This window comes from Colias eurytheme, chromosome 23 (assembly GCF_061535395.1).
Source record: "Colias eurytheme isolate Ceu_HAF_F1 chromosome 23, ilColEury1 Martin Lab GWU primary, whole genome shotgun sequence".
Taxonomy (NCBI): domain Eukaryota; kingdom Metazoa; phylum Arthropoda; class Insecta; order Lepidoptera; family Pieridae; genus Colias; species Colias eurytheme.
The window spans coordinates 2261346-2383241 of NC_143002.1; the positions used below are offsets into that span (position 1 = coordinate 2261346).

The following is a 121896-nucleotide window of genomic DNA, read 5'->3' on the forward strand; positions in this document are numbered from 1 at the left end:
TCACCGGTCAGGCACGTCAAATAATCTTTCCATACATGTATCATACTTTTATCCCCACTCACCCGGTGCCGTCACGTCTCAGTTCAGTCAGCGTCGTGCTACCGTCAATTGCTACACGTGTATTGCATTTTATCCGTCAGGGCAGTATCTGTTCTCTAGCGTGACACACGTCTAATCACTGACTAACCTGATGTATGTGTTCAATGATTCAGTCAAACCGGCGACGTGACTGACGGACAACATGACGGTGACTGGTGTTTGTGGATACGTACACAAACCGTCACCGATCAGTCATCGGTGACTTGACGGTGACTGATGTGTGTGAGTGCACCCTTATTCGGTAAAGTTGATCCGTCTAGCGTCATTTATTACGTCGGGAGCTTAATTGCTGCTCAACCAGCTTGCGTTGGAGCCACGATGGGGAAATGGGTCAACTATCAACGTACCTTTTGTACTAGTTGTATCAGTGTAGGATTATTTTAAAATACAATGGCTTGAGTTAATGTGTAAGTTTTGAGGTGCTTTTTATACTAGAATCTCGCGGGTCGACTGATTTCATTGTACTGATTCTCATCTGAGTTTTGTATACATATCGTGTGTGGAAACAAAATATTGAAATTTGAAATATCTACCCTTTAGGTGAGGTTATTATAGAAAGTTTAGTAACTTTCCACGGGATATTCTTGTGCTATTCTCTAAGCAAGTATATGCAAGTAGGTTTTCTGTATTTTAGGTTCTTTTAAAATTGGTATCGTATTACCACCACCTCATACCCACATAAACTTATCCACAACCAAACGCTGTGCAATTGGTTAAGAAAATCCCATTTCTATTCCCCAAGCGATGAATTTCTATCGTTCATTGTGTCGTTAAGTTCTAAGGAAGTATAACTATTAATAAATAGCCTGCGATGAGTCAGGCCAGTTAATAAATCTCGATGTAGGTGAAGGTAAGCGGCTGAACGAGGCAAGAGATACCCGTTCTTTGCACAGGCCCCTGTTGTTTCCTATACTAATTGGTACGTGTTTTTTCGAAGGTTCTTTTTGGTGATTAGCTTTGTACATATTAGTGTGAAGGACAGGGCTATGGTTGAAATTTCAAATGGTTACTTAACTCTTTATGAACCTTTGTAGTTTGCAGTAAGGATACGGTTTAAATTGTTATATATATGGTTAAAAGCTGTGTCCGTTTGTAGTACGTTGAAGTTATGTTAATTGTGATCTAAATGAGTTCTTCTTATAGGAAAATATATCAAATTGAGAGAAGAAAATTATCGACTTTTTAAATATGTAATAATATTTAATTAAAAGTTATCATCATGTTTGAATTGCAAATCCGTCCATAAACCAACTTATAGTCTTTTTTCATTTTCCGTGCATATATTTAAACCCGATAAAACGGGACAATACTTTTAATTTATTAATGCTTATAGAAAAAAGCATAGTAGATATATAATTCAAGTACTAAAGAGCTTAATTATTAAAATACATAGTACACGTTATGATGTAGAATATAAGTTTTCTTATTATATAAATGGGAGAGTCTTGTAGACTACGAGTGGCTTTTATTAAACTAAGATTAAAGTGTGATTATATCCATTTATTCAGCTCTTCCTGGCTTTATTTCTTATTAATTACTCTTCAAAATCACATTATTCAAATTTGAGGTGAGAGAGAAGCTGTATCACATAAAGTCATCGTGTTTGTTAAAACTTGCTGTAAAAATAAATTATTTTATTATTTTCTAACACAACATCACATATAATTTTACGATTTCAATATTTCTGAGAAATGAAGGAACGTATCTTCAAATTAGAAGTATTTAATACATGTGCATTGTGCATTTAGTTTCTCATTCGCAAAATATCAAGCAAGACAATTTCAAATGAATAAAAAACTTTTCATTAGCCTATTTTCAAGAGCTATAAAGGACATCTCAAGATTGCGGGCAAAAAATTAATGACTGAAATTATTTTCATTCATATCTTTATTTGAATAACTGCTACAGTTATCTCGTGAAATGTTTATTAAAAAAGTGCAGTTTTTGCTTCAGATAAAAAAAGTTAAATAGGGTTTCAAGTCTAGGTTGAACGGTGTGTTATTGTTAATTGTGACTGGTAAAGCGGTCAAGTAATAGTAACCATAGTATAAAGAGAACAAGTAGGCCATCTCCCGGCGACTAGGAGCGCACGGTACCTTAACTCGCGAGGCGCAGGACTGTCACTTGTCACTTTCAAATTAATGATTTATTGTGATTCACTGGTTATAATATAAGGGTTATTACTTTGTATGAGGTGATCCGCTGTGATCTGCCATTGGCGTTCAATTTTTAAAAATGTTTTACATAGATAATTAATTATTAAACCGATTTAAACATTTATACCATTATACGCTCCGCGTACATACAAACGGCGCGATGTATCTTTGTTCGAAGTTAACTTACTTGTTCTCTTTATACTATGGTAATAGTTACTTATCTGGAGCATGCATAATTTGTATAGAAGCGGATATAATCTGTTGATAAAATAGCTTGTTTATGGCTGATTCACTTTCTTTGATCGGAGTGAGCGGTATTTGATTTATTTTTTTGCAATTTGTTTATTTTGATAGTCTAGATCGTCTAGATATTGCTAGGATGTTTTTATTGCAACTGTAATTACGTATTTAAATTTATTCCAAGACTTTGATCATGTATATTTATGACATGGAAGACATTTTGTTTTTCTACACTGGTCATCAAAAAAATCGACCCACCTACACTATGTTTGCTATTTATCGATTATTTCACAAATAAGTCGTCTTTTATTGTTGTATTTTGTTGTAAGGGTCTGATAGCATGCAAATTATTATGTTTTTCGTAAATTTTACTGCACTTAATGATTCTTAACAAATTTTTATACAGAAATACTGTACAGTGTTGATTTGACGGTTTACGGCGGGACAAATTATGCCCGTGTTCCCAGTTCCAAAATGACTTTTTTCGGGATCTCTTGTTCATAACGTTAAGTTTAATAATTGATGCTGTAGTTTTGATTAATTTTCTCTCAAAATAATGGATACTGCTGTAGCTGAGAGGGCCCAAACTGTGGCTCTACTAAAACAGGGGTTATGTCAACTTGCCGTGGCTAAAAAGTAAAATCTGAGCTGTTATGCAGTTCGGTGAGTTTACCAAAGGTTTCTAGAGACTGGGCAGTATCGATAAAAATATTGATCTGCAAGAAATAGGGCGGCAACTCAAAGGGACGACCCCTAGATAATGTAATCAACTCTACAAAATCGACAACTGTCTGGTGTAGATCTCTAGTGACGCCTGCGTGATGATAAGGAGGTGGGTATAAATGACAGAACTGTTAGAAGAAGACTTAAAGAGTAGAACCTAAGACCACACAAGTCAGAAACAGGGCCATAATCAGCCACAGCTCATCGACAAACCAGACTTTAATTGACTCGAAATCACGCAAACTGGACTATAGGCCAATAGGAGTCAGTACTTTTGAGTGACAAGATGCGAATGACTTTATATGGTGCTGATAGACGTCTTTATGCCATGCGATGACCAAATGAACGATTTGTTCAGTGCTAGGTAAGAGAAACGGTCGATTATGATGGAGGCTCTGTAAAGTTCTAGAGTGGCATTTCTTTGACAAGACGCACGGAGCTTGACGATAAAAAGATGCTCATTAAATGCTGTTCAATACATTACCGAGGTTTTGGACTATCATATGGTGTAATATGCCGGCTGTATCTGCAAAAACTTTGAGTCTATGCATGATAATGCTCGGAAACACGTAGAGCGAATCGTGATCCAGTATTTAGAAGAGGTCCGCATTAGAGTTACACTCTGGTTAGCAAAAAGTCTCGATCTGAAACCTACAGAGCACATGTGGGACAATTAAAAAATAAAGCATAGAGCTCGTAATTTAGCCCCTACAACAATAGGAGACCTGAAAACCGCCATTAGGGAAGATTGATAACGAATTCCTCAAGAGACCATCAAAATCTTGATTATTTCTTTAAAATAGTGAACGCAGGCTATCATTCCAGAAAGAAGAGAAAGTACTGAGTATAAATTCGAAGGAAACGTGATCATAAGTTACATGATTACAAAATAAACTGCATTTGAAATTAAATAAAGAAAAAGCTGAAAATTGAGGATTTTGATCTTTATTCGAAATTGACAATTTTATTATGATGTTAAATGATTTTATGTGTTTATATTCGTGTAAATATGCATGTTTAATTAATCAGTTCAGTTTCCAAACAAATTTTTTCTTTAGTTTGTGAGAAAACCGCAATTTTCCGTAAAAATGCAGGTGGGTCGATTTTTTTGATGACCAGTGTAGTTGCATTTGAAAATGTTCAATCGAAATCAAAGGACCATTTTTTTTAATTCACTGGTTATGTCCACGTGTAAGCATTTGCTCTATGTTTTTGATATTTGTTTTTAGAATACCTAACAGTTTCTACCTTTAAATTAGTCTTCACTTATTGCCACTTGATTATATTATTTGTCTATAATTGTAGTGTGTAATTTCAGAAGTTTATTTTATAAAACTGCTATTACGAAGACGAACATAACTATTTTTATAATGTACACAAGAAGTGCATATGCATATTAAGTAGTGGATTCGCAATTCTTTCTTGCAACGTGACGTCACAGATTGTCGCGATAGCTATCGACCAATCGAGTGCATTGCAACAAGGACGATCGTGATAACGTGCAACTGTCGTGCAGTGGGGTTTCTTAATATCGTATTATTGAATTTAAAATCTTACTTCCTCTTCTTTTAGTTACCAGTTTACCACCGTAAACTCGAACGTTCAAAAGGCTTTATGTTATAAAATAGTAATATTTCAGGCAAAAACAGCTGGTCGGATGGATTATTATCTGGATTAGCACATTTACTACTTTTCACCCAGGTACGAGACGCCGCGGGATTAACTATTGCTTACAATTAAAATCTAAAAGGACGTAAAGTTGATCTGTGATTTTTACAAGTGAAAGAATTTTCATTTTTTTTTAGAATATTTTGAGTTTTCGTATCTACTTTTAAATACATAAATGATTTGAATCGCATGTAGTTAGAAACAGTTGGTTAAATGGTAAAATAAACTTCTCCAGAATGACCAATAATTCTCGCCTCAAAATTATTTAAGATCTTTCGACTAACGAAAGATTTATTCTTACGAATTAATTTATAGTCGTTGTTAATAAATTAAAATCAACGCATTTTAAATCAACCAAATAGCTTTTAAAATTAGATTTATGAAAGTAAATACTGTTATTAAAAGGTGATAAAATTAATGTATTACGTACTTAAGGGATACTTATCTAATATGTGCCGTAACACAAGCAGAGATCATAACTTTTAATGTAACTTAAGTGATGTTTAACTACTTGTAATGGTTTTATATGGGTCTATCTAAACTAATAAGATGCCCACATAAAACGGGAAGATTTGTTTGTTACGGTTTAACTCAAAAATGGCTCGATCTATTTTAATAATAATAATTTTATCTATTTTTTAGAATTTTACACCACGGTAGTCTGGGCCAAGCAATTTTCAGGAGAAATATATGTTATTTAAGGTAGAGTCAAGATGTGGTCTAACAGTAAACTCAAATATGCACGTATAACTTTTATAGGACACTAGCTGCTCCGCGCGGTTTTACCCCTGTGGCTCCACTCCTGTTGGCCGTAGCATGATGATATATAGCCTATAGCCTTCCTCGATAAATGAGCTATCTAACACCGAAAGAATTTTTCAAATCGGACCAGTAGTTCCCGAGATTAGCGCGTTCAAACAAACAAACAAACAAACTCCAGCTTTATAATATTAGTATAGATTAACATGAGTCTAGGAACATTTAAAATAATCTAGATTACATAGTGTTTGGAATGCGATAGTTGCCATGGTAACAACTTCCCATTAAGAAAACACGGGAAATTAACTGTTCCTGGACTGAAACCTATTTAATGTTATTGTGCTATAAAAGGCTTTATCGTAGGAGTATAATTACGTTAAAAACTTGTTTATTTTTAAATAATCCGTGGAAATAAATAAAATTTAAGAGCTCGCGTGTAAAAGATAACAGCTTTCCATTTTTTTAGACCTACAAATATTAGTTAGATTGCCCCTAACTTTTGTCAAAACTATGGTTAATTGCATAAATTTTTATTTATAAGAAAAAAGTCGTGACCATCATCTAGTATATGTCCATACCTTTCTATCCGTATAGAAATATAAGAAACGTAGCCATCTAATAAACTTATAAGTTATAATGTATGCGGAGTGTAGTCTACGTAGTAAGTTTTAAGGTAAATTAATTCAACACAAGGTTCATTATCAAGGTGCATACTGTGTCTCAAGAATGTGATTTTCAGGAAAAATCGAGAAAGCATAGGTATAGCACTCTCGGGATCTTTTTAAGTCTTAAGATACACGCTTTAAATATAATACTGAACTTTATTAAAACTGATAATATTTTTATAACTAAACTAGCTTTCCACCCGCGGCTTCGCTCGTTTTGTCTAAAACCTAATAAATCACCTACTACAAGCTTCCTATATTGAATCACTCTATCTATAAAAAACCGCATCAGAATCCGTTGCGTAGTTTTAAAGATTTAAGCATACTGTCCCTATACAGAGAAAGCGAGTTTGTTTTATACTATGTTGTGATATTTAAAATTCGACCACCACCACAATGCCTAATATGTAGGTGACGGTATATTAGTGGTATCCGCCGCGACAATTGTCCAGTGAACGTTCCGGGATCGGCGGCCGGCGAACCCGGAAATGTGCGCGTGCGCCACTGCGACAGCGACGAAATGCGACTAACAAACTGTTTTGTGGATTATTGACTAATTTTGGTTTCGATGCAGTCTTTATTGTAACATTGTTGAAAACTAAAAAAAAAAAAAATGTGAAGGCACCTGATTTAAAAATGATCGTGAGATATATGATAGAGCGCTGCACAGATGATAAAGATGATGATGAGCGTTGAAATAAATATAATGAAATATGCCATGAAATTTCACTATATTGTTTAAATGATTTGAATATTCGTAATGATGTGATTTTTTGTTAAAAAAAGTATTTACTATTATAAGCTTTTACTTAAGTATATATGTATGTACATAGGAAAGTACCTTTATACCTATTGGCTATTATTTTCTCTCGAATTGACAGAGTGGCACTTTGATGGGACAGTGGAGTGTTAGTTAGTATGTGAATGCTTATTTGACTTGCAAATATTCGCACAAGACAGGGTCTTCGCAAAACCAAGTAAGGATATGTGTGGACTGAGAGAATGTCTTATCAATTATCAATTAAATTAACTTTGATAGTGTTATGTATTTTCTGGTGTATAGGCTAATATAGTCGGTACCGTACTTTGAAATTTTCAAAAGATTCTGGAAACGTTTTATAAAATTTTTAGTATTCAAATTAGAATTCTAACATTATTGAAATTTGGTTTACGATTGAATGAATATTTATGCGATGCATTCATTTCTTTTACATCATTAAGTTAATCTCTATCACATTTCGATTATCATAATAAATACATACATAATAAGAATTTCAATTTTGGATATAGGTAAATAAAAGTTCATGTCTACAGCTTTATTGCAAAATTGTTGACACTCGTCAAATAAGACATGGCTTGGCACCTGTGTTTGCTTACCTGCTTACACCTCTGCCCTGGCTTCGTATGCAAATCTTAATGGTGTTAGGAATTCGCATTGATATATTATTATTATCTAGAAAGGTTAGGTGGACTGTGGGAAGGAAAGGTTGTTACGTAATAACCTCTTTGGTTTAAATGGCATGTGTTTATGGTTGGTAATAATGTAAAAATTGTGGAATGACATTTCTTTTAAAGTGCGTTTTGATGAAAGCAAGTATTTTAAATATTGTATTAAAATATATAGGTCGGAAATTTAATTAAAGATCTTTTTGCAAGTACATACCTACATACGAATGTATAGCGCGATTCAGTAAAATTCCATGTCCAGATTCAGTTTATGAAACAAAATGTTAAGCGCAATCCAAATAAAAATACAAATACCTTAAAAATACATACATAATAAAAATATTATATTCAACAAGTCTCAAGGCATTCGATCGGGTCGACCATAATATATTGTTGACGAAACTTTATGCCATCGGTATCAGAGGAAACCTCCTTAGATGGATTGAATCATACATAAAGAATCGTCATCAAGCTACAGTTATCGGTGGATTCCGATCAAACTTTATTAGAGTAACATCCGGTGTACCGCAGGGTTCGCATCTCGGCCCCTTATTATATAACGTATTTCTTTACGATTTATCTGATTGTTTTCTTGATTCCAAGTTCCTTGTATTTGCAGACGATAAAAAACTTTACAAAAAAATCAACAGTCTAGAAGACTGTATTAAGCTGCAAGGCGATCTCGATCGACTGACACTGTATTACAAAACTAATAAAATATCTATTAATATAAACAAATGCCAATTAATTACTTTTACCCGGAAAAAAAAGGATGTTATTAATTTCAATTACAAGCTAAACAATGCATCACTCGAAAGAACAACACAGGTTAGAGACTTGGGTGTTATTCATGACATTAAACTTACGCATAACGATCATGTTGAATTTATTATACAAAAAGCGTACAAAAATTTAGGTTTCATACTTCGGACTTGTGATGCATTCACAGATATCTTATGTTTAAAAGTGCTGTATTTTTCGTATGTGCGAAGCGTACTAGAATTTGCGAGTCCGATCTGGCGTCCCTCTTATCGCTGTTATATTGACCGCTTGGAAAATATTCAAAAAATATTTATTAGGAAACTTAATTTTATATCGAAGACCTCTTGTGCTAATTACCTTGAAGGATGCTCTCTCCAAAGGATCAATACACTCGAACAACGGAGAGATATTATCGACATGATGCTGCTTTACGACATAATGCGTAATAGACTGGACTGTCCAAATATTCTCGGTAATATATCACTACAAGCACCGTCATTACGAACAAGGCATTGCCAACTATTAAAGGTTCCCCTCGCTTCAACCAAACACCTGCAAAATTCTACACTCTTCCGTCTACCTGATATTTACAACAAGAAATTTTCAAGTGTTGACATATTTCATCTCTCCCGTAACAGTTTTAAAAAAGCAGTAACAGACATCACCAATTCAATAATTTCTTAGTTTACCATACACAATCTCACCACACTACACCATTATACACTACACACACAGTACACACACTCACACATCCATACCAAACATTCTATAATGGGTACGTTTTTCTCTTTTTTGTATACCATGTCCAAAAAAAAAATATATATATATTAATTCTTTCCACTTTGTCATTGTTATAATTAATGTTAAACTACTGTCACATTAATTGTCTTACTATTGGTATTCCTTTTTATTGGCGTATTGTTTTGTTAAAGTTAATTATAAAAATTGTAATACAAATAGCTGTAAGGAATCTATGTATGTAAAAAATAAATAAATAAATAAATAAATAAATATAAATAATAACATGGTAAAATATCTTCATATCACTTTCACCGCAAATAAATCGCAACAAAGATATGACAGTATATGCAGTACAACCAGATGAAACGGAAATGAGCTCAGATTAAAATTAACAGATTTTATCTCGAAACCCATAAATGTGTATGAAAGTCGCGTACATTATCTTGTCAATTATAGCCAGTTTAATTGTGTCGGCCCTTTCTATAATATTAGCTCCATTTAGGGTTCCGTATATTCGATCACGGAGTCCTAATCGCGATATTTTGTTTCTGCGAAGTATGGAATTATGAATAAAGTACATAATATATGATAGGTCTATACTGTGTTAGAAAAGAGAATTAAATGTAAAGGAAATTGGAATTCTACTTGTTTCATTCTTTTGTAATGTTTTATATTTGAAAAATTAGCAACATTTTAATGGATCCAATTAATTAGTTAATAATTAGTGTAATCACTCTTGATTATCGTTTATTTATTAATGTGCAGTATTGCGATACGAGATAAAAAAGTAAACAGTACCTACTAAATCGTATCTAAGCAAAACTAGATGCATTATTTGGGCATTAGATCTGCCAATAATTAAGTTTGGTATAGCATAAAAATGATTGACAACCATTATTTGATGTATTATTAGTGTATATATGTATTTAAATTATTATATTAAATACATTTAATATGCTTATTAGATTTTAATCGAGATATGTACATGTAGGATAGTTAGGAAAGTTCTCGGTAATATCCAAGTTATATGATATTGCCTATGTGTCATACCAGCAAATATAAATACTGTTAAGTTTTGTGTTAGTGTAAAGTTTGAATTTGAAAGTGTCAACACTTATCTGGGGGCACGGCAGTGCCCCCGCCAAGTCGAGCAAAAAAAAAGCGGCACGGCCGTACCATCCTTTTCTCGAAGCAATTCGGGCCTTTTTCGACCCCCTATAATTCGGTTGTGGATAAAGCAAGAAACCTGAATCTTCAGTAACTAATCCGGCATTGTATAAACACGGAATATTTAAAATTTCAGTCAATTTGAACCAGTAGTTTAAGAATGACAACTTGTTAAAGTTTCTAAATTTTGTCACTCACTGACTCACCGATCATCAAAAGTCCAAGGCACTTCTAGCAGACTTAGAAGCTTCATATTTGGAATACATATAGAGTTTAGTGTCTTAATCATGGGAAAACTTAAATATTTTGTAATTTCGGTCCAGTTTTCCAAATACACCAACTGCATCAATAACTTTGTAATCCCATATAAATATATGGGATTACAAAGTTATTTATGCAGTTGGTGGTTGGTGGTGGTATCAAAAAGAAAGGCTCTACAAAAAGAAGTGAGATCCCATCAAAAACATCCTGTAAAAAACCCAAGTCTCGCAGCTCAGTCTTTCTACCGTCAAAAGTTGTGAGATCCATGTAATACCAAGTCGGTTAATCTATTTAGTGTCTACTTGAAGGACCTTCTGTCTTAAGTTATTACATAAGTTATTATCATGCCAATATTAAAAATATTTAACGTTTTAAACAAATAGATCGACTTGGACATCGCATGAAAACAAAATGAATATTACAATATTATATTAGATTCTTTAGTCTCTCGCGCCTCACGCGATTGAAACTCTCGTTCCTGTTGGTCGCTGGCCCGTCGTGCTGTGTAGTGTGATACATACTAATAATCAAATCAAGCGATGTCCAAGTCGATCTATTTGTTTAAAACGTTAAATATTTTTAATATTGGCATGATAATAACTTATGTAATAACTTAAGACAGAAGGTCCTTCAAGTAGACACTAAATAGATTAACCGACTTGGTATTACATGGATCTCACAACTTTTGACGGTAGAAAGACTGAGCTGCGAGACTTGGGTTTTTTACAGGATGTTTTTGATGGGATATTATATACTTATAAATTATAATATTATATTTGCCAGTTCACCCACAATTGAATTCAACAAATTCCCACAATTATTTAAATGACGCAACGTTTTAAATATGAAATTTCGCATTTGGTATCAAATGACACAAAGGCTTTATTTCCTGTACATGCTAAACGAAATTTCTTGAGAAAATTGTTACAATACTGATATAATACCATCAAACCATCAAATCAAAACATTTTATCCTTGTTACTTCTGTAAGCTACCACAATCGAGAGTTTCGTACAAGAAATTATTGGGCGTCTCATCAAAATAAAGCTACTCACGGAAAATTAGCTTGATAGTAATCAAGTGCAAAAATGGGCGATGGATCCTGAACATAATATTGATATTTCTACATTTAGAAGAAAGTGTTAGTTAGGTCAACTACATATACCTACATAGAGTATAATTTCAAGAACGGATCATAACGATTTTTACTTTGTTGGATTTGTCTCCGATTCTATTAGAGCAATACCTGTTAAAATATAAATTAAAAAAATGTCTACCTACCCAGATGGAGAAGGGGCAAGCATATACTAGACCAGAATATATCTATAGACGTATTAATAGGTACGGTTACAAAGGTACCTTCCCAGAGTATGGGACATGACTTTCTATTTCACTATAAGCTATAAATCGGACACATATACAAAGTTCCTGCTAAACCGGGAAGTGTAGCGAGAACTGGTCGCCATAATTCAACTGTTTCCTTTTCGGGTTTTCACTTACGTAGTGATTTGATGATTGTAACTTGAATGTGTATTGTGAGTTGAGAAGTGAAGGATTTGAATTTGGTCTAGGATTTGATCGAAAGTGGTAATTTTTTGTCAAAAATTATTTTCAAAAAGATACCTAAACTTAGTACCTACTAACTTATATCAAAAGTGTTTTTAGTGCGTATTCTATTAAGAATAGGTGATCTTATCAGATAAAAAGTCGTATGATGAAATAATTTAAGCTGATCTCTATCTATTTCAATAAAAACCTTAAACGCTATCATTTTCATCTGCAAATAACTCTGGTCGATTAAGAAACGTATCGCACATTTAAATAACATCATAAAAACGGTTCATATGTCTTGTATAAAAACTATAATATACCTACCTATATTAAATACGCATATTATGAGTAATGCCACCGCAAAACATGGAAACAAAAAAGCCAAATAAACTTTATGTTTTCAAGGTGGGTAAAAAAAGATTACGCGAACAAATTTGTTTCTTAAGATAATGTTGACATTGATGTTGAGATCTGCTGGACGCGTTAAGTGCATGAGTTTTTAGTTTATTTAATGACCTCATAACATTGATTCATTTGTAAAACAGTTGAAGAATTAATCTTGTTTAAAAATACGTCATACTTTGTATACTTGCTACTCTATGAAGTGAAATATGTAATAAGTGGGATATAGCACCATGAGTGCTCTATTATCCCTTTTATTAATCAAAATAGCAAAAATACGAATATTGAATTGATAGAGCAATTAAACTTATTTACTGAATTGTGCGAATAATTCAAACCACTTGGTCAGTAATTATGTTTGATACGAAATATTTCGGTCTACGAATCCAACAAGACATCAAACACGTTTTAATTATCTTTATGGTACAGACAATCCGTAAAAACAAGCAATCAACAATTCCAAACGTATACAATCAACCTAATATAATACCATCTCGGTATTTAGACAATCCAATCCATCCAATAAAAATCAACCAAACGTCTTCCACTTACAAATACACATTAAACATCTCGGTATTTCCAAAAGCCAATAAGCCTAGACCGAGCAAAGTACACCATGACCGCAATAGAGCGTCGCGCCACGCTCGACTGACCTCTGGGAAACTTTTTTGTGTCGAGACCACGGCGGTGATAAGTGTAAAAACTTGTCACTGTTGTCAGTGAATAGACCTAGTTTGAAGTCAAATGATTGATGGATAGGTGAGTTTGAATGTAATAAGCTCTAGGATCCTGAAAATACAGCACACACAGTAGAATATGTATGTGCAGTATGGTGTATAATTCATAAAAGATGACATTGGCCATCTACAAATACATAGTTTTGAGATGTAAAGAGTGATTGATGAGAAGATTGGTGAGTTAGAATGTAATAAAATTTAGGATCCTGAAAACACAAAACACAATATGCAAGATGGTGCAGGATCCTAAAAACACGATATCGTCAATGTATATAGAGTATTGACATAAGTATAGATTGGTTGATGCAAATCTAGGTGAGCTTGGATGTACTAAGATGGTAAGGATTAAGGATTAAGAGGTTAAGGATTCTAAAACAATAAATTAACAGTGTTCTATGATACAGGATCCTAAAAAGATATACTTGTTGTATGTAGAGTTAGTTTTGACATAACCATTTGATTGATTGATTGGAACTTAAGTTGCGGTTTCGTTGTAATAAGATGCAGGATCCTGAAATATGATGCGATGTCAGATAAAAATCTTTATTGACATAATAAATATGCGTGTGATTATAGCTTTTAAACTTGGAGAAAAATCTTTGTTGAAAGTTAGTCCTACCTTGGATATTAAATCATGTTTAAATGAATTAAAATGAAATAAAAAAATATACAGCATAGCGTGTAGAGCTATTATAAGATCATTTTACTTTAATATGCCATAATAACTATTGTATTATGTTACTATGAAAGTATCATTTGTGAGACTTCAATCCAAGTTATTATTGTTCAATTAGTGTAAAGTGATTAAGGCCAATGTTTGGAGGTATTTAGTAAAAATATGAAAACAAAAATCAATCGAACGCTTCATTTAGTTTGAAACGTTTGAAGCGATACTATTGGTTATTTACAAACACATGCATCGCTACACATCCTCGCACATTATTGGTGGAAAAGCACCCTTATAGAGTCACACAGTCTGCAGAGCCTTAACTCTTTCACAATTTTCACTGTTCACTGTTCAAGTGATTTTTTTATGTGATGTGTCGATAAATCGTCTCCTCTCGAAGATTTCGCTTCCCAGGCCCCGGTCCTGCGTGTTTTTCGTTCGTTTTGTGTGAAGCCGCCGCTCAACTTTCCAAAACAACTTTTTGTTTCGTTTCAACGTTGCATTACCGGATTGCTTTCGTTACTGAATCGCAAATAAAACTGCAAGTGTGCGTATTATTCGAACCTATAGTTCAAATATTACTTTTGTGTTTTGTTTTTTTTTTCAGTTGAAATAACTTCCTTGAACATTAAAATTGACCTTGTGCATTCGCTAATAACTAGCAATCACATCTTGACCTTGACATTGAAAAAAAAATTAAACATGTCGAAAAAACGGCTTAGTCACAGCAATGCGAAAAGCTCGGGATCAATGGCCATAAATCGTCTTCTGATTCCATAAAATGTAGGAAGTGCGGCTTTATTTATAGAAGTTTGACGCTCGCACGCGTCGCTCGCGCAGCGCTTGCGGGACGGCGCAGGGTCGGCGGAGTTCGGCGTTCAGTACTCGCCGAGGCTCCGTCCCAGTCGGTGTTGCGTGACGGCGTACCGGCCTACGTGTGAACCGCACGCTCGAGCGAAGGTGTCAGTGATTACAGCGATATCGTTCCGCCAATCGCGGCCGGCTGCTCCACGTAAACGATAAACTATCAGTCCGCCGTTGATTTGCGCCGAATGAGAATTTTTCACGGCGTCCCGATAATATCGAGTGTTTTGACACGGGATTCCGTCTATAATTAAAGTCCTTGCGTGAGTTTTGTTGTGCTCGTGATTCAAGATGAGGCCGAAGGAGGAGGTGGACACGAAGATCCAGACGGGTGCGTTCATCCTGTCCGAGAAGATCGACGACACCAAGTCGAAGAAAAGTGAAAAGGAAATGAAGAAGGAGATGAAGAAATTGGAGAAGGAAAAGCAGGAGCGCGAAAAGCGCGAGAAGAAAGCACGCGAAAAGGAAAAGGAGCGTGAGAAGCAAGCTAAGAAAGGTAGGTTAATTTTTAAATTACAAAATATGCGCTCTATCGCGTTTGCGGCTATCGTGATGTCATCTTGCTCAATTATAGAGGTTACTAGAGTCGAGCCCGTATGTCGGATACGAGGCAATAAAATTTTGTCACCATTATGACTCGCATAGTTGAAAATTATTATCGACGCTCTTAATGGTTACATCACTGATGGCCTTGACGACGCCTAATTTATCAAATACTTCTCATTAATACTTATTAACTTTGGCCTTATCGACACTTTGTGTAGAGCTGTTTTGCACTGCTGATTATTTTAGTGTGCAAAGAACAAAACGCATGAAATCATTTTCTATATTGGGTGGACGGCATCGCAATTCTGTGTTGCCAAAAAACTGGTTTTACAAACAATTCTTAATGACCGATTCAGTCGCGTTCTCATGGCTCGATTTTAAATTGGGTAGCAACTTGTTTATGTTTGTCGCCTTAAATTATTATTTGTATAGTTTTTTGATATCATACGTGACTCGTCCAACGTTGCAGACCGCGTGCCGGTCTCTATCGCGTTGTAAGACTAATTTTTGACAAATGTCAACTGAACAAGCTTTGATGTTGGGACATTTTTGTGCTAGAAGTTTCTGAGAATTCACTCCTCGGTTCTGTCGTTCCAGAAAATAAATCGATTCCTATTATTTGTAAAATGAAGGTGTGTAAAAGTGGAGCGCAACGAACGCGAGAATCATAGCAATATGAAACCTGCTGGTGTTTTAAATTGTGTTGCTTAAGGCTGCAGTCTAGCAAAATTGCGTTTTCAACAAGTTATTTGACAATTTTTTCCCGGCTAATGAAATGATAAACTGAATTTTTTTTTCTTGTTTATCAATTAGTGTTATATACGCAATGCGCGTGAATTTTTTCACATTTATAAAGTTACTTTATGTTACCTTAATCAGGCCTTCAAGATAAGTCTCTTTCCCCCAAAATCATTTCGAGCTAAGTTTGTGCACTCACTACGTTGCAACCGATTACAATTTACATAATCTGATCAGCGCATTATTATCCTTATATAGTCGTTATTAAAAACTGCTGAATACAATTGCCGAAAAACTTATGATTTTCTTAATTAGAGCGTTATAAATTCATTAAATTTCCCATTTTTTGCCTTACAAAATCGATTGATAAATACTGCTAAAAGTTATTTATTCCATTAATTTATTCGAGTTGGTTGAAGACCAATGAGTATTAATCCTTTAAAAAAAAATTTTTTTGAATTTTGATAATTTTTTAAATATTAAAAAAATATTTAAAATAATAAGGAAAAATCCTAGCGAATTTCTTTAGTCGCGCTCCTTGGGCCGGAGCGTTCTGACGTGTGCTCTACGCTCGATTTTCCTTCATACCGAAGTGAAAGTTGCTCTACTTCATTAAATTTAATATTTTTGTTAATTGATTATTTTTATCTTAGTTTTGTGCAAATATTCGTATTTTTAAACATTTGATTTCGATATGGAAAATAAACGAAAAAAATACGCGTGTAACTATGTACTTACTAGAAAAAAAATTATCTTCGAACATAAAGTTAATGAAACCAAATAGATTGCAAAGGTGATTGGCAACAATTTCTTTATTTTACGGGGTGTCAGTAAAGGGATGTATATTTCTTTAAAACTAAAGTAAGCTCATAAATTTTCTTATAATATAATTTTTTTGAAGTTCCAAAAATGTTTATTTTTCGTTTGAGAAATACGAAATATAATATAAACTTGTATTGAGAACTTGAACTTCCCAAGTTCATCCGGGGAAATCCCCATACGGGGAAAATGATTTGTTTACTCCAAAATTGATCCGAGGTGTTTTAATTTTTTCTTCTAGTCATTTTCAACGTAGCGGCATGTTGTTTGATTATTAATTTTGTAACTTAAATACAGGATGTTGGTTTTATATTCTGATCTTACAGACGCGCTGACAAATTTAGTCCACCATTTCTAGTTTAGTCTAACTACAAAACTACCAAAAAACTCTAAGTACCAATATTAAAACGAATGGATTATCATCACATCATCAAAATTCAGTGGGGTTGAGAACTAAACAAACAGAAGTAACAGAGACGCGAAGAATAAAAAAAGAGGACGAAAACGATAATTCGTTGATGCTTTCCCTTTTCGACGTATTGTTAGGGTACATCACCAATCTGCAAAAAACAAAACTGATGATTCCCAATTGCTGATCATCACTACATAGCATAAAACAAAGTCGATTTCCCTGTCCCTATGTCCCTATGTCCTTATGTCCCTATGTCCCTTTGTACGCTTAAATCTTTGAAACTACGCAACGGATTTTGATGCGGTTTTTTTTAATAGATAGAGTGATTTAAGAGGAAGGTTTATATGTATAAAAACATCCATTAAATAGTGGAGAAGTACTGTTATTTTTGAGGTTTCTAAAGTGATGTCGTAAAAAATTACATTTTTTCCGCTTACATTGCAAACGCAGGCTGAACCCTACGAGTTTTATCAAAATAATGTACTAAGTATTATACACATTGAAAAGGTCTATAGAAAAGTCCGCGATGGTATATGTCTATCTCTTATGGATAACCCACAATAACATTTTTTTGTCATTTACTTTTTACGAAAAATAATGGCTAATTTTCGATGCGATTTTAACCAATACAGCATTAATCCTTAACCAATTAAATACCTTGAATACATTGTTCGTTTAATATAGATCTATATGGCCCTTTACACCGTATGATTTAAGTGAATATTTTCGAAGATATTACAGATTTAAAAATTGCGGGACGTAGCGTTTGCGGCGGTACCGGCCGGCCGCCAGGCTATCTATACGAAGTCGGAGCGGGCCGCTATGTTTTTATATACAACGTTCACAGTTTTTCTGTAGTGTATTTAGTATCAGCATTGCACCCGTGCGAAGCCGGGGCGGGTCGCTAGTTAAAAATAAAAAACAAATAATCGACAACAGTGGTGAAAATTTGCTGATCACAATGAAACATCCTTCAGTGGTAGCAGATTTACTCATTTAAAATGTATCGGTGAACAGCGTAAAGGAGAGGAGGACAGGAAAACATTATGAATGTGGATGGTGGATTGTATACAGGGTGTAATCGATAAGTATGTGCAGGCGATTATGACGTTATTATTGCAGGTATCAAAAAACTTAAAACTGATATCGAAATTACTTTACCTAATGAGCAAAATGACAATAATAACTTTTTAAAAGTATAACGAGAAATATCTAAAAAATTTACTTTATACACTCCCATATCAAAAAGGGAAAATGGGACTAGTAGAAGTTAAATGTCTAATTCCGGCAAAAGACATGAATGCGGAAGATGCGGTTAAAAAAAAATTTAATATTTGAAATACAATGCAAAAAATAACACTTTTGTCATAGATAAGAATCATGACTATTTTTTCCAAATTCAGGGACAACTAAACGTTGCAGAAGCAGAAGTCTGCTTATTTGCTGTTTGGACTGGAGTGAATCATTCGTTAAAAATAGAATATATAAAATAGAATATATAAAAAAGTATGTAACGTTTAGGCAAAATAAAATGATGGACCATTATTGGATTCTACATAAATTGCCTACTGTCAGAATTGATTGATTCGAGACTTCAGCATTCGATGCCCATCAAGGACCCATCCTATATCATTCAAGCGATTGAAAAAAAAGAGATAAATCCAGTGCAACCGATAAAGCATCAGAATGCTAGCAAAAGATTTATTAGGTTTATCAATATAAATCTATATATTATACATAATATAATAAATCTGTAGAAGACGCGAAGACTGACATCCGCGCGGACGGAGTCGCGGGCGGAAGCTAGTCAGAAATAAATATCTTTTGTTTTCATTTGCGTATTTTTCTATTTTATAATTTTTAACACAAACATTACATTTTTTTTATTAAATACAAAATTTGTTTATCCGTTTTATTAGTTAAACTGAACAACTTTCACTAAGAAACTTAGGTCGAAAAAAATGTATAGAGTTATGCATTTTGTATGGAAAGCTTATTTTTTTTATATTTCGTCCAAATTTCTTTGTAAAAGATGATCAGTTATATAAACATGAAGTTGAAGATATCAATAGAAAGTATTCGCAAATTTTGTGTACTTACTGATAAAAAAAAATCACCCGGTGTGATTTTCACGAAAATTGTTTCAAATTGTCATTTTTGGTACTTATTACGAATATTAAATTATACGAATGATTTAATTTTTAAAAATTAAGTGGAGCAACTTTCCCTTAGTACATTTGTATTATTTACATATAGGCTGACAGGATGCATTTGTTTGCACTACTAGACCAAGCCCTTAATTGGATATTTATTTTGGTTGTGTATTTAATTAAAGTTCGTGATTTCATCAGCATTTAAACGTACAATATGTTTATTTTTACAAGTGACTTGATCGTAATGTAGAGTAGGTATTGACATTGAATTCAATTGCTGCTTGTGATATTATTTACTTTCTTCATTTCTTCGATACACAAGTCTGATTGCGCAATTAGGTAACATTGAATAAATAATAACGATTTAAGTACGTCTTCAAATTATTGCACATAGAAAATATTGTATTAAAATGCAAATTCATAGTTAATCTGCTACATTAATGGCAATCGTGTTCCCTCTCAAGGGGATCGTAGCTAAGTTCTAGATTGTTCGTCGGTACACGTATTGCAAAACAAACAACGTTTAATGGCCACATGTTATTTTAAGGATAGAATTTTTTTTACAACAAATGATTGCTTTGATTCTATCGAGACAAAATGGTTTCGTGAATTGTGGCCAAAAATAACAGTAGGCCAGTTTCTTGGAGAACTAACAATAAAATGATAACCATTTCCTTGTAGATTTATTTAATAATTCATAAAGTTCGTAGCCTGTGCAGTTTTGGCAGAGCACCGGTTGTTAATTTTCATAGCTTGTAGCCGACTCGGGCGCAGTCAATTGAATTTATAATACAGACTGCCGTACAAACGACGGCTTTTCACAAAGTTATAGACGAATTTTAAAGTGGTAGAGTTGAAGCCAATTTTAGGAGCCATATCGTTGAGTATATAGCCAATGATATTCTATTTTGACGGATATTACGTATACCTACTGGAGTTATAGCATAGCATATGCTTTATTTTGTTTACATAAATGTGGTATACCTCTCATCAACTTTATCGTTGATATTTTTTTTTCTTGACTAAAATGTTAATGTTTTTGTTTTTAAAACTTCCTCCGCTTTCATAACCTTTTCATGTATTCGCTATGTGAGCAGACATGGTTTTGACCTTTTCAACTCTGCACACGTCCGATCGTTTATCTTCTTGAGTAACCTTTAATTTATCAACATAAGGCGGTGCTGTTACAATAATCCCATTGAAACTTAGTTTCTCTTTCACTGTATTTATGTATGAAGCGCTAGTGTATAGAAACGGCGCGTGACCACACGTTACATCGGAATTATAAACAGATGAACGGGATTGATGCACTGTTTTGCATATTGGAGTCTCTTCAGTCACGCCTGTGGTGCGAATTGAATGTGGAATGATGGAATATGCGCTAGATTGAGTGCTGTTTTTGTTGTGTTGTTCAATGGATAAGGCAAGTTTCCTGGTTTATTGCTTGTAAGAAAACTAATGACTTTATTTTAATAGATTTAGAAGGTCCTATACTATGCATGACCAATGTGAGCAAATCCAACAAGTTTCTCTACTACTACCTACTGCTGTTATTACTATACTATAATTAGGGAAAACATTCTTGGTCTACAATAAGAGCCTCTATGTGACTATCCTGTGCCATCTCTTGTCAGTTTCCCTACATTAGCAAAATACAGAACAAATCCTTAAAATTAAATTTCTGTTTAATGTTTTGAAATATATACTCAATGCTTTTTCATAACCATTTTCCACGAAGTGTCTGCTATAATTTAAACATTAATCTCTCAGTTACGATAATAGTCTGAATTCCGATTTCTTTCACCTTGCATTGTGATGAGTTTTTCATAGACTTCGCGGTATTACATCCATTATTTTGATGCGTGTCTATTTATAATCTCTCTCTCATTAGTTCTAGGTTACGTGGCATATCAGTCATAGCCCCTGCATAGATTTTAGATCTTATATTGATAATGAATGTACATTGTATATAGTAGACTAGTGTTAGTATAAAGTGACGTCATTGTTGGGTTTGATAGTAATTGTTTTTTCGTACTAATTTTTACATTTTTTTTGCGAATATTTTATATGTATCTGTAAATGAACAATAATATAATATTATCGCTTTATAGTGCTCTATTATTCGTTGCATTAATTGCATATTTTTTTCCAGTATTTTTATTATAAAAATGCAAATTCACGAAACAAGAGATTATCAAGGAAATAGCTGCGTCACGGTTCTTCGCTGATTATAATCATTTAATATTTTTTGTTTATTTATATTCTATTGACGAATTGCATTGCGATAAAAACAGACGGATTAGGTCAACCGGTTTGGTATCTTGCGAAGGTCGGATAAATTAATTAAGCCGGGTATCCACTTAGGTTCGCCGTGGTTTGCGAACGCGCCCGCTCCGCAAACCAAACATAATGGATACGTCGTGATCGCGGAGCGCGACTGGAGCACGATCGGAGCACGGCGGAGCGCTCCGGAAGCGGTTTTTTGCGCGAACTCAAAGGGGAGCGCAGTTTGTTCGTGGACGCCAGCGTGTGTTTGTTAAGTTCGCGAACATGGAGTGGTCCGATGAAATGATGAATATATGCATTATTTCATTATTTCTTCTTCCCTTATTCATATTACCTTGCCAAAATTGAGGAGGTTGTTTGTATTCCATCACAATATAATGTATCAAAATATAAGCTGCACTTCCTACTAATTAGGGAGGCGGCATGTTTGCACCGACCGTCTGTCGTGTGTCTACTGGAGACCGGAGCGCGGAATTTAGCGCTCCGACAGGAGCACTGATGTTGCAGCCTAAGTGCGTACACTGTACACGTTCACGTTCGCGGAGCACACATTGTTCGCGATCCACGGCGATCCTAAGTGGATACCCGGCTTAACGCCGAAGCAATAAAGCGTACGAACTTGTTATTAACCAATTTATGATAGTTATGTAAATTTCGCGTGAATGTTTCCTGTTTTTGATTGTGTCATTAAAAGTGAAATTGGTGTTTGGACGATTTGGTTGTTGAGGATTCGAATTATAATGATGTTTTGCTTATTCTGAAAGGATATTATTCAAGGACATATAATGGTATTTTAGGTTAAGTATACACTATGGGTAATTCTGTAACTTGGTTAGGAAAATTTTCTATTTTTCCAGATATGAACGAATGAGACTACACTATAAAAATCCGCGAACATTATTTCACATTACCCTTAAATTTTAAATTGTCTTTCCGACACCATTTTATTTGTTCAAGTAGTCAATAAAAGAAACCGCAAACAAAAAATACATTTGAATAATGATGGGTATGAAATATAGTCCATACTTAGTTTCAATTTGTTCGCTTAATTAGCAGTTACAAAGATAACAAAGGATGGGTATTAAGCAGATTGCGATAAGGCCTCTTTGTTCACAGATTACATAAGCATACATAATATTATATAGACTTGCGAGTATTCGTGCCAATAGCTTCGAGATATTAACATGCTGTTCGTTAATGTCTGCTCTATATTCAACTAGGTACATATATTCATTTTTTGTTAGTCTATCGTCGTTTCTGGTTAGTGAAAATAGTCAGTAAATAATTTGGAAAATCCAAAAGTGCACGCCTCATAATTTTTTTTTAATAAATATTTATTAATTATTATTTTTGTTTATTTAATAACAATTAAACCACATCGAATCAGACCTGGAAAAATGAAAGGGTTCTATTCCTGAGCATACTCAAGCGTAAGAGAAAAAAAAAGACTCGATTAGTAAAGTATTTCGGTCGCTATCGTGTTAACAAGAAAAAGGATCCGCACATACAGACACACGGACGTCCAAGACAGAACTTTTTTAAACTGTTTTTTAACTAGTTTAAATAACAAAAATGACATCAAAAATATCATGAACGTTAAAAATAGTGTTTTTTCTTAATATGTGTGTGTCATGTATTATCTTACAAGTGCAATGTATGATACATAAAGACATTTTAAGTTTGAAAAATCAGATGTTTTGCGCGAAGTGACAGTAGTACCCACCTCAACGCTTCGCTTATGAGGCGTGCAATAAGGCTATTTTCCTGTTAGGTATTTTTAGTTTTCAAGTTAGAAATGGTAGTGTGTAATACAATATAAATATGCGTGAAATTTCGTTTTTCAAGGTAGGGTGCTTCATGCTTGTGTAAAATTTGCACGAATGCCTGATTCGTTTTGCTATTAATAAACGTGAACGAACTTTCTGGATCATCTACAATTATCTGTCAACTTATTATGCATGGAATAATTCTCTAAGGGCCGATTTTTCAATGCTTGGATAAAACTTATTCGTCGAATAATGTATAAAACTACCATTTTAAAAACGTATTCCAATTGCCCGTATTTGACAGTTTACGTGACTTTTTAATGTTATCGTGTAATACTTTATTGGACGGATAAGTTCTATCCAAGCATTGAAAAATCGGCCCTAAGTTATCAGAATACAATTTATACTAACCAAAACGTCTTCGGAAAAGAAGAGTAGAAACGAATAACAGCAATTAAATCTATTGTGTAGGCTAGGTAATTAACCTCAAAACTAACGAAACACTGTAACTTTCGCAGGGACCAGTCAACGCAAATTGTCGACAATACACTAAAATTAAGAGTGATATGGTAACACACCGTCACCAAGCGTATTACAACGAGAGGAACACACGATATTAGTCACACAATAACATCGCGTGAGCGCCGCACCCGAAAAGCGAATGTATGAGTCACGAGAGGAAAGTATAGGATCATCTCTCGCCAAGATTTCAATGTTTCGATTCCGTCACGGTTGGATTTAGAATGCTTTTTCGTTTCCAATTGTATGTAATTGATAATTCTGTTTCTATGGCCTGTGAAATTTTAGATGATGTTTTTACGAATCAACATCTAGACGTCGTGTAGTAGATAGTAGATCAAAATGCTTTGTGACTCCTGCTTACATTATACTGATAAATTTGATATGGTCTATCTATCAACTTGCGTATTCACAATCGTCAATGATTCATTCGTTACGGTTATAATCATCGCATCACACTTATACCATATAAAGATTTAATAATTAACAACATTGGTCAATGTCAAAGGGATCAGCTTGTTCACATTTACCGCCTTGAATCTTTATTTTAATAACTTGTTCGTCTTACTCATCTTTATTTAAAAGTATTCTAAGAGCGTATACGCACTATGCGGGTAGCCGCATTGCGGGTAGCCGTCCGGCTGACCGCAAGCACAATTATGTACGTAATATTCATTTCTATGCGCACTGCGATGCGGCTACCGCAGACCGCACAGTGCGCATAGTGCGTATACGCTCTTAAAGTCATTCCAACATCATAGGTATATATTCCTATCAAGTCAAGGCTTTTTATATCAATTTCAAAGATCATAAATGTATTAGATCGTCCACTAGATATACTATTCTCTCGATGAGGGTATTTCTCGTTTCAATTGAATTCGTGACTAGATCCGGCCGCGGCGTCAATAACTGTAAGTTTTTTGTCCCCAGTACAGTTACCGTGATGGACAGTCTTTAGCACTTGTATATCTATTACCTACGTGTTGTCGTTAATCATCCAGTGACCACTAGCAATTAAAACGTTTTTGTACTGTTACTTCTTTGAGTGATAAAGGTTTAACGTCAGGTGCTTGTGTTATAGTTTTATGGATCTATCGGCTATACTCTGTAAGAACGTGTGTTCTGTCTTTGTTATCAAGTGAATAGCGATTTTATGTGACCTCCTCTTATGACTTTTTTAACGTTTTGTATACGAAGAAATATTAGAAAGAAAAACTGTGTTTTGAATTACTGAATTAACGTATGACGCGTGCTATATTATAGGCCAGTGGAAATTAACATTAAATTCGCAAAGCACGATGTAGATTTGAATTTTTGGTATGTTGTTTGGATCAGTTAGGGTGATGTAAATCCCAATTTGCAACTTCGAAAAAGTTGTGCTCGCTGCGCACCACGTGATAAACTGCGAAAATTTTGGACTTTTTTCACTTTTTGCTCTAAAAGTCATAAACTATGCGTTTCCGACAAGTATGATTCAGTACATAAATTAAGGTTATTAAATTTGCAACAATTTAAACTTAACCGCAGCTCTCTAAACCTTATAACGACTAAACTGTGGCCATTCGAAGATGGTTCATTTTTCCCGAAATATTGAAATTTTTAGTTTTGCTCCCGTTTGAAGCAAAATATTGGCAAAAACCGCTCGTTCTATGAGAAATTCGTATAATAAAGTTGTAGTGCATTTAATTTTCTTTCATAAGAGCATAGAACAAAGTCTGTGAGACAAATATTTCACACACAATATCTGAAAAACAAAAAGAAGGTAGAAATCGATTTTTAAAGAATTGAAACTGAGAGCATATAAAATCATAAAAAGAATAATACTTTTTCATTTGCAGGATAGGTAATTAACAAAATTACAAAATTTGGGAAAGTAGGAAAAAAGATTATACGCAAATAATAAACTGCGAAAATTTTGGACTTTTTTCACTTTTTGCTCTAAAAGTCATAAACTATGCGTTTCCGACAAGTATCATTTAGTACATAAATTAAGGTTATTAAATTTGCAACAATTTAAGCCTAATTAAAGCTCTCTAAATCTTATAGCGACTAAACTGTGGCCATTCGAAGATGGTTCATTTTTCCCGAAATATTGAAATTTTTAGTTTTGCTCCCGTTTGAAGCAAAATATTGGCAAAAACCGCTCGTTCTATGAGAAGGTCGTATAATAAAGTTGTAGTGCATTTAATTTTCTTTCATTAGAGCATAGAACAAAGTCTGTGAGACAAATAGTTCACTCACAATAGCTGAAAAACAAAAAGAAGGTAGAAATAGATTTTTAAAGAATTGAAACTGAGGGCATATAAAATCATAAAAAGGATAATACTTTTTCATTTGCAGTATAAGTAATTAACAAAATTACAAAGCTAATTAAATTTGCAACAATTTAAGCCAAACCGCAGCTCTCTAAACCTTATAACAACTAAGCTGTGGCCTTTCAAAGATAGTCAGTTTTTCCCGAAAATTTCAAATTTTTAGTTTTGCTCCCGTTTGAACCAAAATATTGGCAAAAACCGCTCGTTCTATGAGAAAGTCGTATAATAAAGTTGTAGTGCATTTAATTTTCTTTCATTAGAGCATAGAACAAAGTCTGTGAGACAAATAGTTCACTCACAATATCTGAAAAATAAAAAGAAGGTAGAAATAGATTTTTAAAGAATTGAAACTGAGGGCATATAAAATCATAAAAAGGATAATACTTTTTCATTTGCAGGATAGGTAATTAACAAAATTAAATTTTCTACAACTTTATTTTATGACCTTCTCATAGAACGAGCGGTTTTGCCAATATTTTGGTTCAAACGGGAGCAAAACTAAAAATTTGAAAATTTCGGGAAAAACTGACTATCTTTGAAAGGCCACAGCTTAGTTGTTATAAGGTTTAGAGAGCTGCGGTTAGGCTTAAATTGTTGCAAATTTAAGTATCTTTGTAATTTTGTTAATTACCTATCCTGCAAATGAAAAAGTATTATCCTTTTTATGATTTTATATGCCCTCAGTTTCAATTCTTTAAAAATCTATTTCTACCTTCTTTTTGTTTTTCAGATATTGTGAGTGAACTATTTGTCTCACAGACTTTGTTCTATGCTCTTATGAAAGAAAATTAAATGCACTACAACTTTATTATACGAACTTCTCATAGAACGAGCGGTTTTTGCCAATATTTTGCTTCAAACGGGAGCAAAACTAAAAATTTCAATATTTCGGGAAAAATGAACCATCTTCGAATGGCCACAGTTTAGTCGTTATAAGGTTTAGAGAGCTGCGGTTAGGCTTAAATTGTTGCAAATTTAATAACCTTAATTTATGTACTGAATCATACTTGTCGGAAACGCATAGTTTATGACTTTTAGAGCAAAAAGTGAAAAAATTCCAAAATTTTCGCAGTTTATCACGTGGTGCGCAGCGAGCACAACTTTTTCGAAGTTGCAAATTGGGATTTACATCACCCTAACTGATCCAAACAAAATACCAAAAATTCAAATCTACATCGTGCTTTGCGAATTTAGGGTTTTTTAGTGTCGATTTCTACTGGCCTATTACTAGTTCATGTAGATTTATCAAAATTTGTACATCTATCAAAATCGCTATCTCAAAGCTTTTATCTGACTCAGATGGATGTAACAAATTTTGGATCCACGTGTATTCAAGTCGAAGCATAATTTAGGCGCCGGCGGAAGCACTAATTAGCGGCGTCTGCGCACCGAAATAGAAAGGATTGTGCGGTATTCCGACTTGTTTATTTTTCCCCGGTTTTATAAATGTGAATTTATGGATGTTCTGCAACTTTATGGGGTCAATGGAACGGTTCTGTGTTGAGTTCAATACTCGTATAGGATTTAAGTTTATTATGGCACATGTTGAGAAAAGCTGTTAGAATTGTTTGATTTTCTTTGGTGTGAAATGAGATTATCTATGTGAATGATAAATGCCTCTGAACTATGAATATGTGTACATTGATCAACCCCTGTCAGTTTCCTTTAGACATCGTTCTTTATTTAGAATGATAAAGGGTCACAAAAACTAAGGATAAGCAGTGGCAAAATATGTACATAAAATTCTTAATACATATTTTTCTTTATCTCTTAATGCCGCTGGACTATATTTTTCAGGCGAATATGAGATCTCAGATCAACGATTCTAGGAATTATAAGGAACAGCGCGTTTCGCTTACCATTGTCGCATAATAAAGAATAAAATAAATTAACTGCTGCCTCATAACATTCGTTAAAATGTAAATAATAACGTTTTTATAGTAGCGTTATAGCCGATTAACATTGACATAATTTTGAAGGTTAACGGAACTGTTTATTATTTTAACGATACGTTTCACTTTCATATAAAGTTGATTTATTTGATGGTCTGTTAGCGTTTTATTCGTTGAGCTTTGCCTCTCATGTTCTTTTAATAGGGCGTTATTTTTGTATGTTATTATGGTTGAGAGGGTATGGACGTTGTAATTATAGATTGGGGGTTCATCCGTCTATATTTAGCTTGGATATCCTGCTTCCTTGGTAATGACCGAGTGGTCGCCAACTGTGTAAGCTTGCATTGAAGTTTTGTCAACGTTTATTGGATTGACGAATGATTTAGTGGGGGGAATAAAAAGTGAGTTCTATTGAGGATATGAATTATGATGTTAATAATGTGTAGTAGATTAAGAAATACTTAACATTAAACTAAACAATACCTAGAGAAGGGTATTGTTGTCTATTTCTTCTGTTTTATTTGTTTAGGATTAATGTACTGCATATTAACTAAAGATATCTACTGTCACATGTACATATAAGTTTTCTGCATGACACACATTTCTATACATGTGTATTTACTGGAATGTGTGTGATAATATTGATAAAGTATCGACATTGAGCTGTCATTCATTGATTGCGACATAGTTAAGAAATATCACCTCTCTTTCTTCACAATACTAACAGGTGAGACGTCCGATTGTAATATAATGCTTAAATATTTACTATGTTAATGATCGAGGTGGTAAAGGAATTTTGTCCTAATAACAATGGTAAAGAGTGAATTTTTGATTGTAGGTTCGTTGTGTTGCAAAATACACCTGTTTGATCGAATTAAGTAATATTGAAGCACGAAAATGAAAGTAGTGTATTTATAAAGCTAAAGACGTATTTTACACTGGGAAATAGTGGAGCAAGCATTAAAAAATCAAACAAAAATAATTCTATTTGTCTACTGTGGCATAAACTAGAAGTAAAACGTCTTAATAAGTCATAACAAGACCTGATTATAAAGAGTGTAAATTAAATATGCATAATAATTAATAATATAAGGCTTCAAGAAACAAGAGTACCTAGTACCTACTACCTACACAATAAAAACACTCGTATAAAAATATAAATGTTTTTTACTTACAATAATTATAAATAAAACTGGTTTCCTTTTAATGAAAAAGTGACCATCTCCATCGGTCACCTTGAATGTATAATGTCCACATTTATATTATCAATGACATCAGCGTAATATAATTTTAGTCATAAATGTGTATTATGTAAAAATAACTGTAGGTTTTATCTAGATTATTTGGTTAGTCTATAAAAGAACCAGTTTTGCACTGTGACTTGTGAGTCAGAATGAGCTTCACAAATTTTTAAAACTGGTTTCTTAATTTTTAAGTTTAATCTTGGATGATGAAGATCTCAGTTGCGGGAACTGTTTTTTTTAGAAATGTCCTCTAATCGGAATTATACACACAGAAACAGACATAAATAAGTACCTACTGGTATAATATTAAAATGTTATCTAAGAATTACCACTTCATTTTGAAGTTGTAGAAAACTTTTTTATACAGAATGAAGCCAAGGTCGATATAAACATGTTTAACTTTACTATATGTGATTATCGTAAGTATCTCTTATGATATTATCAATTCTAATAGACTCTCCATTTGTTAATTTCTTTGTGCAAACTCACAGTATGATTTACATATTCCATAATATCTGTATTCATTATCAACCCTATTCACCAGTATTAGATCTTAAATTTGAACAACAAAATTGAATTAATTAAATTCAAGTGCTGCTCATTTCATAATAATTAATGAGTATCTAATCAATTCGCTTGTTATTACAATGATTAATGTTACATCATCAGAGATAGCATTAGCAACGGTACATATAATTTATTCTAACAAAACATTATATTCTCCAAATTATTATTAGCATCTATAAGATTTTGTTCTGAAAATGTGATCTCTGTATTGACATAGGTGAAGTCTCGATTCATTTATTGTTGAGGTAAAAATCTACATTCGTAAATATTAATTGTTTGACTAGATTTAATATTATGGACTTTCTGGTATAGAGAATTTGAAGACACTATTGTGTTTATTGGTACACATAATATACTTAAAATATATATCTACGTACTTAATTCTTATATACGTACTTAATATAATATGTACTTTTAATTCTTTTTGAATTTTCTAATTCTATGACAAAAATGCTATGAAATAATATCTATCTAATTTGTTGTTGATTACAACAGTGTCATACCAAATTTAAGTCAACAGCTTTATATACTCTATAGTCTTATATAATATGCATCATATTACTAATTAGTGCCACTCAAAGTATTCCAAGAATTCCTTACTCGTTTTATATTTCGGAAAAGATGTTTAGCGCTTGTGAAATTTGGTATACATTCGCTTTTACAGGCGATAAATCAATCTTCGTGTTCTCCGTGGAAAATTAGTTTTCTCAGCCAAAATCAGCAGCTCCCGTTTCAATTTATTGCAATGACTGGACATTTTATTTATAATATATCGATATCGATATAGTATTGATATTTATTTTGTTCAAAATGTACAGGTTCAAAATCAAAATACTGAATACGATACGATTTTTGAACAGAGCATTGAATTTTGTGAGTTTTATAATCACAAGGATTAAAAGGCTCAAATCTCATGATCGTGCGCAGCTTCTTTTCGTTTAACTTGCGAAATTAATTTTCTTCTGTCCTACATCCTGTCAAAAGGTCTTAAAGAAGTCCATGTCTTAAAGCTCTCACAGTAGGTGCAATCATTACGTAACAAAAATTTACTCCGAAATACATAAGAATTATAACGTTCGCAAAAGTACCAAAAGTACAATTGTACATGTTTATTTTCAACGAAACTTGCAAGGATGGTTACTTGCACACGATGGCGTCATTTTACCTTCGTACACGTCTTGGCCACTTGGTTTTGTTTTACGGTGCATTTACATCAGCTAGAGCTAGAGTAAGACCATTATTTCGTGATCTTTTAGTGTAAACGAAACCTCGTATTCAGTGTTGTTCAGTATTAGAACATTGCATAGAATTTGACCGCACTTAGAACAACGAAAGAATGCTGTACGCCTGTTTACATTAAAATAATTCGACATAGTGGGTTAAGAATGAGCATACGCTCGTTTGATGTAAGCGCACCGTTATGCGAGTAATGTTTTTGCTTTTAAATGTTTTACATATCCGTAAGGTTAAAGGGGAGAGGTTAAGGCTCCGTAGTTTGTTAAAGGCAGAGGTAGATGTAAAAAGTTAAAGAAATAGTTGGTCCTTTTGGGTGGAAAAATATTAGAATGTTCAATGCCATTTCAATATTGAAACGTACCAAAGAATATGATAATTTAAGTAAGTTAATAGATGTAGAAATTACATATGAACTCATTTCTACGTAAATTTCGACTTGGGTCGTGATAGGGCCTAACTTTTAGTTACCTGTCATGTCATTCCGAATACTAAACGTAAATTTTGTAGTGAAACTTCTAATTAGATAGTCGAGTAGGTATTTCAAATGTCGTTCACACTTCGCGTTAGCAGTTTTTATGCAAATTTCGCCACAAAATGTATTATGGCTGTTGTTAACTGTGATAGTTGGTGTGATAAGCAGAACAAAGACTGTCTTGATGGCGTGGTTCTTGTATTTTATGAATGTTTAAGTACGGGTGTAGTAATTTTAATAGGTACTATGAAATAAATTATTGGAAATTCAAAGCAATGTATGAATAATTGACACCTTGACTTTTTTATAATACAAAGATTTTGTCTGATGTCTTGAAATGAGAATAAAAATAATTTTACTACTTAAGTATATTATTTAAGTTCTCTTTATAATAGACATTGTATAGAACGATTATTTGTGTCAAGTGCAAAAGATAATAAAGTTGTTATTTATGTCTAAAACACTCGTATTTATCAGTTAGGTTGGTTAATATTATTGATTTGTATATGCTTCGTTTGTTTATAAATATCGGTAATGTTGTGCAGTCGTAAATGTCTCGCTGGTTACGTAATGTTAGCTGGTCTGTTTTAAAGTGTTTATGTGTTTATTTTGTGTGATAATGCTTAGTGTTTTTTTTTATTTATTTTGGTAATTAACTGTTTCGGAAAAATCAATAGGGATGCCACTGAGGAATTGAAGGGAACAACAAAATTGATACCTATGTTAGTTAAAGAAACGATGAAATAAATAGTACTTGAATATTGAACAACCTGTAAGATCTATACCTAATACGAAAAAAACTACAAATGAATAAAAACAATTGTATTTCAAAAATCCTATTATATGAAGGATAGAATATCCAAGTTAAACATATTTTTTCATACATTGCTATAACGAGTCAGCGAGTGTGCGTTCGCATTGCCCTAATGAGGATGCTGCTGGCGAATCATTTGGCGGAAGCTTCAGCTCCTCTTCAAAGATATTGCTCTAGTGTTTTGTTTGGAATGTATCTGTGATAGTCATTAAGGCATGTTTGAAGGCCTGAGAAATGGGATAGATATTATTATTATAGATATTCTTCTGCTCTACTAATTTTTCTTGGTCCATATCAGACTTTGCACAGGTCACAATTTGCGCCCTTCCTTTTGCTACTATTGATGTTTTGAATAGGTGGTTTACACGGTGTATTAAATTAAAGTAAAATTGTGTAAACAAACATCTTTGCATTTATATTCAACTGGTTAATCAGCTGGACTGTATTACGAGATGAAGTCATCAGCTTCACAATACCTAGATTACATTAATCCTATTTTAATCACTTCCGCTCAAGCAAATGGTTTAAAGTTTCAACATGCGAAATATTTAGCCTTGTATAATTCGCGATCGTGGTATGCAATTACCACTCTCAATTTGGCAATTTGTTACCTGCGACCTTGGTCAAATGAGCGGCGTCCGCGACCTTGCCAATCGTCTAGTGGAGGAAGAATCGCTCCCTAGTCGCTTTTACGGTTGACAGATGTTGTACTGGCATTAATTTCCCGTTGTCTAACGTGGAAATGTGGCTAGGATGGAGTAAGATTGAGAAATAGGCGACGCATTTATGGTATTATGCAGACTATTGGATACAGGAGACATTAAAAATTTTACATTCTAAGAGCCCATAGGTGGATCTTCGTTTGTATTTGAGATAAAGATACTAAGCTATTTAAAGGTGTAAAACCGAAAATATTCTGTCAAATATATTAATCTGAATTTAAGTGTATTTAACAACAAATTTATACGTACAGCAGATAGAGACTTTAACTATGAACATGATCATTTTTGATTTATATATATAGTTTGGCATTAATTAACCGTATCTCAAAGACATCAGCAGCGTTCCGCTGTTTTTATTCTCCATCGCACAGTCTGGTGCCAGCGGAATGTGCGAATGTTTATATTTACTCCAGCCCCTGGAATGTCTGCCGCGCGTCCATCGTCGCCGTGTCTGGACCGATTCCTCGCCCTAAGGCCTATAATCTCCTGACGAGCTTCATAACGAAATCATTCCATTTTCAACCATCTCGCTCTGACATTACAGGATCAGTTTCTCCATCCCTATCTGCGTCTAGCACATCGTACCGATTTACTGAAAAGTGTCAGAGCATTTACACCTTTAAGAATCCCGTCACAAATAAGTTTGTCATTCACGCCACTAATTTGTGAAATTGATAAATGCGAATGACTTGCTAATTTATACTTGGCTCCCAGTTTCGTAGAAAAGGAATAGCAGAGGACCTAAATATGCGCCTTGTTAATAAGGAAGCGTTTGCGATTCGGTTGTGCGTGGGTTGGATTCATTCATAGTTCCAAATATAAACGATTTTGTTTATAACTGTAAATTGTAAATGTAACAGCTCGGACGGACGCATTTACTAACAGAAGTCATAGCTTATAAGTGCTTTGGTTAAAATTGAAACTATGCTGTTATTGTTTGAAAACGTTACTTAAAATAATACGTTTTCTCAGGGTTTACGACCTGGCACACAGTATTAAAATCAATAATATGAAGATCATTTAGTCTTAGGTATTCTAAAATATTTAAAGATTAGATAGGTACCTATACTATGAAATAGCAAGAAGCAGCATTACAATAAGCGCAAGAAAATTAACTAAATCCATCCTAAAATAACAAAGAAATCGTAAGGACTCATTAATAATTTTCAATCATCTTAACAAGAACCATAATACAAACAAAACCATACCCTAAAATGGAGAGCTCAAAATGATCAAGCAGAACGGATCGGCCGAAGTACCTAAGGACTCGAAATGGGGCACGTGTCGTAATTAGTGACGTAAGCGGAGCGTGTAACTATAATTTCCGGGCCGAGGGGCACCTTTGATCCTCTCACAGATTTTATCATACTACAGACATTGTGTAAGGTTTAAGAAATTTTGGATAAACCTGCGAGGTGGTCTATCTACATCCACAATATGTAGATAGACCACCACGTTACAGTTTTTCTGATGGATACTGATGTTTTGATTTGACTTTAGCTAGAATTTTCAATTCAATAGAGTTGATCAATGTAAACGTACGCAAAAATGTAATAATGTGTATAATTCAGGCACGCGTTTTAATCGCATTCCATTCAAATATGTTAATTTATGCGAGCTTTATCACTCTCAATTAGTTTCGATTAATTTGTCATTTTAAATTTTAATATTCCACGATAACTGATACCACGCAACGTCAAGCCAGCCTCCGTACAGCAGCCGAGTTTAAAGCAGTATTACTTCCAGAATGGAAAAATGACAGCGCTATATGGGTGGTTTAGCGCCATCACTTTCCCACATTGGAAATAATACTGCTATAAGACATGGTAATGCCCCTGGTCGTCAAGCCGGTCCGCTACACCCAGTCTAATGCGTCATCCGGGTCAATTTGCCTTATGTAACCGGCCCAACTGTTTACATCGTATTACGGCAGTATCGTTTAACGTAGTCGCTTTTAACATCTGTGCCTGTTTTTATTGCTTGTAAAAAAACTTGGTGACCGACTTGCGATGTACTGGTTGATGATGCTGTAATAAGGATTTACACTTGCTTAACTATTTCAATAGTTATAGTTTGCTCATAGTTCATACATAAAGAATCAGACTATCAAATTAATGCAGACTAATTAGAATAAGTCTTGCTCACATCTTGTTTTCTTTGTTGGTATTGTAAGCTTTATGATATTTTTTTGTTTGATTTGATTAATGTAATGGTATATGCTGCGAAGCATCAGGCTATTGCACGATAAGTGCGTATTTGAGAAGTCACAGAAGGGCCGATTTCACAACGCCCAAGTTCAGATAATGTCATCACATCGTGTTATGTCACAACAGGTCACAACCAATGAAAGAGATAGCATAAATATTGTCCAAGCAATATTGAAAATAGTAAAAGCGACTACAAATTATAATAATAACAACGAATATCATATTGGCACACAGTAACAATTGGACGAATAACTTTCTAGTTAAAGTGAAAGTTGTAAAGGGCCAAGTGAATTCCCTTTCTACGATATGGAATGCATTGGAATAAATCGATTGGAAATAGATTTCAGACAATATGGTAGCCGTATCCGCGGAATAAACGTCGTAAATTGTAAATACCGGTATAAAGATTTAACGATCTGTGTCCTATTTAGTAAGCACGAGTTTGTAGGATACAACCAACGATATAACTGATGGTACTGGTTTGAGGATTAATTGAAAATGTTTGATTTCAACCTGTATTTCTATAGTCTAAAGATCCGAATTAAGATCGACCTTCATCCATCCGATAACTAGATGAGACGTATTTTTATCAAATGTAAGTTATGAACAAATATGCCTATGATAACTTGCCTATCAAAAAGTGCTCTATCGTGTTCTTTTAGATATGTTGCTTTGTTTTATCTAGTTGGAGCAGTGAGTCAAATAGTGTTTGGTTTCTGGAAAAGATGATTAGGTACAGATCGAATTTACTTCGTATTAGTTTTATTGTTTATTAACTCTAAAAGGTTTTAAATCAGTTAAATGTTCCTTAAAGATACAATCATGCATTTATAAGGTATCATGCGGTAATAAGTTACAGGGTCAAGACTTAAACCTTGTAGATTTATTTAAAGTTAGGCCATGAAGTGACTTTATAACTAGATAAATGAGACGATGAAGAAATTTTGTATTTAATCTGTAAAGTCCGTTACCGAGTTTATTGGTCGAAATTTAGGGTAAATTCATTTCGTAATCATTAATTACTTATTGATTTATTTTACGAAGAAATGTTGTTTTGTATATAAAAATTGGGAATACGTAAGTCACAGATATTAGTTAATATTAAATATAGACATTTGGATTATGGCCTGTGTCCTGTGTCTCATAAGAGGCCTGTGTCCCAGTGCAGAATATAGTATAGTATTCGTTCCCGAATATAGGCTGATGATGATGAAGATGGTGATGAAATACACATTAAATATTTAGTTAAACATTTTGCGGCTGTGAAATATAACTCTTATTTTATTTATGAAAGTAAGACAGAATTCATAAAGATATTTTTTTATTTGTCGTCGTAAAGATCGTGATTAAAATCTTTTTATAGAGCAATTAAAATGCGTCTTTAGTTCTTCGTTACAAAAAGTTTTATTATAGAAAAAGAGTATTTTTTAAACACGAAGTTATTTTATTGCTTCTTTAAATACTTTTCATATACATATACATAGATGGTATGTGTTTATTTTAATAATAATACAAACTAGATAACCAATTTTTCAGCAAAACACTTACGTAATTATTTAGTCTTACACTTTACATTAAATACTTGCTTCGTACATAAATGACTATACCTAACATTTAAGATTAATAATATAGGCATCTTTCAGGTTCCAATTTTGATATAAAAAAATGTACCTAGTCCTTAGTAAAAATCCATATATAGATCAATATACATCATGAACTAATGAATACATTTAAAAGAATACTCCACATAAGAACAGTTATACACACATACATACACACAGCCCCTTCATAGCTATAACAGTTAATGTTCCCGGTTCCGGCTGTACGGCTCGTGTGAGGAAGTGACGTAGGTGTGACCGGTGTAGGTACTATATAGTATAGGTGGATGGTAACTAGATGTATTAGAAATACATACTTATCATGAGATTTAATAGTAATATAGGTACTAGGTAACCGAAAAGTACTTGATATACACAGATACAAAATTACGTATGATAGAACTATACGTTAACACACACACAAGTATTATAACACACGCACAGGTATTGGTTGTATAACTTGTATATAATGATAATATATTGAATATGATAGAAGAATATATATATTTGGAAGTGACTCTGCTTCTAATAGTTCTATTCTTTTACACATTATAGGTACTCAATTTAAAGTTAAAATCCTTTACTTTTTCAACAAAATGTTTTGTTAGTAAATAATCAAATACTTTGTCATATATGCGTTTGTAAAACAATTTCTTTGCTATGTTTAAATCAAAATGGTTTCGTTTAATTAATGAAAAGCAAGTAATTAATGTTTCCATCAAGAGTTTTGCGTATCCGCTAACAATTTGTTGTTCAATACATCCGTTTAATGGTATGCATTGTTATGCTGCATCGTTTGTGATGCAATCGTGAATTATATCAATGGATGTATGATTATATTGATGGATGTTTTCTTCTTGTTGCTGAATAGCTGGGTGGATAGCGCGATTTGCGATTCGCGATTCGCGTTTGGTTTGGTTTGAGGTATTGAAGGAGATTTTAATTTATGAAATAATTAATGTTTTAAATATGCATGTAACATATGCTGAGTTGTTAAAAAAAATCTTTATATTTGTGTAGAATTGCGGTTTCATTCTTCAGCTGAGTCGGTGATGATGCATTCTAAATATAAGTGTTGAAGTAAATAAATATTACAAAAATAGCAGTCATTTTGGCAGTCGGTATGCAATTTCTGTGGTATTTATAATTTTCCTCAACATACTATTTTTAAAATTAAATCTCATCTCTGGAAATCTGAATCATTTCTCAAAAGTAGACATGACGAATCAACTATTTACTCTACTTTTAATTATTTTGAATTTTATTGTATATTAGCGTGATGATATTATATAGCCTCATCTAACAGTGAAATAATTTTTCAAATCGGGCTAGTGGTTCCAATGATTAGCGCGTTCAAACAAACAAACTTTTCAGCTTTATAATATTAGTACAGATAATTAATTTAACTATGTATTTTGGCAGTTGGCTAGTTGCATTTAGGTTTGGTCATACCAGGACGTGATTAGCATGTAAGGTCAATAAACTTTAACGGTTGATGGCATCACTGAAGCAAATGTGGAATGCATTATGTCATAAGGCTTGCCTGCTGTTAGGTTGTTGAGTTTTTGCTTATTATTGGATATTATAGCGGTTATAGATTATAATTTAAGACATTTCTTTTAGTCCATTGAATAAAAAGTTCTAGAGTGCGTGAGTTAGTAACGTAAGATGTTTCTTCGGAAACATGTCAACAGTCCCTAGGTAATAAACATACTAAAACCCCGGGCAACTAGGAGGAGCCCCGGAGTGGGGGGAGGGGGGAAATGGGTCCATTTTTTCATTTTTCGCTTAAATCTCAAAAACGGTACATGTTAGAGAAAAACTTTCAAGAAAAAGTTGAAAGGCCATAAAATTATCTACAAGTTGTACCTGAATCATTTTTTCCTATATCCTACCGTTTCTGAGTTATACGCAGTAAAACATGATTTTGGCTCAAACAATTTCCACATCAATCGATCAAAAAATATTTCTTTCTTCCAAAAAACTCAAATGTGCAACTTGTGACCGGTATTGATAGATTGCTCTTAATTAGGTCTATAATTGGTAAAATAAACACATTCCTCCATGGAAGCCTTCAGGAGGAATCGATTGTCAAAATATTATATTATGGTAGTTTGAGTTACTGAACTTCATCTTTTTATTTTTTTCTTCCAAAAAACTCAAAAGTGCAACTTGTGACCGGTACAGATAGATTGCTCATAATTGGGTCTATCATTGATAAAAATACCAGATTCCACCACGGAGGTGTTTACGGGGAATTGAATTTTATTAGGGTAGTTACCATACTTGAACTTTTTATTTTTTTTCTCCAAAAAAACTCAAAAGTGCAACTTGTGACCGATACTGATAGATTGCTCTTAATTAGGTCTATAATTGGTAAAATAAACACATTCCTCCATGGAAGCCTTTAGGAGGAATCGATTGTCAAAATACTATATTAGGGTAGTTTGAGTTACTGAACTTGATCTTTTTATTTTTTTCTTCCAAAAAACTCAAAAGTGCAACTTGTGACCGGTACTGTTAGATTGCTCTTAATTAGGTCTATAATTGGTAAAATAAACACATTCCTCCACGGAAGCCTTTAGGAGGAATCGATTGTCAAAATACTATATTAGGGTAGTTTGAGTTACTGAACTTGATCTTTTTATTTTTTTCTTCCAAAAAACTCAAAAGTGCAACTTGTGACCGGTACAGATAGATTGCTCATAATAAGGTCTATCATTGATAAAAATACTAGATTCCACCACGGAGGCGTTTACAGGGAATTGAATTTTATTAGGGTAGATACGATACTTGAACTTTTTATTTTTTTTCTTCCAAAAAAACTCAAAAGTGCAACTTGTGACCGGTACCGATAGATTGCTCATAATTAGGTCTATCATTGATAAAAAAATCAGATTCCACCATGGAGGCGTTTAGGAGGTATTAAATTTTATTAGGGTAGTTACGATACATGAACTTTTTAACTAACTACCCAAATAAAATTCAATTCCCCGTAAACGCCTCCATGGTGGAATCTGGTATTTTTATCAATGATAGACCTAATTATGAGCAATCTATCTGTACTGGTCACAAGTTGCACTTTTGAGCTTTTTGGAAGAAAAAAAATAAAAAGTTCATGTATCGTAACTACCCTGATAAAATTCAATTCCCCGTAAACGCCTCCGTGGTGGAATCTGGTATTTTTAGCAATGATAGACCTAATTATGAGCAATCTATCTGTACCGGTCACAAGTTGCACATTTGAGTTTTTTGGAAGAAAGAAATATTTTTTGATCGATTGATGTGGAAATTGTTTGAGCCAAAATCATGTTTTACTGCGTATAACTCAGAAACGGTAGGATATAAGAAAAAATGATTTAGGTACAACTTGTAGATAATTTTATGGCCTTTCAACTTTTCCTTGAAAGTTTTTCTCTAACATGTACCGTTTTTGAGATTTCAGCGAAAAATGAAAAAATGGACCCATTTCCCCCCTCCCCCCACTCCGGGGCTCCTCCTAGTGGCCCGGGGTTTTAGTATGTTTATTACCTAGGGACTCTTGACATGTTTCCGAAGAAACATCTTACGTTACTAACTCACGCACTCTAGACCCCCCTTGGAGGGACTCATTCAATGGACTATTTAGAATAATAGATTTTTTAAATCAAAATGGAGAAGTCAGGTTATCTTCAAATTTATCAGAATCGCTTTGATATTCAATTATGAGGTATTCACAAAAAAAAAGCGTAAACAATAGAATTATAGTTTTAACACATTTTCATGTAAATTAGTAGTTTTCGTGGCCTTGGCAATTGAACCACTAAACGCACGATCGACGTAAGATTATAAAAACTGGTCAAATAAATTATAATCACTCATTATGAATCATGGTTAAATATAGGAATAACTTATAATGAGAAGTAATTGTTAAAAATGTTAGAAATTATACACATTTAATAAGAGCAATATGAACGCTTCTGTAAATTATAAATTCAATGCTTCATCTTATTCGAAGTACTGTCCCTTCTACAGGTCAAATAACCAAAGGATAAGAGAAATAAAATATGTATCTTAAATATACCTTTAATGAAGCACAAACAATATTATCAGTATTTACTTGAATTAATACTTTCTATAGAATTTCACAAACTGCGTATGCGTGGGAAATATTGATATGTGCGTGAAATTATCTCAACAAGAAAGTTATCGTTTTATGTTTTAGTACATTTCGGTATACCGTGTATAACTGTATAATCTATTTTGTTCGATAGATATTGCGTCAGAGGGAAAGTCGATTGCTATGCATTGATTTGGTGCAACGGCCGGGCCTTCCGCGTTGACTACTATTGTTTTAACTTACTGTTTATTTTGTTCATTATTGTTTGTTGATATTACTAAATGTTATTTTTTATGTTACAGGTATGTTATTGGGTCGTTTTATCCTGTTAATGAGGGTAAGGACGAGAATATATTTATGGTATTAGATTTAAGTGTCGATCAGGCCTTGTCGGTTGTCCCGATGCATAAAAGTTCGTTAAGTAGTAGCAATCGGAATGAATTAACTGTTCCTAGTTACAAAATAATTTACTTTTTGTACAGATAAGAAATGTAATTTATAGGGGGTTTTGTAAAATTTATAAAAAATATGAATTCATTAAATCATATCAGCGATTAGATATTTAAGTCTAGGTCTTTTGTCGTTATCACAATATTTCAACGTATCGATGAGTATCAATATATTAAAGTTCCTTAAGGCTTTTACATGCGCTAATAACCTTGACCATACTTGACGGATCTCAAACCTCTCCCGCCGCACCTTCTTTTTTCCTCGCATTTTGTATTTAAAAAGATACTAATCAGTGAAATAAAATATCCTCGTCAGGGACTGTTGTGTAACTGATAATTTATTAAATATAAAATTTTCAGAGCTCTAAGTCAGCAGGTTACGAAGTTTATAGAGTATTTGCGGAAAAATCGATGACCACGGCACATTTTTTTTCTAGAAATCTATTAACTTTGGAAAAAAGTCCTCGCGAGCAATTAAAGATCAAAGACCATCCTATTTTATATATTTTTTTCGGTATTGTGCTTTATGTTGTACCAGACTTTATAGAGGTTGAACATAGTCGAAATTGCCGGGTAGCGCCTTAAAATTAACTCGAGAATTATTTACTGTAAGGTATTTATAAAGAATGCTAAATAAAGCACATCGGGAATGATGTTTGTTTACAAACAAGTGCTTGAGCGTGGGTTGGTCGGTGTTGGCTTGTTATGTTTCTTGATGTTTCTCGAATAATTACCACCGTTTCGGAGTTTCGGAGTCATTAACCGCTAACTGAAGTGTATTTTTGCACTAGGTTGGCGGTGTTTCTTGTATTGATGTATACTGTATAGTGATGCGATATTTCGTATATTGTAAATTTCGTGGTAATTGATTGGTTAAATGCGTGCGATTTGTAATTTTACAGATACTTGAGTTTTATAGCATTTAGACATTACTCGCTATTGGCTGTAGATAAAACTTACTTCATATTAAGTACCTTTTCGTGCGTCTAACTAATTATTATGTTGCTACTTGCTAATTCGATTGAATGATATTGATTGGTTATCTAAGGATGAATTGATACGAGAACAAGTGTGGCTGTCCATCTACATAACTAAATCTATTCTCTTTTAAAGCCGCACTAAAACATCGTAACTTATCTAACTCTTACACAATATTTCTTAGAACAAATACGATAGAATATTTGACAATAAGCTACATTCGTTGGAAGCTCGCACAAGCCCACTCGGAGGCCGTCGACCCGCTACGTGACTGGCTGTAGCAATACTTTTGCTTTTATCTCCTATATTGCTTTATTATGTATTATATTATTTGTATGATAATATGAATCATCGGATTTGGCTGTGGGATATACCGCTATGTAGTGGTGACTAATTTTGTCTATGTTTAACTGATATTAATTGTAAGATATCGTTGTCATGTTATTTGATTTTAGCTGCGCTCCGCGGGCTTACCCGCATTGCTCCGCTCCTGTTGGTCTATGCGTGATGATATGTAGCCTATAGCCTTCCTCGATAAATGGGCTATCTAACACCGAAAGAATTTTTCAAATCGGACCAATAGTTCTCGAGATAAGCGCATTCAAACAAAGAAACTCTTCAGCTTTATAATATTAAGTATAGATATTATTTGTATGATAATATGAATCGAGTGGGATAAGATATACTGCAATGTTGTGGTGACTAATTCTGTCTATGTTGAACTGATTAATATTTGTAAGATATCGTTGAAATTTTATTTGATAGGTATTTCTCTTGACTAATCAAATGATGTGCCTTATGGTACGGGAGCCAGGTGCAAATTTGGTTAATTATTTCCTCTCAAGAGATAATTCGTCAGACGCCTCAGAGTATAGTATTATAAAGCCTCGTGAACGTCAGCTGGCGCTCGGTTGGGGGGGGGTGAGCGGTTGTAGCCTCCCACGCACGTAGGAAAAAAAATACATTCATTCATTCATTTCCTCTCAGCTAAAAATTTGTCAAATTGTAGCTAACCCAATATCTCAACGAAAAAAAATAATCAGCTAGTTACAACATGGTGTAATATACGTCAGCTGGTGTCTCGAACATGAAAGTTAAATTTAAAGAAAAATTTATTTTCCGTGATTTCCTCTCAAACAAAAATTTACCTGATGATAGCTTATATGTAACTGTGGATATATATATAGGTCAGCTGGCTGTATCTTGGTGGAAAAACCGTCAGCTGATACGAGAGGCTACAACCGCTCTTCCCCCCAACCGAGCTCCAGCTGACGTTCACGAGGCTTCATAATACTATACTTTGATGCATTTTACTAATTACCGCTTGAGAGGAACTTGGTCATAAAATCTGTTCCTGGCTCCCATACCATTAGCCTAACTTTGATATTATTGAAATCAGTCGGGAATAGGTAGAACTTCTTATATAACTCAAAAAAGTGAGTAATTTTTTTCAGACTAAGAGCGGATAGGTTACATACATAATATAATCGAACTTTTTTTAAATGATGGTTACCACATTTTTAAGTTTCTCGGCTTGAACGAATCAAGGTTTAAATACATTATAAATTTCTGTCTAGCTTGTAAAATGAAATGTGTCTAGCTTGTATATTGTAGTATTAATTCATGACAAAATATAAGTGTCAGCACCCTTAACTGTCAGCAAAATAAGGTTTTATTCCTGGAAAACGTTTGTTAAGTTTTAACAGCAATTAACGAGCAGTTGTCAGTATAATTTAGTCGAATATGTAAATTTTAGCTATAGGTCTACCAGAATCTGATGGCATATTTATATTTACGAAATAAAAGATTTTCATATGGCAATTTTATTTGACAACTATCAAATTGGTTGTCAAATTATTTGTCTTCTTTGCAATTGATGAATAATTTTTAGGATTTTGTCTAAAAAATCTTTGAAAATGTCGAAAAAGCCGCTGCGATCACAAGCAAGAGGTGTTGTTTATAATGTGTATAGAAAAACATTCGATGAAGAAGGGTCAAACACATCACAATTTTGAATTTTGAATATTTTATTGGTAAGTTGGACTTACCCGTTTTGATACTTAAAACAAAAAATATTATAAGTAGGTAACTATAATATTGTTTGTTGATTACTTACAATATAATTTTATGAAAACTTATTACAGGAGTTTTCAATACGGCTATTCGTCAAGTCCAAGCTGTCCAAGTCAATTTTATAATGTGTGTATCTTTAATACTTACGAAAATAAACATAGTTTTATTTTATTTTTATTTTATTTTATAAAAAATTATTAGCAATCTAGTTTTGATCTACATTATCATTATTCATTACATCCATATTTTTACATGGCATAATGATAATAGGTTTAAAGACTTTATTACTCATAAAAACAATAGTTCACTTAAAATGAGTTACATGCTATCTTTAACTATATAAATTAAACTTATCTCTAGTTTAAGGTAATACTCATACATTACAAATTTTACATATTTTTATACTTTATACAAAACAAGCTTATGTTGTATTCTACTTTTCTATTCTAAATTACAGTGTATATGGTTTTTAAGTAATTTTTTGAATACATTAAGACTCTTACAATTTTTTAATTTTTTTGGTAGTCTATTGAACATCTGTGCTCCTTCAAAGAGTATAGTTTTTTTCCCATAGTTAGTTCGAGTCGAGATAGGTTGCAAATCATTTTGATTTCGCAAGTTATATTTTATTGATTTTTTATCTATTTGTAAATTTGATTTTGTTGTATTTGTTGTTATTTTCTTGATAAGGATACATGTGGAATATGCGTAAATTTGTGAGAGTGTAAATAATTTTGTTTTTGAGTATAGTGTTTTTGTAGAAGTAAGGTAATGATAGTTAAAAAGAGTTTTTATAATTTTGTTCTGAGTTCTTTGTAGTGAAATTAAATTTGTTTTGGAGGCTGATCCCCATATCTCAATTAAATAATCTAGATGAGGCTTTACTAAAGAATTATAGATCATTAAACGTTCTTTTTTTGGAATACACTGTGTTACTCTATGGAGTGATCTTAGTAGTGATGTTAGTTTACTTTTGATATGGTTAATATGTACCGTCCAAGTGAGTTTATCATCTAACCACAGCCCTAGGTATTTTTCACAGTTTGAGTATTGGATGATTTCCTTATCTACAGTAAGAATTGGGGTAGTGTTTGGAAGGGGTTTATTCTTTGCAGCAAATATCATGAATGAAGTTTTTTTAGTGTTGATTGTGAGAAGATTGTATTTAAGCCATGTAGAAAGTAAGTCTAAATCTTGTTGAGCTAGCGATGTAATGTTATTTAGGGATTTATCGAAATAGAAGAGACACGTGTCGTCTGCATATAGTGTCAAGTATCCTTTAAGGCCAATTTTATCGATGTCATTTATGTAAATCAAAAAAAACAAGGGGCTCAAAATCGAGCCTTGAGGACAGCCATATGTTAAGTTTTGAACTGAGCTTGTGTACTTATCAATTTTGACGACTTGTCTTCTGTTATCTAAAAAAGATGTAAACATTTTGTGGGCATTTCCAGTCACCCCTAGGTTTTCTAACTTTTTAAGGAGCTTTTCGTGGCTGACGGTGTCAAAAGCTTTTTTTAAGTCAATGAAAATGCCTAATCCGAAATTCTTTTGGTCTATTTGAGTTTTAATTTTTGTTATTAAATCTACGGTGGCAGTAAGAGTACTAGATTTTGGACGAAAGCCGTACTGTTGATCGATTAATATATTTTTTTCGGTTAAGTATTGATAGAGTCGATTATGCAGTATTTTTTCAAATATTTTTGAAATAACGGGTAGAACTGACACCGGCCTGTAGTTACTTGGGTCAGTTCTACTTCCAGATTTGAAAATTGGACTGACTCTAGCCACTTTTAGAGAATCTGGAAATACACCAAAGGTCAAACATTTATTAATACAATGAGTTAAGCGATCAGCAATAGAGCTTTTTAAGCATTTGATGGCTTTTGTGCTTATACCGTCCAGTCCAGTGCTAGTGTTATTATTTAAGCTATCGATTATTTTTATTATTTCAAGTGTTGTGCATGGTTTTAGTACTTCTAGTTTGTCTTCACGTGAAAGTTGTGTACAATAAAGTGTAGTGTCAGCATTCGTATGGTATCTGCTTGGTATTTTGTTTGCTAATTCTGTGCCTATTGCGGAAAAATAAGAACTATATAACTCACATATAGAATCGCCATCCGTTATTAAATTGGAACCCGATAACAGCTTTGGAGGAGCACTCGGTTCTTTAATTTTATTTAAAGCTAAGTTGTTTATTATAGGTCTACCAGAATCTGATGGCATATTTATATTTAAGAAATAAAAGATTTTTATGTGGCAACTTATTTGACAACTATCACATTCGATGTCAAATTATTTGTCTTTTTTGCAGTTGATGAATAATTTTTAGGATTTTGTCTAAAAAATCTTCGAAAATGTCGAAAGAGCCGTTGCGATCACAAGCAAGAGGTGTTGTTTATAATGTGTATAGAAAAACATTCGATGAAGAAGGGTCAAACACATCACAATTTTCAATTTTGAAGATTTTATTGGTAAATTGGACTTACCCGTTTTGATACTATAAATTAAAAAATATTATATGTAGGTAACTATAATATTGTTTGTTGATTAGAATATAATTTTATGAAAACTTATTACAGGAGTTTCTAATACGGCTATTCGTCAAGTCCAAGCTGTCCAAGTCAATTTTATAATGTGTGTCTGTTAATACTTACGAAAATAAACATAATTTTATTTTATTTTTATTTTATTTTATAAAAAATTATGAGCAGTTTTGATCTACATTATCATTATATATCGATACTAGCGGTCCGCCCCGGCTTCGCCCGTGGTACATATGAAAAATAGATGTTGGCCGATTCTCAGACTTACCCGATATGCACAGAAAATTTCATGAGAATCGGTCCACCCGTTTCGGAGGAGTATGCAGACTAACATTGTGACACGAGAATTTTATATATAAGATTTTCACATGGCATACTGGTAATGAATATACAAATATAGGTATGTGTAAATAATAATATGTATTACCTGTATAAAAGTAATATGTATAATTGTATATTATACATGTAAGTATATACCTACATAATATTAAGTGGATATCTCATTATTAAGTACAGTATTGTCCACTTATGTAATGTGAGTAATGATATTGAGGACAAAATAAAAAATAAGCAGTATCAAGATCGTTCAGTCCATTTTCCCTAGGGTTGCACACTCAAAATTTTGATTTCCCTAATTGCCATCAGATTCTGGTTTACCTATATTAGTGTTCTGTCTAACGATGTCCCCCATTAAAAGTATTAATGAAGTGTTTGGTAACGTTTGACTTGATACTAAATGAAGTTATTAAAGATCGTTTGTATGTTGTTTGAGTGATTATGTTTAAAGTTTACGATAATGTAATTGTATCACTTGTTTTTGTATACTAAAATGTTTGAATAAGAGCTTTTTAGTGTATTTGGTATAAACAGACGTTTAGAGGAAACTAATTTATTTTTATTTATTCTATAAAGTAAGTTGACTCTACCAAAAAGTCAGGACTGCAGTATACACTTCTATTTATATTATGCTGATTACATTAACTTAACAAAAGTCCCTATCCAATTATAATTTGCAATCTCGGTCGAAGTCTAAGGAAACCCATATCATTCAATAGCTTCCTAACTATCTCCAGACACAAAAATCGCTCCGTTGCGACGCGAAAGAAAACCCAACAAACATATTTTCGTATGTATAATTTATTATTATTAAGGGCTAGCGGCTAGCGCGCAAGAGCAACTTTTGTCTCCGCAACTATTTTGTCTCTCCCATCAACTCGAAAGTGCGCGCACGTAGCGACGCAACTCCCGGGAGACTTTTTTAGTAGCCCATACATTTGATGGGAGAGACAAAATAGTTGCGGAGATAAAAGTTGCTCTTGCGCGCTATCTCTAATAAGGATTTCTACGAATATGGGCTGGGCTAAAGTTCAAGACAGAGTGGATTGTGTCATGGCGGTTATATTTAGAGCATGCGACATTTTCTCTTGTTCGTTGTCCGTTGATGACTCGGCTGATTTATATCTATTGTTATCAACCCGTTGCTTTGTTCTGTTTGAAATTTTTGATAGACATTGTAAATTATAGGGTAATGGCTGTGAAAGTGTTTGTCTTTGATATATGGAGATTGGAGATGTGAATGGCTTTTTAAGTTCTTTTGGCAGTGTAATTAAGTGTTTGGATGTTGACTTATGCAAAGGTTTTATTCACGTTTAAAATTCTCGTCTTTTAAATTCAAAAATTATTTCATGACTAGCGGTCCGCCCCGGCTTCGCCCGTGGTACATATTTATGTTTTCTCTACATAAGAACCATCCTCGTACTTCAAGGAATATAATTAAAAAAGAATTATCAAAATCGATCCACCCGTTCACACGTGATGCCGTGACAACGCGAAACGGGTTTCATTTTTATACAGGGTGTCCAGCAGCAGATTTCAATGTTTGAACGCTTCTAGTTTTAAAACGCGACGTGCGAGGGGGACGCGGGGGGTGTCATTCAGCGCGTGAGTTCTGCGGATTTTTTAGTCGACATGGAGCAGTGGAGCGGAGAGCATCGCGCTTATGCTATTGAGGCATACTTTTCGGGTGATTTCGCTGGCAAAAACACGCCGTCGGTTTAATAACCATTATCAAATTCAACGTTTAAGAGATGGACCTTCGATAAATTTGATACAGTCGTGGCTAGCAAGGTTTAGGGCTACAGGTTCAGTCATTAATAACCCTAGGCCGGGACCAGCACCATCAGTATCCACGATAGAAAACATTAAACTTGTTATGAATTCTGTAATTGAAAATCCTCGTTTATCACTTCGCACACGTTCGTCGATATTGGGAATTCCTAAATCGTTTTTCAGGTCATTATGTGAAAAAAGGTTAAGCTCCATCCATACTAAATTCAGATTATTCAAGATTTGCTACGGCTCATACTGCTAATGTGTCAATGAATTCAGTGCGGCAGTTATTTCCTGAAAAGCACATATCCCGAAACGGCACCATCCCGTGGCCACCCAGGTCACCAGACCTAAGTCCATGTGACTTTTTCTTGTAGGGCTATCTAAAAACTGTGGTTTACCAATCAAATCCAACAACCATAAGACAACTGAAGGAAAATATCCGGGCTGAAATAAACAGAATTCCCAGTTCCCTTTGCAAACAAGTTTTTCTCAACATGCGGAATAGATTGAGGAGTGTGTGAGAGTAGAAGGGCGGCATTTGGAAAATGTAATTTTCAGGAGATAAAATCCGCACTCGTCTTCTTTTGACTTTAATAAAAATAATTTGTTTAGAAATAATACTTCTTTTTTTACAAGCCCTCAAACATTGAAATCTGCCACTGGACACCCTGTATAATTATAATATGGGTTGCAATTTCTGAAATTATATTATAAAATTTAAATTTATACCATAATATTATATGACTACTATTTTCGAATAATTGTGGGTACAAAATAATACTTATTTGCTTTGTTTGCGTAAGCGTAAATGACAAAGGAGAATGGAAACGGATCTATATTAAGATCTTGGTCTGATTATATTTGTAATTAACAACGGTGATGTGAATGTTTATTGGTATTGCTTATTAATTGTTATCTTTAAATCTTGATGCATAGATAAAAGTGAAGTTGGTTTACGCCAGTGTGTTGTGTCGCCTTTTGGGCTATGGGGCAAATACATCTGTCCCATTGATATCTTAGAAGTTGGAATATAATGATTCTATCCTGTTATTGTTTTTCATTTATCTACGGCGATAGAACCAAAGTCTCTCTACCTTGAATAGTTCACATTCTAACTACTGTAGCAAAGGTGCGGTCAATCTTAGGGCCCTTAGGGGGCCAATAAGCCGATTTAATTGTATTCTTTTAATCATTTATTTTCCTAAACATTATTATCACTGTGTATCGAACCTAGTACCTTGTTATAACTAAAACAGCTACATTAATAAATATCTCTCATCCGCATTCCAAATAGTTACGTTAATCTATTTATGGTGAAGTGAAATCCAATATATTTATTTATAAAATACACTATCTGTGTTATCTTTAATGATAACAGTATGCTTTCTAAGAATTAAACGCTAGTCATGTTGAATTCGGTAATTTATATGAATACTAAAAGTACGTTAAGATACGTAATTTGGCTAAAAAGCGTTCTACGAACTTATATGTAGCAAAAAGTGTATTACGAGTTATGAACAAAAGACTTTATCGTTATACAGTATACACCCTTCCATCGATAAACATCTTTCCTTCATTTATTTCAAAACATAACTCTCAACTTTTGTTGCCATCTGTACATATCAAGTCTTTATTAACTTTCTTTGCACACTGTACGCACTTCAACCCTTTATTATTTTAACATCTACCAATCAAACATTCGTTTATTTCCTCAACAGAATCTAGACCGCGTATGGCACACGTTTCCCGGACCATTATATTACGTAACTGCCTGGTAGTATTGTGAAAACGAAATATAAATACGGACAGTGTGATTCATAGCAATTTATATTTCATCTAAATTATTTATTGTGATGCGTGAATCATAGTGTGCGTAGGGCTGTACGGTTCAAGTTTGTAGAATGTATTTGTTTTTTCTTTACAGTTTTACTCCACTTTTCAAAGCATTGCTTTCATTGAGTAATTTGATGTTCGCTTTGTTAGACAAGAGTTATGTACTTAATGAAAAATACTCTATCGTAATAATAGAGTGTTGATTTTGGCTAGACTATTTAGGCCTCTAACTTGAATGAACGTATACGTTTGAGTCTAGACGAGCTTGTAAGAATTTTTAATATAAAATTTTCAATTTATTTGTATATCTCACACAAACAAGCATGTTGTGAAACTAACTAGCTTGACTAAACGCACAACAACCGAGCGAAGTGGTTCTGTGTTACTGTAGTGGGAACGAAATAGGCTGATAACGAAGTTTATGAATAAAATAAACCACATCCGACTTACAACAAAATAATTCTGCGGTTCTTTTTAACAATATTAATACTAAGTAGAGGCAGCCCTAGCGATTCGTAAGCGCCGCGGAAACCAGTTCCCATGACCGACAACCAGTCTGTGGAGTGTCGCGACTCGCGATCAGATGTCTTGGTTATGTTTGTGTGTGTGTGTGTCTATTTGTTACGAGAAAAAGAGCACACAAGCATAACAATATAACCAAATCCTAAGTAACTAATATTTATGTGTGTGTGTGCTCTTTGTAACTACAAATAGAGCACACACAAGCATAAGTCATAACTAACATCTGTATAATATGTTCCTGGCGTAAAGACAGCACACAACCATAATATATGTACCTATATAACTATTTTCTCGTATTGAAATGGTTGAGATGTCAGCCTGGAGTTTTATTTGTATTACCTTGGTTGTACCCATGACAGTTCTGTGGTAGATCTTCAGTTTCTTTGCTTTTGGATGGATAAAAAGAAACGTGTGTTGTACATTATATGTACTACAGTTTATTTCGTTGTCAACTATACTATGGAGAAAATTGCTTCAATAAGTCTTTTTCCCTTTTATTTGTAAGAAGATAAAATAAATATCTTTCCGCATTTGTAATACAATCAGGAAAAAGTGTAAGAGGATAATATTTCAATTCAAGCGTTATCAAGCGAAAAATACAAATTCACGATAGAATAAAAAATATACATTGATATTAAAATCATTGAGTCACGTACAAATAAAATCCCGGAATTTGAATTTATTCAGCTACAATTGGCTAATAAAATTGAATAAAATTTCTCCTGGCAACACGCCCGATTCTGTTGACTTGCAATTAATGTCTGTAGAGTTTAATTAGTTTAATGATAAACTAATGTTAGTTTTGAGATGTTTACGCTTTCGTTTATATTAGGAGCGCCCGGTGGTCGAAATTCTTGGGAATCTTATTGCATTTACGACGTTGACGACGCGGTTGGCGCAGTGGTAAAGTAACTGCCTACTGAGCCGACGGTCCCGGGTTCGATCCCCGGTCAGGGCAAATATTTGTGTGATGAACTCAATTATTTGTTTCTTGGGTCTGGGTGTTATTATCTATATATGTATTTATTAAATATTATATTTATCGTCACCTAGTACGCACAACACAAGCCTTAATTGAGCTTACTGTGGGACTAGGTCGATTTGTGTAATAATGTCCTATAATATTTATTTATTTATTTATTTATTTCACTAGGGATTATGACGCAACATACATATTACATACATAGTAGATACATACATAATATGAATAGCTGATGTTTGTTTCAGCGAAATATTGGTTTATTTGAATAGGTAATCATATTGTAACAAACTGTATGATATTGATACGTATAGAGATGACCTTAAATATTAATAGATGATTTTGGATGCTTTTATCTATACATATCTATAGATAGAGCAATATAAAATTTGAATATTTTACAGGTATGTATATTGTATGTTATTAATTAATCACGCCAATATAACTGAGATGCAATCTATATAATTTAGAGATTTTGCTCGTGGTTTTTTTCAACTACGTGTGAAACGTGAATATAGGACAGCTAGGATAGAATAAATTATAATTTATGTATAAAAAAATGTAACATATAATTTTTTATCTGTTTATCTAAACATGGAAATCAAATAACACGCGCAGTAACGACGATTTCCATATATAGATTGCCTCATAAATAAATATTAATAAATATACAGAGTTCCTGGTAAAGGCAAAATATATTTTTCGTTTTTACCTTTTAAATGGAGTCGTGATCTCTAAGATGATTCTTGAGCGTGTTTCACGATTCGAGTTTCTTCAACTGTAATGGATATTATTATCGATATTATATAACAGTAAATAACTTGTTGGAAATATGTTTCTTTTAGTATTTTTGGTTACGAGAATTATGGTAGATATTATTGTTAGGAAAGCGCGATCAGTGAGATCCTATTTCAATGGCATTAGGTACATTTCTATATGAAATTACAAGCTTTCCGCCCGCGGCTTCGCCCGCTTTGTCTAAGACCTAATAAATTATATACTAAAACCTTCCTGTTGAATCCCTCTATCTATTTAAAAAAATCCGCATCAAAATCCGTTGCGTAGTTTTAAAGTATAATAAGGATATAGGGATTTTTCGCCACTACGCATTTTCCTTAGGCGCGGGTCAAACACAAGCGGCGCGGGCGCGGGCGTGCCATAAGCACACCTCTTGAATCTGTTTTGCACCACGTCCTTCTTATAGGTACATTTTGTATGAAAGAATTGAGCGATGCGCGCCGCGCCGCTTGTATATGTCCCGCGCCTTACCACAAAATCCAACACCTTTATATTATCATCAATAGAAAGACGTCAGGAATAACAACTAACCTATATTTAAATGAGGGGGAAATTCTATATGTATTCCGCCACGTGGCACGAGCACGTGAAATGATTACATTGAGATTCACGTTGGAGGTGATGTCATAGTACGTAGATGGAATATAAATATATGCGGGTACTTTTGGTGAGGAGGTAACTGTTGTTTGTTACTTTGTCTTTTATTCGCTTCACTCGTCTGTTTGAATTTTCTATTATTTGGGAACTAATTGATATAGAATTATTGTATATTATTGTAAATGGGTAGGAGACATTTCCGATATTACTAAGAACGAAAGTTATAAGAGACAAAAATGTATTACCTAAATCTTTTTTGTCATGTTTTGGATTGGGTTCATTAACCCGACTACAAACAAAGATAACCTGCGGAAAGCTAGTATAATATAAAAGTATGATAAATATAGATCCCAATGGATAAAGAAAGCACCGCATTATTTCTTAATAAGCGACACATGCCGCATAAACATCTTCGTTGTAATGTAATTTATTATTAAGCTTTATTATGATGGAAATGTTCAAGGGATAAAGGGTAAGGTTGAAATTGTATTAGAAGAGAAAAGGGGATATGAATTTGTATTACATGTTTGCTGTTTATTAGGACTGTGTAACCGACTTCATTTGTATACTTGATTTTTTCCGACTTAAAACGGACAGATTTAATTCAAACTTTGTACACTTTTCAAGGATCGGTGACAATACAATATTTTTTTTAGATTTTTGTATGAATGTGTTACACATTAAAAAAATCTATATAAGCTATAGATACAAACACAACTTATATTCTAGTTTCTAAGGCTATACTTACGCTTGCGGTCACTTAGCCTCCAGCATATCCCAAGTTTCACTCCTCAGAACCCATCCCAACCCCGGAAAGAAGTACGTCCTGTGCAATAGTTCGGGTCGAGAGAGATCAATCAGTTCCTTCTTGCCGTTGTCGTTCCATGCTGAAATGTACCTGGATGACGGGGGTAAAGTTAAAGTGACGGAAATTAAAGTGACGGAAGGTAAAGTGACGGGAGGTAAAGTGACGGAAACTAAAGTGACGGGAGGTAAAGTGACGGGAGGTAAAGTGACGGGAGGTAAAGTGACGGAAGTTAAAGTGACGGAAGTTAAAGTGACGGGAGTGAAAGTGGCGGGAGGTAAAGTGACTGCTCTAGAATCTAGATTGAACGTAGATTCGAATAAACTCTATTACTAAAGATTAACTACATGCATTCATACTGCAAATAGTTTAATTTAACTGTAGAATATAGAGTGTAGACGTCCAAATAAATTGCTTTAAAACCAAAATCATAATTAGATATTATACTATGATGATTATACTGTTTTAAACTACTAAAAATAATGAATTTCACAAGCTCAAGTCTTTTATATGTAAGTACAAGAAAACACGGTTTCTACACTATTTGCATTTTTTAATCGCGACGTGACGCTTATCAAAGCAAGGTCGGTGTGACCGTGACCTTGTTGTGAGGAATGTGTGCACAACACAAATACATAGTTTAGATACATGGAGTTTAATGTTCTTAAAGTATCTGTTTGCCTGTGTTATACTATGCAATGGTAAATTAATTGGTAAATTTAATGGTAAATTTAAGTAAAATGTAAGGATAATGTTATGTATCCTACAGATATTAAATTGTACAGTTCATTGAAGTAGGTACATATATTAAGTTCAACTGAATTTTAATTATTGTTTTAACATACCTAGTATTATGTACTAGCTATTATGGATGGTTCTTTCATGTGCATTACCTACATGATTTTAGTTGATAATTTCAATGTAATTTTTACTATTCAAATTGTTACTGAAATAAGTGTTAATAAATTTCTCATTTATATTGTATATTTAAAAAAAATATTTTTAGAATAATTAATCCTTGTAGGTTCCTAACATATGTTTTAAAAAAGAAATCCTTTTGTCTTGAAATATTTAAATTTCGACCTTATATTCATTCGGTCGTATTAACATAAAGGTGTTTGACGTCATCTCAGTTGCTTGAGACTTCGAGAGACGATACAAAATATTTTGCTGTAAACAACTTGTAGATATGTACCACTTGTAGAAGACTACAAGTTTTTATTGGATAGAAAGAAGGATACCTATAATATAATAACAAGTCAAGGATTTGAGATATAACAGGAGCATATTATGACTCTCCTCTTGCGTTATTAAGCTATGGATAAAAATTCTGGATCATAACGTGTTCAAATGGACAATTGGAATAAGTTGCTTAGTAGATATATTATTGGTTAGAAAAATATGTCTGCTAATTTTTATCCAGTTCCCTTTTCAACTGAAATAAGAGAATAGTAGTATTATTACGGAACAAACGCTTTTATTTGGTGTGATGACTTGTAAGAAAATAAGGTGGAGGTGATGACTTATAAGAAACTAATATGCCCCGTTGATTGAAATAGAATAACAGCATAAATAAAACAGTGCTATGAGCTAGGTTAAATAGCAATAAATTGCAACAAGTGCATTCTAATCTACCGGAATCGGTAGCTGATAAAGAGATTAAAAGGATTACAATTTACAGTAGATATATCAGCCAGATAGCACGATATTGGGGCGAGTTATCAATATAAAGTATTTATTTTCGAATCATGACTAAGGTGTATGAATATGTTTTACATAATAAGAGTTTGTTGATGTGTTTTTTTTTATTGAATTGTGGATGTTTTTAACTATGTAGAGCGTTTAATAGATATCTGTGAATTAGTTTAATTTTAAACACATACATATATTTTCATTTAAAAGAACGCGGATATACATAATTCGAAACGCTACATAGAGATATTTATTAAATCAAACTGTAAAATTGTATCTTTATGATTTGGACTGGTGGTCAACCAGTGGGTGAATTAAAATGCTTAGGTAAATGTAGAAAGTGGTAAAATGAAAAGTTGGATATAGTTATTTTTTATACAAAAAGTTAAAAAATACACAAAAATATAAAGCATCATCGCACTATACGAATACAAGTGTATTTTTATAAACTGTACCAACACACCCTCTTTTCATTGCCGCTGTTCGGATTAATCGCGTAACCATAGCAACGGTTTAATAGCATATTTATTGGTTCATATTGTTAGCTTAATGCCGGTGATGTCATGTGGTCACGGGCGTTTTGTGTGACCCACATATGAGTCATGTGGATTGTTTTTTTGTTAGTTATTTGCTACAGGTGGTTAGCATGTGTTTTTGCGTATTAACTATGGGTACTTAGTATGTTATGGGTCCTACTAATGTGAAAGGGAAAGTTTTAAGGTTGAATGGTTGTTTAGTATATAGTTTGTTTGTTCTCTAAGTGCTATACGAGTTATGCGGGTTGAAGATAGAACATGAAGTGACGTTTGACGATTTCGCTGCGTTAGGTAGACATGTTCCAGATGCAAGCATGAATAAATTGACTGATTGACCGTGGATTGACCTGTGATAGTAAAAAGTGTTGAAAGTTTAGTTCGTGATTTAGTTCGAAAATAGAACTATGTAAATTTATGTATGATGTTTTATATACTTATTGTATAATAAGTTTTTATTGAATATACAATGATCGGGATGTGGAATTAAATGAAATTTACTGATTTGTTTACAGCAAATTGTCTCTAATAGCTACAGAGTATATATAATTAATCAGCATAACATTCAATAGGTCGCATAACTGCTCCTACATGACAGCAATGAAAACAGGGTCGCCATTGCCAAACAAAACAATGTGTTAGATAATCACGGTATGAATGGGCGCTAGCTAAGGCTGGCCATTCAACTGCGTTTTCGTCACTGTGAAGAACGATTTATTTTTGTATGACCTAGCCAAGACTTCATATTATTATTTACTAGCGGTCCGCCCCGGCTTCGCCCGTGGTACATATTTACGTTTTCTCTACATAAAAACCATCCTCGTACTTCAAGGAATATAATAAAAAAAGAATTACTTATCGAAATCGGTTCAGCCGTTCTCGAGTTATGCGCTTACCAACACATTTTGCGATTCATATGACGCTTTATATTAGCTTCACCTGTATGTTTGTAACCGACTTCTTTGGGCGCGATTTTGACCCACTTTAAACGGTCAGATTTCGTTCAAACTTTGTAGATTTATTGAGGACCGATGACAATACACTAATTTGATAAAATTTTCTATTTTTTAGTTCGGTTTTCTATAAAAAGCGTGTTTTTTAGTTTTTTTAAACTATTATTATTTTTATATTATAGATTATATGTGTAGCATGTTATCATTATTTTTAAGCTATTTCATTTTATATGTAGTTAATTGGAGATTTCAGAATAAGAACCTGGATTAGATAATATTGTGTAGTGTTATGTTTCATTTTACTACGAGTGGAAGTTACTACAAGTCATAGACAGTTATTAATTTTATTTTATAAGCGAAGCAATTTATTTATATATCATAAAGATTATTCAAATAAGCGATGAATATATTCATGTTATTGAAATGAGCTCTTTAATGAAACGTTATTTAATATTCGATGCTTCTGCTATCATAATTGCATTTGTTTAAAGGTATACGAAGTGGATATTTTACATGAAGAATTACATTTAAACTTTTACAAATTAACACTAATATTATAAACGGAAGATTTTGTTTGTTTGCTTTAATGCGCTATTCGCTGTAACCACGGTTCCGATTTGACAAATTTTTACACTGTTAGAAAGTCCATTTATCGACAAAGGCTATCTGCTATATCACCATGCTTACACCAAAAGGAGCGGAAAAATGCGGTTAAAACTGCGGAGCACAGCCAGTTAGAATATTTCATATTATTATCTATAATTAACGCATATTTAAAAGTGCTTAGTAGTCTAAACTCCTTCAATTGGGTTTCTAATAACCAAAACAATCGTTAAAATCATTTGTGTACTAAACACCTATAATAATATAACGGTGCGTCTTGGCAAAGCGCGTGACATCATGCCGGCCAGGTCGAGGCTACCACGGTTCCAATGTCATTCATTGATGACGGTATGTTTATTGAGAGGAACGTATAATGCCTTTTTATTATAGTACCTAGGATAAAGATTCCTAATCGTTAGTATTTGTAGTATTATCAGCCCCCCTAGTCAAGTGGCTTTCTGTTAGCGTAGCGTTCAATAGAATAGACTACGAATGTATGAGATTGACGTAGGCTGTAGATACGTTGCCACTTGACTAGGGGGGCTGGGTTGTTTTGCAAGTGAAATATTTGTATATGGGCTGTGGAGGCAGTTTCGCAAGGAGTTTTATTTTTTAGTCATGGTGTTGAATAGTTCCCTTATACATATTTGAATAGCATTGGCTTGTAGGTAGTTTTGTGAATTTGATACTTGAATATAAATCTGTTGATTAAATCTTTATAACGCCATTTTAAACTCAGATAAATAATAATTATGAATATTAAGTTATCATGAGGAAAACTTAATGTAATTTATTCGCTGTTATCCAGAGTATACAGAACATGAAAGCCGAAAGGTACTTACTGAAAGTAAAAAAAAAAACACACACCACAGTTTTCACTACATTCTAGATATAGTTCCTCGTATTATATTACTTTTTTTAATATATAAAATGATGAGATCAACCTTTATTTAGATTTTACAGCAAATATGACTGCATTGCTAAGTGGGTTCATGTAACACCTGCGTCATCTTCTATCCATGTGGGTGGTGTCGTCAAGTGTAAAATTATATAATGACCCTAATCCATACTAATATTATAAATGCGAAAGTAACTCTGTCTGTCTGTCTGTTACTCAATCACGCCTAAACTAATGAACCAATTTTCATGAAATTTGGTATGGAGATATTTTGATACCCGAGAAAGGACATAGGCTACTTTTTATCCCGGGAAAATGACGCAATCCCGGAAATCCCACGGGAAGGGAACTATGCGGTTTTTTCTTTGACTGCGCGGGCGAAGCCGCGGGCGGAACCTAGTAATAGATAAATATATGTATATCTGATTGTTGATCTTTAGGAAGTAAAAATTACGATATACATAATATAGTCATGTAAGTTTTAACGTGAATCAATAATGCTTCTTACTATTGTAGATAGGCAAATATTAATGTTGCCTATAAATACACGTAACACAAAAATTTTTAACTTATCAGTTTGACATGCAATGCTTCGATAACTTATTAAATGTACTGATCAAACAGTCCAGACTTGTTAGGTCTATTTACTCTATTAAAATGAAGGTGTTTTCTGGGAAATCGTAAGTATATATTATGTACTAAAATTTTACTGAATCATGTGAAAAAGTCACCACAAACCCGTGCAAAATGTAATATGTACTACCTACAGCTAGAGCAGGGATTTCCATAGATTGTTGGAGTTATAAAAATGTCTTCGTTATAAAAATGTCTTCAAAGTTTTCCCCGTGCCATTCTACGTGTTATACGATCACGGTCACAATCGCGAAATTTCTTTGAAGTCGTATAGAGTGACTGTTTGCGGTTTGGGGCTTTTTAAACTTTGTTATGAAGTGATTAAATGAGGAAACTTGATATTGCAGATTGAGCAGAATTTGTGAAGTTAATGTGTATGCGAAAATTGTTGCTGGATTTAAATAGGTACAATATATTGAAATTATTTTATTACTTTGATCTTAATGATTCAGTTGAATGCTTAATTTTAAAGTGAAACTTTTATTACATCGTCTCAAACTTTTTGGTCTGTGTAGCGCATGTCGCGTGTATCGCGGCTGCCGAGTAGGTATACCTACTCGGCAGCCGACCGTCACGCGACATGCGCTACACAAAGCAGTGTTGGGAACCGTTCGAACAGTTTCACTTTTACCGTTGTTTCATAAAACCACACAACATTTTTTAATTATTTATTACTTCTGTTGTTATATTGCTTTTCATACTTTTTCAATTGAATTAAATGTAACTAATCGCTCTATCTCCTCATCCTTATATCTTCAATGTAATGAACGTTTGTATTTTCTGTGTTCTCTAAAGAATGAATTACACATTTTTTTTCCTTTATACTTTATTATACAAGCATGTATTTGTGTCAAGAGATTGAATTGTAGACTTGAAGACAATCAATTACGTAACATGATAGCTTGCAGTTCCGTGACCTTCACCAAAGCCGGATTAAACGCTTTTAATTTTAATTTTCCTTATGTAAATATTGACATACATAAAAATATGTTCTTTATCGGTTATATATACTTTTATTGTAATGCGAGAGAGAGTGCGTTTATCTGTAATGCTGCCTCGACTAACTGCACTGATTTTGATGGAATTTTGTAATGAAAATTCTTTTTTTTTCCTTGTTCCTTGTTTAATCCAGCTATAATATAATTGTGTTCCAAATTATTCTGTAATTTGTAAAATTTAATAATAATTGAAATGTTAAATGGTAATTAACATTGGTGAACAGTGTGCATATGTGTGTGTAGCTAAAACACATTAGCTATAGAGACGATGTTTGTGTGTGCAAAACAGAATAATAAAAGTTTTATAGTCGTACGTTTTCAGTCTATTTTAAAAGCATTTCTCGTACGTAATTCAAATTAATGTTGTGCCATTATTATTTTTTATAGATATTGTTTTAGTAAAGTTCGCTAATATACGACATTATTAAATATAGCGTATTAGATAAAGTATAAATATATTTTTGTTTTATTTTTTCTTCTTCTTCTGGTTTTGAGTTCGGGTTTTTCCAAGAGGATTCTTAACAATTAACTATGTATTATTTAGTATGGAAGGATTACTAAAGTCTTAAGGTAATAAAGTGTTTAATAATTAATTACCACTTAGCAATGTGTGGCTAACCGCGATAACCTTTGGTATCGTGGTGACATCGTTTTTAAACGTTATGTAACGTTTATCGTGTCGTATCGGTAACGTCTCTATAGGGACTTTTACATTTTACTGCATATCGTTGTAAGAAGAAAAAAATATGAATATTTACAGACACAGTTTATCGCGTCGTCTTCTTTTTCTTTTTCTTAAATGGCAATTACCGATCCCAGTCAGGAATTTTACTTAGGTACTACAAATTATCTATTTGCGAATTCATTTAAGTATAAGTAGGTAAAATTCGATGTTTAGAACATAATATATTTCGAAGAATGAACGTGGATAACATCTACAACATTTGGTTCATTTGTAAGAACCACTATACCGAAACTCATTACTCATTATTTTAATACTTGGTACACTAATTCCGTAGTTTCATATCACAAGAAATACAATGGAATTACTTATAAACTTCATGTTGCAATGTCAAGGTTGGATGGTGTATAGAACGTTCTCACGGCCATAAGAACACAATACTAATTATCTATGATATTACTAGAAAATTCGATGGTTTTACATCATGTAATTTTATAATATGGGAGCGCTGTAATTTCCTGGTTTTTATTATGTATTAGATAGTGCTAATCGAAAATAATTACATAGTTAAATTACTTAGGTTGGTACCTACCTAGACAATTTATAATATGATGTGAGATATTCTAATTATTAAAGCTAAGTATATCTATACTAATATTATAAAGAGGAAAGGTTTGTATGTATGTATGTATGTATGGTTTTCACGCATAAACTACTGGACCGATTTTGATGAAATTTGGCACAGATAATCTTTAGACCCTGAGAAAGAACATAGGCTACCTTTTATTGCGAAATATGTACCACGGGCGAAGCCGGGGCGGACCGCTAGTCGATAATAATAAACTTATCACCATTTTAGGCCAAGGGCTAATAAATATGAAGCTATTAATTTTGGGGTCAAAAGTTTAAATGTTTAAATGGCTAGTATGTAATTGCAGTTTATTTGATGTCAATTATTATAAAAGTTCGCACTTGGGGTTTGCCAAAGATCGATGGAGCGCAGTATTTTGGGCGTAAAACTTACGGATCGCGTCCAAAATGAGATACTGCGCTCAAAAACGCAGATAACCGATGTAGCTCATAAAGCTGCTGAGCTGAAATGGAACTGGGCTGGCCATGTTTGCCGAATGTCGGAGGAGTTGTGGGCGAAAATTACCACTTTGTGGATCCCCAACAAGGACAAAAGGCTGCGTGGTAGGCCCAGGACAAGATGGCGGGACGAGCTTGATTCCCATTTAGCGGATTGGAGCAAAATTGCTCAAAATAGGGAGAAATGGATTGAGGGAAGAGAGGCCTTTGCTCAGCAGTGGGACAGCCATGGCTCATAATAATAAAATAATAATAATAATTATTATTTATTATTACTACTGTAATTCGTAAAACAGTACTGATCACACTAATCTGCAGCAAAATAAGTCCTTTTTCTTTCTTAAACTCTACGTAGATTTTCTAAATTCAAGTCTGTTGAAGTCTTTATTTTGGTTTACGATTAAACAAACATTTCAGGAGAATAGCATTTAGTAGAAAGAACGAAAGAAAGAAAGAAAAACCTTTATTCTATAGCACATATCAGCTGTTTTGATCAGGATTGTACAAATATTGTGTGCCTATTAAAATAACCTTACAGAGGGACACAAAATAATTGACTTCCACATACATACAGTAAACATATTAAACAGTATGTGATGACCGTCAGGATGTAAAGCAGTAGCATATTGTGTAAGGTCCGATGGTGCGATAGTTACGCTCTGGTTATTGTAACTGACGAACTGGTTCATAGTTATGTATGTGTATGGTGACGTAGTTTATGAGTTATGTTAGTTTTTTTGGTAAATTAACTGCTTTTAAAGATCGTCTGGAGATTAAATTAGATAAAATAAAATACACCAGCCCAATTGAGAACCTCCTTCTTTTTTTTGAAGTCGGTTAAAGAAAAATAGAAATAGTGTTAGGTAGGTACGTCTAGAAAACGTTTATGAAAAATGGTAAAATAAAACAAAAGTGTTTACTACGTCAATCCAGAAAAATGTTACTTTTTACCGCTGAAATAATCTTTTAAATTTGTTCCGGTTGTTTCGGAGCTTATTTTGAATAAACGAAAAAATAACTGTTGCTCTATAATATTATTGTAGATACGAAGCAGTCAGAATAAAAACTTTATTTATGTTTTTTTTTTTAAATAACTCTTTGTCACTTTTTCATCTTTTGTATTTAAAATTGAAAATGAATAGAATATTGAATATTCATCTTATTCAAAAATATCCTTCATCGTGGGAAAATAAACATTTACAACAGTCGAAGGTACAGTATAAATGGAAAAGTTTTTATTTGCGTTTAAGTTCGGATTCGTTTGAAGAGCTTTCAATGAAATAAATATTTTTATGGAGCATAAAATTAAATATGGTTCAAGGTAATTGAATGTAGGTTACGCTTTGGAGTTCGGAGTTCCCTTTATGTTGATATTTCATAATTCTTATCGCTATTCAGAACGTATTTGATTTGTATGTTTTGTATTAGGATTTATATTTTGTGCGTTGACATGTTTGGATTGTTATTTAATTTTTGTATGGAACATCGCTCTCAATATTTTTTTATTTATTTTATTTTATTCTGGCGCAACGGCCATTCCTAACTTCCGGATATGTTCGGTTAATTTTGTCTATTTTTAACAATGGCACAGTGAAAATCCAAAAAATGTCATAGGTAGGTAAGTATGAAATAACTTTTAGATAATAACCTAGACGGTAGACCTGACTTTATCTGCAGCATGGCGCTTCGACATTCATATTTTTTTTGCATTTAGGTAATAAAAAAAATGTCATTACTAAGGATTATGATCGGGCTAGTCCTTCATTCAGAGATTAAATCTATGCTGTAGTCAATCATATCCCAGAATCTTGTAAATTCTACATACTAAATGTGTGTACTAAATGTGTTGTTAAAAATTTGTTCTATGAGTTGTGACGTCACATCCGCTACGTACCGCGTTTGTTTGCACAACTAAATATGTTTTATTTTCAATCCGTTTTACGCGCTACATCAATATCATGAATGGCGTATGATGTAATTTGTGTGTTATTTCAAATGTTGCTCAATTTTGCTAGGTGGGTGGTAGTATTCGTATTTGTCTATAATTGTAGTCTGACTGAATACAAACGGAGGAACTGTAAATGTGTATTGGCTTTTGGCTTTTGCAATACAAAATATCCAAAATTAAAAAGATCCGCAATTTACTCCGCTTTTTTTTAAAGAGGTGCCTAATTGTTTTTCATAATATTTTATATTAACTTGGCACGTACAATTGACTTAAAAGATAATTAATCTATACTAATATTATAAAGCTGAAGAGTTTGTTTGTTTGTTTGTTTGAACGCGCTAATCTCGGGAACTACTGGTCCGATTTGAAAAATTCCTTCGGTGTTAGATAGCTCATTTATCGAGGAAGGCTATAGGCTATATTTCATCACTACGACCAACAGGAGAGGAGCCACGGAGGTGAAACCGCGCGGAGCGGCTAGTCATCTACTATATAACCAGTAGTCCTCTTACCACAGACCATTTTACATCACAGATAAATAATTTACAGTGTAGGTATCTTTAAAGATGTCTACATTGTAAGCAACATAAAGTCAGTGACCTAAAAGTGATTCCAGGTGTAAAAGCAATACGCTAACCGTTTCCCGGGACGTTAAATGGGGAATTAGCCAAGCGATCGGGTTACATGGGGAGCGTAATTTAGCGAATAATAATGTATATTGTATGCTATGGGAATTCTAGAATGTATTTAGGTTTATTAAAGGGTGTAAAATCGTTTGTTGTTGGCTTTAATAGCTAGGAATAGGTTTCTGATTCGATGTTTTATTTGTTTTAATTGTATTGATGAACATTATGCTGGTAAATAAACAGATAGTCAATAATAGGATTTTTTAATTTTCTGCTGTCGTACTAAGGATATGTTCGTACGTATACATGCGTAATGATACGTGATTAATTATCTAGGTAGGTAGATTTGTTCTATAAAGAGTCAAACGGTAGAAAACCAAAAAGTTTTTACCACAAAAGTACTAAACAAGAGCAAACAAAACTACTCTCTAATTTGTAATGCTGGTATAAATAAGATAGGAATTAGGAAAACAATTTAAATTTGTAATTCCCAAAATAACTTACGATATACATCTTTTATAGTCTATATTTTGAACACGTTTCACGGTAATTCCCTTGATATTATCCACAAATTCACTTATATCTCTGTATCTGTGACATTCTGGAATGTTCCATGGTTTAATTTTGTTTTTTCTTTTCGTTACAGGTAAGACTGGCTGTTTATTTGGAAATTAGAAATGTTCGGGCAGATTGGAAATTGGAATAGAAGGGTATGTTTTAAACGGTTTTGGGTGTTTTAAATATTGTATTTGGACAAGGATTAAATTTAAGGAAAGGTCGAAAGATATTATGTTGATCTAATTACGGATTTATAATATCTACCTATATGTATATCTACCTACTATATATGTATCTACAATTCTACAGTAATGGAATCATTGTTTTATTTATTTGGGTTATAATCATATAGATGTTAATCTATCATATCACATTTTCTTCTGTATTTAAATTTTAAAGACACTGCCTTATTTTAAAGTTGCGATAAATTTTCATTTGATTGATATAATTAAACATTACGAACACGCTGTTCACCGAAATTTGTTACATTTCATACAATGTATCATCTTTTTTTTCCCATCTGTGTTTGGCACACGTAAATGATTTGCGCGGGAAATTGCCTGTCGTTCGTCAATAGTTGTTTAACGGAAAAAGCAATCAATATTAGCACAGCGAATGTAATCGATTTGTTAATGTTATTGGGACGGTGGAGGCAAAAAGTCTTGAAGATTGTGGTACCTATAATGAGACTTTTAGGATGCGAGTGGTTTTTTAGGTACCTAGTGTATTATTTTGTGATATTATTTATGTTAGGCTTGGGAAAGTTAGATAGCTTTATATTTAAAATTATATTTCGCATTTCTTGCACGTATAAAAATGTATGTATCCAAACTGTGGATAATGTTGTTGCTTGGGCAGTTATACCTGTATTTAGATTAAGTTTTATTGTATAATTAACCAATGTTCTGCTGTTTATTATGCCTAATAAAGAAAAATAAAATAAAAATAAAAAGTTTCGAATAGGGTGCTACGAGGCTAATTGGTTTTTGTTGGATAATTAACATTGCTAAATGCCTTGTATCAGTAGTTTACTCGCAAGATTTGTTACAAAACTTTCTTATTTAAGCCAATTAGGTATACATATTTTTGTATGAAAACTACCTACTAAAAAAGCTTCGTTTTTTAGGGTTCCGTAGCCAAAATGGCAAAAACGGAACCCTTATAGTTTCGTCATGTCCGTCTGTCCGTCTGTCCGTCTGTCCGTCTGTCACAGCCGATTTACTCGGAAACTATAAGTACTACAGTGATGAAATTTGATGGGAATATGTGTTGTATGAACCGCTACAAAAATATGACACTAAATAGTAAAAAAAAGAATTGGGGGTGGGGCCCCCCATACATGTAACTGAGGGATGAAATTTTTTTTTTCGATGTACATACCCGTGTGGGGTATCAATGGAAAGGTCTTTTAAAATGATATAAAGTTTTCTAAAAAACATTTTTCTTAAAGTGAACGGTTTTTGAGATATCAGCTCTCAAAGTCGTAAAAAGTATGTCCCCCCCCCTCTATTTTTATAACTACGGGGTATAAAATTCTAAAAAAAATAGAGGTGATGCATGCTAATTAACTCTTTCAACGATTTTTGGTTTGATCAAAGTATCTCTTATAGTTTTTGAGATAGGTTGATTTAACTGTAATTTATTATATTTGCTGCTACGGAACCCTTTGTGCGCGAGCCCGACTCGCACTTGGCCGGTTTTTTATGATATTACATACAATTTAAACTCATTATATTGAATCGTCACGAATGTCTTTCTATTCTTTGCTACAAACTTTCTGAGAGCGATCTTAGTAACTAGTAACTACGACCTTTCTAGCATTACAGACGTTAATTTAAACACGGATGAAAGTAACGGAAGAAGATCATTTGTTAGCGTTTATTATTCATAGCTTTGTATCAAATCGCTAACTAACAAAAAACTCAATTTGCATACAGGCGTATTGTATAAAAACAATTCGAGCCGACAGATTACTGACTTTCATCCTATAATGGATTAGTTATCATTAGGTGAGGCAAATTGCGAGCTGTAATGTAATATCTTTCACTCGTCAATGTCAATGCGCGAAATGCAGACAAGTGATTAGTTTAGTGAAAGTGGTGTGCGTTCACACTCTTGACGTGTCTCGCAGTAGGCAGCGCGCCACGGGACTGACACCTCATGGTGAGATATGCGTGAGAAATTGTATGGTGATGTGTGCCGAGCGTATCTTACAGTAGGTACCTAATTAGTTGGAGATGGACAGTGATTGGCAGGGATTGCAGTTGCGATAATTGTGTACTTTTTTATGTACTGGGTGTAAGAAAATTAAAATCTAGAGTCGAACAGTTCTGTATTTAAATATAAAATATATAAGTAATTAACTGAAATCACAGAATTTGTTAAATAAATAGGAAAAGAGAGAACAAGAAAATACTGCACACGTTCATTGTACGATACAATATTATATACTGCCTACACTGACATGCTATCAATGTGTTCTATATGACTACTTATTCACTACGAAAATGATGGGGCACGAACGTGACCCAATTTGTTAAAAATGCTCTACCATTGGCTCACCACTCAGCCAAGCTAAATTACACAGACAGATATTCTAGCTTCTACATAGCGTCATGTCGCGTCATACGCTACACGAGAGTGTAAACACACACTTAGATTGCACTAGCTTAGTCACTAGCTTTCTTTTCGCTGGCCAATTTACTGGCGCCACTAGCGGAGGGAAACCCATTGATATGAGAGTTTTGTAATTAGTAATTACATGAAATCGTGCCTCACGTACTGCAGCAATTTAGTATTGAGTGGTTCTTGTATTGCTTGAGATCTTTTTAGTGAATTAATAGCTGTGCCGGTGGTTTCTATTTTCCACAATAAATTATAACCTATATGTTACCCAGGACTATTAGCACAGTATTACAAAATTAGTGCTATTAGTCCTAGTAAGCAATTATTGCTTATATAACAAAAGAGTTTTATCAAAATCAGCTCAGTCGTTTTTCGTAAATAATAGACAGCCTTCTATCTGTTTAATTATAAGAATAGAAAAGTAACATTTATTTTTGTTATACGTTTTAATTCTTATATTAATCGCCTGATATGAAATCATATGCACATTCGTCAGTACGTCCTCCATTTTTTTATTGATAAAGGATACGTAGATTGATGAATAATTAATCAAATGAACATTGGCTTCATTAAGATAGTAATCTGAGATAATTTGCTCGCTCAATCGAGTCGCTGAGCGGTCAGTGTGGCGAAATGACACCATGTAAGGATATGACTATCTTGGGAGAGTAGTCGTATTAGTGAGTAGCTGGTTTTATAATAGTGTCTATTTTAATGTTTGTTTTTAAATGGAAATTTTGAAATAAGTTATCCGTTAGTCAGGGTTATGAAGATTTGTTTTTTGCTTTTATATGCGTGTTAATACTGACTTATTGAATGATACAAGAAGTGACTTAATGTTCTGGAATTATCGGGAATAATATTTGTAATCAGGTAACATAAGGGTAACATGGAACTTTTACAGTTGTTAAATATCTTAATGGGTAACATGATAAATCTCGTTGTTCAGAAATTGGGTTTTTAGTAATTTATTTAGTTATTTACTAATATCAGTTTCAAAATACATATCATTTATTTAGATAAAGATGGCATGTGATGTAACCATTTTGCCCACACTTTCTTAATCCTTCGAATATTCAAAAATACTAATGTTAAGTTATTATGAACAAGAGTTAAGTTAATTAGTGACAACTGTTGGACTCGACAGGTATATGCCTCAACGCTCGTATAAGTTTTCATTTGGAGCTTATTATCAATTACGATCTATCAATCAATTTTTTGCGCTTGTATATTCAATATTAAAGTCTTAAATCGTATATACTCAAGAGGACACTGACCAAATGTAGCGATCATACAATCGATTTTGTTTGGAAGAAAAAATAACAACTTATAGATGTTATCATTAATAATTATTATATTTAGAAATTAAACATTTTAAACGCGATTTATTCATTATATTATTTTCCCGTCGTTTCGAACACTACAGCGAGCGTGGTCACGGGGAGACTGTGGAGTTATTATTATAGTAAAAATTGCTATTGTTAAGGTTCTTTCTACTGCATTATGCATTACATTTATGTTATATTTTCTTTTAATCTAGTAATAAGTACTGTAAAGTAGATCGATAAATAAATATCGAATTGAGATATTGTGGATTAGTTCTTGGTGTAGATATCTTTATAAGTGTGCGTGTGGAGATATATTCTATGCATTTGAAAACATTCCTGAATAGTGTCGCAACATTTGAAATGTAATGTAATCTTCTATTTTATCATAATATATATTGGAATCTGATTGAGAAACTTTGTAAGAGATATCATATGATGGTTATATTTCTACGAAAGAATAAATATATTTGTGTGTATTGCGAAGTACTAGTTGCCTGATTGTGTATGAAATTGTGATTCATAGAGATAACATTAATATTTAATATTGTTAAGGTAAATATAACAAAACAAATTAATTGATTAACAAAAATATACATTCAATAGACAAAAGATAATAAGCATGTTAAAACAACTTAGGTTATAAAATTAGACTCACTTTATCTCATTATTTATTAAGACCCTTAGCATAAATGTTATAAATACGTTTATCCTTATTCATTCCGTAAAATGTAGTTTCGAGGCTTTCAAAATTTCTTTTGATCTGTTAATTTGAAGCTTTTTAAACTGGTTTGTGGATTTAACGATTTTGTTCGAGATAAAGCACGCTTTTCATTGGAATAAATAGGTCGAAAGACGTATTTCATGATTTTAGTTGGTTTTGTAAAATGTTCTTGTTATGACCTATTTTAGTGTTGTATTTTTCGTAAAGCTTTATTTATTACTCACTTTATTGTAATAGGTAAATTGATATATATAATATCCTATATCTAGGTAAATTTCTCTATGATTTCTCTGTATATATTTTTTTGCAACATAATTTTTTGAAGTCAAATTGAAATTAAACTTTATATTAACAAACGACTATCATCATAAAAACAAATGATTTAATACACGCGGGATGCTATTAATCAATGACAGTCCAGAAAATATAGAGAAGTCAAATAAAAAACGTACAGAGTAATTTGCATCGCTATTAAATATGCATTTTATTATAGCTCTGAAATATTTTGATCTAGCTCTTCTGATAAACTGAGTCTAGAAACTAGAAAATAAAGTACTTAGAATGTAGTCGGATATCTATTTTTGCGATGGGTATATGCTTGGTCGTTTTTTTCCCACATTATTATATGCTAGGGTGTAGGGCCATCGATCAGGCTATTCTTTTGTGGGTCGGATACCACATGTCTTCATTTAATTCCATATGTTATACTATTTCCTTTGTTATTATTTTATAACATAGGTTGCGTCTTCAGTTTTTCAACTTCACATGACAATCCACTCGAAATAGTGACCTAATTTTGACTAAAACTGGCAGTTAACTCAGTTTAAACTGTTCTCGATAAAAATCCACTAATTTAGCTGTATAATCGTTTACTGGCATTTTTTAATGTATATGGACGTAAAAGTCCCCAATTGGGGAAGATGAATTCCACATTCTAAATCTGATAAACATTATTTAATTTAAAATCGCAATAAATCAATGCACATACCCACATTGCAGACGTGCAGGTCGCATAAGGTTACAGGCCGATTGGAGACAATTACCTTTACTATGCAAGCGTGTTATAATTTAATAGTGTCGGTACAGCAGGCGACAGGTCAATTAGCTATTAGAGCAATTGTTATGTAGGTCGATGTGGGCGGCTCAGGGACTGAGCGTCGGATGGCGAAAATATGCCAATAGGGTATAGGCATAGTTTTGAAGTAAGTGATTTGATAGTTGTGGGTGTCGGATGGCAAAAATATACCAATCTGTATGGGTATAATTTTGACCTATGTGGTCTATTGGGTGTAGGTGATTTTGGGAGATTGCTCTGTTGATTCTTAATGATGGCTTGAGTCGGAAATGTTCATCTTTTCTTTCGAATTAAGCTATCAAACCTATCACAGTGCCAGATACTTAAACATAGTTTGCGAATGTGTTCAGTTAGGAAAAAATCGGAGAAAATAAGCTCAGTTACGTAGAGATCGAAAGAAAAAATCGATAAACAATAAACAAGTTCTTGTTCAGAAGGAGCAGACTCAAAATAAAAACGTTAACGATACTTTAAGTGTCACTGTTTACCTTTCAAGAGTTAAAATGCCAAGACTTTCTCCCTATACAAAGAAAACAATTTATAATTCTCCACTTAACATAACTGAAATGACAGTTTCATTCAAGAAATATGCAACGACTTTATCTGCACATGTACGATTATATAAAAGGCCAGATTTTTGGGGTTTCGTACCGAAAGGATAAAATGGGACCCTGTTACTGAGGCTTTGCTGTGTGGCTGCCCGACTGTTTATTGATAATAACCACATCTATTTTCAAATGATGGTAAAATAAAATTCAAATTCATACAAAAATACATACCTTTATAGCTAGCAAAGGAACAAGATAAATTGTATGATAAAATATTAATACTATCTATATTATATTATAAGAATGCGATGTGAAGGAGTAATTTAAAAGAAAAATACCTTGCTTGTGCGGAATCCTTAGTTTCGCGATTTCGACTCGCACTTTTGTGTAGGTAAGTAATTTTATGAAAATCGATTTTTGTATATAAATCAGAAGGACAATGGGCAATAACCGAATGGCCGAGGTAAAGCTATACTTTCTTGTGAAAGCTTATCTGATGCCCTGTATCGGACAATTATAAACCGCACCTCACATTTTCACTTCCTCCGCTTTAGACTAGAGCATGCTTCGGTGATTACAATGATTATCGTTGATCAGACTGCCGGAAAGCTAGACTGTAACAGGGCTATTAACAAGCTTTTATTTGTGTTTAATGATGTTTCTGCAGGTCCTAAATTTGTTGATTCTGAAATTACTACCTACTCTCTCTGAAAGAAAAACTCAGAATTTATACCTACCTACTGCTTTTTATGTGATATAATATATTGTTGTGCTGACTTTTGACTGTGCTGATTTAGTTCAAGAAGTACGGAATCCAGTAGTGACTTATAGGGACAAATAACTTATTACCTTTTAGTTTTTGTTGTATTAGTTTACTTATCAGTTGTTTGTTATCACGTCTCTCTCTATATTATATTGTAATTACATTGGTGACTTCTTTATTATTAAGTTTCTATGTGCTAAATACCTAAAATAACAATCTTACATATATTTTAATAATAAGGAGCTATCTGGTATGTCTGCATTCGTCGTAAAGTTTTCGGTTCATGCATTAAAGTTTAAACTAACGAAATTGGCTAATATATCCGAGCTAAATACGGTAACTGTGACACATTCCTTTTGGGCCGGCTAGCCGGCATAGTTGGATGACTATGCGCTTGCGCAATATTTAGATTCAACATTTGGCTTTTTATATGTTTTTTAAGTCGTTGTTTTAATGAGTTATTTCTTTATTTGTTTCTTAGACGAAAAATTGGAAAGTGGAAGAGATAAACTGCTGCTATCTACAAAGTAAAAGAAACAATTGAGGATCTAGATTACCTATTATTCATACATAGATGATTCTTGTTGTAAATTATAGTACAGCTTGTTCTGAGAAAGCTTTGCTTAATAACAAGGTTTCAAGTAAATAGTATTGTGTGAATAAGCAGAAATTGTGTATAATATATCTGAAGAAGATTTCTTATTCTTATTTTTTATTATGTTTTTACCAATGATTGATATAGATGATATATGCTTATAAGGTGTGCTAAAAACAATATTATCTTCACAGCTAACTTTTATTCGACCTCGTTTAGAATAGTGACAGATACAGATCTCAATCCGAGACTATGATCGAAAGCAATGCGACTAAAACCTTGTAAGTATCTATCATTGTGGCCTTTAAGTCAGTATAATATATCCAATTGTACGTTTTGGAACTACTTAGTTCTAAATTAAATATTTTACATTTGCTACTTATTGAGTTTTGAGTAAGACGACGATTTTAGTATCTTTGAATCTTGCCAAAGAAGTTTCACTTCTGATACGTATGCTCTGCACAAACGCTATTTTATTATTATAAGAGGATTTAACTATATTCTCACTGCAAATAGTTACTACATAACTAACTGGCAAAATTATTTACCCTATTCTCGATACTATAGATTGAATCTAACCCATAAATTTAATTCGTTCAACTCAGAAACCGTTAGCAAGTACTTGGGAAGAGTCGTGAACAAATTGCTTAGCGGATTGCAGTTGGTAACAATTACGGGTACATGATTTGTATTGAGTAAGAAGAACGACTAGGGTGGTTCACGATGTCCGATTGATCTGTATTGATTCTATATCCAGTTGGAGAGTTTTGATTGAGTGTAAAGGTATAGAAGAGGTGTAGTAATTCACTTAAAGTTGACTTTAAGTGATGATATAATTAGAAGGATATTTTTATAATGGGGATGGTGAAATGTTAAGAATATTATATTGATTAAAAATACCACATAAATAATTGGGGAAAGACTTCTTACATCTGAATTGAAAAGGACAAGTGAATACTTCGTTGTCTCTTTTGTTTAGGTACGTGTTTATTTGGTTCAATTATTTGATTGTTAGTAAGGTAAAGATTAACCAATTGTGATATATATTAGAATGCGTTTAACATACTGTATCAGATTATATTCACAATAAACCGATTTAAATGCACACCAAGTCTTTCATTTCTTCACGTACCTCCTCGTGTAAAATAAACACAAGAAAATGGGATTTCATCTATTGAAATATCTCTGTTATCTATAAATCTCGTCGGTCTTATCTATTTCAAAGGCAACTAGTTGGAAGCTGAATAATTGTACCTGTCTACGTGCCGGTTAAACAGGAGTCATTTGCTGGAAGCTTGTTTCCATGATAGTGCAGTTCTTTGTGAAACTTCAAAGGCATTCCTGACTCCTGTATGATTCGAGTTGCATAGAGTAAAAAGCGTCGTTATAAGTGCATGATATAGATGACGTTGGGCAACATTGTAGCTGCTAAGGAGAAATTAATGGTTGGTCCAATTAGTTGATTGCTATTATAGTTGGTTCGTCTCAGTTTAAAGCTAGATTAAGAGCTGAAGAATTTGTTTGTGGATTTAAATGTTTTTATTTTTTGCTCGAGTGGTTGATAAAAGTCTCTATTTGATTCATTTTCGTTTATATACAATTTATATTATGAATTATATACATTGTAATATGCGTCCTCTTATCTAAATGTATATGCAGTCTTGTGGGATTTCAATTTCTCCTGTAGATGAAACAAAACTAACAAAGTGATTTTATGCTTACCCTTATTCGTTATTTTTACGTGGGTTGCCAAAAATCCAAGAATCGACAGATTCCATTGGGATTACTACGGATCAATATGTCTTATAAATAAATAGGTCCCCTTCACATATTGTTATTACAGTTACGATATAATGTGTTTAACAATGAAGTGTGCGTATTATCAAGTGTATTAAAATCATACATATTACATACATACATAATGCTACCTCATTACTGTTGGTCTATCTAGCTCAAATATTCGTTCTAGAAACCTGAACTAAACTCACACATAACCATTTTTGTTCCATGATAGTAATAAGGTATTAGTCATATCGTGTTGTCGCGCTTAACAATTTAATTAAGTGGTTTCTTATTATTCAAGCTACTGTATTAAACAGTAAGCAATGATACGTGATCTGCGGTTGATTATACTGTGTACAATACTATGTATGGAAGGTTTTAATCGATTCGATTATTATCGATGCTCTCATCAAGAAGTAAGAACATCGGTAATGGAGGAGCGAGGATAATAGATAACGAGCGGTTGTCCTAGAAAGTTGCTAGTTTGTCGCTATTTTTATTATTTTACTTATAGATAATTAGGATATTGAACCTGATGATAAGCAAATTGTAGTATAACATTTTCGAGACGTTTAAATCAAACGTAGGTATAGGTAGAATTTAAATTCAATTGGAAAACTTATTTCGCAAAACTACGTAAACTTTTACAAGCGTATTGTAAAAGTTTATGCATATATGCAACTTTCACTAGATTCAAACTCAAACTCAAACTCAAACATTCATTTATTGAATTAGACTACTATTTAGTAGCACTTTCGAATCATCATTACATGAGTATTTTTAACATTTACCACCCTGATTCTCTAAATAGGTCTACTAGGTAACTAGATTCTCTATTAAATTCTACTACTACCTTAAAAAGTAATATTCTTTCCATTTAATTAGTTGCCGAACTACGAATGGCTTGACCTATACAAAAGTTTTGAACTTTGGCAAAGAGGTGGTATAGTAGGTGTAGGTGTAAAGACAGTCACACTAACGTATATGAAATCAGCTGTCTGCAGGTTGGATATTGGGAACGATGAACTCAATCAATCAATCAATCAAACCTTTACATATGTGACTGACTATTTACGCTGCGTTGCGATGTATAATTAAAGGTTTTATTATAGTACTAGCTTTCCACCCGCAGCTTCGCCCGCGTTGTCAAAGAAAAACCCGCATAGTTCCCGTTCCCGTGGGATTTCCGGGATAAAACCTATCCTATTTCCCGGGGTAAAAAGTAGCCTATGTCCTTTCTCGGGTATCAAAATATCTCTATACCAATTTTCATGCAAATTGGTTCAGTAGTTAAGGCGTGATTGAGTAACAGACAGACAGAGCTACTTTCGCATTTATAATATTAGTACCTATGGATAGTTAGATTACATACATATAGTAGTTCTATGATCAACTTGTATAAGTTCATTTTACTGTATATTTAAAAATAACTGTTGTTGGCATCTTATTGTGTGAGAAATAAGAGCCATATTTGATTGATTTCAGAGAGACCTCCAGAGATGCTAGTGCTTTCAAAAATACTATCCAGTTACTTGGAGGAAAATAGTCTTATAGCAGTTTTACCGCCCCAAATAGTCATTAACTTAAGTTTTGCAATGTGCCTATTCTAAATACTTTAATATAAATATGAACAGCCATATTGTAAGACTTCCATGCAACTGTCGACACACTATCTATCACCAAGGGATAACAAACGGTTTGCAATGCCTCAGGGAGGTGTGACATAGACCGCTATTTGTAACGATCTTTATCGAAATATATAGTTCAAGCATGACTGGAATAATATTAGTTTTATAGCGTAAATATAGCATTAGATTCTGGAATTGTAATGTGTTGGTACCTAATGTGATTTTTATGAGAAACTAGCGGTCCGCCCCGGCTTCGCCCGTGGTACATATTTACGTTTTCTCTACATAAAAACCATCCTCGTACTTCAAGGAATATAATAAAAAAAGAATTATCGAAATCGGTTCAGCCGTTCTCGAGTTATGCGCTTACCAACACATTTTGCGATTCATTTTTATATATAAGAAGATTATTATAAGTTAGGTTTTATTTTTAATTGGAGTTATATGGTGGGATCCGGTTTTTTCAGTAGATAGATCGTTTAATACGAAATTTGAAATGATTTATACAAATATACTGAACAAATCTCGGCCATGGATCTTTGAAGAAGACAGGAAATTTGCTAAGACACATTTTTTTTTCTGAGGTAGATGACTTGCTCTATAGCTTTGTTGAATCGATGATTCACTTATGTAATAGAACTGTTGTATAATTACTTTAAAATTAATATTTGATGTTTGGAACAAAATTGCAAAAAATATAGACGTCTTAATGTTGCCTCATCATTAAATCGACATTATCATGCAACCTCGAGGCTATCTTCGCATGTTATAATTTTAAGCGCAAATATTGTATATGTACCAACAACTTTAATTACGTACTAGATTTAGCCCGCGGCATCACTAGCGTGTAGTTCGAATAAAAAGTTGACTTTGTGCGAATTCTGACTATAATCTATCTATACTGTGTACGTATCTATATTTTATGTATGTTCAGCAGTGTTTTTTGCTTGAAGAAAAAGCGTCCATGTATCTATTAGTTATATACAAAATTTAAATCAGACCAATCAGACAAGCTTTCAAACAAAAAAATAATCATAACAATCGGTTCACCCAATCGAAAGTTTTGATCCAAAAATATTTTCAATTAAGAACTACTTTTTTTGAGTCGGTTGAAATAAAAAGACACCAATACAATTGCTAGGATCATCATTCTTCATTACCAGCCCGTATTAACAACGGGAGAGCTTTTAACGTCCCCATAAAGCTGATAAAAGTCATCCATTAGTCGTGAAGTTAGTTTTAAAGCTAAATATACTCTGGCACCTCGCCAGTTGCCTGGAGACGCATTCCACAGGGTTTGACCATAAGTGCGCGAGAGTTTTTAATAAGCTCTAGTTAGGGAACGTGGCTTTGCTTAAGAATAACCTTAAATCCAGTAGGGAACGTTGCTTTGCTTAAGAAAAGTAATCTAATATCTAGAAGAAGGTAAGATGGATATGAGAAGTTGCGTGACAATCTGGTTATTAGTTACATAATTAGCGACTAATGTTTATGTCCGTTAATTCAATAGACTGTAGTCTATGTGCTAAAACTTGTTATAGTCTGTCTCTATGCCAAATTTCATACAGATCTGATGAGCTGTTTTTGCGTGATAGAACAATAAACATATATCTCTCCATCCTTCCATGAAAACTTTCTTTGTTAGGAATAGCTTTAGATTGCGGTGTCCATGATTTCTCCTATGGGTAATGCGAACCTTGAATTTCATGAATTAGCTATGCTATTTAGTTCAGCTTTTCTATTGTATATAATAGGTAATAGAGAAATATGTCGTTAATGGTAATTTTTTCCAGAGCTATTTATGTATTCATAACTTTTTGAAAAATATGTCTACTAATCAAATTTAGATTTGCTGCATAGATATAAACTTAGGTTTACGGACCATTTGCGAGTAAAAATCTTGTTCACAGATCTAACTTTTTATAGTTTTAGTTTGAGTGTTCCAGAGACAGACATAAAAATAAAGTGGGTTCAGAGTACCGTACGCATGCACTCGTAGACTTAGTTACAAACAGATTCTTTAAATTTATTTACTATGCGTGATAATATAGAGTCTGTAATCTATGTAATATATTTCCTTCCTCGAAAAATAGACTATTTAACATTGAAATAATATTTCAAATCAAACTAGCAGTTGGCACTCAAGTAAGGAAACAAACAAACGTTTCAGCTTTATATGTATTAGTATAAATATAATTCTAAGGTAAATATGGCCATATATTGCGGGTGTGTATGAACTTCTGGAATGTGTTGTGACTTTACATCGTATTTCACACGCATTAGGTATGTTATTATTAACCCGATGTTACGAATAATATAGAGCGTGGTCACGCGCAAGCGTAGGTCGTGACGAATTTCTTAATGCTAAATATTCGCGTAAAATTGAATATAAAGGAATACTTGGAATGTGCAGTTTGTACACTACAGAATGTACACTAAGAAACGATTTTATAGATATTCTGTACTAGAATCACATCGCAAAGGATATTTTTTGCTTGTGTCATTGTGTCGTTTTCTTAACTTTATTTTTGAGTATAAATGTTCGGATTTTCGTGTATGAATAATTTATAGTCAAAAAACCTGCATAAAAAAAAAATATTTAGGTTTGTCCTTCCAAAAAATCTATTCGGTATCATAAAAAGCAATATTGTGTTAAGCATCACTTATTAAAGCAACAAAAAGTAAAACTAGTCAATCAAAATTTAATTATAAAGCAGTAGAGATGTATTTGAGAACTTAATCGAAATTAAAATCGATGTAACAGCAATCAAATAACAATTGTATATCAGTTATAGCAAGAAACTTGCGGGCTATCCAGTGAGTCATATAGCGCAGACGGACAAGCGAGTGTCGGATGTTATTGCTTTGGTTCCGTAGTTTTTGATACTTTTTGCTGTTAGCGTAGAGTTCTTAGTCAAGAGAGCAGACAGGAAAGGGATTGTCGGATGTCTTTGTTTATGGTATATTTATGGATATTTTTGTAATTAGCATGCAGTTCTTAATAAAGAAAAGAAGGCAGAAAATACAAAGGAAAGTGTAGCATAATCATTTGGAGTTTCTGAAAATGTAATACGCAATGAAGTGGTTTAGGATTACATCGGAGGAATTGTCTCGTAGAGCAAGCAACTAGTTTTCTAATCACTAGTGAATACACGAAGTCCTATAAATATTTCTACCCTTGCCCAAGAGCAGAATGTCGTTAATATTAGGGATGTAACGATACCGATACCGATACCGATATATCGGCCGATATATCGGCAAGCCGATATATCGGTATCGCCGATAATAAATCAGCCGATACCGATATTTTTTTATTAAATTCTTTCTTTTCTTTTATGTTTTTGCATTGTATTCATTCATATTGTTTTATTTCTGTTTCTGTAATAGTGTTAAGGAAGAGCGGAACCTACTGACACAAGCATTTTATTTGCTTACTAGGAGTGCTCCAATCACAAATTTGTTTATATGTAAAGGAAAGATATAAATAATTTTGAATATTTTTAATTTTTAACGTTTTTAAAATCGTTTTAGTCGGGTGACATGTTCATAAACTTGTGTCACACCAAAACCTCACGAGCGCGATCGCAGGTATATCTTTTTCTTCCTTATTCAGGGCAAGCGATCGCGGAGATGAATTCCCATACCGTGATGGTTATTATTCTCATGATACTAACCGCTCAATAACGAGAGAGAGACGGACCGATCTCCCGTTTCATCTCGAGCGCTGCCACTGCATTATGTTATCACGTAAACATCTCGATCGTAAACCTACTTTACAATCAACCAATTTTTTTGATATCAAATAATTCAAAAACCCGCGCCCAATGAACGATGCGGGAGGCCGCCCGCGCGTGCGCACTTTGTTTTCTGAAAAAACTCTACCAATAGTAAACTTTTATTAGGTACTGATTGTATGTGTATTACTTAAAGTTTAACTGACTTCGTAAAATAATAATCTATACTTATAATAAATCTGTAGAGAGGCCAATTCTGTACATTAAACTATGAAGGGGTGATAAGGGATCGCTACTGATGCCAAAAATGCAATCAGTAAAATTTTTGTCTGTCTGTCTGTCTGTCTGTATATTCGTTATAGAAACAAAAACTACACGACGGATTTTAACCAAATTTGGCACAATTATTCTTCATACTCCTGGGCAGGTTATAGTAAAAGAATCATGTAAATCGGTGTAGAAACACCAAAGTTATACATGAAATACGCTATAAGTCATCGCGCGTGAATACAGAATCATGCCATAAGGATTATTTTTGTGTATCAGTTGCCGCGTTCGACGCGCTTCGCGGCGGGAGCTATAAAAAGGCGACGGGTCTGCACCCGTTTCGCGTTGTCACGGCATCACGTGTGAACGGCTGAACCGATTTCGATAATTCTTTTCTATTATATTCCTTGAAGTACGAGGATGGTTCTTATGTAGAGAAAACGTAAATATGTACCACGGGCGAAGCCGGGGCGGACCGCTAGTACTAAAATAAATGGTTTTGTTGTTTTTTGATTTGGCATTTTTATTTAAAAGAATACGATTAACAGTTGTCTCTGTTAAATGTTGGTAACTTTTTATGCATAATTCACTATTTATTTTTCTACCAAGCCATCGATATCGGTATCGGTATCGGTATCGCCGATACATTACTACAAATATCGGTATCGGTATCGTATCGGCAAAATCATGTATCGTTACATCCCTAGTTAATATATTGTTATTTTTATAGTACTTAACAAGTACGTTCTAAACCAACAAATTATAGGTCTATTAGTAGCCCAGTTTAAATATTTTGGAGGTAGTTTCGCAGAATTGTAACTAGTACATACAACGGTTTTAATGTTAGATTTTTGTTCTTAATGTTTTCTGTTAGTGACTTAAAAGTAAATAGTTTCTTAGAATTGTACTTAGTACATAAAAAGCTTTTAGTTTATAATTTTATATTAATTGCAAGTAGCGTAAACGGTACTCGACAAATCATCGTCTGTCTCTACAGGTGATATTCGCACCGTATCATTATAGGAACCAGTTCGACGTGATACACAGACAGATAAGTACATAGTATTTGATCGCTTTTTGTCGCCTACCATTATATAGCGCCAATTATTCAAATTGACCTTTAATTTACGATTGATTGCTGTGAGAGTTGAGATGTTATGTGCTTGAAAAGTGTTAGGTATCATTGAGATGAGTGATCGAGCTGTTTTTGATATGAAGATAATTACTGATATATGAATGTTTAAAAAACTTAATATATTTGCAGTATTATAGTATTTTAACAAGCAATTATTATTAAAAAAACAAAATACCCGACTGCACACGCATACATATTTTTTTAAAGGGAAATTTAGAAAAAATATTATTATGTCTTTATCCCGTGGGACTTTTAGGATAAAATGTATCCTATGACACTCCCGTAATCAAGACAAATCTAACGATACCTCATACATCAAAACCCATCAAGCCGTTTAGGCTACAGGTGGTCACAAAGGAAAAGACATACATACATACTTACATACACTCGAAAAACATTACCCTCCTTCTTTGGCAGTCGGGTAAAAAATACTTGTTTTGAGAACTTTTACGGAAAACCATTAATTTATCTAGGGAAGCGCGTACCATCTTAGACCACATCTCAGCTTAACATCAGGCGAGATTGTGGTCAAGCTCTTCCCTATCGACAATAAAAAAAAAGACGGGTTGCACTCCGGTAGTGCCGGCAGAAGTGAAAACTTGATTATTAACGTTGAGCATGTTTGATATTTTGGAATGGTATCCGTCTTACGCTTTTCGATCAGGTCACGTGTCCTGACGCGAGTTTAAGATTTTATACCCATTACAGAAAAAGTGCTCAACGCCGCTAAAGAAGTTTTCACTTCAAAAAATATTTCTCCCACTCACGGAAGAAGTAAGTTTTGCGAACGTTTTCAGGAGATCCTTCATTTAATTGGTGAAATTATGGATTTCTTCTATAATTGAATCAGTGAGCATATTTCAAGTACATATTTACATATCTTCGCATATTTCTGGTAGTGCAAATACTAATTACATTACACTCATTAAACACAGAAGTCCGGTTTCTTTGCCTTAAAAAGGAAGATACATTAATGTTAACTGTATACATCCTAATAAGATTTATTAGACCGATTCACAGCTGTTCAATTCACAGATGGATGCTTTTTAATAAAGCACTTTTATCGACCTAATCTGATGGAGTTAATCGATACCGAGTGTTGAACGGCGCGTGCGCACGCGTACGATATTACGCCGTAATAGAATTAAGGGAATTACATCATGCGTAAGAGTGCACATTCCTTGGTGATTTCGTCACTTTTTATTGGTTTTAAGTGTGTACTATTTTTGTGCACTTTTCAGAAATAAAATATTTTTGAGTGATTGATATGATAGAAATCAAATGGTCGGTATGAATATTACATAGGAAAAAAAAATGTTGGCAATGGCACAAACTAAGTCAAGAATGTGCTGTATATATTGGGTAACTAATAAATATTCACATAAATAATGTTTTAAAAATGTTATAAATGGAAATCCTATGAGCAATGTTTTAAAAATATGAAACATTCAATATTCACGAAAAAGCAAAAAATGTAAAGTATATAAGCCATTTTAATCTATAATAACGGTTTTACTATTAAATTATTATTAGTCCAGTCACCAGTTCTTCTAAAACAAACCCATTAAATAAGACCATTAAATAAGGCAATTCAATCGAATCTGTTCAATATTGACCCTGGTTCAATAGAACGTGATAAATCTTTGATTAGGTGCTTAAATGTGTAAATAGAGGCAATTCTGTGATCCAAGAATCACGATATCTTTTCACAAAATGAAGAATAAAATAAAAGACATCGTCTTTAAACTCTTAGTATTATATTTTTTCTATTCAAGTTAAAATAGAGCTAGTGCTAAGTGGGAAGCCGTATAATTATACCTCTCTTGTTAAGAATGGAATGCATAAAACGTTTTAATACTTCTAAACTAGAACTTTTCACTTAATCATAATATTTTTTCATATTATTATAAGATTGCTTTTAATACGCTATTCTATATTTTTCAATGAATAAGAATCTTCTATGCCATTTTTATACGATGCAATAAAAATGATCCTGAGCAAATTAGCAAATCTTTAATGTCGTTAGACGACTTCAGTATGAATAATTTCTGACATTTCCTACTAGCCTCTTATGGCTATAGCAGATATTTTATGAAATATGTCTCTTTTACAGGGTTATGTATATTTAAAGAGCAGTCAGAGTTCAGGAAACGTTACTATTTACCAGGCATTGAATTTTTACTTCTTACTTTTGACCAGGATTATATACTGACCATTATTTTTATCATGAGCAAAGGTGACTACATGCTACCTATGGGGGCAAATGTATATTTGATATCAAGACGTTGTTTTTAATATGAAACCATTAGTCTAATATACCAATTTTTGTTATCCCCAGGGAAGGTAACATGCGGCGCGTGCGGCGGCAAGTGCAGCGGGGAGGTGCTCCGCGTCTCCGACAAGTACTTCCACATGGCCTGCTTCACCTGCCGTACCTGCTCTGCGTCGCTGGCCCGAGGCGGCTTCTTCTGTAAGGATGGATACTATTATTGCCCACAAGTGAGTTGAACTTGCCAGTCTTTTACTGTTAGTTATTTGCTTCTCTAGACCTGGACTATATAGAGATGGCAAGCCATTTATAGAACTTTAAGTATGTGAATGTTCAGAAATGGTAATGATCTATTGCTGCGATCAAAATGCTCTTTAGTCGGCATTGACTTAATAAAGCAGATCTTCGAAAAAAGGTATATATAGTATTGTCAATAATATGGTGGATATCTAAAATTTCTGCTTCTTAACTGATAAGCTGGATTACACGACTCAAAACATAGAGACGATAGTTTTTTATTGGTATCGATCCCTTAATCGATCCATTTGTAAATATTCAACGTAAGCCTTTTTTTACTTTATAACATAGCTCACTTAATTTCATGATTAAATTCAAAGTCAAATATCAACTGAGACAAAACTTACAGAAACGTGGCCATAGTTCAAGGATCACTTTTATTCAGATCTTACGTACAAGCTTACGTCACGCAGACGATTAAATATTATTGACGTAGGTGGATCGTAACCTTTACGACTCCATTAAAATGCTTTTCTCCACGACACATGGAATGCTAGTGAATGAAATAGTGTATATTTTAACTGGCTAAAAAAAGTACATTTTTCAATTCATTTCTTTTTCTATGTGTGTTACCTCTTTACTTTTTATTTGAAAACTAAGTTTCATGGTTAGTTTTGAACTTTTGATTTTCACGTGTTCTCATTAAAGTTTTGCTCCAATTCTGACGAGAATTTCTTGAGGTATCCATAACTTTAAGCGTACTTAATCCTTTACGTTTTCAATACTTATAGTCGCTTCTTTTGCTATTCTTTTTGTATGGAAAAAGCTAGAGTTAAAAAAATATCACAATGTTCCAGGATTATCAACGTGCTTTCGGCACGAGATGCGCAGCTTGCAACCAATATGTGGAGGGTGAGGTGGTCTCCGCACTCGGCAACACTTACCATCAGAAATGTTTCACGTGCGCGAGATGCAAGTGAGTGTTGTTTTTATAAATTTTCATATAATGTAGGTAAGGTAAATAGTAATGGAGGTTCTGATAAACGATTAAAACTGAATATCTTTGAATTTTGTTACCACTTCCATGTTAACCTGATTTTTAGGTAGATATTAAAATAAAGTAGAAATAAAAAGTAAGATACATCTATTTTAAATATTTTATTTTGCGCGAAAGAAGGAATGCAATTTGAAATGTGTATTTCAACATTCTTGTACTTCATTTTACTTTTTATAGTTACTTCCTGAGTTCAGTTATATTTGCAATGTCATGTGAATATTCATAGCCGGGTTTTGTCACAAACCATCCGATTATTATCATGTTTATGTCCGTTATTATAACGATATGATGGAGAATAATAGACCCAATATCATCTATCGCCTTGTTCTCATGTTTTAGCACATATTATCTTAATAACTTAGGCCCCGGAACCACAGACACAATAGAAAATCTATTGTGTCGCGGTCTCATTGGGCCGCTCGGTGGTCAAGGGGTTAAAACTGATATCGTCGTATTACAGACGCGCGTTCCCATCCGGGGAGAAGGTAACGTACACGGGCACGGAGGTGATATGCGCGGCTTGCACGTCCGCGCCGCAGAAGCACACGGCGCGCGCGGCCCGCTCGCCCGCGTCGCCCGCGCCCGTGACGCCCACGTCGCCCGTGTCTGACCACGCGCGTGATGGGCGCGACCAGGTGGACCAGAGGCAGCTGGATCCTAATGGTCAGTGGAAATTGGTCATATGGGATAGAAGTAGGAATTGGGAATTGTATTATGCTTATGGTAACGATGGATGCAGGATGTGTATTATTTTAGTTTGGTAATTGTCCGATTTTGTTCTGAATTAGGATAGGTTTTGTTTATTATGTTGTATCTCATTTTAATTCTGTTTTAACATTTCGTTAGTGTTTATGTAATGAAATGAATAAACTTCTGCAGTAAAACATTGAATCTCCTTTTCTTTCAGTCTGTCAAATGTCATTACCCTGTATGTGCTATCATAGAATCAGGCTTCTGTTATGCTTATTTTGTGTACATATGCCCTTCAGCGTGTGCGGGGTGCGGACAAGAGCTCTCGGAGGGCCAGGCGCTGGTGGCGCTGGACCGGCAGTGGCACACGTGGTGCTTCGCGTGCGGCGAGTGCGGCGCCGTGCTGCAGGGCGAGTACATGGGCCGCAACGGCGTGCCCTACTGCGAGCGGGACTACCAGCGGCTGTACGGCGTGCGCTGCGCCTACTGCCAGCGGTTCATATCGGGGAAGGTGCTGCAGGTGGGTCGCGTGACGTCACCGCCCGTGCCCTACTGCGAGCGGGACTACCAGCGGCTGTACGGCGTGCGCTGCGCCTACTGCCAGCGGTTCATATCGGGGAAGGTGCTGCAGGTGGGTCGCGTGACGTCACCGCCCGTGCCCTACTGCGAGCGGGACTACCAGCGGCTGTACGGCGTGCGCTGCGCCTACTGCCAGCGGTTCATATCGGGGAAGGTGCTGCAGGTGGGTCGCGTGACGTCACCGCCCGTGCCCTACTGCGAGCGGGACTACCAGCGGCTGTACAATACTATTTTATAAAAAAATTGGTTGTCTGTAAAGTCGGTTTGCTGACAATAGTTAAACGTGACAACGTCCGATTGTACTTCTTTGTCGCTCGTTCCGCGCTCTCGCTTGCACTTTAAGCCTTACATGGAACGCCTCAGAGCGAGGTAACGCCGCATGAGTCATGTTTTTTCGTGCGTGCAGCCGGCTCTATCGAATTATAAGACGTTGTCACGTCAAAAAAAAAAGACGGGTTGCACTCCGGGAGTGCCGGCAGAAGTGAAAACTTGATTATTAACGTTGAGCATGTTTGATATTTTGGAATGGTATCCGTGTTACAAATGGAATATAAGGGCTAAAAAAAAAACATCCGTCTTACGCTTTTTCGATCAGGCCACGTGTCCTGACGCGAGTTTAAGATTTTATACCCAACGCCGCTAAAGAAGTTTTAATTTCAAAACCAAAATTATTGTTTATAGGTTCACTACGTTAGATGAAGAATAATTAAGCGGTTCCTTTATTCCAAAACAATAGCGTTCCACTCCATTAATTTGGGAACAAATCCATTAGCTGTGCATTGAATGAATCAGCTAATGTAGACAACAAATTGAGTAACAATTGTATTGAAATGTACGAGATATGTCAACAGTACTTTAATCTGGATTTGCTAATTTAATCCGTATTGTGTATGGGATAGGATATAAATTAGCTTGTTGATGGAGATAAATTATAGTAAAGGAATTTGCTGATCTTCAATATTATGATGTATCATTACGAGTATCGCTTATTCGTTTTATGAGATGTATTAACGTAGCTTTAGTTGTTCTACAAAATGTAGAGCTCCAACCAGGAGCTCAATTCAGATTGTTTATTAATATACCGTAATTTATTTTTATTTACGTCGTCATATTCTATTCTAGGCGGGAGATAATACTCGAAATTTTAATATGGGACAAATAACAACTGACAACAATGCCCTTCGTTCATTGTTATTTTCACTCTTTTTCACATTTCAAATTCACAAAATTTTTTTTTTTCAAAATTTTTTACATATTTTTTTCGGTTTTTTTCGGTCTGGAAAACAATCTTTTCTTTATTATTTACATAAAATATTCTCTCAAGGCGGGCGAGAACCACCACTTCCACCCAACATGCGCGCGCTGCAGCAAGTGCGGCGACCCGTTCGGCGACGGCGAGGAGATGTTCCTGCAGGGCGCCGCCATCTGGCACCCGAGATGTGGGCCAGCTCCTCATGCTCCGCTCACACCGCTGGACCCGCTCGCTCTGGATAGGGCGTCGTCTGAGCTACAGGTATATATAGGCACACACACACACATGTACACGCACTTAAAAATTCACACATGTCTAGATATACGATACACACACGCACGCACACTATATGCCCGTATGCAGGTGTATATGTGCACGCAGAGATACTTGGTCAGAAACACACACACACATACATTATACACATATGCAAGCACACCTAGGTGCATAATCCCGCACCATAGAAATCTAAATAACAAGACACTAGAAGTCGTAAGCGTGCGTGACCTTGTCGCCACTCAGGTGATTTGCACATCACCAGTGCATTCGTCACTGTTCAGTTGCTCTGGTGACGTATGAGTGTATACATGGTGTGTTTCAGCAATTCCCATTGCGGAAATTCTTCCACAAGTTGTAATTATACTTATAAAGGAATAATATTTCATCGGAAAATATTTTTTTTTAGTAATAATGCCGTTTTCCGTTAAAATTATAGAATATTTACAAGTATTACGAGTGTCACCATAGTAATCGAAATAACAATGAATGACACAGTAGACCATTCTTATTATCACGTTTGTTCGTATTGGAGCAAAAAGTTTCATATACTTAGGGATGTTATTCTAAAATAAACCGTAAATTCGTGCGTTAGGATACATATTCAAAAGCTTAATTTAATAGTTAAGTTAGTTTTCACTAAAATCAAGCTGTCCAATAAAAGGCATAGTTTACTTGTGTGTACTGTTTAGCTTTCGGTTTGAATGTGTTGATTTTGGCGACAGCAGTTTTCATACGAATTATGACATTATAGCACTTCTTGTTATTTAGATTTCTATGTCCCGCACATAAGACTATTAATACATAGAAGTATGAATGCCTGAAACGCAAGTGACACAAATGAGGAGCACATATTGACACACACAAAGCGAAATAATATTTAAATATATATTTTATATGCAAAAAATACCACTTTAACGTACTCGCGTTGCAAATATCAATGCAATAAATCATCATGCACAATTTTTTTTTATTATGAGTTGCATTTTTTTAGAAGAATGTCAAGTACGATTTGTTTTTGCATGTGCATACATGTTATGTTATCACATAGCAACTCATATAGTTATCTCAAATCATTCACTGTTGTATATGTTGTATGTTTAGTTTTTGTCCCGGCTACATAAGTTATTTTCAGTGTAATATTTATTCAATTCGACACATTGTTTTTACCCAATTTTCATTTGTTGACTTCATTTTTGCAAATAAAGCAAAATGAGTGACTGACAACGAAATTTTATTTAATTTAAAATCACTTTGATATTGGCCATAGATTATTTTTAATTACTTATGATTTGCTTTATTTTTTAAGCTTGTCTTGCTTTATGTTTCAATCGAACTTGCATTTTTTTCCATTTTGTATAAAAACATTTTCATACGTAAAATTGAATAAGTTCGATAGAAATAAGCTCTACGAGTGGTCACGTACCACCCACGTCCACCGTAACGCACGCACGTGCGAGCGGGACGGTGTAACGTAACAACACACGAGAGCGAGTGAGACAGCACCATGCTTGTGTTCAGTTCTCGATGCGGTCGCGCACGCCGAGCGTCAACGGGTCGTACTGCAGCCCGTACAGTAGTCTCAATAGGAAGGTTCGATTTTATTTTGTTTTTTTTTTTAGCCTTTTGACAATAATTTTTGTTTTGAAAAGTCATTTATATGTTTGTAATGTATTTTTAGTGAGTAAATCGAGCGCAGTATTTTTTTTTAATTTTGTTAGAAAAAAAATTGACTGGATTTCAAATTGTAAGTTGTCAAGAGGCTATATTATTATTATTTAAGTTTTAAGTTGATACATTTACATACGTTTCTCATTTTTAGTATCATTTTGAATATATTTTTATTTTCCTTTCCTGTATCACGCACGCATGTGGTTGTGATAATGATTTGTGTATTTTTTTGTACTAGAATGAAAAGTTTGTGGTAGTATGTAAAGAATGATATAAGCACTTACTATGTGTGTAATAGCAAATTACATATTTTTTTATAGTGAGGGTAGTTTGTAAAAAAATGTTTTTGAAGTTTTTTTCAATGATATTTGTCACATAAAAGTAAATGATCTTTAGTCAAAGGTTAATGACCTTGAACTTTTGTTAAAGGTCAATGACCTTGTTGGATAGCAGCGTAATGTGTGTGTCTGTCGTGTGTGCGCAGTACGGCAGCGGGTACCGCGGCGCGTCGCCCGGGCTGGTGCTGCGCGAGTACCGCTGCCGCTGCTCGGGGGACGCGTCGCCGCACCGCATCACCGCGTTCTCGTACCTCACCAGCGAGCCGGCGCGCCTGCGCGGGCCCGTCACGCCGGCCGACCGGCCCCCCGCCTCGCCGCACTTCCACCGCCCGCCGTGTGAGTACTGTGTGCCCGCGGGCCCGTCACGCCGGCCGACCGGCCCCCCGCCTCGCCGCACTTCCACCGCCCGCCGTGTGAGTACTGTGTGCCCGCGGGCCCGTCACGCCGGCCGACCGGCCCCCCGCCTCGCCGCACTTCCACCGCCCGCCGTGTGAGTACTGTGTGCCCGCGGGCCCGTCACGCCGGCCGACCGGCCCCCCGCCTCGCCGCACTTCCACCGCCCGCCGTGTGAGTACTGTGTGCCCGCGGGCCCGTCACGCCGGCCGACCGGCCCCCCGCCTCGCCGCACTTCCACCGCCCGCCGTGTGAGTACTGTGTGCCCGCGGGCCCGTCACGCCGGCCGACCGGCCCCCCGCCTCGCCGCACTTCCACCGCCCGCCGTGTGAGTACTGTGTGCCCGCGGGCCCGTCACGCCGGCCGACCGGCCCCCCGCCTCGCCGCACTTCCACCGCCCGCCGTGTGAGTACTGTGTGCCCGCGGGCCCGTCACGCCGGCCGACCGGCCCCCCGCCTCGCCGCACTTCCACCGCCCGCCGTGTGAGTACTGTGTGCCCGCGGGCCCGTCACGCCGGCCGACCGGCCCCCCGCCTCGCCGCACTTCCACCGCCCGCCGTGTGAGTACTGTGTGCCCGCGGGCCCGTCACGCCGGCCGACCGGCCCCCCGCCTCGCCGCACTTCCACCGCCCGCCGTGTGAGTACTGTGTGCCCGCGGGCCCGTCACGCCGGCCGACCGGCCCCCCGCCTCGCCGCACTTCCACCGCCCGCCGTGTGAGTACTGTGTGCCCGCGGGCCCGTCACGCCGGCCGACCGGCCCCCCGCCTCGCCGCACTTCCACCGCCCGCCGTGTGAGTACTGTGTGCCCGCGGGCCCGTCACGCCGGCCGACCGGCCCCCCGCCTCGCCGCACTTCCACCGCCCGCCGTGTGAGTACTGTGTGCCCGCGGGCCCGTCACGCCGGCCGACCGGCCCCCCGCCTCGCCGCACTTCCACCGCCCGCCGTGTGAGTACTGTGTGCCCGCGGGCCCGTCACGCCGGCCGACCGGCCCCCCGCCTCGCCGCACTTCCACCGCCCGCCGTGTGAGTACTGTGTGCCCGCGGGCCCGTCACGCCGGCCGACCGGCCCCCCGCCTCGCCGCACTTCCACCGCCCGCCCTGTTAGTGTCGTATTTTATTAAAAAAAAAATTGGTTGTCTGTAAAGTCAGTTTACTGACGATAGTTGAACGTGACAATGTCCGATTGTGCTTCTTTGTCGCTCGTTCCGCGCTCTCGCTTGCACTTCAAGCCTTACATGGAACGCCTCAGAGCAAGGTAACGCCGCATGAATCATGTTTTTTCATGCGTGCAGCCGGCTCTATCGCATTATAAGACGTTGTCACGTCAAAAGAGACGGGTTGCACTCCGGGAGTGCCGGCAGAAGTGAAAACTTGATTATTAACGTTGAGCATGTTTGATATTTTGGAATGGTATCCGTCTTAAGTTTTTTCGGTCAGGTCACGTGTCCTGCCGCGAGTTTATGATTTTATACCCAAGTGCTCAACGCCACTAAAGAAGTTTTCACGTCAAAAACTAAATAAATGACCAAAATATTAATACATTCATATATGTACAGCAAGCCTAAGCACACGCACGAGTTCCCGCCCGGGCAGCAAGGCGTCGTCCCGCCCCGGTATGCGCGTGCTCGTCGACTCCATGCGGGCTGAAACACCACGACCGAAGTCACCGCATATGAATAATGAGGTAAAATAATTAAATTATATGTATCTTTAAAGTTGTCCGAAGCAAAACTCTGCCTTCACTTGTATAAGGCAGAGTTTTACAATACAATAGACTTTGAACCTTACTGCCAGTAAATAAGGTGTTAATTGCAATGAATGTTTTATAAGACGACATTCAAAAAAGAATTTCGAGCCTATTTGTTTATAGAACAATTTGATAGGATTGCATTTTCTATATTATTATAATATTAGTTAACTTATTGATCTGGTCAACAAACTTGTTGAAATGTCTCCGAGTTAAATATTTAAACATTAATAATTCATCATTCTCACGGAAAAATACATTTCACTGTAAAATATAATAGCGAAGACCTACCATTAGTGTTACTGTTTTTGTGGACTTATTCAACAATCTTAATGGTTTGAACTAAAACCGAATGCCGTTTTATTGTGCACGGAAGTGATTCTAAATAATTTAAACGAAGAACAATTACATATAAGAGTTAAATATATCAACATAACCTTAAAGTTATAACATTTATTGTGATTCGTATCTATGATTCAATATCCTAGCGACACACAGCGCCATCTAGTAGAAAGAAGCTGAGGAACTTATCTGTTTGCAATCGATACGTATACGTATTTTTATTTTATCAACATGGAAGAGGTTTTAAATGCACTTAAATTTATACAAAAGGAATTGGATAACCAGAAAGTTATTATCCAGGAAAGTGGAAAAAATATTACCGAACAAGTTACACAGAATATTAATACTATGTTAGAAGAAAAATTTTGTCTTTGGGAAGAAAAGCATAATAAACTTAAAGAAGTCGTGGAAAATCAGGAAAAAAGAATCTATTTCTTAGAAAAACAATCAAGACAGAGAAATTTAATTTTTTTCGGTATTGAGGAAACAGAAAACTCGTACGAAAGCCTGGAAAAGAACATTATCAAGTGGATAGATCAGTTCTTCTCTATAAAACTAAATTATTTCGATATTCAAGAAGCGAGGAGAGTAGGAAAGAAAGGCGACAGACCACGCCCAATAGTAATTACTTTTTCTACTTTAGGCATAAAAATAAAAATTCTTAAGAAAAAACTGATGTTAAAAGATACTCCCTACTACGTTCAAGCGGACTATCCGAAATATATACTAGAAAAGAGAAAAGGATTAAAAGAACAATTGAAAATAGAGAAAGAAAAGGGTAACACAGCTACAATCAAATACGACAAATTAATTATTACCGAAAGCATGCACAAAAGAAAACTTTCTTTATCACCTGAAAATAGCACAATCCCAAAAATTGAGAAAACTACTCAAGCCAATAAAAAGAATAAACAACAACAGCTCAAATCGACGGCCAAAAGATCAAATAGCATATCAGAAGGAGTGATAAAACCCGGCATGTTAAACTTTTTAGTAAATACAAATACAGTTAAAACAAATAACACTCAGAACGTAAATAACAAGAACATATAACAACTAAGCCCCTCCTCCAACATAGATCACAGCACAACAAGAACCAGATACCAAGAACATCTTCCAACCCGGCTGGTCACCGTGGAAGATAATGACCACAACCCTCCAAATGAATACACACAACAGCTATTATAGTGCAATCTCATTTGAGAATATTTTTTTTTTGGGGGAGGCCTTTACCCAATACGGGGTTTCTACAGACAATCCTTAAAAAAACATTTAAAGAAATAAGAAAATAAATGATAATTCATAAACTTAAAATAAAGTAAAAATTTAATAAAGCTAAAAATACTGTTAACTAACAAACAAATATGTACTACAACCAAGTAACCAACTTACTTTTAATGTAAATTGATCAACTAAGTGTAACTATAACGTAGGTATAAAAATAGTCCTAAATGATTGTAACTTGTTTGTAGAAAATAAATGGGCTTTTTATTTTATTTATAATTCATCATTCTTGACGACGCGGTTGGCGCAGTGGTAAAGTAACTGCCTACTGAGCCGACGGTCCCGGGTTCGATCCCCAGTCAGGGCAAATATTTGTGTGATGAACTCAATTATTTGTTCTTGGGTCTGAGTGTTATCTATATATGTATTTATTAAATATTATATTTATCGTCGCCTAGTACCCACAATACAAGCCTTAATTGAGTTTACTGTGGGACTAGGTCGATTTGTGTAATAATGTCCTATAATATTTATTTATTTATTCTAGGAGCCGATAGAACTATCACACTACCCATCCGCGTACAAGCCACCGCCGGGAACCAAACCCAAGATAGAGAGAGACGACTTCCCAGCACCACCGTACCCGTACACAGATCCAGGTGAGATACATAGTGTTAACATTTTTTGACGTGACGTCTTATAATTCGATAGCGCCGGCTGCACGTACGAAAAAACATGACTCATGCGGCGTTACCTCGCTCTGAGGCGTTCCATGTAAGGCTTGAAGTGCGAGCGAGAGCGCGGAACGAGCGACAAAGAAGCACAATCGGACGTTGTCACGTTCAACTATCGTCAGTAAACCGACTTTACAGACAACCAATTTTTTAACAAATTGGGTTATTCGTTGTTTAAATTTTGACTTTTTATGGAAATTTATGACTACTTTGCGAATCAAGATTTTACAGATTATAATACAATATTTTTGAATTTATATTATACTATTTTTCTGTTCTTAGGAAAAAATTGGAAAAAATGTTGGAATAAAATAGTAGTTTTTTTTTTGCTCTAAAGAGAGGGAAATAATTATATTTTTTAAGCTTTAATTTTTCTCCAATACACATTTTACTTCAATAAAATTTTATTTAATTAAATTAAATTCAATTGCTATGTAAGAATTTTAAAGAATGGAAAAAAGTCGATTACTAGGTAGACTAGGCGGGATTGGAACCCGTGTCTTATTGCTATATTGGAAAAAGCATTAATTTTTTTTAAATATTTTTTTTTATAGAGATTTTTATTATTTTTTCGTTACTTTAATCCCATTTTAATTACAGAACGTCGTCGCCGCTGGTCGGACACATACAAGGGTGTACCGGAAAGCGACGACGAAGCCGACGGCACCACTAACGGGAAGGTAAACGGCAACGGTCTCCCGGACCACAAGCTGCGCAAGGAGGAGCAGGAGTTGGCCAAGATAGACTCGGGGATCGCGCAGGTGAGGGCGAATAACATAAAATAATCTTTATTTGCATAAATGTAAATCTTGTAGAACAGTTCTTATTCTTATAAATTATTAATATTCACATGAAAATACCAAGACAAATATAGAGGGGAAAGGGAGGAGAACTTGGGAAAAGGGGGAAATCTTGTTAGAAGGTCCTAGTCTCAGTAGTTCGATGCGTAAAAATGTTGTATGTATGTGCGTGTGCGTGTACGTGAGTGTATACTTGTATGTTGAAGTGACCAATGTGCTTATGATTATGAACAAATTTGACATAATTTCTCGACCTTACGTTGTTGAAGGTTTTAGTCCAGTTTAATTAAAACTGATTATGTTTTAAGAGGTGTAACCTTATGTGTATAAATTTAATTATATTTTAACTTGCAGGTATTTTTGAAAGAAGTCAAGGAACGTGAGAAATTGCAACAGTGGAAGAAACAAAACTTAGATCCTAGAAATGCTAGCAGGTTTGTGTTATGTTATTCTTGTTTAATAAGGAAAAATCAAATATGAAATAATTGTGTTAATCATTAAAATCAGTTGTTTTTATTCTTTATGTGAAATTTAACATAATAATAATATTTTATTGTATTTTATCAACTCTGTGTTTTTGAAATAAAATTTCATTTTATCACTGATTTTATGGATCTTTAATTTATTTTTTATTAATTATTATGGATATTATGACTTACAATGTTAACATCAATCTTGTAAGTCATCGTCAAAAATAAAATACATAATAATCAGACGACAACCTTAATTTAGACAATTTTCATTCGACTGACTACAATGAAAATTATTTTTTATAATGAATACTTATTTACTAGGGTTAACCGAGTGGATTATTAACTATTTTTATTTTTATTTTTTTTTATTTTAATGCATCCATAATTATTAAATAGGTAATACAATAATCAATAATAATGTATAATTTGAAATGTAACAATTAATATTATAATAAATTATGTCTAATAAGCTGAATGAATTCGTGTATACGCCATTGTAACAGTGTAATATAAATTATTAGTGTGAACACAGCTATACACATTACAACAGCATTACAACTATATTAGGAGCCTGGGTCATTAAATTTTTGTAAGATATAATGGTGCAAATAAATGATTTATTATTATTTATTATTTATTTATTTCCCACAGAACCCCCTCAGCAGCCCGCGAAGCAGTCTCCCGTCTCCGCTATTCCTCCCCGGTCGGGGCTTCGCCCTCCCGCACTCTCGACCGCCCCCGACATCACGATTGTCACTCGCTGTCCGAACATCACCACGTGCCGTCTTATAATGGTGAGTATTGTGTACATATAGAGATACACACACATACGTGTAGAACACGCTCATAAACGTAGGCACATACACACACACACACACACATAAAAAATACACGCTCGCATATAAATAATATAGTATACATATTACACACATGCATAAACACATCGCGGAATCACGACTGCAACACGCATATAAAAATAGACACACACACACTTAAATACATGTTATAAGCTGATATAAACACATACAAACATAAGTCATATAACACATAGTCATACACAATACAAGTTAGTCTAACAAAATGGATTTATTCCCTACTTATTTACCTATTTACTAACCTCACAATTCCAAACACCAACACAAATATTATATTATGGAATAATTTTCTTTAATACAAAGTCCTAACTTGTAAGTTAAATTTCTGAATTCCCTCCATGACAACTCTAATATTGATAATATGTGTACCCTATAATCATCTAAAAGTGTATTTTGAATCGATAAGTCAAATAATAATTTAACTAAAGAAACGTTTTATTTTAAAAAAAGTAAATTCGTGAAACTTTGTTTGTTGTTTTAATTAAAAGAATTATTATTTGGCAGTCGATTTTATTAATATGTAAAGCGAATTGAAAGACACAATGTAGACTGAAATAAAAGGTATTTATTATTACATTTCAGTACAAACATATCATACTAGTGACGGTGAGTTTTGTTAACAAAAGAATTATTTGTAGTGAGATGGTCCAATTGTATAATATTTATAATAAAAGTCTACTTTAGTGTCAAACACAAAATTGGACCGTTTCATTTGGCAATACGGTTGATATTTCGTTAATGCAATATGGTTTTCCGAGTATTTTACTGATTCCTGATGTATTACGAATATTATATACATATTTAAATCATATATGTATTTGTACACGCAGAAATTCTAATCACTTACCAATACCTGTTCTTTATTATTACATATTACGTTGTGACTTCGTTACAATATACAGTGGTGGACGTTTAATTAGAAACACGTAACAGGATGAAGTAGTCATCAAATTTATTTACTTTTGTGTATTAACGTTTTAGAGATTAAGCATTATTTCATATGTAATAGATCACCCGTTTATCTAGTTTTACAAGACATTGCTTAATTTTAATCAAAAGTTAGCTTACATTAATAAAATTAAACAACTTTAAGTGAAGTCTGATTTCCGAGTATTTTCAGTCTGGACAACAAATTAGAAACAGCACGGTTCGAGTGTTCCAAAGTCAAAACCTGTTGAAATGCCGCCAATATTTTTTTCTTCTGCAAATATTTGCACCGTTTTTTAAACATTCCATCTAAAAGTTTCTGAAAATTAATTTGCTTTGCAGTACAAATGGGTAAAAGTAAGATTTGTGACCCATCAACAAGAAAAATAATTTTAAGTTTACATTTTGACAAAAACTGGAGTTACAGGAAAATTGCAAATCATTTAGAGTGTTCGATAAAAAGATATTCAATGATACCGTTTATTTAAAAGAGCATGGTACTTCTGATTAAGTCCCTAAAAAAGCTCGACCATGAAAAACCACTGCTCGCGAGCATAGGCAAATAATTATTTTCGCAAAGATGGATCCATTTAATGGTTCCAATTCTATTAGAAAATAATATGTTTTTCCAAACGTCTTAAAATCTCATACAATATAAGCCACGACGTTGTACAGCCGTTGTTGTCTATAAAGATTATAACAGTCTAAAAACAACCCCATACATGCCCATACTATAATGTTTCCTCCGCCATGCTGAACTGTTTATTTATTATCTAAGGCCTGGTTAACTGAACGACGCGCGTATCCTTTGCCATCAGAATTGATTAAATTAATTTTAGTTTCATCCCAAAATAAAACATTTTCACTGGCGGACTGTCCACTAGTAATATTTCTTAGTAAATGAAAATCGTTGTTCCCTGTACTGCCTAGTAAGAAGCTGTACTTTTCTGGCGTCTCTCCCAAAAAATTTTGCCTCGACTTACTGCCTGCGAATCGATCTCATCGACACATTGCGAGGTTCATCTTCGGAAAAAACCTAATTTAATAATAGAATTTGAACTTTTAAATGGATCCATCTTTGCCAAAAGAATCATTTGCCTATCCTCGCGTGCAGTGGTTTTTCTAGTCGAGCTTTTCTAGGCACTTGATCGGAAGTACCATGCTCTTTTAAATAAACTATAGCATTGAATATATTTTTATCGAACACTCTAAATGATTTTCAATTTTCCTGTAACTCTAGTTTTTGTCAAAATGTAAGCTTAAAATTATTTTTCTTGTTGATGGGTCACAAATCTTACTTTTACCCATTTTTACTGCAAAGCAAATTAATTTTCAGAAACTTTTAGATAGAATGTTTAAAAAACGGTGCAAATATGTGTAGAAGAAAAAAATATTGGTGGCATTTCAACAGGTTTTGACTTTGGAACACTTGAACCATGCTGTTTCTAATTTGTTGTCCAGACTGAAAATACTCGGAAATCAGACTTCACTTAAACTTGTTTAATTTTATTAATTTAAGCTAACGTTTGATTAAAATTAAGCAATTTCTTATAAAACTAGATAAACGGGTGTTCTATTACATATGAAATAATACTTAATCTCTAATACGTTAATACATAAATGTTAAATGAATTTGATGACTACTTCATCGTGTTACGTGTTTCTAATTAAACGACCACCACTGTATGTAGTCCATATTAACTTTAAATTATTATTCTCTTTTGGATAACAACGTGATCAGCGTTCTATTCTAAGATATGAACTATGTTTATAAATATTACAATACAATGAAAAAATAATTTGGAAAATCCAAAAGTGCACGCCTCATAATTTTTTTTTAATAAATATTTATTAATTATTATTTTTGTTTATTTAATAACAATTAAACCACATCGAATCAGACCCTGAAAAATGAAAGGGTTCTATTCCTGAGCATACTCAAGCGTAAGAGAAAAAAAAAGACTCGATTAGTAAAGTATTTCGGTCGCTATCGTGTTAACAAGAAAAAGGATCCGCACATACAGACACACGGACGTCCAAGACAGAACTTTTTTAAACTGTTTTTTAACTAGTTTAAATAACAAAAATGACATCAAAAATATCATGAACGTTAAAAATAGTGTTTTTTCTTAATATGTGTGTGTATGTATTATCTTACAAGTGCAATGTATGATACATAAAGACATTTTAAGTTTGAAAAATCAGATGTTTTGCGCGAAGTGACAGTAGTACCCACCTCAACGCTTCGCTTATGAGGCGTGCAAAAATGTTGTGTGGTTTTATGAAACCACGGTAAAAGTGAAACTTAGGCACAAAATTATCGTATTTGTACGATAATTATCGTACGGTTCGACCGTCACGCGACATGCGCTACACAGAGCAAAAAGTTTGAGACGATGTAATAAAAGTTTCACTTTAAAAATATTTTCAGAGTTATTGTTATATTCAGATGTTTTTTCAGAGTTGTTGTCAAACCATATTATAAAAAGCGTTATATCTATCGTATTACTTTAGTAATATAAAACAGACTGCCGCTTCTTACACTTGATTTTATGATTTATTACGAACTCATGTCTATGATTTGTCTTTCATCGCATTTCACTATTAACATGGTATTAATTTTTGGGTTCCCCTATGTGTACCTACAAAACTACTCTATCAGTTTATTTATCAAATAAAGTATTATTTTATTTCAATACAATAACATACTATAAAAAAGAATACAATATTACCAAAAATAAACTACTTAAAATGTTGCTATTAGTATGAAATTTATATTGAATGCAATATTTTCACTTAAGATTGATTTAAATGTTCTGCTTATTATTATTTTTTGGTGATATTGGCTCTTTAATTATTAATGTACTATCAACATATAAAACATGCTTAAACGCTTTTCCAAGATAAAATCAGTATAAAAAATGCAATCCCATCAAAACGGGTAGAGTAGTTTTGTAATAACAGCGACAAGCGACCGGCGGGCACGTGCAGGTAAAACAGGGCGCTTCAGTAGTATGCTTTTGTCTTGTGCTATCCTGTATGAAAAGTATTTTTGGTTTTGGTGTTTGTGTGAAATATTTAGACTTAATACTACCCATGACTTTGGCCGCGTGGATTATCCTATGTAAAGATTTTTCCTATTTTCCTCTTCCTTATTTAGTTATAAAATTAAATTTAACCTTAGTCTTCTTGCTAGAATATGCTAGAATGTAGCATATTCTGTAAGTATGTGGTTAATAATCCACCTTCTTTTGCTTTGGGCAGTTGAAAATTGTTTGTTACTAAGGGTGAGGAATATCCAATTTTACTCTCTCACTAACAAAAGTATAACTACCACTTGATGTTGATCCTTAAATTTATAACATAATTGTTTGAGCTATTTCGTTTTTTCTGCTCTCAAAAGGATTTTTTCCCATTTTTGCAACTTTTCCGCTCCTATTTGTCGTAGCCTGACGTCATACCACACGTCATACCATATTATACCGCCGTCATACAAAAATATTTTTTTTTCTATTCGAAGCACTTGGTCTTGAGATTAGCGCGTTCAACCAATATTATAGATAATCTTTTCCCCATTTACAAATGAAACTTTGAAAAAACCCTTTATAATTTTTTATTCCTTATTATTATTTTGATTTCCTGTGAATTGGCACTGTGTTCTTAATGTAGCATGGAATTCCGCTTCTTCAACGCTTTTACAAAACAAATGTTATTTAGTCTATGATATTGCTTTTGCTAATTACATAAATACTTATACATCTCATACATAAAGACAAACATTTCAAAAAATACATATTTAATGGCTTTCATTAAATTTAATTTACATACATCAATATATTATGCTATTATTTAAGTTGAAATTTATTCAATTATTTGCTATTTGAACGTTAAATATGTTTTGCTTATTATTTGCTGGTTTAAGGAAACACTCGAAAATCACATAATTTTTTTCCTCGGCTTCTAAAATAAAGAGATGTGTTTAAAACATACTTTTATGAATTATTAATAGAAAAAAGGATCGGTATTGCTAATTTTATAAATACTTATTTTTTATTCAATTTGTTATCGTTTAATTTTATTATAAATGCATTTTAAGACCCTAATTTATATGCTAGTGTAAAAAAATATGTGATTTTAATGTGTATTATAAAAATGTTCACCATAATGGTAATTAAAAATAATTACAAATTAAAAAATATAGACGCGACGGACCAAAAATATATGATTCTTTTAAAATGGTGGACATTTTTAGTCGAGATTTTAAAAAAATAATAAAAAAAAACATGCAGGTTTCAAGGTCAATAACCTACTCTACGCGTTGATAAGCGTCATGAAGTATTTTTTTGACATATAATTTATGAAATAATTTATATTATACATCAAGTATTAAACCGACTTGATCCCTGTATGGTTTCAAAGATATTTTAGTAGAAGTAATTAGAAATAAGATTATTAAATCGTGGCGAAGGTTTCATTCAATATTATAATTAGGATGGCTAATTCCAACTAATTTGCACAAAATCTTTCCGAAATAAAAAAGTTTTGGATATAAGTGTTTGTATGATTTGCAATTCATAATGAGTAGGTCAAGCCAAAAATAAAATCCATCTCAACTTGTTTGATCTATAATATTTGCTTAATCATTTTAATTACGTATTTTAACCTCGCACTAAAATCGATCATTCACGTATTTTTCCTTCTATAAATTACTAGTGGTCCATCCCGGCTTCGCCCGTGGTACATATTTCGCAATAAAAGGTAGCCTATGTCCTTTCTCGGGTATCAAAATATCTCCATACCAAATTTCATGCAAATTGTTTCAGTAGTTTAGGCGTGATTGAGTAACAGACAGACAGACAGAGTTACTTTCACATTTATAATATTAGTATGGATTTATAAGGTAAAAATGCCTCTTGTGATGCTTAATCATTTTAATTTGAAAAGTATCAATAATTTGGTCAAAAATCGATTATTTATATATCCCTGAATGTTTTATTCAATTAATTGGCTAGGCCAATATTTTCTATTAAAAATTAAAGGTTAATTGAACAAACAAACACACAAAATATAGAAAGCAACCTCCGCCACGGTATCGTGTATGTGAAAAGCGAGTAGCATGTGTGTGTATTGTGTAGTAATGTTCGCGCGAGGCGGGTCCGGCACGGGCACCCGCGCCAGCACGCTGCCCGCCGGGATGTCGCCGTGCAATGTGAGTAAGGGGGGAAAGGGGGGAAATAAGGAGCAGGTACTTCGATAGCGGTAGGGGGAAAGGGGGGAGCTGCTGCTTCAATGTGTGTAGGGAATGACTGGACATATGCATGTAGACTTAACGGAGACAAAACGTAGTGACATTGCTGACGAGATATAAAACGCTGACTAAACACGACTTTAACAGTTGTGACAAAGATGACTTACATTGCATGGTTTTAGACATTACTGACTAAATCAAACGATTTAACATGACTTATGTAGCGGATACAACAGTTTACATGACAAGAACAACCAATAAAAATTGTTCACTAGACATCAACAGACTTAAGACATTGCTGACAAGATATAAAACGCTGACAAACCATAAAAATCGCTGACGTCACATAAACATTGGGAATACAATAGTGTAGAGTGAGTATGAGTACAGCGGCTAGTGTTGCAGTGGTGTCGTCGCTCCGGTCGGCGCCGCGGCCCGGGTACGGCCTCTCCGCCAGGTCGCACACCTTCTCGTCCAGCACCGCTGTGAGTACGCGTAACACTTGGGTTGTGCACTGTACAACGATATTGGTGGTTATTCTAAAGGGGTTAATTATGTATGATGTGTATGTGGGTCGTATTTTTGAAAGATTTTGTAGGTTTTAAAAGTAAAAAGCCTCAAAACCTATTGAACTGTCAAAGTGTAAAAACTAATAATGTCATTGTTTGATAAATGATGAATGAATATTCTTGTTAGAAATATTACTTGCATTTTAAGAAGATTCATTATATCCCGGTATTATGGTAAAGTATATGAGAAGCGTTCGGTTACATTATACATATCAACTAATCCAGACACTCAGCTGATTCTGGTATGTAATTTTGTAATAAACTTCAGCCTATTTAATCAAGTGAAGATATAAACAAAACACAAAACTTGTAAAATTTGCTACCTACTAGAGATATTGGAAACAGAAAAAAAAAACATTTTTTTTTTGTTTTTAGGTTTTACCCTCGATGTTTTTCACTCACAAACATTGTAATAAAAATTAATTTTATATTTTCAGGGTGACTTCACTTTCAGTGGCCTAGGCGACAAGACACACAGCACTGATTTCAGTAGCGGCAAGTCAGACAGTAAGTTATCATTTAAATACAATTAAACTCATTTATAAGGAAAAAATATATTTTGGTATGGTATGCATAAAAAGCTGATTCCTCTAGATAAGTTAGATTGATTTAAAAATTTGAAAATATAGTCTGTAATACATATAGAGATAGTTTCATCATCGTGTCCATTCCAAGTCATAGACATGACTAATTTACACTATGGGATAACTATTCGTATCTGGTAGGTATTATTTTATTAACTATAGGTATATGTCAAATGTGAATGTATATTGATAAATAAATAATTATTATGTTCAGTTAAAATTAATTCTCTGAAGTTAATAAAAGTTATATTATCTATGGTGACGTTTATAAGTCATAGTATTTTGCTGACTGTACATAGTTTTTGATGATAAATTACGTGTGTTACATGCGCAGTGCGGACGGATCTGTGCAGTAAGTAATGCGTGCGCCTCGCTTTCGTATTCAATACATTTTGAACCTTATCCCCCTCGAAATAAGGATTACATTCATTTGCAAGCGTGCACATGATACATGGCTTCAGTCCTCAGCTCAATTTTCATGCTTTGTACCAATTTTTGTAATTTTTCGATTATGATAAACGAGATTTTAAGTGGTGTCTTGTTGGTGAAGATAAATAATAGATTAATAATTAAGAACTAGACTAGATACACCGTTTATAATATGTAATATAATATAGTATATCATTAGTAACAATTCAATCATACAATTTATAATTATATAAATATTTAGATGATAGAATACAAAGCAACCTCGACCAACTTTTTGAAGTTTCTGTCAAAAGCTATTAATAAAAATTAATTGCATTAAGTTATCTATAAGATTAATAAGCTAAAAAGAAAGTAGTTCCGAAGAACATTATAATATCAAGGACCCTAAAAATTATTACATTAAAATAAAACTTTGCTGACAAGATGCCAAAGTATCTATAAATTCGTAATATAGTACTTCCATTAAATAGTTGAGGCTTTACACGCTCTCCTCCCTGTATTTTCATCATTCGATTAAAAAAAAACAAGTGCGGCGCAGGCTTACTCACATCATGCTTAGCTTTAAGGTTTTTTGATATCTCTTCTGTGTTGATCAAGGCAATTCAATATGTATAAAATTATAAAAAAGAGCGTGTGTGCCGAGCACAGTTGTCAGAAGTGAGACTTCATTGGCAAGGTTCAAAATCATCGCCTCTATGATGTTACGATATTGCCAAGACGCGACCTTGAAAATTTTTCTCAATGCGCATAAAGAAGTTTCAGAAAGCAGAAGTTCTGCGTAAATTAGTGTTTATATACACACAGTTTTTACTTGCTCTGGATGATTGATGTGGTATTGGTTGAATTGCTTTAGTCAACAGAGTATTTTTTTAACTTTATAGAAATGTATTTAGATACATGAACTAATTTTGATATTGTTAGTAATTTAAACTTCTTCCTTTTTCAGTATCTGCCGGCTCTATAACAGACGTTGATAGGAGTGCTGTGGTAAGTTGTTTTATTGAAATAACACTTGTATTTTTGTCTTTATCTATTATACTATAGGAATAGTGTAGAAAATGTATTTGTTTTCAGTGCACCTTACTACTCATATTATGGTAGTGTTGCCAAGAAAAATTTTAGGGGGTTTGAAAATGATAGACTTTGATGCGCTCTTTTCTAAAGTTCACTTTTCCACCTCGTAACTTTTCCATGCCCACCGCCCTTTTGAGAAAATGGCTTTAATATCTGTTACATTACGCCACTCCTTCGCTTACAGTCACCGGAGGGCGATGTCCCTCTATCACACAGACGACAGTGTCTTAATATCTATTAAGTGAAGTCCCATGTCCCCTAGTGGGGTAAGGGGCAGATGCATTATACATCTGTTTCACTGATCGATTTTCTTTAGGGACAAGTAGGTGATCAGCCTGCTGTGTCCTACCAGACCGAGACATTTTTTTTCGTCTCCACCGGGAATCGAACTCAGGACTCCTCGGTGTTACGCTCACGCGTCAACCACTGTACCGAGGAGGCGGTCTATCTATTACCTATTACCCATTACCAATTGCGTCATTAATTCGCCCACAGACAACAGAAGGCGGCGTGTTAGTACGCGGTGCAGCCGGCGGTAGCACGGCCGGGTCCCGTGCGGGTGCGGTCCGTCGCTCTCTGCCCAACATGGCCACTTCACATTTAGTGCACGAACCAGCCAAACTGTATCCGTACCACTTGCTGCTCATCACCAACTACCGCCTGCCGCCCGATGTCGACCGGCTTAACCTGGAGGTGAGTGTGGACAAACACACAAATACACGTTCACACGCACACGCATATATACAAAAAAAACTAACGTTCACACGTAGGCACGTATTTACCTACACAAGCACACGCATTAATACTTACATACATATACAAAGACATATATGCACATAAATACAGAGACACGTACACGGTACATTGCACACGCATAGACATGCAAACGCTTAAATACATTTACGCACATGCATTATTCAAGTCGGATTAACAGACATTCACATAAATATAGATACGAAATTATAATTATCGCAAACTAACATCTTAAAAACTATTTAAATGTTACTTTCCATCTACATATACATATCTAAATTCTCACATTTACACTTCACACAAAACATATTTGATCCCAAACTAACTTTCCAAATGACCAAATCTATCTAATTTATGACAAACATTTTTCTATCTCTATAAATTCTTACATTAACACTTCTTCACATCTTTTAAACGCTATTTTCACAAATTATTCATTTAATTTCAGCGCCATCTATCGGACGCGGAGTTCGAAGCGATTCTGCAGTTCTCACGCGCGGAGTTCTACCGCCTGCCGCAGTGGCGCCGCAACGAGCTCAAGCGACGCGCTAGACTGTTCTAATTACATGTTAATACATGTGGATCGTACACGTGTGACATGTGGCACGTACACGTGTGACATGTGGCACGTACACGTGTGACATGTGGCACGGACACGTGTGACATGTGGCACGGACACGTGTGACATGTGGCACGTACACGTGTGACATGTGGCACGTACATGTGTGACATGTGGCACGTACATGTGTAATATGTAGCTTCGTGTGACACGTACATGTATAAAATGTGGCTCCGTGTGACACATACACGTGTAATGTGGGGCTCTTATGTAATTGCACTTTCGTTTCGAGTAATAAATTGGTTCGTGTTTGGGAAATTGGAAATAGTGATGCGAAGATAGAGTCTTATATATAATTTCAACTTAATGAATAATAAGTTTAAAATACAGTTTGATCCGGCAGCATTTTAGTTTTAATTTAGTATTAGATAATCTGTATAATTTGTCGTTGGTAATAGAAGAAAAGAGAGAGTAGGTCTATTGCTTTTTAATTTCGGATGCATTATATTGTAATGAACAAAATACTTTTTGTATTAAGACGATCCTTTTCGGTGCATATCGAAAGATAAATTTTCTAAAGTGGAGTGTTCAAAATTACATTGTAGTAATTGGAGAGTTTTGTAACGTTTTTAAAATTAAAAATGTAAAAAAAACTTGTTGGTTACTCGTTTCCATAGTGCAATTACATGAGTGATTAAAAATATATTTAATAAATATTGTCCAGTCCCTAGAAATTGAAATTATTCCTTTTTCTTACGGAAAGTAGGATTATGACGTCACATAGCAGTTATGTCTGAGTTATAATATTGTCCTTGAGAAAAAGGAATAGTTTAACAAAATAATAATATTTAACTGGCGTTTAAGCGGGGCAAAGTTCAATCTACAAATACTGCCCTCGAATCATCTCGGGATTAAACAAATATATACGATTTATATAAAAAGTTCTTTATAATTGTTACTTCACGTCTCCCGTCACAAACACAAGTTGTGATGATTTTATTTTTATTTAATTTACTATTTTATGTTGGCAATTTGTTACGCGTAATTTTATCCTATGACTTGTAAGACGTAGCGTGGTTCTATTTAATTTATAATAGTTTTAATCATAGTAATATATTGATGATATTATAATAAATTTCACATAATAATGCGTGATGTGTGATTGACTTGGTGTAACGGTTCATAGAACATTCTCGACGGATCGGCTTGCCACGTTTTAACTCGGTGTCCTAAATTTATGATCTTTTGGGACTATTTTAAAACATCTTTACCGAGTTTGTTTTCATTTTAAATTTATATTTTCTTCGTCATCTACTCTAGAATTACAATAATTATACAATTTTAAATAATTATAAACATTTTTATATATTTTATTTTTATTTTACGGGATTTTAAAGATGCATACCTAATTTATTTCCGCCTAAAGTCAAATGGCAAGCCGAAATGTCGATTCTAGTTACGAAGTAACATAATAATATATAATATACATCGATGCCTTGTATGAATGTATAGCAAAGTATACAGTGCGAGCGACGCGTTTACTGTAGTGAGAACCAAATATATAGATATTATATTATATTATATATATGTAAGATTATCATATTTTTGCGTTAGGTAGCTATGTAGCGGTGCGGGAACATTGCGTATGGGTGTATATATGTAACTGGCAGCTGAGGTTTAAGTTGAACGTCGTTTAACTAACGATTTGTGGGTTGTGTGAGATGGCCCTTAACGCTCACATTTTGCTAGATATAAAGAACTAATAATATAAACTGAATAAACAAATGAAGTGAGTAATTGAGGAAATAATCGACGTGTATGTCACAATAATTATTCATTCATGTCATTGTTTAATTAACAATGTAAAGTGAATAAACGATAGTAAGACTAATTAAAAAAATGTTTTCCACAAAACAAGGTCAATGTTATTATCACGTAAAAAAAATCTCGTTTGCATATTTGAATATCAACAACTTTATAAACCACGTCATTTGTTTGTATTTATTAGTTATTTTAATATAATTCAATATATATGTGTGTTTATTTGCGTATGTGTGCATTAAGGGCAATGTGTACTCGTTCCTATCGCGCGTGTGTGCGTGCGTGTATGTGTGTGTGCGTGTAATTACGTCGTTGTTTTTAATTTTATTATAGCCAGATATTATTTTGGTTGCAATATACATAATATGTGTGTAAAGGGAAATTTTAGTATTTTTTCATACGGCTTGTGCGTTATATTCTATAGTTTAAGTGATATAGTGTAAGTATAGATAGATTACATACAATTTGAAATGCCTAATTCGTTACCATTTAACCGACTTGCATCGTCGTCACGTTGCTGGGAGTTTTGCGTTCTGTGAAATCGGAAATGATTTTCCAATCGAAAACATGCATTAATAATTTCGGTTCGAGGAAAAAGTTCTAGAAATTTCTTTTCGATTGGAAATTCCTTTCCTAAACATTTATAATAGTTTCAATAGACAATCTCAATGGAATCCAATTTAAATTTAAATTTTAGAGCTTAGAGATTGTATAACTTTTTATCGTTAATATTGTATAACTTTTTCTAAATTAATTACGGCTTGTCTAGTTTGTATGAATAGCGAGCTTTCCGTGAAATTATATGATTAAATGTAATGTGTTCTGTCTCTTTCTGCCTTTTGACCAATAGTTTGAGAGTGAAGGAGACAAAACATAAAATGAGACTATAAGAAATTGTAAAATGAACGCATCGGTGTCTGCTATTCTGTGTAGATGAATAATATCAGTGACTTTGATGTAAAGACTATGCTTTTAAAGTAATTAAATTGCATTTCCAAGCTTTTGTTGTTTTATTTTTTTCCTCTGATAGGATAAACCATTAATTAATATCTCCTTCTTCTAACACCTAGAAAATAAATATTATTTTTTTCTCTTTCTTTTATCTCTTTTATAGTCGTAAAAATTAAAAAAAAACTTGTAATATCTTAACATATAAAAATGTGTTTAAAGATACATTACAATATTGCAAAATGGTAAATCTTGGAGTAACTCTATTTTATGGCTCATCAATTACTTTAGCTGATTATAGTATATTCCACATGTTTTTCATTATTAAGTTCCTAAAGAAATAAATAAAACTAAATATATTAGAAATAACGTTTAATGCAAACAATATAAATAAAACTAGGGATGTAACGATACCGATACAGATACCGATATATCGGCCGATATATCGGCAAGCCGATATATCGGTATCGCCGATAATAAATCAACCGATACCGATATTTTTTTATTAAATTATTTCTTTTCTTTTATGTTTTTGCATTGTATTCATTCTTATTGTTTTATTTCTGTTTCTGTAATAGTGTTAAGGAAGAGCGGAACCTCCTGACACCAGCATTTTATTTGCTTACTAGGAGTGTTCCAATCACAAATTTGTTTATGTAAAGGAAAGAAATAAATAATTTTGAATTTTTTTAATTTTTAACGTGATAACGTTTTTAAAATCGTTTTAGTCGGGTGACATGTTCATAAACTTGTGTCACACCAAAACCTCACGAGCGCGATCGCAGGTATAACGAGAGAGAGACGGACCGATCTCCCGTTTCATCTCGAGCGCTGCCACTGCATTATGTTATCACGTAAACATCTCGATCGTAAACCTACTTTACAAACAACCAATTTTTTTGATATCAAATAATTCAAAAATCCGCGCCCAATGAACGATGCGGGAGGCCGCCCGCGCGTGCGCACTTTGTTTTCTGAAAAAACTCTACCAATACTGCCGTCCTTTAACTAAAAAGCCGTTAACCCTCAAATGGTCAATTTTCAGTTTTAAATGTAGGGTGATAGAGTTCAGAATTCTCTATCTTTCTGTCTAAGAATCGTTTCTCTAGCATTAATAGTTATAAATATATGAAAATATTGTAAGCCGTTAAGTGTCACAATTTTCAGCGATTCCATAACTTGAAAGCGTCTAACCAACACTACTTCGCTAAATTTTCTTAAAAGTACCTTAACCGCCAGATTTAATTATTATTTTTTAGCTTTTTACTTGACTAAAAGTACGTTATCAGATTATACTTGACTATAGGGACGCAAAAGGACTATAACTGCTTTATGATATGCTTTCATATAACGATTCCAATGGAAATCCTTACCTTATTTGCAGTTACTCGCCCTTAACGCTTTTTTAGTTAAGTAATTTTATTTAGGAATAATTCTAATAACACTTTTTTGCTTAGCTACAAAGCAGCTAACCCTCATTTTTAAGCTAAAAGGCAGTTATCCGATTCTGGTGATGCATCAGTTTTGGGGATGAGAGTGATGATGAATGTCGCTCCCAAGCAGAGTACCGATTGTTTTTGATTTTCTTTTACAAGACGTATTGTTTCTGATCAGGTTTACTAAGTTTTAAACAATCTAGCAGCTAAATTACGGAAAATATAACAAGTCAAAGTTACGAAAATTTGGTAGGTAATGGTTACGACAGTGCGAACTTTTAATCGTACTTCTCTGTTTAGACTCTGATTTGTCTCTGTAACCGAGAAAGAGAAGAAAGACAGTCTGTACTATTTAATTTTTAAAACTATTTATTAATTATGTAATTTACCCCTTGGGTGGAATTAGTAATCGACTGTCAAGCAATGTACTAGAGATGGTGATACAAAAATTGTTAGGAGTACACTACCTTTGACCCGCTGACGGGGAGTCCATTTTGCAACTATTGCTATTTTTTCTTATCTTTATATGTATTAGATTATTAAGATTTGTATTTTTTACATAGTAGCAAATAAAAAGTTTTCTACCTCCTGCTATTTTCCACATATTCTGATTTCTGGTATATTATATTTTCTGAATGTGGATGAAAGAGTCTTCTAATCATTTGATAAGCGGTTCTACATTATTTATTAAGAGCATCCCACATGTAAGAGCTTGAAGCCCTATTGAAACCAGGGTTTTATTTTTTCAAAAACCTTGTGCACAAGTCTTAATTTTTTTTTCAGGAAACGATTTATGTTTATATGTTTGTGGTTCTATATGTACTCACATATCCGTGACTCGTATGATGGCTTCGCAGAAGAATATTTATAAAATAACGTTAAAATTGCAATTCTAAATGAATATACGGTTCCAAAAAAGAAAAGCGAGAAGATTTATCTCAATCTTAACCCCTTAATGAGCCACTGTAATGAAATAAACGTGAACATGACGAGAAATAAAGGTTAATTTTATCGAAAACTTAAAAGAGTCATTTAGTAAAAGAGTTTAAAATACTTGTTACTCACAATAAGACACTAAATTTAGATAGTGTTTAAATCCTTAATACTTAAACCTAAAAGCTTTTGATCCTTTTCCTTTCCATTGGTTGATGGTTGACCTAGAGGATGTAATTCCCGAGAGCAAAGCCTCAGACAGCAGCAAATTTTTAACATTAGTAAGATTAATAATTATTTAGTACAACTATATAGAATCATAGTACAAAAGCATCCAAAAACCCTTAAACGCTGATTATAAAGTTTTTGAAATTTAAATTAAAACGAAAGTCATAGCTTAAAAGTAGTTATAGTAGCTTAACGACGTTTTAGGTAAGCATTTTATTACTAAATAAAAAAAAATCACAAAATGAAAATAAAAATACTAAATTACTTAGCTAAAAAGTCGCTATAGTATGTGAACGGCCGTCTTGTCCAGTAAATAGTTAAAATTTTCAGATTATTATGCTGAACTAAACGAGAAAAAGTGAATTTAAAAATAAATTATAACAGTTTCTGGGTAAAAACTAATATTTATATATAATTAAATGTCGATCGATGTATCTCACAATAATTATTGTAAGTGTCATAATTTTTAAGAAATAACGATTTCCGTGTTTTTTGCCATTTACTCGAAACTCACTTCGTGGGCTTAACGGCTTTCTAGTTAAAGGACGGCAGAATAGTAAACTTTTATTAGGTACTGATTGTATGTGTATTACTTAAAGTTTAACTGACTTCGTAAAATAATAATACTAAAATAAATGGTTTTGTTGTTTTTTGATTTGGCATTTTTATTTAAAAGAATACGATTAACAGTTGTCTCTGTTAAATGTTGGTAACTTTTTATGCATAATTCACTATTTATTTTTCTACCAAGCCATCGATATCGGTATCGGTATCGGTATCGCCGATACATTACTACAAATATCGGTATCGGTATCGTATCGGCAAAATCATGTATCGTTACATCCCTAAATAAAACCTTATCAAAACCATTTTACACATTCGAATGATTTCATCTACAGACTTATCAAAATGATAAATTATCTACAAACACTAAGCAGTCATTTACAAAGATATACCTAAGCTCAATATTCTATTTGAGAATGTTTGAAACATACATAAAAATGGCAATTATTGATATTTTTTCCATGATTGATGATTAGTTCTAAAAATAATCTCTTAATATAAAGCGATGCAGCACAAATCCCAAAAATACAATATATATGCTATGTTTCCACCGAGTTCTATGTGATAATGCGATATTTGTACTTTCAAAATATATAAATAATTAGGTGTACTTGAACAATAAATAATAACTAAGACGTGAGCAGTTTTCGATTCGATCTTTCGCCGAGTCTATCACACGTGTTCTTAATGAGAGAGGCAGATGCTTCCTTAGTATCATACACTAGTCCTAACCACACGAATAAATCCAATATCAATGTGGTTAAGCTAAATAGAGCATTTTCAGTGGACTTATAGTCCCAGGGGAAAGTGTGGTGAAAGTTATGTGACCCTTCGCCCATGGTTATCATTGAAACGCCATGATTGTTCGTTGCTTTGATGTGTCTGAAAATAAACGAGTATTTATAATAATTGGTTATTTTTACAGAAAATTATTGAGTGTTTTATTTTTCTACGCATGCTTATTTGAAGTAGGTACTTAAGTAGTTAGGTACAAAATACAAATTTTAGGCCACCTTTTTATAGCATTCAAATGCTCTGTTTAAATGAAATTTAAAAGAATAGACAAACTTCGATCACGAGGCCGGATTCGAACCTATATTTAAACACCAAAATTCCTAAAATACCAAGTGAGATTGTCCATTATTATTTGCTTATGAGATAAAAATTTCATCAAATAAAAATTGTGTTTGTATATAAACTGGGTTAACGTTGATGACTAAAATATGTAAAAAGTATTAAAAATAAATTATTAAATAAACAAAACATTAATTATAAAGCTTACTTGTTATATGGTCGATCACCGAAGAAATGGGCAAAGCTATTCACAGACCACGTTCCGTGTAGAATCAACATAAAACGGAACATAGTTACAATGAACGCGGCAGATAAAGTTTCGCCGACCAGCCACATTGGTAGAAGTGTCGGTACTACAAAACACCATACTGTTTTCATTATCGTGAAATGCCTGGAACATACATAGTTTTATTAATCGCCCGCGTTTTCAAAGAAAATCCAGCATAGTTCCCGTTCCTGTGGGATTTCCGGAATAAAAAGTAGCCTATGTCTTATTCTGGGTCTTCTACCAGCATACGAAATTTCATTGTAATCGGTTGAGTAGTATTAGCGTGAAAGAGTAACAAACATCCATCCATCTATTACATATTACAATAAAACGATAAATATAGGTACCTAGTTACAGAGAAATTGAGTAGCCCTTTTTATTCAAATCAAGAAGGAATTTTGAGAAGTACCTAGGTAAAGTTATTTGCGAATCCTTCACTAAGCACATAAATATAAATATATATGACTTGGTTATGAATTGGTCATACGATGATACATTTTGAATAATTTGTAGCAAGATTTTTCACAAAGAAAAACAAACAACAATAAACTAGCTTACTTGTCAAAGTACACCAGCCAGGGGTCGCCCGTGATATCGCTCATGTCGAGTTTCGCGCCCTCCGCTAAGACATCTGGATGTTTCTTCATCATCAGCCAGCCCACGTGGGTGAAGAAGAACCCACGGGTGGCGTCGTGAGGGTCAGACGAGGTTTCTGTCTTCTTGTGATGAACTCTGTGGTCCCGGACCCAATCGTAAATTGGGACCTATGGAATATAATGTGTACTGAGATTTTTGGGTTACAATGACTAATTAAATCAAATTTTTCTGACAGTGGTCAAATTTATTATTACTTCTTAACACCTTTATTTGGAACATTTAGGAAGAGGCCTGACTTGCTCTGCCCTAGGCAGATTATTAATATGAGGGTCGTACCAAAAATTGAATAGGTAAGTATAACTTCTTTACATTTTTTCAGTCAAGTTTTTTTATATCTCTAACTACCATAAATATTAAGCCTTTTTTTTTGGGCAATTTGTAAGTACATATTTTAATATGTAGGTACTTAATTACTTCATAAATGGTAGATATAGTAATTATATTACCTGACCGCAAGCAGCATATCCTATTAACATAAGAATCTTCACAGGCAGTTTCGCTTTGAAAGCCCGATGAGACCAATACCGATGTATCCCCGCAGTCAGGCCAAACCCTGATAATATGTAGTATGCAAAACCTGCACAAACAAACGATTTTATTTCATTTGTATAAATAATAGTAGAAAATATGCTAATGCAACACTTATTTATAAAATATATTTCAATAATTATTTAAAACAGTATAGAGAGAATATAAATAAAAAGTTAGGTAGGTATGTTAAAACGTAGTTAGCATATTATCAATGGATCTACACTATATTCATTCATGACACAACGCACGTAACGCATCTCACATGTGACTACTTTAGTATTATTTAGATTATTGTAAAAAAAATCTACCTATTTAAATTACATAGACGTCAAATGGTTCTATGCATTTATTTACATAAATAAATATAAATGAATTAAATATTTGACCCAATGTTAATTTGATTTAAGTACATTTTTTTTATTCAGCCGTGGCTAGGTATGACATTTTTTTTTCAGATTTACATTTACTTCATGAATATTCTTTTTAGGTGATAAAAGATGTAAGTACAAGTTGTCTTTGCATAATTCAACTTTCGGAAGAAAAAACTTTGTGTAGTAGGTACTTATTTTGATTGTTTTTTGCATGGCAAGCATGCATCATTCATACTTTATTGTTTAAGCTTCATGATTATAGCTACGAGAGATGAAGAAGAGAAGATGATTATCCTCGAGATTATTTGCATTCTTTATTATAGGTATATTTTTCGATAGACTCTCAAAGATTATCTATATTGCGGTCGTATATTCAAATATTTAAAATTATTAAAATAGTTCTGAAGGGTAATCTTATATCCGTACCTTAAAACACAGAATTATTTTAAATAATTTCTATACTTAATCAACATAAAATCGATCACAATGCGGGATTCGAACCCGCGACTTTTACTATACCGTAGGTACTGCGGGTAGCCACCCGTGATAACAAAAAGAAATAACACACAGACACTGAAACTACCCACCTATCTAAATTGTAAATACAATTATTAAAAAATAGCTTAGCGACAGGTAATACACATAATATTATTGTTCCAAACTGGAATATTTTAAATCGATTTACCTACGTGTTTATTAAACAAGAAAAAGGTACGCATTGTAATCTGTCATCACGTTTCCCCTGTTTGTTCTTGAGAAAAACGTGATCGCTGTTGTGTGATTGATTTGTGATCGTCATTACACAAGGCCACATCATAATTATTGAGTTATAGGTACGTGGTCACTACGTGGTTATACGTAACTAATAACCGACCTATGACATCGAGCGTCATCTTCAAGCCCCTTCATGGCAAATATTTACCTATATAGTCCACATGTTGAGGACTTGTTGTCAACATGTTGACAGCATTGCGTGATAATATGGACCATCTACACAATGAACAGCGTTGGGCGAGTAGGCAATCACGATAGTGATTATATCACGACGGCCGATCATAGAAATTTAGGCTCACTAAGTCCTAAATGTTTATGTTCGCCCGTCATCGTAGATTTTTATTCATAGTCGCCGTATTGGCGAGTGGCGACAAACATCGACGATTTTTTGTTGGGCCAACGCTGCCCATTATGAAGAGGGCCTATTCTATAATGCGCCCTCGTTGATAACGCATTTTGAAATGTTTTCGCTAAGAGCTTAGCGTAGCGTCAATATTAAAACAAAGTTTTCAGGAAAGTTGCACATTAAATATTTTCTACAAGGCCTTTTGTTACCTAGCTTTTAATCTCTACTATATGCGTGAAGATGCTTCTTCAGTAGAGTTATGTTTCTATTGACCGTAATAACTTTTCTTTTACCTCTTATTATTTTTTTATTTAACACTTCAATAAAGTTGTACGGACAGGAAACGTTAGCGTTAATTATAGAACTTATCACTTAGTAGTGATCTCTTCCAGACAACCACGGTAAGAGGTAAGCAAAGGTAAGAAAAAGAGCCTCCTTTGTCCCGGAAACGTTTCATTTATTAACATAATATTACGTACCTAAACTTTACGAGAATTTCTTCTTATGTATTTTAATTACTGCATACGTTATAATTTGATTTTGAAGTTAAATGGCTTTGACCTCAACATATATAGTTTGACATGTGAGTAATAATTGCTATTAGGTATTAAGTGATCCATGAACAATGAAACAATTATTAGATTGCTTTTGTGTTTTTAATATTATTGGTTTGTTTAGTAGTCTTTATTGAAATCTACATTAGACAACATTGTGTGAGATAAGCGCGTTCAAACAAACAAATTCTTCAGCTTTATAGTATTAGTATAGATTAAAAATAAATTATATCAAATTAAAAATATATTTACCCTCATTAGAAATATCTATAAGTCGCTATTATCGCAAGCAAAAATTTGTATAATATCACGTTTCATAATATTAAAATATACTCGATTACTCTCATTCAATTATTCTTTTTCTATTGTGAACAAGAATACTTAGGATTCTGTGAATATTTCAAGCGTCTACTTGTTGCTTTTATTAATATTGAGAAAAAGAAGGTTTTCGATTCGATTTTGTCGTATGGGAGTCCCCTTAAATATTTATTTCTGTTGCTACAAGCGGTATAAGCGACAGAAATTATTAGATAAATTTTTCTAACACTTTACAATTTCATATTTTTTAAATAATTATAATTATACATAACCTAAAACCTTATAGGTACGTTATGACTATAATGAAATAACAAATATATTTTATTAGTTTGGATTGTGTATTATTGTAGTTAAGTACTTTATTATGGTAAAATATTTGGGTACTTATAGTCAATTTGGAGAAATTCGGATGGTGTAGTGTAGGAAAATTGTAAATACCACTTTAAAACATCGTTTTATTTTAAGTAATGTAAGGTAGTGTCTGAAAGTATACAGGATTGATAATAATATTTGTTTAATCAATAACCAGTTACGTATTAATATCACATTATTGTATCTAAACCCGTATTTCAAAACTACCCCAGTGCACCTTATATAATATAATAATATATATAAATGTTAAACACAGGCATTTCGCAGGCTACGCTTCGTAGCACTTGCTACGGTTCTTGCTACGGACCCCGAAAAACGTCGCAGTATTACAAATATGTCACTAGTTTAAATGTAAATTCATTGTATTGTTATTCACACGATACACAAGTAATTTAAATGCAAGTGAATATTAGATTTTAATTGCGCAGAAATTTTAGAGAATGATATTAAAAATTTAATATTTATTACGAATAGATACAACTTAAATAAATAATAATAATGTTATCAATTTAAAGTTTTCTTAGAGCGGCTAGGTACTTTAAAATTTACCCATGAAACAAATGATAGAATACCCATGAAAAAAAAGAGCCATAGAGAATATATAAAATAAGAGTTTGTTTATTAAATGCAATAAACTATCACGGCAAAACTAAAAATCTCAAATTATATTTTGTCTGTAAACATTACAAATTTTGATAGAAAACAAAACAAATTTTCTAATAAAATGGCCTAATTAAGCAAAGGTACTCACCAATCAGCCATGTCTGTAACTTTATGCGATTCCCATTAGCGAAGAAGTAATATACAAATGCGATCAATACAGCATGTAGTGTGAATATTGATACTACATTTAACCAGATAATCGGTGTGAGATACCCCATTCTTTTCTCCCATCTTCGAATCGGCGCCCAAAACTCAGATTCTTTTGGTAATAGACTATCGTAAAAATCTTCTTTATTCTTTCTCTCGAGGTCTTCTGGTTTATGTCCTTCGAAAGGTTTAAAGTCCTCCATTTTATGTCTGTAATTGACAATATTAATCTAACTAAGATTTATATTATTATTTAACTATAGATAATTTAACCGCGCGGTCTATCACGAAACTAACTAATTATGATGAACGATATGTTTATATACGTACAGCACACACACGTATATATAGCACACTAGCACATTATTAGCGTGTTTTAAGAAATATGTGAAAAAAAATTATATAGGAGTTTGAATATGGACGCTAATTAATAAAAAAAAAATAACAAATGAGCATAGATTTCACAGACGGTTGCGGATTCTGGAAACGCCTCTGGATTAGAGCAAGATTATAATTAGCATTGTAAGTTAATTCTTTATTTGTTAAGTGAATTTTAAGGTTTTTTAAACGCAATTTTTGATGTATTAACCAAATCGCGAACCATATCGCAATTATGCAACTTGAATGATGTTTTGGCCGAAAACTTAAATATAAATAAAAATAACTACGTTAAAAACAGCCGACTACAAAAACGGAAAAGTATAATCTTTTTTATTTTTTACTTTTCCGTTTTTGAAGTCGGTTGTTTTTAACGTAGTTATTTTTATTTAATACTTTGTAGTGTATTTTTCAACACGAATCAAACGAGCCCAAACTCGATAAAGTTGAGTCAATATATTACTGAGTTCCTATGGCCACCTTCCGATTTCATCATCAAATCAGCTCTATGTCATGATAATGTTTCATCGCTATCCAATTTATGTACCTACGTATACAAAATTTCAGCTCAATCGGTAACCGGGAAGTGAATCAAAGTTACTTGCTACATTTCAATAAAGTCATCGAGATCAGACAAAAAATTTTATGGGAACAATTCGACACCATTCCGCATCAAACAAAAGAAGAATCACGTAAATCAGTTCAGAAACCTCGGAGTAATCGGTGTACATACATAAAAAAAGCATACCAGCCGAATTGATAACCTCCTCCCTTTTTTTGAAGTTGGTTAAAAAACAACAGATTATTAGAAGATTAGAAGAATTTGTGGAAGAATTATTAGAAGATCGTACCTATGTCTTGAAATATATGAGGACTAACTACATAATATTTATTTTTAATCTAATTTAACATAACAATTCATTGATACAAACAAATAGAGCCTTAATATGTCACTCAAGTAAAATGTTTCTTTAATCTTTTATTGTTAAAATTGTTGTTAAGTTTAAATTGTTTCAACACCTAGTTACCGATTCTGCTCCATATAAACGAGTGTAGAATATATTTGTAGTTAAGTTTGTATTTAGACTTTATGTTTGTAAGTTTGTATGTAACCGACTTGTTGAGACTCGATTATGGCCCACGTTAAACGGACAGATTTCAACCTTACTTTGGCTTGTAAAATGTTTATATTATATTCGTGCTATGATTTTTGCTACAAAACTGAAATTGGCTACTATGGTACGATATTTTAAATCTTGTGTTACTAAAAAAAATATGAATTAAATACACGCTACAGTTAAATCGCTACATATACATTTTGTCCGCCATCTTGCATTTACAGTGGTTGACGCGTGAGCGTAGTACCTACCGAGGGGTCTTGAGGGTTTGATTCCCGGTCGAGACGAAGGCAATAAAATGTCTTGGCCTAGCAGGGAACAGAAGGCTTATCACCTACTTCTCCCTAAAGAAATCGATTAGTGAAACAGTTGTATGCATTGGTATTGCATAATGCATCTGCCCCCCCTAGGGGACATGGGACTTCAATTTATCGCTACATTTAACTAGTACTGTAGTCCAATTAATCAATTAATATAAACCTAGCAATTTTTTATTAAAACTTTGAAATAATATGTTTATCGACAATTGAAAATAGTTTAAAGTTGTTACTAATGAGAGCTTGAAGTTGTTAGGGTTTTGATTGAGGTAAAATCTTCTCTCTCTTATAAGTTTATCTTAAGACAGAGAAGATTTTATTTATTTATTTATTTATTTATTTATTCTTTATTGTACATTAGGTTTAATCTTATTTTATAATATCTTAATGGATTTAAATGTACAAAAGGCGGCCTTATGGCTCTAAGCCATCTCTGCCAGGCAACCTTCAGGTAAAGGACAGAGCATAATATACCAAAGGCTAGCAAGCCAAATAACTAATAAATTTAAAATAATTACTTAATTTGAAGAAAAAAAAAATAATAATAATAAAATAAAAATAAAG

General features: G+C 33.8%; 3 protein-coding genes across 4 annotated transcripts; 2 read left to right on the forward strand and 1 right to left on the reverse strand.

Moving 5' to 3' along the window:
• The first annotated feature begins 14876 nt into the window (after positions 1 to 14876).
• Positions 14877 to 107673, forward strand: Unc-115a (actin binding LIM protein Uncoordinated 115a). 2 transcript variants are annotated; one of them, XM_090115411.1, is made up of 19 exons: positions 14877 to 15404; positions 84758 to 84918; positions 85783 to 85901; positions 86443 to 86645; positions 86972 to 87192; positions 88576 to 88764; positions 90298 to 90369; positions 90932 to 91121; positions 92733 to 92860; positions 95037 to 95148; positions 95824 to 95984; positions 96378 to 96457; positions 97148 to 97290; positions 97954 to 97977; positions 103952 to 104031; positions 104553 to 104622; positions 106075 to 106115; positions 106698 to 106895; positions 107404 to 107673. In XM_090115411.1, exons 1-19 carry the CDS (start codon positions 15200 to 15202, stop codon positions 107515 to 107517), a joined length of 2511 nt encoding a protein of 836 aa, XP_089971537.1. In that variant the 5' UTR covers positions 14877 to 15199; the 3' UTR covers positions 107518 to 107673. The 2 variants fall into 2 exon arrangements, with proteins under 2 accessions (XP_089971537.1, XP_089971536.1); XM_090115410.1 differs by lacking the exons at positions 97954 to 97977; positions 103952 to 104031 and adding an exon at positions 103434 to 103507 and having other exon boundaries at positions 14895 to 15404; positions 90932 to 91146; positions 92743 to 92860; positions 107404 to 107672.
• Positions 93177 to 94761, forward strand: LOC149898150 (uncharacterized). Its single transcript, XM_090115492.1, has one exon. The coding sequence runs from the start codon at positions 93497 to 93499 to the stop codon at positions 94316 to 94318; it is 822 nt and encodes a 273-aa protein (XP_089971618.1). The 5' UTR covers positions 93177 to 93496; the 3' UTR covers positions 94319 to 94761.
• Positions 107674 to 113733: 6060 nt separating the features above from the next.
• Positions 113734 to 119793, reverse strand: LOC149898151 (delta(9)-fatty-acid desaturase fat-7-like). The gene is made up of 5 exons (XM_090115409.1): positions 119461 to 119793; positions 115890 to 116020; positions 115345 to 115550; positions 114727 to 114909; positions 113734 to 114326 (listed from the first exon to the last, which is right to left on the reverse strand). Exons 1-5 carry the CDS (start codon positions 119720 to 119722, stop codon positions 114074 to 114076), a joined length of 1035 nt encoding a protein of 344 aa, XP_089971535.1. The 5' UTR covers positions 119723 to 119793; the 3' UTR covers positions 113734 to 114073.
• Between the last annotated feature and the right edge of the window lie 2103 nt (positions 119794 to 121896).

Excerpts from the sequence above, each read along its gene's own strand:
- LOC149898150 (XM_090115492.1), top strand. The coding sequence starts at position 93,497 with ATGGAAGAGGTTTTAAATGCACTTAAATTTATACAAAAGGAATTGGAT.
- Unc-115a (XM_090115411.1), top strand. The coding sequence starts at position 15,200 with ATGAGGCCGAAGGAGGAGGTGGACACGAAGATCCAGACGGGTGCGTTC. Across the intron at positions 91,122-92,732 it reads GCACTTCCACCGCCCGCCGT|CAAGCCTAAGCACACGCACG; the intron begins GTGAGTACTGTG and ends ATATATGTACAG. Across the intron at positions 104,032-104,552 it reads CCTTCTCGTCCAGCACCGCT|GGTGACTTCACTTTCAGTGG; the intron begins GTGAGTACGCGT and ends TTATATTTTCAG.
- LOC149898151 (XM_090115409.1), bottom strand. The coding sequence starts at position 119,722 with ATGGAGGACTTTAAACCTTTCGAAGGACATAAACCAGAAGACCTCGAG. Across the intron at positions 114,910-115,344 it reads TGGCTGGTGTACTTTGACAA|GCATTTCACGATAATGAAAA; the intron begins GTAAGCTAGTTT and ends TGTATGTTCCAG. Across the intron at positions 114,327-114,726 it reads GGTGATCGACCATATAACAA|ACACATCAAAGCAACGAACA; the intron begins GTAAGCTTTATA and ends GTTTATTTTCAG.